Source organism: Eretmochelys imbricata, chromosome 4 (assembly GCF_965152235.1).
Source record: "Eretmochelys imbricata isolate rEreImb1 chromosome 4, rEreImb1.hap1, whole genome shotgun sequence".
Lineage (NCBI taxonomy): Eukaryota > Metazoa > Chordata > Testudines > Cheloniidae > Eretmochelys > Eretmochelys imbricata.
This window is the reverse complement of record NC_135575.1, coordinates 54,168,136-54,311,007: the sequence shown is the minus strand read 5'-3', so window position 1 is coordinate 54,311,007 and position 142,872 is coordinate 54,168,136. Positions and strand designations below refer to the sequence as shown.

General features: G+C 42.3%; 3 protein-coding genes and 1 long non-coding RNA gene across 6 annotated transcripts; 2 read left to right on the top strand and 2 right to left on the bottom strand.

The window, feature by feature from the left end:
* Positions 1-18,165: 18,165 nt before the first annotated feature.
* Positions 18,166-31,302, bottom strand: RAB33B (RAB33B, member RAS oncogene family). The gene is made up of 2 exons (XM_077815254.1): positions 30,702-31,302; positions 18,166-21,601 (listed from the first exon to the last, which is right to left on the bottom strand). Exons 1-2 carry the CDS (start codon positions 30,939-30,941, stop codon positions 21,158-21,160), a joined length of 684 nt encoding a protein of 227 aa, XP_077671380.1. The 5' UTR covers positions 30,942-31,302; the 3' UTR covers positions 18,166-21,157.
* Positions 31,303-31,741: 439 nt separating this feature from the next.
* On the top strand, positions 31,742-35,429 carry LOC144264028 (uncharacterized). Its single transcript, XR_013345924.1, has 2 exons — positions 31,742-33,300; positions 34,286-35,429. It is a non-coding gene; the product is annotated as an uncharacterized LOC144264028 (long non-coding RNA).
* A 32,077-nt stretch (positions 35,430-67,506) lies between these two features.
* On the bottom strand, positions 67,507-134,034 carry NAA15 (N-alpha-acetyltransferase 15, NatA auxiliary subunit). 2 transcript variants are annotated; one of them, XM_077815252.1, is made up of 20 exons: positions 133,704-134,031; positions 112,562-112,646; positions 110,882-110,986; positions 109,928-110,085; positions 108,031-108,165; positions 107,693-107,846; positions 106,291-106,410; positions 105,432-105,527; positions 105,181-105,287; positions 104,621-104,693; positions 99,769-99,938; positions 98,915-99,067; positions 97,745-97,873; positions 96,537-96,750; positions 93,880-94,073; positions 88,225-88,333; positions 86,116-86,214; positions 76,005-76,148; positions 73,164-73,261; positions 67,507-68,983 (listed from the first exon to the last, which is right to left on the bottom strand). In XM_077815252.1, the coding sequence occupies exons 1-20, from the start codon at positions 133,755-133,757 to the stop codon at positions 68,783-68,785; spliced, it is 2,598 nt and encodes an 865-aa protein (XP_077671378.1). In that variant the 5' UTR covers positions 133,758-134,031; the 3' UTR covers positions 67,507-68,782. The 2 variants fall into 2 exon arrangements, with proteins under 2 accessions (XP_077671378.1, XP_077671379.1); XM_077815253.1 differs by lacking the exon at positions 73,164-73,261 and having other exon boundaries at positions 68,806-68,983; positions 133,704-134,034.
* A 4,105-nt stretch (positions 134,035-138,139) lies between these two features.
* On the top strand, positions 138,140-142,360 carry NDUFC1 (NADH:ubiquinone oxidoreductase subunit C1). Of its 2 annotated transcripts, XM_077815250.1 has the most exons (4): positions 138,159-138,341; positions 140,067-140,170; positions 141,229-141,317; positions 142,211-142,360. In XM_077815250.1, coding segments are annotated over exons 1-4 (255 nt in total). In that variant the 5' UTR covers positions 138,159-138,280; the 3' UTR covers positions 142,212-142,360. The 2 variants fall into 2 exon arrangements, with proteins under 2 accessions (XP_077671377.1, XP_077671376.1); XM_077815251.1 differs by lacking the exon at positions 142,211-142,360 and having other exon boundaries at positions 138,140-138,341; positions 141,229-141,318.
* Positions 142,361-142,872: the final 512 nt, after the last annotated feature.

The following is a 142,872-nucleotide window of genomic DNA, read 5'->3' as shown; positions in this document are numbered from 1 at the left end:
AAATTCAAAATGATATTGGCAAAGTGGAGAAATGGTCAGAAATAAATAGGATGAATTTCCATAAGAACACATGCAACTATTACGCTTAGGAAGGAATAATCAATTGCACAAATATAAAATGGGAAATGACTGCCTAGGAGGGAGTACGGCGGACAGGGATCTGGGAGTTATAGTTGATCACAAAATAAATGTCAACAGTGTAATACTTTGCAGAAATGAAAAGCATACATCGTTCTGGGGTGTAGTAGCGGGAGTGTTGTAAGCAAGACATGAGAAGTAATTCTTCCACTCCAATGAGCATTGATAAAGGCTCAGCTGGAGTATTGTGTCCAGTTCTGGGCACTACACTTTGGGAAAATGCAGATTTTGGAGAGAGTCTAGAGGAGAGCAACAAAAATGACTAAAGGTCTAGAAACCATGACCTACAAGGCAAGATTGAAAAGAATTGGTTTTGTTTAGTCTGGAGAAGAGAAGTCTGAGGGAAGACATAAGTCTTCAAGTGTGTAAAAGGTTGTTATGAAGAGGAGGGTAATAAATTGTTCTTATTCACTGAGAATGGACAAAAAACAATGGACTTTAATTGAAGCAAGGGAGGTTTAGGTTAGAAATTAGGAAAAACGTCCTAACTGTAATGGTAGTTAAGCACTGGAATAAATTGCCTAGGGAGGTTGTGGAATCTCCATGACTGGAGATTAAGAACAGGTCAGATAATACATAGTCCTGCCTCAGTGTAGGGGACTGGACTAGATGACTGTCTGAGGTCTCTTCCAGTCCTACATTTCTATGATTTGCAGGCTTTAAGCAACTAAAATGCAGGTGAAAATATTTGAGTAATGACTCTAACTGGATCTGGACTATTCAGAAATCACATTTCTACCTAAGGTTGTATAATTATTTTTTTACGTTGTTTGAAGTGTATGTTTAATGGGGATATCTCAGGAGACTGGATAATAACTTTTTAATATTAGTTCAAATCCAGGCTAGAGAAGCAGTGACTGAAGGTTGCATCCAGCTGCTGGTTTATGTTAAATGGACTTGATGGTTTCAGTCTAGGTTGTAAGTGCAGCGGTATCTGCATCACTAATGCAGTAAACACTACTGCCAAACTTGCTAGCAGTTGTAGCAGAGCCAAAGGGATGAATAGGTCCAGAGAGTGAGCATAAAGGCAGATCCTCAAGATAATGATTAAGATCTACTGTTATCTCAACCACTGGAGCTTTGCATTCTTGTCTCTATTGCATTTGTTCTGTGAATAAAGACCTGAAAACTCCAAAGCTGTTGCTCTAGCAGCTTTAATTGTATGAAAGTATTTTTACAAATGGGCACAGCGAACTTTAATACTTGTATGTTCAAATTTGACCTTCAATGTAATTGTCACAAGTAAATCTTAAGATTATCATAACTAATAGATCAAAGAAAAATGTTTTCTGATGCTTTCAGTTACAGTTTCCCCATTCTCCTGGCTTGAGTAGATCTTTTCCTCAGTAACACAGGAAAGAAACATTTAATTCAAATAAATATATATAGTTATAAAGCTACAAACAAGTTGATTTAGAAGCAACTTGAACATCTGAATCTCCTTTAAATTTTAAAAACTAGCTAGATTTTAAGTTGACTGACCCTTAAATGACTATTTGGGTCTTGGATTTTTAATTACTTAATTGCTACCAGCAGAGAACAGAATATGATGTGTTGTGCCTTGTTCTTCAGTACAAATATTGGCAACGAGCAATGTTAACAGTAGACACAAAGCATGAAGCGTTTACTTTTATAGTCCAGAAAGGTTATGGAAGAGCTCAAAACAATTCATCTAGTTTGTGATAAATTCTACTTATTGTTTTGTAGTCAGTATTAGCTGCTACCACAAATCCATTGAGGGAAGTGAATAAGAGTCCCTGAAAAAAATGGTGTTTAATAAACTGAGCAAGTGCATAGCCTTGATTCTCCTTTATTCTAAAATGGGATGTTTTTCTATAGAGGGAAGAGACATATTGGAAAGTCCGGACCCCAAACAAGCACTGCTTAGCTACAGCTGTCATCTCTGTTTGGAAGTTTTGAATCCCATCCAGAAGCTGCTTAACCTAATGAATGGTCAAAGGGGATCTCTGACTATAGATTAGACTATAGAGTAGCAGTCGTGTTAGTCTGTATCCGCAAAAAGAAAAGGAGTACTTGTGGCACCTTAGAGACTAACCAATTTATTTGAGCATAAGCTTTCGTGAGCTACAGCTCACTTCATCGGATGCATTCAGTGGAATTTTTTTTTTTCCCACTGAATGCATCCGATGAAGTGAGCTGTAGCTCACGAAAGCTTATGCTCAAATAAATTGGTTAGTCTCTAAGGTGCCACAAGTACTCCTTTTCTTTCTGACTATAGAGTAATTCAACTAACTATGTTAAAATTAGTCTTCCAAGCAATTAAACATTGATTTGTTTCTATAATTAATACTGTTTTGGTAGAACACTAACTAACAAAGGGAAACTTAAAGGTACAGACATGCAATTGCAATACCTTGCTATAGGTAACACCTGTATATAATTTGATCAGAAATGATCACATTGAAATGGAACTGGGAACTATTCATCAAATTAATGTTATCAGAAGCAGATTCTTAGAAAAGACACGTACTGGGCTAGTGCCTCAGCTCTTGTGAATCAGTGTAGTTCCATTGAAGTGAATGGAGCTTCTCTGGTTTGCATCAGTTTGGGATCTGGCCCTCTCATTGCAGGTGGCTTTGCAGGGACTCTAAGCCTGGTTCTGGTTTACACAAAGGCTCCTTAACAATCTGCTGGTAATGTAAAGAGGGTTTAAATTGGATCTAAATTATTCTCTAACACCCTTCAAGGCATGTCCGTGTAAAAGAGAATTAGGTCCTCTCTACTTCATAAATAAAAAGGTGTAACTGATTTTCTACATCTGTTCATTGCCGGTGGATATAATTTCAACATGGTTATTATGGTATTGCTATGGAAATCTCTCTTAACTACCCCACAGTTAGTGATGCATGACAGTGATCTCTTTCCACTAAAGCAAAGGAGAACAGCTGCAGCAGAAATTTTGCGTAAGTTTAGTACCCATTCAGTGTCACCTCCTCCTCCCCCAATTGCCTTGCACTGCACAAAATATATTCACAATTGCAGCTTCCAGTCCTATTTTGAGTAGCCTATTCTACATGCTAGTTATCCCTCCTTTCCAACAGAACTCTGACATTTCATGTTTTTCCTCCTTCCTCGCTTTCTCTGATGGGATCCTCACATACACTCCTTGCTAGAAACTCACTTTCCTCTAGCTTCATTTGCTCCCTCTAGGCTCTTCCAATGTAGCGGATTCCTGTGCCTCATGAACTGGTTTCCCTGGCTCCTTTGGCTATGCTGACAGACAAACAAGGTTGTTGTACGCGAAGCCAGAAGGTACAGAAATCTTTCCCTGCCCACCTTTGGTAAGGTAGACTTCTGCCATGGTTGGCTGGGGGAGGAGGGTGTACGTCGGTTGGATATGATAGCATGGAACTTTGTCCAGTGGCTGACTGTGATTAAATGCTCATAAATTTGAACGTGTAACACTTAGGGAGGGATGACCTGACTAAATGCCCTTGTGTGGTGTAATAATTCTAAAGTCAGGCTCCTGTGCAGGCATAAACTGACCCCTGATACTGAAGGTGGTAAATGACCAATGGGTTTATTTTTTTGTTTTGTTGTTTGTGCCTCACCAGACAAAAAATATAGGCCGCTTGTTATATAGGGGTGCAGAAGTGTGCAAGTGAAAGGTAAATAAGCTCTATATTTGCATGGTTGGGCACATTTACAGGAGTGTAATAAATAAGGCCATTTAGCACCAAGGTCTCTCTTGGCCCCTGTAGTTCTGTTGCTACAATCCCCACACAAGCATGACGGCTGCTCCTTCCTACCCATAATCTGTAACACATGCAGAACTGAAAGTGGTGTCAGCTGGGCCACAAAGGCTGAGCAGAGAGAGCTGGGCCTACCGGAAAGAGGGTGGGAAAGTACAGCAGTAACCCCAGTGAGATTAACCAATTTATTTGAGCATAAGCTTTTGTGAGCTACAGCTCACTTCATGCATCCGATGAAGTGAGCTGTAGCTCACGAAAGCTTATGCTCAAATAAATTGGTTAGTCTCTAAGGTGCCACAAGTACTCCTTTTCTTTTTGCGAATACAGACTAACATGGCTGTTACTCTGAAACCCAGTGAGATTGGTAGTCTGCCCTAAGAAAGGGAGGTGGATAGCTGCCTGAACTGTCAAGGCAGCTACTGGGCTGGGTAAAGTAAGGTGTTTTGTTCAGGCGGTATTTCCTAATTGTTCATTGAACTTTAGAGGGGTAGCTGATATCTTAAATGTAAGTAGATTTACGTAGCGACCTAGGCTTAGGATCCAGCCAGTCTGTCCAAAGAACAATGTACGGTGTTGGGGCTGAAGTGGCCTTATCTCATTTATTACAATGCGCTCTCTGCACAATCAAGATCGTGTTAGTGCAAAGTATGCAATGAAATCATGTGGGCTTATTCTGGTTTCCCTTTTCAGATAAATAGAAATTATTTCCTAGTCTTCCCCAGCAGCTACAATAGGAGGCCCCTTAAATATTTTGGACAGAACAAATCATCTAATCTATCTAATATGACTTCCAAAACGGGGGTTTCACCAGCACTTTGTGCATACCATCAGCTCTGCTGTGACTGTCTTTGTGTTTGCAAGTTTCTCACACTTACAAATCTGAGATGATGCTCTTTAACCAATCTGTAGTTGCTCAAGTATTTTAATAGTCTAGGGTCACTTATTTTGTTCAATATCTTCATAAATGATCTGGAGGATGGTGTGGATTGCACTCTCAGCAAATTTGCGGATGATACTAAACTAGGAGGAGTGGTAGATACAGTGGCAGGTAGGGATAGGATACAGAGGGACCTAGACAAATTGGAGGATTGGGCCAAAAGAAGTCTGATGAGGTTCAACAAGGATAAGTGCAGGGTCCTGCACTTAGGACGGAAGAATCCCATGCACCGCGACAGACTAGGGACCGAATGGCTAGGCAGCAGTTCTGCGGAAAAGGGCCAAGGGGTGACAGTGGATGAGAAGCTAGATATGAGTCAACAGTGTGCCCTTGTTGCCAAGAAGGCCAATGGCATTTTGGGATGTATAAGTGGGGCATAGCCAGCAGATCGAGGGACGTGATCGTTCCCCTCTATTCGACATTAGTGAGGCCTCATCTGGAGTACTGTGTCCAGTTTTGGGCCCCACACTACAAGAAGGATGTGGATAAATTGGAGAGAGTCCAGCGAAGGGCAACAAAAATGATTAGGGGTCTGGAACACATGACTTATGAGGAGAGGCTGAGGGAACTGGGATTGTTTAGTCTGCAGAAGAGAAGAATGAGGGGGGATTTGATAGCTGCTTTCAACTACCTGAGAGGTGGTTCCAGAGAGGATGGTTCTAGACTATTCTCAGTGGTAGGAGAGGACAAGGAGTAATGGTCTCAAGTTGCAGTGGGGGAGGTTTAGGTTGGATATTAGGAAAAACATTTTCACTAGGAGGGTGGTGAAACACTGGAATGCGTTACCTAGGGAGGTGGTAGAATCTCCTTCCTTAGAAGTTTTTAAGGTCAGGCCTGACAAAGCCCTGGCTGGGATGATTTAATTGGGGATTGGTCCTGCTTTGAGCAGGGGGTTGGACTAGATGACCTCCTGAGGTCCCTTCCAACCCTGATATTCTATGATTTTCTCTCTCTTCCATTTGTCATGTGAGACTTTTAAATACAGATGTTGCATAGATCAGTTTCTCCTTTAGTGCTAATATCTATTCTAAGAGTACATTCCGGGATTGCGTTCAAATGTTCAAAAATGAGATTTACTTAAAACCTAGGATTTTAAAAAAATACAGCTGGAGTTCTTTTAATTTTGCCTTTCAAGTTGTGAACGCAAGTCACAAGTTTTTCTCCACAGTTGTGCTGCCTAGAAACTTTAATTAAAAAATAATAATAATAAAAGTCCTGTCCTCCTCACTTGCCTCCAGGAGCTGGAACTTTATGAAAAGCACCAAGAATTGCAACACTCCTGATAAAAGGGTGGGATTTGGCAATAGTGATTTGAAAATAGTGCTGTAGGTAGCCTGACTGTGCTATTGCAACACCCACACTAACACTTCATAGCAACAGTGAGAATGAATAATCTAAAGGTGGGAAACAAGGAAACGTTTGCCCGGTTGCGGGGCTATTTCTTGCAGCTGAGTGTTCAGCCATGACAGTCTAGAAACCTTTGCTGTCTCCAGTTTCTGAGAATGTTGATTGAGTGTGTGAGAAGGAAAAGGAAGTAGAGAGAAGGAAAAGTAGAGAGAAGGAAAAGCTATTGTATGTAAAATACTGTGTTCTCCTTTCCTGGACCGTTCAAAGTAAACACAGAGGCTGCACTATGAAAGACAGCAGAAAAGGATCACAGGCTATGGCTGGATGGTTCTTGGTTTCTTTATACAGACACTCTTGAAAGCAGCCATGCTGCTTTTCCTGCTTGTGCATCTAGGTTATGGTGTAGTGTAGAAATGGCCTTTGTTTGATAGCGTTCCCTGTTTGCTTACAGAACTGTTTAAATTCACTTACCAAAACCAAAAACAGCCAACGTTGTGAAGGTGGAATTTAGGTTGCTACCTCGCACCAGTGCTGCCTTTATGCCCCATTCTGGAAGGTGAGATGACCAAAACTGAAATGATAGAAAACAAGGAGAGGCTGAGCTAATGTGTCTCTTGCTCTTTACACAACATCTGTAGTATAGAGGAACCACTGAGGCCTGGTGGGCTTTAAATAACCATATATACTAAAGACGTATACAACTGGCAATTCCTAGCAGTGCATATACACTGCTGCTATGAGAGGACTCTGGTGGGTGCTAAAACACAGATTACAGTGAAGGCCACTGGAGCGCACTCACAACCTATTTAGAGGGATGCTTCCCAATTTCCATATGCTATATTCTGCATGCCTTGATTAAAATGTTAGTTACAAGAGAAACAAAATACAAATTTATAGAAACCATACAATGAGCAGCTAGGGTGCTATTTCACCTGCACTGCAGCCGCATAACTTTAACTCTGTCCCTGTGGGGTGCTAGTGTAACCTGCTTTGTCTGGGGTGCTATAGCAGAAGGAACCTAGCTGTCTTCGGCAGCTCACAATGAACCAAGCATGCTGGGTGGACCGAGGCAGAGAAAAACAGGCTGTTGGAGATCTGAGATCTCCTAGAGCTGAGTGTATATGCCTGTTAACCTTGACTTTAAGAGAGGGGATCTCACCAGTGTCCTTACTTGCTGGTCTGTGAAGGATGCTGTTTGAGACAACTACAAACTTCTTGGATTTGGAAGGGTTGAAAACTGCACTTGTTATAAACAGTCCCAAAGACTGAGGAGCAGTGGGGACACTGGGAACAGAGAGAGTGAGTGTTTTGATTACGTTCTATTGAGTAATTATTGGAATAATTGAAAGTTTTTCTTTCCTTTTACATTACACCCTGTTAGGGTTCCTTCCCCATTCTGAACTCTAGGGTACAGATGTGGGGACCTGCATGAAAGACCCCCTAAGCTTATTCTTACCAGCTTAGGTTAAAAACTTCTCCAAGGTACAAACTTTGCCTTGGCCTTGAACCGTATGCTGCCACCACCAAGCGTTTTAAACAAAGAACAGGGAAAGAGACCACTTGGAGACGTCTTTCCCCAAAATATCCCCCCAAGCCCTACCCCCTTTCCCTTGGATCTTAAGAACAATGAAAAATCAATCAGGTTCTGAAAAGAAGAATTTTAATTAAAGAAAAGGTAAAAGAATCACCTCTGTAAAATCAGGATGGAAAATACTTTACAGATTCAGATTCAAAACACAGAGGATCCCCCTCTGGGCAACACCTTAAAGTTACAGAAAACAGGAATAAACCTCCCTGTTAACACAGGGAAAATTCACATAAAACAAAAGATAAACTAATCCACCTTGCCTGGCTTACCTATACTGGTTGCAATATTGGAGACTTGGATTAGGTTGGGTTGGGGAAGATGGATTTCTCGTCTGGCCTCTCTCAGTCCCAAGAGAGAATAAACACGTAAACGAAGAGCACAAACAAAAGCCTTCCCCCTCCCCGCCCCCAAGATTTGAAAGTATCTTGTCCCCTTATTGGTCCTTTGGGTCAGGTGCCAGTCAGGTTAGCTGAGCTTCTTAACCCTTTACAGGTAACAGGATGTTGCCTCTGGCCAGGAGGGATTTTATAGCACTGTATACAGAAAGGTGGTTACCCTTCCCTTTATATTTATGACACCCCCTATTAGTAATAAGGAAGTTATTTCATTCAACAGTCTCATTAACAAGAGGATTACATAGATGCAGCATAAAAGCAGTCCAGATATTGTTTGAACCTAGTGGGGTTGCATCACTGTTATACCAGCACATTATGCATCATTCTTTTAAATGTGGAGAATATTTGCCTAAACTGCAGGGACCAGATTTTAGGAAATTCTCCAATATGTTGTTTAATTGAGATTTGTGCAGCTGGGAAAAGCAAGGAAAAGATGTCAAATGTGATTACTGGAAACTAGCAGCAATTACACTCCATATTCATGGTGCTTCACAAGCTGCATTGATGATTCTATTTATCCTCTGACAAGGAGTCCTGATTTGGATTTACAGTGCAAACAGAGAAAATGGCATTTTTTCTGAAGGGGAAGTGAGACTTTAGATTTGCTTCTCACACTAATTCCCTTTTTTACCCACTGAGCAGCAAAAATGAGCTTTGATATATCTAAAAATCAGGTCCATTCTGAGCATTCCAGTCCCTATTGCTATCTTAAAGGGGTAGAGTTAAGGGTAGGCGGCTATCTTTTGTGTTAAGCACCACCACAGCTCTGCATGTCCTGGTTTTCATGACATTTGGTGTGTTTGTGCGTGTGTTTTGTTTTTGTTAACACTAACATTAGTTCTGGGGATATGCAGTAGATCTTAGCTCAGTTTTACCTTTCCCCGCCCTTAATGTTTGAGTTTTGATTTTGAAAGTCCATCCTTTCAGAAGGGTATGGGGAACAGAATACACTGTTGGGCAGTCATGTTAACTTCACCATAAAGAAGTGTGTGCATGTGAACGTGCTCGGTTTCTTGGGCTAGGAGGAAGGTGGTGGCTGACTCACCTGTCTTACAGGCTGAAGAAGACCCTTGTGGACAGGTGAAGCACCACAGTGTGAGAATTCCAAGGTCTGGGGAACATGGCAGAGGCCATCAACTTCTGTGGAGCTGAGGAGATGCGGAGCCGAGAAGTGAGGCAGCCTTCGGCTCTGACAGAATTCCTGCTTCACCAGAAGTTGAACTCCTTTTCAGCAAACGAAGGGAACTTTGTCAGGGGCTGCCTCACTCTTCAGATCTGAGTCTTCCCAACAGTTCGCTGGATCTTCAGAACCCATGCAACCCCATGATTCACAGTCCAGCAGCCCTACACCCCTGCCCTTGATTACCTGGCCATCTGTCACTCACGATGGGTAGAGATTGCATCCTTGCTCTACCTTCACCTCAGCTGCCCTTGCCCTCACAAATTTCCTCCTAGGCTCTACTCTGTCCCCAACTGTCACTGCCTGTTCCAACTGCCCCTGTACTCTTCCTTTCACCTCAGTGACAAACCCATATCTCCCCCATGCCAACCCATCCAGGGGCAGGGAGAGGAGACCAGCACAATCAGCCTGAGCCACCAAAGGCAGGAAGTTTGGGGAGCAGCAGCAGGAAGGAGGAGTGACCCTGGATATAAAGGCATGGCAGCTGTCAATAACAGGAGAAGACTATAACAAACTTGTGGGGCACAGATGAGCCTGGGACCTAGGGCCTCATGGGAGCTCCTCGGCACTCCTGCAACCCAAATAATAAAGGACAGTTCCTTCCATGCATTGTAACTGCTGTTATTTGGGATAGGGGTGCACACAAAGGGCAGCTATGTGTGAACGGCAAAGCCAGAGAGCTCTGCTTTAGCAGTAGTCAGCGGAGTGGCAGTCAGGTCCTCAGGGCTATATAAGGGCAGCATCACCTTGCCCTTCCTCAGTTTCTTCACACCCCAATGTTGGAATCAAAGGGTCGGATGTGGAATACACACGTGCACTCAAACAACAACAGTTACAATACAGACAAGGAGACATCTTTGCTTGGACTGGTTCCAGATGTGCATTTCAGTCAGCTGACTCACAAGCAGTTCTAGTAGGCGGTGGAGCTCAGCCTCCACTTGTACAGCGTCTGCAGAATGCACTTCCCAAAGTTTGACTCAGCTTGAGCTGCTTTGGCAGTAATGATATTTGGTGAAAGTCTGCACAGAAGACAACAGAGCAGTGCTGGACATATTCACTATTCAAAGAACATGGAGACATGCAACTGGTGTTGCGTTTGCTGTCTTGAATGAGACTATAAATATTGGGGGGAGGGGGGGTCATCAAATTGGTCAATAATTTGGAGGCTGCTTCAGTCAGCCAGGGTGAACAAGAAGGCAGTGGGGGGGGCCTCCAACTTATGCCTCACTGCATGAGCCTGTGTGACCCCCCCTCTCCCCACAGGCTTCCTATGCACCCTGATTGAGCTTGACAGCTTCCAAATTATGTCTCTTTGACCCCTGCATGATTCCCCCAGCACACCAAGCCTCGCTGTGCCTGACCTCACGTGACCCCCGACAGGCTTGTTGACGCGGTCGCTCTTCAAATTATGTGTCATTGACTCCCTGCATTACCCCCAGCACTCTGAGCCTTGCTGTGCCTGACCTCATGTGACCCCCCCACCACTAGGCTTGTTATTCATCCTCATGAACCCTGTATGACCACGCCCCCTCCCCCCTCCCGGCCCAGCATGTCAAGGGCTTTGCTGTGAATGACCTTGTGTGACACCCCCCCCCACCCCCCCGTCCCAGCTATTCACCCTGATTGACCAAGACTTTCTCCAAATTATGCCTCATTGATGCCCTTGTACAACCCCCCCCAGCTCTTCAAGTCCTGCTCTTCGTGACACCTAGTCGATTGACTAATTGACACTGACTGCCTCCAGATTACACCTCATTGACCCCTGGATGACCGCCAAGCACTTGAAGACTTGCACTCCATATCCTTGTGTAACCCCTCTACCTTGCTATTCACTCTGATTGACCATGACTTCCCCCAAACTATACCTCATTGACCCTTGCATAAACCCCAGCACTTCTACACTTGCTATCATCCTGCGTGACCCCACTGCCTTCCTATTTACCCTAATTCACTCAAATTGCCTTCACATTTTTCCACATTGACCTTTGTATGACCCCTCTCCACCTTCCAATCATTCACACTGTGTGACGCCACCTTGTTGATTGTGAACGTCCTTGATCTTGCATGACCCCAAATGCCTCCAAGTTTTTCTTAATTGATTCCTGCGGGGAACCCCCACCCCCCCCTCCAGCCTTGATGTTATCCTGGCTGACCCCCCCGAATTGATTTTTCCCATGCTCAATGATCCATGTGTGACCCCCCACACAATTATTTCAAATATGAGGTACTGCAAAATGGCCTGAACACAAACTGAGGTGTAATATCCCCTTAGATAATGATCAAACTGAAAACATGGAGGGCCAGAGTGCCTCGTGGTTAGAGTGCCTGGCTCCCGGTCCCCTGCTTGGTTGTCAGGCATCAGTCTTTAAGGGCAGGGAGGTAGGGAAATCCAGACCCTCCCTGTCTGATGGGTCCCTTGTTTTCATCATTCCTGAACAGGCGCAGCCCTCCTAGTAGGGAGTCTAAATTCGAACCAGTCTTGTTCGTTTTGGTGCATGGCCCGTCTAGTCCACTTAGCTGGGGGGGGGGGGGCCTGCTTCCCATAGGGTCTTGCTTGTGGGTCTTGAGTAGCACCTTGTCATAGTCTGAGGCTCCCTCAGGGAGGTGGCCACAGTTTGGGGAGGCTGTGACATTGCCCCCCATAATGCTTTATAGAACTATGCTTATGAATGTAAATATGATATAACTGGAATAAGTTTTATGCTACATATGCCATGTAACCATGTCTTTGCAAAGGTTATGATCTACTGAATGGATTCATCCTATTTGTATGCATGTATCATTTTTATATCCGAAGTTATGAGCATTGGCTCTGTGCTTGTATTTAAAGTGTTTGCTGTAGGACAAGACAGATTTGACAGATAAGACAGATTTGGTCAATAAAGTGTGAAGGGGTTATTCAAGTAATTGGGCATACTTAACTAACACTGAACACTGAAAGATGCCAATCCACATCTGAGCTTTCCTGGGAACGGTCAAACTAATATGTAAACAATGATATCGGCCTATAAAGAACTGGGTCATGCATGGACATGTGACTTGCCCATGTGACGCCAAAACTCCATCTTGTAGCTGTGATTCTACACTGGAGAAGAGAGAGGTTTCCACCCACAAGCGAAAGACTATATAAGCCCCTGGCAACCCCTCCATTTTGTCTTCAGCTGTGTCACGAGATAGCCTCTCCACCCTAAAGGATGCCTGAAAGAAACTGGAACAAAGGACAGTAACTACAGGGGTATGAGTGATTGCTGGACCAAGACTAGGAAGGAGTATAGGCTGTAAAAGAAGCTTATTGGAACATCTCTGAAGATGAGATTTACCGGCATTTAGTTTCTTACTGTATTAAGCTTAGACTTGCGTGTTTTATTTTATTTTATTTTGCTTGGTTCTGTCCGTTATTACTTTGAACCACTTAAACCCTACTTTTTATATTTAATAAAATCACTTTTTACTTATTAATTAACCCAGAGCAAGCAATTAATTCCTGGGGGAGCAAATAGCTGTGCATATCTTGCTATCAGTGTTGTAGTGGGCGAACAATTTATGAGTTTTCCCTGTATAAGCTTTATAAAGAGTAAAATGGATTTATTTGGGGTTTGGATCCCACTGGGAACTGGGTATCTGGGTGTTGGAGACAGGAACACTTCTTAAGCTGTTTTCAGTTAAGCCTGCAGCTTTTTGGGGACGTGGTTCAGACCTTGGTCTGTATTTGTATTTGTACAGGCTAGCATGTCTGGCACAACCAGGCAAGGTACCGAAGTCCCAAGCTGCCAGGGAAAATGGGCTAAGAGGTAGTCCCAGCACATCAGGTGGCAGGTCCAAGGTGGTTTCTGTGACCCAATCCGCCACAGAGACTGAGTCCCACAATGTCCCCGGGCTTCACCCACTCAGCTGACTTCCGAGGTGGAGGATCCTAGGTTTGCTCCAGAGTCTCCCTTGGCTGGGGAGACAGTGCTTCCTCCCAGGTGGCTGCCTTGGTGGGCAGGTTAGTGTTCTTTCCCCACATTTAGCGAGGTGGCTAGCTCCTGCCCCTCTACTGGTCAGGCCCAAACTGAGCCAGGCTCTTTCCTTTTTTCCCTCCCTCCAAGCCTGGCATTGGCTGCAGGTATAAAGGGATGGGCGAGCTGAGCCCACAGGTACAGCCCTGAAAATCTGTGGATATCTGCAGATATCTGCAGACCTTTTTTGCGGATTGTGGCTTGGATGTGGATACAAAATTTTGTAAGTTCTGCCCATAGGATCGCTTTTATCCCTGATGTGCTGGCTGGCTGTTGCTCAGCTTCAACACATACCCCACTTAGTAGACCTAGTAGATGGTTTCTACTGTTAAGGAGGACCCTCTGAACTGCTTCCAAACATCGGCCTTCCTCCTCCTCAAGCCTTTTACCATGCAGACCATGAAGTGTAGGTTGCTCAGCAAAGGCTAAACAACCTGGCCAGGATGCTGAGTCATCAGGTTGGGAAGCGAGGAAGAGATCAGACAGACTGAGAAGGCTGGAGAACCAACGCTGTCTTGGCCAAGCCAGTGTAAGAATGGCATGGTCTAACTTCAGTTTGAGGATAAGCTGAGAGATGAGTGGGCTAGGAGAAAGGCATATATCAGGTTCAGATGAAAGGCATCAGTTAGAGATCCTGGACTGAGTCCCCATCAGGAACAAAATTGACAGCACTTCTTCATGTCTTTCCTTGCAAATAGGGTGACTAACAGGATGCCCCATTCCCGAACAGAAACCTCATCACACTGCTATTTAGCGACCACTTGCAGTTGTAGCAGAATGTCCTACTGAGACGGTTGGCCAATTTGGTTTTGAGAGCCCAGTAAATGTGCTGTTGTGCGATTGTCATCCTCCTTCCTGAAGAAATGCCAAAACTTTATTGTTTCCTGACAAAGCTGGTTGGAGTGGGCGCCTCCCTGCTTATTCACATAATACATTGCAGTGGTGATGTCAGTGAGCATGAGAACCACTGCTCTCCCTGTCCGATTGCCCATGCATTGTAAATGGTTCAAAGTCACAATATGCCATTATGAAAAGATGCTTCCTGCTCTGACCACAAACCTTGGACCTTTAATGTCCCTATGTGTGCTCCCCAATCTACTGAGGAGGCATTGATGACCACAGTCTTGGTCGGTGGAGAATGGGCAAAGGGAACACCCTGGCACATATTGTTCTGTTTTACCCACCACTGTAGAGAGCCCACAGTCCAGGATCTCTGGAGGCAATTGGATAAGCATGTCCAATGACTGGCAACTCTGGTGCTAGACCAACCATGACTGAAGATGGCAAATATGCAATTCTGCATGCTGAACCATGTAAATTTATGCAGCCATATGGCCCATTAACTTCAGGAATACATGGACCGTGCCCAAAGGATGACATTGAAGGTCCAGACAAAGGGGCTGAATTGACTGGAATTGTTCATGGAGGAGAAAGGCCCTCGAATTCATACACCTAGTAGGGTCCATAATGAACTGAATTTTTTGAGTTGGATTCAATGTCAGCTTTTTGTTCAAAATCAATGCCAGTTGATTCAAGAGGTCCAGTGTAAACTGGACATGACTGAGGACTTTTTCCTCAGATCTGCGTCTCACTAACCAATTGTATAGCCAATCGCCTCCTTCTGCGAAAGACTGCTAGCACCATCATGTATATGGTAAAGAAATATAGGTTGATGATAGGCCAAAAGGGAAAAACCATGTACTGATAGTTTTGACCAGTGACAAAGAGGCTCAGGAACTTCCTGTGACCTGGGAAAATTATCATGTGGAAATAGGTGCTCTGAAGATCAAGCGCAGCAAATCAGTCATTGTGGTTCAATATGGGAATAGTCATAGTCAGGGTAACCACATGGAATGTCATATACTTGATATACTTGTTGAGACCGTGAATATGGAGGCTAGGTCTCATCCCTCACTTGGACTTGGGGATCAGGCAGTATCAGGAGTAGACTCACCTTTCCATATGATGATGAGGAACCTCCTTTATAGCCCCTAGACCACACAGAATCTGCACCTGAATAGTATAACCTGATCCCAAAGTGATTAGGACCTATCTGTTCAATGTTATTGTTTCCCAAGCACTTGCAGAAACAAGATACCCTGTCCTGAAACTGAGGAGACAGAGTTGAGACATTCACAACTGGAATGTTGCTCTCAGTCAAATAGGCTGCCTGCCTGACGGTGGAGGAGGATGGGGTGATTCTCTTCTGTGAGGCTATGTCCTTTTCTAGGGAAGTGTAGCTGCCTAGCAGGATAGGATGACTGACAGAAGTATTGCTGAGAGCAAGATTGATGGTGGTGTTGTTCACCCATAAAATGACACCTCTTTGGGGCCTGGGTGTAAAAACCTCAAAAGTCACTTAGGAATCCTTATAAAAATGGCACCAAATGGTAAGTTCTCTGTGGTCTGTAGAACCTCCACCAGGAGCTTAGGACTGTGGAATATCCACTAATTTAGGGTGGTCTCTTGAACAAACTCAGCCTGCATACCCAAGGATGATGCCATTCATCTCAGGTGGTCATGAGAAGATATAAAGTCCTCTGGTATCAGAGATGAAGACTTGGGAACCATAGCATCATCTGGGGAAGAGGAAAGCAGAACCATCGGAATCTCTTATGGTAACACATCTGACGGCATCAAGGGTTCAGGTTGCAAGAAGTCAGAGCGAGTCTCCTCAATCTATGGATGTGGCCCAGGTAGAGAGACTACCAGAGAAACAGAGGATATAGCCCTGGACTGAGCAGATGATTGTGACCTTGTTGAACAAGGAACCTCACAGGGATTCCAAGGAGGCCATTGTGCAGAGGTAAGGCATCAGTGGCTAGTAGGAACTAGCCCAGGAAGCTTTTTGGCCCTACTGCAGGAATGGTACCGATCCCAATAATGAAGGTGATCTCGAAGAGGTCTTGATGAGATGATCATCAGATATGATTACCTGAGATGTCTCCCTGTTTGATCCCAAGAACCCTTCCAAGCAATCCACCTAGAGTAGCTCCTTCGCTACCACTGGCCCTATTCCAATGGGTACTGCTAACCTAAGTTTTCCAGCTTCAGTGTGCTGGGTGCATGCATACCCAAGTAGAATACATGTCTGCAAACACTCGAAGAGTGAGGTTCTGCTTACCAGCTGTGCTTCTGACAGCCTGAAAGGTACATAAGGGTTGCTGGGGACAGAGACGATTCCATGGGCCCCAGGTATGCCTCTACAGAGCAAGGAAGGTGGCCCTAGTGCTTTTGAAACTGATCCTTTATTTAATGGATTTTCAAAAATAGTGTTTTTATAAAACCCTTAGGTAAGCAAGGAGCCAGCGGTGGAATCTTGCAAGAGAGAGACAGGATATCTTTCACACTGCCCTTTAAGGACATACTTGGGGACAAAATGAAGTCATACGTGCACCACTAACAGAGTCAGTGGAAGCCTTGAGCACACTTTCCTAAGACCCTCCTCCCCTCCCCCAGCTCTACACTAGGAGGGAGCTGGAGAGGATGGTGGTAGTGGAGGGAAGGGAGGTATACTCTGGCTACAGTGCTTCTAGCTGTTGGAATGGAGCTGGCACCCCTAGCTCCAGAGGCAGCTTTAGGGACAAGCCCCCGCTGCACTCCAAAGCAGGCAGGAGAGGGAGTTTGCTCTCCACTAGCATCTCAGCAGCCCAACTGCCCATGCCAGTCTTCAGACAGCGCAGACTATGACTGGAGAAATCTAGCTCCACTCAAAAGTGCAGTCCCCTGCTCCATTCCTCCTGCAGCAGGAGTGAGGCCAGAAGTTGCACACCTCTCAGCATTATAACAACTAGTTCCATCCCCCAACCCTCTGGGCTATGTGTGTGAGAAACTAGTAGCTACAGTGTATTTTGAGGGGTTGGGGAGAGTGTGATGGAATACACCCCTGTATTCACACCCTACACGCTACTGGAGTAATCTTTGTACAAAGTGTGTCTTGCACTGGTCAGTATTGTCCTGATAAAAATATGTGTGGCAACATTGTATTGCAAAGTTATTAGATTCCCCTGTATGATGTTATTAACCTATGTTCCAAACCCCACAGTTTGAAGTCAGCAAACAGCTCTGTCCTCAACAAAAGAATGCATGCTTGCCTTAATTTGCATTTAAGCACTAAACAGAGTTATCAAGCAGGAAGAAAACAAATGAAGTTCAAACAGGTGGTGGGAGGGAGGAAGCGGCAGAGAACATCCTTCCACATCCACTCCCTGTCTCTTGGTTCTCAAGATAGAAATGCTTTTCAAAGAGGACTGAAACTATAAAAAGGAGGGGTAAACACCCCAAGACTTCTCCCCTCTCTACCCACCTATCACCTTCTCTGCATGAAGGATGACAAAAGAAACAGCCTTTTAACTCTGATGGAGGGGTTTGGCCCAGAGTTTGGTCAGTAAATTTGCTAGAAGCATGTGGTAAGAAACTGCTTCAATCTAATATTGTTTGTTAAGGCAGGCACTAGAAAGTATTTTATATTTTTTCTTGTAACCAGTTGATTGTTGTGCCTCATTACTTGTACTCAAAATCTCTCTCTTTGTAGTTAAGAAACTTGTTTTATCTGATCCAGCCCGTTTAAGTTGAAGTGTCTAGGTAACTCCATTTAAGGTAATGAGCAGAATATTATTCACTTAAGGGAACAACAGACTGAGTGCACTAGCCGAGATTAGGGTAAATCCAGACACGTCTATTTCATGTAGTGAGAAAGTCACTCTGCAAGGGAGCAGGAAGTAGAAGTCCAAGCACTGAAAGTCTCTTTCACCAGGTTGCTGTCCAGATCAGTGAAGACTAGGGATTCCTTTTTATCTGGTTATATTGTTGATACCAACAAATAGCTTCATCATGTCCCCCATATAACACAAATGAAGACCAAGGACATTATTTACGACAAAGCCAGTTTATTAGGTTGCTGGGATTGTGCCAGTGTTTGTTTATAAAAACAGACAAAATATGATTTTATTTTGGTAGGATGAAAATACATACACAAAATATTCAGTACCTTTGACATCCTTTCTGTGAGTAGAACATTACTCCAGGAAGCATACTGGATCCTGAATTAAAGACCACACTGTCTCTAGGGCAGGAAAATCAAAACATGTTTGGTACTGAAAAGACTAGATTACATAGCTAAACATTATTTCATGTGGTTATGATTCAGGGCCCTTATTTACAAATTGTAAGTAATTTGCTTAAATAAAACTTATGCTAGATTCCCAGCTGCTTATTACTGAGAGTTGAACATTTATATTGTGTCTACATGATTTACTACCTTACTCCAGTTCTCTTACTTTGGAATATTAAAAAATAAAAAAATAAGATTAGAAAGGTTGTTGAAATACTTTAATACTATACAAACACTTCAGATCGGTCCTTTGAAAGAGGATTAAGGACATGAGTGAAAAAATAAATCCTTCAGGAGGACTGTAAACCATATTTATTTGTAGTACTACAAAATACATTTAAGATCAATCCCTTCTTAAAAATCATTAAGGTCCCTAGTGTTAAAAAGCTCTTATTTCTAGAAGGACTGTAAATCAAATTCTATTTAGGGTTTGAAACAGATAAAACAGAGTTCCCTTTTTCAAGTATTGCATAAATAAAACGGTCACAGCTGTGGCATTACAAAAATAGTTTCTAAATGAAAAAAATCCTAAAAATCCTAATTCCAATATGATTACGCCAAATAGATCTTTCTAAACCTAGAATAAAGCCAGTGGATTTTCTCTTTCACCAATGCAGTGTGTAATAGAATAATTACATCCTTTATTACTTTTCATAGTTTGGTTAATATAATTACCTTGTTTCAGTTATTTAGTTACTATAATATGACCATCAGGATAATAGTTGACAAAGCTCTAAAATGACCTTTGTGTTTAGTTTCCAGTCAGCATCCTACAATACACATATTGTAAGCAGAGTTCCTCATTTATAAGTCTTTTCTTTGAACACATAATAATCAAGCACGCTATTGTTGTATCACTGCATATGAATGTTATATGCTGAATTAAGTTCTATGGCTTACATTCCCTTTTGATGTAACCATACAGTTATGTGCAATCCAGAATGCTTTCCAATATGAAACATGACCTTCAAACCAGCATACAAAAAACAACTGAAATGAAATGGTTGCAATACTTTCTCAATACCAAGTGAAGCAGAGGATTCTAAAAATCCAACCCAGTTCACCTTTCTTCTGCAAAAGAACTCTAAGGGGTTACCCAAGCAGGATTTAACCTGAAGATCTATTAAGGAAAATCTGTTCGGGGATGAACAAAATGACATGGTAGGTCTTCTCCATACTTAATTTACATGATTCTGTATTTAAGTATGTTTTCAAGGATTTCCAGTTTCTCTGTTCTTTAAAGAGAATATATCATTCTACTATAATAGTGGGCAAGTGGGAATGAATTGAACACTATTTGGAAGTTTATCGTGAAGTTCAATTATCCAGAACATCTGCCTTCACATTTTTCTGGCAGAGACCAGTTTACTACCATTAAAACATAGTGACCTTGACATTTTCAAAAGCTAAGGCACAGGTCTGAATGTGGCAACTGGGCATCAGAACTAGCACTTTTTCCAAAATACTTTAGTCCCTAAAACGCATAATAAGTTTCCTCTTCAAAATTGCGTTTTGTTTTTAAAATAATCTGAAAAAGTCAGTATTTGTTTCTCTCAACCTTACTAAAATTTTAGACTACTGGAGTACATTTATTTACCTTGGGATACACAATTCAGAGACAGCATTTGTTCTTAAATGATCCAAGTGAAGAAATTTGAATTAGGTTGGAAGATGTCATGAGAGTTATGGCTGTTGATATTAGCTTGCCACCAGACATACAATACACCATAACATTATGCTACTTTGAGAGGGGAACATGCTGCAATGATGCCTCTAACTCTACAACTATTCAAGTGCTGCGTGGAGCTGAACTTTTTCACTGAAATCACAGAAGCAACATGAGCTCATGTGATGTTACTGCATAACAACATTCTCCAAACCCAATTCACTTTCTATGAGAGCAGTTTGATTGAGCTCTCCTCCCTGTTCTGCAGCATATGAGTGCAGGAAGTCCTGACTCGAGATTAGAAACTTGGATCCTCCTCAAATCCCATCCCTGTGCTTTAACCAAACTATCTTTCATAAGAAGGATGCCTGTGGGATAAAAATGTGTGAACTACAAAGAATTTATCAAGTTTTAGGGTTTAAATAAGTATCTGAGGGCAAGGACAATCTGTGGATTCTCCCACCTTTGCCATGTATGAATAGCCAGGATTTGAGGTGGAATGACAAACTACTGAGACCAATGGTGTTCCCCTACATTCACATTCTAGGTTGATCTTTATTGATGGCCTTCCTTTCATAGCACACATCTACAGCTATAGCTACTTTGAGATGCAGTGGAAACGTCTAAGTCTTCTGTGTCATTATCTCAGACACCCACAAAACCAACAATTCACAACACTCATCCGCTGCTAGCCAAAGATGTGAGTCCTTTGGCTACTCCAAAACTCTGGTATAATGCAGGAGGACCAACGAAATGCTAACCAAAAACCAAACCAAAATAAATAAATTGGATTATTAACCATACCATCAGTGATGGAAATGCTCTCAAGCAGCAAGTAACTTAAGTGAACTTGCTGCATCAAAACTTCATTAGAAAGTCTATTTTTCTGTATATGTACAGTGAAGCTTCAGTAATTGAGATAGCACAAAGTGCAGAGATATGAGTGGGGCACATCTACACAAGAAAAAACACACATTAAAGTGCCAAAGGGATCATACATAATTGATACTAAAACCTGCCAAGATCATATTTTTAGAGAATCTGCAAATAAGACGAGGTGATAACTGCATGAATACTGTGATCTAACACCAGCAGGTCGTGGCAGGTTTTGGCTCAGGCTTTAAATGTATCTTATCGTTATCTGGGGGTTGACTAAGCATTAATGGCTTGTGGCTCTTCAACTTATGAGCCAGTGTCATAAATATGGCTTCCACATGGTCATTGTCATTGGGGTTTTTAGCAGAGGTTTCAAACAGTGGAATACTGTGAGTATCAGCAAACTTCTGGGCCAAGTCCGTAGGCACCTGAATAGCACTTCTTAGGTCACATTTATTTCCAACAAGAATCCGTGGTATATCACCGGCAAGCAAGTGCTGTTTGCATTCTTCTATCCATGATGGCAGACTATGAAAACTGGCAATGTTGGTCATGTCATACACAAACACAACAGCGTGTACATTCCTATAATAGTGCTGTACCATGCTCTTTCTGAAGCGTTCCTGTCCTGCTGTATCCCACAGCTGGATCTAAAAGGGCAAAAAGGAACAGAGAAAACAAAAGCAGAACCGATTTCAATTCATGCTAGACAACAACATAAATCATTCTGAACTATGAAAACCACATAGATCATCTCTGTATTAGTCATATTGGGAAGTTTAGTTCTTGAAGAAAATTCTATGGCTATTCACCATAGTTTTTGAAGGTTCCAAAATATTATATAAATACTGTTTTCAGAGCCACCTATTCATAATCAAAGATATGAAAAAATTAGTGTTGTGTTTTGCTCGATCACCACTACAGATTTCTGTAAGAGTTTACGGACACTGATATTTTGTAAAATCTTACACCAAAGGATATTGAAATCTGCAGTAATAAAAGACTTTTTTTGAAGTAGCAACAAATAGACATCTCTTAGCACACTCATTTTGCTGAAGAGGGTTTCTTCAGCACTGATAGTACTGAGCTGGTCAGAGGATAGAGCTCTGCACCAGACATGCTTCCACACCTACAACCTTTTCAGTAATTGAATAAGGAAACATTTTCAAGGTATGGACTTCAGGAGATTTGGGGGTTTCAAAGTTCGGCACACAAGGCCAAGTTATTCACAATGGCAGATAATTGTATAGCTTGACGAGTTAACTGTAAATGTGTCACCCCCCCCCCTTTTTTTTTTTTAAAATACATTTGTCAGTAGTGTACATAAACAAAAGAAAGCAGAGAAACGGAACTCTGGAACAAATTCCCACCATGTCTATCTATCTACACTGAAAGTGGACTTCCTCTGTGCTCTATAATTAAATTTTGGTCAACATCAGGAGATCAAATTGGACTAATATTTTTTCTTCCTTTAACTTCTCAGAAATTCCTCTGGAAAAACTACTTCTTCCAGCAGAAAAACAGATTTTCTATTTTTAACCTTGTTTGTTTACTTTGTCCACTTGACAATACTTTTGTAAGCTGTGTTTGTTTGCAGACGTTTTTCACACAGCAATAAGGGAAAGTAACAATTTCAAAATAGGGAGATGTAATCGGAAACCCTAAGATTTGGCAGGGTGATTAAAGTGCAGCTGTAGTACTGGAAACTAATTTTTTTTTTAAATTGACTAGGTTTTATACGTGCATCCCTTAAAGTGTCTTTAGTTTACACAGCATTTCTTTATAAAAACGCCTATAAAATGCCTTTTACAACCAAGAGTTTGGTTGTGCAGGAAGTAGGACACTTAAGAGGTCAATGGCACTTGACTTTCAGACTCTCTACAAAGCTATGAGGTGCACTATGTGGAATAATAATATCTTATGCTGTTGCTAATAAAAGATGTCCAGTTTAAATTTACTATTTAATGTTATTTATAAATAAAACTTTGCTTTAGCTATGGGAACATACAGCTTTGGGCGACTGGACTGAGCATAATGAGAGATCACTTGATATCTGTCACATTTTATGATGTTACTTCAGTGTTTCTCTTAACTGCTTTCCTGATATATGCACAGTATTCTTGGAAAGGAGCCTATTATTGCAATTAGCACCTGAATTAAACGCAAGAAAGCTATTTTAAAAATTATTTCACTTTCCTTCTCCCTCCAACTATGATAGTGATTTGAAATTAAGAGTCAGAGAAAAGAACATGGGGCCCTGCAGATTCAAGAATCCTCTTCTGAAAGGAACTGGATGAATCATGAGATTAGGCTATCATCTTTACACCTCTAATATACTAGTTTAAAACTAAACCAGTGTGACCAAGTGGTGACCAAGAAGTTGTGTGGGAGGTCTATTCAGAGGGCCACAAGTTGGCATGTTAAGTCCATTTCCTAAAGAAAAAATACCAGCACCATTATAGACAGATAAGGTTGCCCAACACTTTCCATTAAGAGAACCTGTTTATAGCTACTTATAACTTAGCCAAATTTTAGCTAATAGGGCTGAAATTTTCCATGCCAGATTGCTCAGGCTGAACTTTTTGAAAAGTTTCAACTTAAACTGTTCAAGCTGTTTCTGAGAAAGATTACTGAAAAATATTTTGTCCATGTTACAAAATAAAAATCTTACAACTGTTCCACTGAGAAGCTCTAGTACAGAGGTGGGCAAACTATGGCCCGCGGGACCATCCGGCCTGGCCCTTGAGCTCCCGGCCAGGGAGGCTTGCCCCTGGCCCCTCCCCTGCTGTCCTCTCTACCCTGCAGCCTCAGCTCAGCTCGCTGTGCGGCCAGCACTCTGGGTGGCAGGGCTGCAAGCTCCTGCCAGGCAGCGCAGCTGCGAGAGCTGCTGGCCTGCCCCGGTGATCTAGACTGTGCATTGGCATGGCTGGCTCCAGCCATGCCGAAGCAGCTGCCAGTTCTGGTGCTCTGAGCGGCATGGTAAGGGGGTGGGGCGGGGGGGTGGATAAGGGGCAGGGAGTCCCAGGGAGCAGTTGGCTAGGCTTGGGAGTCCCAGGGGGCCTATCTGGGGGTGGGGTGTGGCTAGGGGTCGGGGAAATCAGGGGACAGCGGGCATTGGATAGGGGGTGGGTTGCGGGGGGGGCAGGGGGTCCCGGGAGGGAGAGGTCAGGGGACAAGGAGCGGGGGGGGGGGGGAGGGAGAGGGGTTGGATGGGTCATGGGTTCTGAGGGGGGCAGCCAGGGGGCAGGGGCCAGGCTGTTTGGGGAGGCACAGCCTTCCCTACCCAGCCCTCCATACAGTTTTGGAACCCCAATGTGACCCTTGGGCCAAAATGTTTGTCCACCCCTGCCCTAGTACCTTCATGCTTTGTAACAGAGACTTGAAGTTTGGAGGAAGGTGGGGGAAGGGCTCCCCCTGGCATCAGAGATGTGCATTTTGCCATTTCTGGAAATTTACCCAAAATTGGCCAAGTTATAAACCTCCAAAAAATTCCAAGCAGCACATGCTCAGCAGAGATTAGTAAGAGCTTTGCTGCTCAATTCTTCCAAGAGTCTACCTGCTCTGAGCATGCTCCATCCCCACCCTGCTTCTACGTGCTGAACAGACCGACTGCGCACCATGCCCACAGTGCAGCTGAGAACATTCCCCTGGGCTACAGGGGCTAAATAGGACTGCCCCTGCAACTGCTTCTCCCCACTTCCGAGTCCATTGTGGTAAGCAGGCACCAGGAGCAGCAGATTCCTTGCTGTCAATTCTCCTCTAGCTGGTACCAAAGGGTAAGGAGGCTGCACTGCTCTTGCCAGAGCTATATCTGTTTTGTGACTAAATATAAATTGGATACCTAACTGAGGCACCTAAATAATTTTTTTTTCACCACAATTAAAGGACTTCAGTCTGGCATCTTTCTCTAACACAAATTTCACTAAATAACAGACCAGGGGGAGGATTTTCAGCTGAAGTAAATGGAGTTATGACAATCCACACCAGCTGAGGACCCACCCTGTTCTCTCACCCTTCATTTTTCCCAGAGGCTGGCTCAAAGGAAGCTATTTTTACTCGATATTTCTCATCTTTCCTGCGATCTGATTCTAGAGATTTGGAAAGAAAGCCTGAAAAGCCAAGAGATTTAGGGAGGGTTTTCTTCAACTCAGAATAAGGGCAGATAAAATAGGTAGCTCCTATGCAGGGACAGTGTGCGGCTGAGGAGTTACAGAACAGCCTTATGATACACGATCTGAATACTAGATTTTAAAATTGACTTATTTACTTGGGCAGCTGCAGAATTTAGAGAAACTCTGCCCCAAAAAGTGGAGATTATTATCACTTAGTGTAGTTTTTATAAAGTGACAGTGAAGATTTGCAGCAAAGATGAGACCCAGAGCATTACTACTATTTGCTGATGCATTAGAAGAGGGGAAAAAAAGTTTTATGAGAAGCTGCAATTTAAGAACAGCTTGTTTACTTGCAGCTATTCAGACTGTGGACCAGAAATCTATGATTTTACCATTATTTTTAAATATATATTCTTGATATGTTAGCTCATGAAGCAGATAAGTGGCTTTCTGTCGCTCTCTAGTGCTGCACAAAGTTTTTCACTTTTTATATATGCATTTCTTCTGTTAGCCAGCCAACTCTTACAGACATCCCAGTATTTATCTGAGATTCTGCAGACTATACTCAGAGTGCTTTTTGTACTTTCCCCCTCCCTGGCTCCTCACAAACACAACACAGATGATTAAACACACTTTGAAAAATGCATATTGATAGACTGACATTGAGACTATGATTCAATCATTATTTAAATAAACCGTCCATCAAGGGGTTGCAATTTTGTTTAAAGTATAATGCAGCCAAGACCCCGTTGGGACATTAGATTTGAGGCAAAAACAACATGATTCAACTACTGAAGCTGAGGGATAGGTATTTAAACAATATGTTGACTTAACACCTTCCCCTCAAGCTAAACTAAAGAGACTTGGGGTTGAATTAGATGGGATGAGCATTCTTAAAAAAGGCTTCTTCACCATGAACAATTTAAAAATATAAATGGCCTTTTGATTAAGATAGTTCATACATTTCTCTGCACCTCATTTTGCTTTGCAAATCAGTGAGGCGCTCTAAGGCATGGGATATGCTTTATAGGATTTCCTCCTTTTTATTTAATTTGTGTCATTATTTACCTCAATTAAATAAAAAGAGTTAAGACAATGGGTTTCTAGAGCTCAAATCAAACAGATAAGAAGTTAAAATTGAGAAGATCCTCATTTTCTGAGATAGCTTTAGTGCGTATATCACATCTAAGCACTGCTGCTTCAAAAAGACCTAAAAGTCATTAGTCTACAATACAAATGTAACATGAACACTGGCTGCCCCTGTATTTTTTTTAAATTCCCAGGTAACAAAACCCCGCAGAAAAGAATTGTGCCTGTGTTACTTACTACCAATGACACAGCATTTCCACAGCTGCAAGGGAAGTGCTCTGTGCATGAGTAGCCAGCAAAAGACCAACCATCCAGCTACCTGGAGGAGCGGAGAACAGCAGCAGAGAAGAAGGGGAGACTAATATGTAATAAACCCTTCCAGAGTAACAAGGTAAGAATTCTATTCTTAGCAGCTCCTCCAGGGCCCAGCAAGAACAGCAGCCATGCCTAATCTAGGAGAGCGCTGCAAAGCGCTCCTGCTGCGGACACAGCTTATACTAGTAAAGCTGTCCTGTTACCAGCATAGCCTACTTCCCCCCAGTGAAACAAGCTAGAATGGTAAAAGCACAGTTTTGCTGGTACAACTGTGTCTGCACTAGATGCTTTTGTTAGCACAGCTACTGTCAGTCAGATCTCACCTCTTCACACCAGGGACCAACCTGCTGGCATGACTTTAAATCTGTAGTGTAGACATGGCCCAAGAGTGATTAGGCTCACCAGTTTCCCTCTCTGATCCTCCAGCAGGCATTGCTTGAGAGGTGTTACCACCATATACAAGAAAATAAGTGGGCAGGAGCCAGAAAACAGAGAAACGGCTTGAGGTTAGGTAATTAAAAAAAAAAAAGAAAGAAAGAAAAAAAAAAGAGGAAAGAAATATAAGAAGTTGGGGTCCTATGGATGTGCACAGTATGATTGCACATGGCACCCCTCCTGCATGTGGCAATCCCTTATCAGCCAGAACACTGGGACTCATGACAAGTGGAAAAGACTTAATTAGAGCAGATCATCATATAGCTTTATGGGAATAGAAGAAGGTGGAGGACTGAAGGAACTGGTGTCCCCTGTAGGTAGCCTCCTCTAAAATATATATACGATAATATTATGGCCCTATGACCTACTAGAAGTATCTCAGAATTGAGGACCACGCTGGATCCCCCACATTTCCTCAGCACCTACAAATACCTTATCAACAGTAAACATATCCACAACTTACATGGTGCTGGGGGAAGGTAGATAACCCTTTAGAGGCCACCTCATGACAAGAGATGGATATCAAGAGGCCAGAGAACACAGTATCCAGTTTCTCAGCTTAGGGAAGAAAAATGTACAGTCTCAGAATAAAGAAGAGCTAAAGGAAAGAATTCTGCAGTTCCCATAAAAAAGGAAGGGACCAAAGCAGAATAGTGCAGGTCAGGGGTCGGCAACCTTTCAGAAGTGGTGTGCCGAGTCTTCATTTAAATTGAAGTGAACAAGTTTTTGCATGCCAATAATACATTTTAACATTTTTTAGAAGCTCTCTCTCTATAAGTCTATATATTATAGAACTAAACTATTGTCATAGGTAAACAAGGTTTTCAAAATGTTTAAGAAGCTTAATTTAAAGTTAAATTAAAATGCTGATTTTACGCTGCCGGCCTGCTCAGCCCGCTGCCAGCGTGGGGTTCTGTCCACCTAGGCTGGCAACGGGCTGAGCAGGGCCTGCGGCCGGGACCCTGGCAGGCAAAGGGCCGGCAGCCAGAATCCCAGAACGGCAGCGGGCTGAGTGGGGCCGGCGGCCAAGACCCCACACTGGTAGTGGGCTGAGCGTCTCAGCCCGCTGCCAGTCTGCGGCTCTGTCCGCCGACTCCCACCAGCCAGGGTCCCGGCTGCTGGCTTGGGGTCCCGGACCTGCCCACACAGAGTAAGTATCTACCTTCTCCCTGGTTCTAGCCATTCTCTTCCTCTCTCTGCACTGAGATGAGAGTGCGCTGAGAACAGGGCTGAGGATGAAGGAGCAGGCTGGAGGTTGGGGTGCAGGGTCTGGCCAGGAGCTAGAATGAGGGAGGGGGCTCAGGGTTGGGGCAGGAGGTTTAGGTGTGGAGTGCTTACCTGGGTAGCTCCCATTTGGTGGAAGAGGTGCAGGTGGGAATGTGTGTGTGTGGCGGGTGGGGGTGCAGGAGCTCCTGTTTGGTGCTCAGGTTTGGGGTGGGGATGTGGGGAGTGCAAGAGTCAAGGCATGGGGTGTGGGGGTGCAGGAGTCAGGGCAGGGGGGCTGGGTATGTGTGGTGGGTGCTGAAGTCAGGGCTGGGATTGTGGGGGGGGTGCAGGGGTCAGGGCAGAGGGCTGGGAGGTGTGGGGGGTTCAGGGTTGGGCACGGGGCTCTGTGAGGAGGGTTCAAGGCAGAGGGCTGGGGGTGTGGGCTGGGGTCGTGGGGGTGCTGGAGGGGATATGCCAATTCCACCCCCTTCCCCAAGGTCCCCGGAGCAGAGAGCATGCTGCACCTCCCTCTCCACCTCTGTCAGCCGATTGGCTGCAGGGAGGGAGAGGAGGAGGGGCAGGAACCCAGCAAGCTGGGGGAAGAGGTAGGGGAAGGGGGAGAAGACAGGGCCAGGCCAGATTTTTAATGGCATGCTGCTGTTTGCTGGGGGCTCGTGTGCCATAGTTGCAGACCCCTGGTGTTGGTAAACAGAAGGATGTGTGACTACAGAAGAGAAAATGGTAGGAAAATAAAAAACAGAACATGAAGTGAAGAGAAAATCCTCAGAAGGGAAAAGACACACACAACCAGAGAGAACACAATGACTTGGAGACTTCCCAGGTGTTTTTTTAAATCAGAAGCCATGCAAACAAATGCACGTAAGTACAGAGCATAAACATCAGCTACATATTAACAGATAAAGGGTTTACTGTCCTTTAATTCAATGGAGCAATCCCAAGGGTATGTTTTGTTTCCCTCCACAAAACATTAAGATCAACTCCTATATCCAAACAACAATATGTATGTTTGTTTTTTAAACACAAACTTATCATCAGAGCTTGAAATTAACTCTCGCCTTTCAGTGCCTCATTGTGCCTACCTATTAGATACATTTAGTATATTTCAGTTCCTTTGCTTTTAGGAATTTGAGGGCCAAGGTTCACCCTTGAGTCAAATTTCACCCTAAATTTAGGTTTGTAAGAATAATCTTTAAACAAAATTTAAGATTCAGAAGTGAGAGAGATGTGATCTAGCTATCCAACCTGCCACATTCCAAAGCTCAATTTCCCTCCTTCCTGCCCCTAGCAGTGTGACAATCTGAATGAAGTACATCTGTCATTGAAGAACATTACATTCTTTGATTGTTAAAAACTGAAACTGAACACCTTGAGCTAACATGTAAAATATCCACATTAGCTCACACCTCTCCACTGTCTTGTTATTAGATACATCTCTTATTTTGATATAGAATATTTGTAGAGTTCTCACTTCTGTTAAGTTGTTTGTATCAGAAATGATATATCTTGAAACTGACACTAGAGATAAAGCGTCCCAGTAAACAGAATCTTGCTTTCTCCCTCTCCCTCCTGCATATCACCTTTGGGATTTATGTTTGCATTACAAAAGAAGCTTAATTTGGGAAACATTTCAGACCACTGCCAGAATAACTTGACAGCCAAAGGCCCAAATGCACATTCCAGAACAGTGGCACGCACCCATATGGCATGAATGTTTGCACTTTACAGGGAAGATTGGTGGTGCTACACTGAAACATGGCTTCACTGTTAATACGCATCTAAAGCAAAGTCACAGTAAACACTGACATCTCTCAGTAGATGAGTCTGGAAATCAAGACACTTTTTAAAGGGCTAGTCTTGTCCTTTTTAACACCAGTCAGAGGCCAAGCTAAGGGGTTATCAGTTTAGTTACACCAATGCACATTTCTCACAAGGAATTGTGCACAAAGCTGTGAAGCAGGTGTGGCTATACCACAATGGTTGGACTTCTAGAATATGGTCCCCTGATGCTTTGCTATGGAAACAAAAAAAGGAGTACTTGTGGCATTTTAGAGACTAACCAATTTATTTGAGCATAAGTTTTCGTGAGCTACAGCTCACTTCAACGGATGCATCAAGTACTCCTTTTCTTTTTGCAAATACAGACTGACATGGCTGTTACTCTGAAACCTGCTATGGAAATGTAACATGAAGGGACTACAGATCCCAGCATGCAAGAGTCGAGCTTCAACTAGGCGGCACGACAGCCCCGTATGATGGGCTCCCTAACCTGCTCAGCCTGCCTCTTTGCACCGAGGGATGGCAGCTCCTATTTACCCTATCAGGCAATCAGCCCGACGGCAATAGGAGCCCCAGGGCAGCCGCATTCTCACCCGCCGGCGCCGACAGCCCCGCGGGCCGCACGGGGGGCCGGCCGGCCCTGAAGCCCCCACGCCAGAAGGGAGCCGCTGCCGCCGGGATGTCAGGGCCGGAGGGGGAGCGGGCGGGGAGGTCCCGGGTGTTCGTGCAGCGCCGAGCACAGCAGGGCCGCTCCCCCCGCGGCGTCCGGGAGCGCAGGGCCGGGGCCCGGCGGTACCTTGATGCGCTCCCCGTCGATGGTGACGGCGCGCTCGCGGAAGTCCACGCCGATGGTGGCCTCCGTGCGCCCCGGGAAGCGGCCCGCGCAGAAGCGGTAGGTCAGGCACGTTTTGCCCACGTTCGAGTCCCCGATCACAATGATCTTGAAGATGCGGGAGCGCGCAGGGGGCAGCCCCCCAGGGCCCGCGCCGGAGTAGCTCAGCTCCAGCGAGGACTCCAGATCGGCCGCCGCCTCCATCCTCCTCCCGGGGGCCCGGATGGAACGGTTGGGGACGGAGCCACCTCGCTGGCTGGCGGGCGCGCGCCCACCCGTTAGCCTCAGCGCGGCTCCTCACTGGCGCGCGCTCCTTGCAGCAGCAGCCGCTCAACCGTCCGCACCTCGCTGCCGCGGCAGGCCAAGGATCGGAGTAACAACGCCCGCGCCCGCCACGTACGGTAATTTGTGCCACGCCCTCCGAGGGCAGGTCAAGCCTCTGAGTGGCGGGGACGAGGAGACTTCCCGCGAGAACCTCCCTCGGTAGCCGCAGCACCGTTGTATTAGAAATATCGCGAGAAGTGGGATTAAGAGCGGGGCGCTGCCGGCCCCTTCTTCAAGAGTGGGCAGGGTAGGGCGGCGTTGGGAGCTTGAATGTAACGGGGCAGACGAGGCCCACGCAGGCCGCGTCCTCCCCATCCCCCCCGCCGGCGCCGCCCATCGCCCGGTTGCACCTCCTCTCGCCCCTCCCCTTGCCCTCGCCTGCTGGGCGGTCGCGTGGCTTGGGTCGCCTCGGACCAGCGCGAGCCAGGCCGCGCGCTCTGCCCCCTGGAATAATGCCCCGAGTCGCCAGCTGCGGCTGATCCTGACGGTTACTAAATCACGAACGGAAAACCGCCAGGGCCGTTGGGTTGCCAGCCCCCCAGGATTGCCCGGCATCTCCAGGAATTATGTGATGAAACCTCCAGGAATACAGCCAACCGAAGTTGGCAACCACAGCCTCCCCCTCCCCCCATGTGCCACATCGGGGCTCCCATGCAAAGCGGGGCCGAGGAGGTGGGTAGAGCATGAGGTTGTGAAAGTTACCTTCCCCCCTTAAAAATGACAGTATTTTTTTAATATTACATGTCACTGATAATGGCAAGGTAACTTTGAAACATTTCCCCCTGCCTTTGACTACTTTTCATCTGTAATCTGCCCACAGTTTTTTTTTTATAGCTGAAATGATAGCTTTTGTAAAAAATAACATACTCAGAAATTATACATATTCACAGTCACTTTGAAATAATCTCTGCCCCGTTTTAGTCCAGCCTTTAAGAGTTTGCTCTAAGGCCTGATCTACACTACAACGTTAGGCCAACAGAAGCTGCCTTGCGTCAACCTAGTTGTGCACTTAAATTTGTCTCCCACCAGTGTAAGTGCCCCGTTACGCCAACATACTACACCACCTCTCCAAGCAGTGGGGAACCAAAGTTTATGAGGTCGACACATCTTGCTTGGAGAGACTGTGTTACCTATAGAGCCTAGCAGTCCTCCAGCAACTCTCCCACAATGCCTTACACTGACCACTCTGGTCACCATTGTGAACTTCACTTGTTAGACCCGCAATAGAGGTCTCCCTATGGGATGGGGAGCAGGCAGATACCGGACAGAGTGTTGGTATATAATACGCTAAATGCTCTTTATTGATTACAAAACAAACCTTATTCACTCCACATTCATACGCCAAACATGCTATACCAGAGTCCAAAGGTCAGAATGGTCCCGATGGCCAGTTGAGATTCCTTCCATCCATAAGATCATAAAATGCCAGGAGCTGGCAAAAACCACATCTATATTCACATGAGATAAACTACTCTTATTTGCGGAAATCATTGGCAATGTTTTATAGTCCATTCCATCACGTCATCTGTTCTTTGCCTTTGTTTACTAGGCCTTCTACCCACACAATTCCATAGAGACAATCCTGGGCAGGCTGCCGTGATCCAAGTCGTGCCATTTCTTCCAATTCTTATACAATTTTATATCAATCCAGCTGGTGTTGTTTCCTTTTCTGCTGATTCTCTGTATTTTTCTCGAAACATAACAAGATTGTTTTTGCACAGATAGTTCTAATAGTTCTTGACCTTAAGTTCTTACTTTGGTTGCCAACTTGCAATGCATGTATTCATGTCAAGCATGCTTCATTCATACCAGGCCTCAGTGACCTATAACATATTGCATGGATATGTGAATCACAATGTATATATATATATATCTATATATCCCAACACACTGTCCCAGGGTCATGTAGACCAGAAGGTCACTCTCCCCTTTAAAGCCCTACACATTTTTGAAATTCCTTTTCCTGATTTCCCAGTTTGGTGACCACACATAGCAGTTCTCCATTGTTTAGTGCAAGTGCCTGGCTAACCATGCCAGCTGCATGCTCCAAATGCACTCTGGCTTGGAATAGACAAGAGATATTGGATCCTCTGGGTCTGTGGGGAGAAGAGGCTGTGGAGGCACAGCTCTGAACCCACTGTACAAATGTCAACAACTACAAGCAGATTGCAAGGAGGATGCAGGAGAAGAGTTACAACTGGGACCTGCAACAGTGCCATGTGAAAGCCAAGGAGCTGTGGTAAGCATACCCTAAGGCCAGAGAGGCCAACAATCAATCTGGTGCTGAGCCACAGAGCTGCTGCTTTTACAATGAGCTGCATGCCATATTTGATGGAGACCTCACTACAACCCCACATACCACAAGCGATACCTCTGAGGAGCCCAAATCACAGGCCTCCGGCATGAACAGAGTGCAGGAGGAGGTGGATCAGGGAAAGGTGACCGAGGGAGCCAGCTGCGCAGTAAGCCAGGAACTGTTTTTGACTCCAACACAGTCCAGTCAGTCAAGCACAGGGTTAGGGGAAGAAGCCTCCGGTAAGTGTATACATCAATTTTCCTTTAGAGGAATGCCCCGCTTCCAAAGCAGCAGGACACAGGGTTTGACTTTTAATTAATTTACTTGTGCTGTAAGAGATAGTGGTACAACCAAGAGAGGTAGAGTTACTATCTGCTTTTCAGTCCCCTCTAGAATTAGACAGGGGGGCCATGCAGAGCAGTTTGGGTTTGTATATAGGGATGTCCCTTGAATCCTCCTGAGAGATTGCGATGAAAGGTGTGTGGGGATGGCAGCCTTATTTCTTCCTCCATGCTAGGACACTTTCCCACGTCAGTCAGCGTTAATTTCAGCAGGCACTATTGTAGTACGCAGATTAGCAGCATACGGGCCTGTGCAGCTTCAGCAGTGCTCTCTGTGCCTTTGTTACCCTCAGGGGTGAGATATCAACTAAAATCACCATGCTCTGTGGATAATGATGCCAATATTCGGTGCCACTGCCCTGTGCTACTAGTTTCATTCAACCCAGCCATTCCCTTCTTATTTGCCTAACCCCTGCTGGGCCATACTCACCATGACTTGCCCACTGCACAAGCGTTCCCAAGCAGAATTGACAAGGAGAACGTAGTACTTAAAACACTAGGAGAGCAACAGGAGTGAGTTCTGCATTCTAAGTTTTGCTTTACATATTGAATATATTGACAGTTGTACCTCTGTGTTTTATCTGCAGCTGCAGCCATTGTGGCCTCGAGGGTCTCCCCGTCTGCACCTGCAGAATGCCCAATCCAGATAAGGCGGAGAAAGAAGAGGACTCAGGAAGATGAAGGTTTCTAACCATCAGAGGAGTGAAGTTTTGGAATAGCCTTCCAAGGGAAGCAGTGGGGGCAAAAGACCTATCTGGCTTTAAGATTAAACTTGATACGTTTATGGAGGAGATGGGATGATGGGATAACATGATTTTGGTAATTAATTGATCTTTAAATATTCATGGTAAATAGGCCCAATGGCCTGTGATGGGATGTTAGATGAGGTGGGATCTGAGTTACTACAGAAAATTCTTTCCTGGGTATCTGGCTGGTGAATCTTGCCCACATGCTCAGGGTTTAGCTGATCGCCATATTTGGGGTCGGGAAGGAATTTTCCTCCAGGGCAGATTGGAAGAGGCTGTGGAGGTTTTTCGCCTTCCTCTGTAGCATGGGGCATGGGTCACTTGCTGGAGGATTCTCTGCTCTTTGAAGTCTTTAAACCACGATTTGAGGACTTCAGTAGCTCAGACATAGGTGAGAGGTTTTTCGCAGGAGTGGGTGGGTGAGATTCTGTGGCCTGCGTTGTGCAGGAGGTCGGACTAGATGATCATAATGGTCCCTTCTGACCTTAGTATCTATGAATCTATGACATGTCCAGTGAGATCCTACGAGCCAGTGCTGCATTGGACTGTGAGCACAGTGCCTGGAGGATGAACATTGAGGACAGCCTGGAAAAGGAAAGAGTAGAGAGGAGAAAGGTGCAGGAAAAGGAGAGGGAGATGCACCTGGACATAATGGGGCTTCTCAGGCAGCAAACACAGATACTGCCGATTCTGGTGAAACTGCAAATTCAACAATACTGGGCTTGCCTCCCTCTGCAGCCCATTGAAAACTTAATTTGGGGACCTCCCTGTACCACCACCAATGTTCCAAGTGGCATCAGGGGCCACTGCACTACCCCCCACTCCACTTCGTGGGACAGTAAAGACAATCACAGCTTCACATACACTGATTTGTGAAAGCCATCGTCGGTGAAGATGTAGCTGAAATGGACGTGAACGTTCTTTCCTCTTCATACAGTCTGTTCTCTTGATTTATTAAGTTTTAAATATATTTGTTTTAAAATGTCATGGTTTCTTTTTTTCTGCACTGAATTCTGTTGCAAAAAACCTGTCTATTATATTAACTCATCTTTATTAGTTTGCAACATCTGCTACTGCGTGCTTAGCAGGTCTGAAAACAACCAATTACTTGTTACTGACAGTGTGACACAACTCATAGGGTAAGCCACAAACAAAATTAATAGATGTATTGACAATGTTATATTCCTATTTGCTCAATAATCATCATACAATTCCTAACAGGCCACAAAAGAGCAGGGCCAGTTAGAACACAGTACAACAAAATGCGTTACTGTGGCTCACTGTTAAAATGGTCTTTTAAAGTCTGCCTGAGACATCTAGCTCCAAGTTGAAATCTTCTACTGGACCTTATATCTATATTCAAACGCAGCAGACAACCACTCCACCTCCACCCTGCACCCCAGCAGAAAGGTTTCCCACTTTGCTTAACCTATATTATGCCGAAACACAGCAGGCAGCTATAAGCATTGGCATATTTTTCTCACCAAGATTCAATCTTGTGAGTAAACAATGCCACTGTCCTTTCAATTGACGAAAAGCACATTCAACTGTCATTCTGCACTTGCTGAGCTGGTAGTTGAATTGTTCCTTAGTGCTGTCAAGATGGCCAATGGACAGCTTCATAAGCAAGGAGAGCAACGAGTAGGTTGGGTCTCTCTCCTTGACCAGAAATTCCATCCTGGACCTGAGAAACCCTTGCTGAGTGAACCTGCGAAAATAATTTAGCCTTTCTATACTTCAATGTCCCCACTGGCAAAATAGGAATTAACAATAAATCACTATCTCACAAATTAATTAAGACTAAATTAGGACAGTGAAACTGAGTCTCCCACAAGTGCTTTAACCACTGGACTATTAGCTATTTTGGGGTTGGTGTCTCTCTCCCTGCACTCCACTTGGTTTTTGCAAGAGATTTCAAAATGCCTTGTTTGGTCCCAACAGAAAACATTCTGAAATCTTGAAGTTTTGCAGGATGGGAAAACTATTTCCCATCCAGCCGTACTTATACATTTCAGAATAATTCCTGTCGTGCATATATGAAGCATTACTCAAGCAGAGAGGGTTCACTGACTGATGTGCTGTCCAAAAAGCCATCCCTACCGTGGGGTTGTTGGTGGGGCTTACACTAGACTCAGGTAGAATACACCAAGAAAACCAGACCTGGCCAGCATTTGTACACAGCCCCCGCCATTCAACCATGCAGCAAACCCCACTTTCCTGTAGATCACAGAGGCAGGGAGGGAATACTCCAAAGCTGGTTATTTCAGGAGCGGTAGAAGGCACAGACCTCTTCCAAGAAATGCTCGTCTCTAGGAACAGGACACCTGCACTGGTGATTCACGGGAGAGCCCACCCCCTTCAGCAGCCTCCTGGCCACAAGCACCAGAGTCAAACTGACCTCCTTCTGCACAGGGGAAGGAAAGGGGTAATTATTCAGAACTCCTCTACCCAAGCAGTTACCTCAGAGAGTGGGACTGAGGCCACTAGTCTCCCTCAGGTGTTACAGTGGCTGGGGAAGGGGGCAGCTGCTGAAGGGCAGGTCAGGGTCGGTGGGTCACTCATCCAGCCCGCAGTGGCGGGTTCCTCCACAGCGTGAGCTGCTCTGCAGAAGCGCTAGCAGCTCCCTCAGCTTCTGCCACAGCTGCATTTGCTGCTGCTACTGTTGTGGCTCGTGGTGCCTGGTGTTCGGCCTGTGGCTCAAGGCGGGCTCCGTGCTGTCATACAGGGGCTGAGTCTTGCTGGAGTCCATGGTCAATCCTCAGCCCTCTGGCCACTCCTGGCTCCCCATGGGTGCCCCTTTTGATGCCTCTGCGGAACAGAGTGAGCACAGCACTCCCCACTGTCACTCAGTGCTCCAGGCACTCCCCTGCCCGCTGGCAGCGCACACCTCTGTGCTGCACACTGCACTGCCTTGGACAGTTCCCCACATCATTCACCCGTAGGGTGACTAGACAGCAAATGTGAAAAATCAGACGAGGTGGGGGTAATAGGAGCCTATATAAGAAAAAGACCCCAAAATCGGGACTGTCCCTATAAAATCAGGACATCTGGTCACCCTATTCACCCGTAAGGCCATCCCTGGTGGTACGAAAAGTGGGGGAGGGGCAGGTCTCCCCTCCTGTCCTCTCTAAATGGTGTCCCTGCATAGTCTAAGTAAGGAACAAGTAAGTGCTGAAGAGAGTCCACAGAGATTATTTTTTGGTGCATCTGATAGTGTTATCGTGTGTGTGCCACTCCCTGGTAATGATACATGCTGCTGTTATTTGAACATCTAACTAAATATAATACATCATTTTCCTTCAAGCTTCTGCTCATTTGTTTTGATCAGTGTAAATTTTTTTTGACAAACCAGTTTGAATTGTTACTTTTGGTTACCTTTCAATTATTTTAGCTGCGTATATTAGGTCACAGGAAATTTTTTTACAACAGGAATTTTTAAATTTAGGGAACAGTAAAATAAATGTAAAGTGAAGTAGCTTAAACTTTAAAAGTCAGATTCTCCTTTGGACTGAGAGCAATGAAGATATCAGCAATAAGAGGAAGCCTGAAATCATTAGGGTTTATTTTTAACAAGAAAATTTTCCCCAATAATTTCATGATTCAGCATTTCTGCTGATACTAGGCAACACGCCTATCAAGTCATATGTAATCAGAACAAGTCTCTCTCAAGCAGGCAACAAGTCTATCTCAGGCTGAAATTCTCCAAGCACTGAGTTAGCTTTGGGGCAGTCAGTGTGGTATCATGGTATTGCTGACATTTTGTCAACACTGCATTCTTGTGTATGGGCAGAAGGGGGAAGGTAGAGCTTGACATTAAAGTCTCACAATGTAGCACTTGAGTGTTCTCCTGTCATCTTCTATAACAAATGAGATAACAAGTTGATTTGTGACAGAGATACATTTAGGCCTAAAATGAGTGACATATCTCATAATGAGATGAGAAACAGGGCATTGTCTATTAGCAGATGCTTGAGGCACCCCAGGTCCTTTAGCCTCGGAGGGGGTATTATGTAGACATCATCTACAAACAAACTCCATCTGTAAAAACTGCAAAGAAAATTACCACATGAAGAAGTAAAATATTATTGTGGCAAAGAGGGTAGAGAAATGAAACCATTAAAAAATATCTGACCTACCCTACACAGAATCCTGCACAGGTATTTGGGTAAGATGCTTACACATTAGTTGCCACACTGGCATCTATTGTTTTAAAATCAGCTATTGTTTATGTGGTGGTGAACAACCAGCTCCTCCCCCAGTCATGATCTGATTGGAGAATTCAGATAAGGAGAGTTTGGCTGGACATTGGCTCTCACTGTACAGTTAGCTACCTGGTTGAGGGGGAGTGGTTTTAAATGACGCCTCCCTTCCCCGAGCGACAGACTAAACTCAATGCATTTGGGATAGAGATAAGGTACAAAGACTTACAACTGAGAGAAGCAGTATAGAAAGAGCACTAAGAGAAGGTGAGTTAGGGAACACAAAGGAGGAAATGTTTAGCTGAAGTTCTGAAATTCTGTAGATAAGTTTTGTTGCTGTTTTTATTTTATTTTTATCTTTATTTAATGGTGAATAGGAACAGTGTAGATACTGCAAATAAAAAACATCCTAGGTCTGTCCGTAAAAAGAAAAGGAGTACTTGTGGCACCTTAGAGACTAACAAATTTATTTGAGCATAAGCTTTTGTGAGCTACAGCTTACTTCATCGGATGCATTCAGTGGAAAATACAGTGAGGAGATTTATATACATAGAGAACATGAAACAATGGGTGTTACCATACACACTGTAACGAGAGTGATCAGGTAAGGTGAGCTATTACCAGCAGGAGAGCGGGGGCGGGGAAAAAACCTTTTGTAGTGATAATCAAGGTGGGCCATTTCCAGCAGTTGACAAGAACATCTGAGGAACAGTAGGGGGTGGGGGTGGGGAATAAACATGGGGAAATAGTTTTACTTTGTGTCATGACTGACACATTTACACAAATGTAAAACTATTTCCCCATGTTTATTCCACCCCCCCACACACACACTGTTCCTCAGATGTTCTTGTCAACTGCTGGAAATGGCCCACCTTGATTATCACTACAAAAGGTTCTCCCCTGCCCCCCTCCTGCTGGTAATAACTCACCTTACCTGATCACTCTCCTTACAGTGTGTATGGTAACATCCATTGTTTCATGTTCTCTATGTATATAAATCTCCCCACTGTATTTTCCACTGAATGCATCCGCTGAAATGAGCTGTAGCTCACAAAAGTTTATGCTCAAATAAATTGGTTAGTCTCTAAGGTGCCACAAGTCCTCCTTTTCTTTTTGCGGATACAGACTAACACGGCTGCTACTCTGAAATAGGTCTGTCTGTGTGTCTCATTTCTCTCACGTTGAAGAATTGATCTTTTCCAGCAATCTGAACTTTTTTTTGACTGTGTGGAAGTCTGGTGAACATTCTCTCCCCCACCCCTTTTAAAATAATAGTTTGCACCAATATAGCACATTTCATCCAAGGATCTAAAAGCCAGTAAGTGTCACAATTCCTTTACATCATACTCAAATGCACAATCTTATTTGCTACCATAGCTAGATTAAGATGTAGTCTGTCCAGATATATGTATTCTGGTAAAGTAGAGAAAGTGTTATTTGAGCATATGTGCACACAGAAAAATATGCAGCCAGAGTGCAGATTGTGCATTTCCATGTGATTTAGTGAAGTTTGATGATATGTGCATTACGGCTGATCATATGTTGAAAGCACAAGGGACTTATGTAGAGGAAAGGATTCTGTGAGCTTGTTTGGGTATTGCGATGTTTGGCTAACAAGGAATGTGAAAGAAGGTTGACTGTCTTGATTTTTAATGATTGCTATGGTGGGATCTGCCCTCGAACATTCTTAACTCTAAATTAATGTTTTTGAATGGAGGAGAATTGCACAATGGATGTATATCAACACCGACTGCGTTCATAGGGATAGCTATAAACATTAGAGTAAGTTATCCTTCATGTGTTTCACAGTCTCTGTTATAGGTCCACTTCCTTTACCAACCCATCACATAGCTGTGCTCCTCTAGCATGTCCCTTCCAGAGCCCCATTACCCTTCCATCTGTTACCTCATGTTCTACATGCATGTACTCAGCCTTTCCCCCTCTATATGTCCCCACGACCACATTGCTACATAACTTCAGAAAGCTGAATGCTGTAGCGGGGCATGGTGGGAAGCAGCGATGTGGTCAAGGGTACATTACTGACCAGGGAGATCTGGGATGTAGATCACAGAGGCAGTGTTACAGGGGAGAAAGGAGGATTGGGCTCTGTGGGAACCTGGGTGGGAGAAGTGAAATCTCGTCCCATGGTTCATCAGAGCAGCTGCAGATAAACCACCAGATATTCATCAGAGATCCTCTCTGCTCTGCTTATCCCAGCTTTTGACTGAAGCCTCACTTTTTCTTCCATGTTACTTCCCTTCACATTCCCACATGCTATTTCCCTGCTAAATTGCTCTCTCCCTCCCACACCTGCCCACAGAGTTGCACTTTTCTGTGGTGGGGGCTTGAATGGGGATGGATGGAGATCAGGAATGCATGAAGGGGAAGGGAGCTAAAGTTTGGAGATCCAGAGCTCTGCATGTGGGGTCAGGGGGAGCTGACTTCCTGTGCACCAAGGAGTCTTTAGCAATGCTACTGCTTTGCATCCCCATTGAACAGAAGCAGCCGCAATATAGGGCGCCCTTGCTATGCCACTGGCACTGATGCTCAGCTACCTCACTGCTGTTGCCTCCATGATTGTGAGGAGTCCCAAGGGGTACCTGTGGTAGCAGCTACCTCTTGATCCTGAGCCTGACCACTTTTCAGTCTTGTAATGCTTGTAGCTTTTAAACATGGCAGCTGGGTTTTCACATGAGGGCTGAGCCAACCATATCACTCTGTAGACCACTGAAAGAATCTCCATGGAATAGTTTGAGAAGCTCTGATCTGGAGCCCTGATTACCCTGCTAAAACAAGAGTTTAACAGCTGTTCAGCATGATTTGACCATACCTCAGTTAACACTATTTGTTTTGGTATATGGGAACAGGGCCAAATTGTGTTATAATTAGATTTCAGGTGCTTAAACTGAGTTCTAAACATTGTTTTAATGTCAGCATCTATCTGATCCTTCAATTACAGTATCTGTAGGCCATCTAGTGGCCACAGAATTTTTGACTCAATTTTAATTTTACAGCAACTGGGTTGGACTCCCCACACTTTGCCCTTAAATGCTTTGTCAGCAAGCTCTTTGGAGATGAGGGAGAAGCCAGTAATCTAAACCTTTGTTTTATTGACAACAAGGTCAACAGAAGTATCAACATTAGATGTTCTTGACACTGGGAGTGGGAGTGGTAAGGAAGCCTGATATTCCTTTTAATCCATGTACTAGTTGTCATTGCAGAGTAACTGCTCCAGTATTCTCCCCTTGTGCGGCCCTCTCCAGGAGTTCTAGTCAGGACTGCAGCCATAGCCTGTCTCTGGGAAAAGACCCTTGTCCCACTCCCCTCTGAAGGAAGGCGGGCTTAAGGCTGCACAGTTTCCTGCCTGCTGCTGATATCTCCAGCAAGCCAGTCTGCCTATGGGCTTGTCTACACTCAGGGCATGGTGACACTTGCAGATGTAGAGCGCTTTGAGTTAAACCCACCTTCAGAGAGCGCAGTAGGGAAAGCGCTGCAGTCTGTCCACACTGACAGCGGCAAGTGCACTGGCATGGCCACATTTGCGGCATTTGCAGCAGCATTGGGAGTGGAGCATTACGGGCAGCTATCCCACAGAGCGTGTCTTCCTATTCTGGCTCTGTGGCTTGTGGGAAGGGTGCGGGGCATTCTGGGTCCTGTCCCAACACCCCGTGATGCATCGGTTCACATCCCAGCAATCCCTGTGCTTCCGTCCACATTTGGCGCCATCTTTCAAGGTTTTTTGTACTGGGCACTCTGTCTTCCCTTTCGGTCTGCGGGAATGGAGCCTGCACTGCTGAGGAGTATGCTGACGAGTCTCGCCAGCATGTCACATTTGGCAGTCGAGTTATTCCTTATGATCCAAAGTGAAAGTGAGGCTCCGACGATGATATTGACTCGAGTAATGCATATGAGTTTGCTTGTGGCATTCACGGACATGCTCACCACTGTGGAACGCCGCTTCTGGGCTTGGGAAACAAGCACTGAGTGGTGGGATCACATCATCATGCAAGTCTGGGATGACGAGAAGTGGCTGCAGAACTTTCAGATGAGAAAAGCCACTTTCATGGGACTGTGTGAGGAGCTCTCCCCCCACCCTACTGCGCAAGGACACAAGACTGAGAGCTGCCCTGACGGTGGAGAAGTGGGTGGCTATTGCAGTCTGGAAGCTGGCAACTCCAGACAGCTACCGATCGGTCGCTAACCCGTTTGGAGTGGGAAGGTCGACCATTGGACTCGTGTTGATGTAAGTTTGCAGGGCCATTAATCACATCCTGCTCAGAAGAACCATGACTTTGGGTAACATGCATGACATTATGGATGGCTTTGCACAAATGGGTTTCCCTAACTGCAGAGGGGTGATGGATGGCATGCATATTCCAATTCTGGCACCAGCCCACCTAGCCTCCAAGTACGTTAATCGGAAGGGATATTTCTCTATGGTTCTCCAAGCGCTTGTGGATCACTGTGGGCGTTTCATTGACATTAACGCAGGCTGGCCTGGAAAGGTGCATGATGCACGTATCTTTCAGAACACTGGCCAGTTCAGGAAGCTGCAAGCCGGGACTTTTTTCCCAGACCAGAAGATCACTGTAGGGGAAGTCAAAATGCCCATTGTGGTCCTTGGAGACCCCGCTTACCCGTTAATGCCGTGGCTCATGAAACCCTACACAGGGAGCCTTGACAGCAGCAAGGAGCAGTTCAACAACAGGCTGAGCTGGTGCAGAATGACTGTGGAGTGTGCTTTTGGCTGTTTAAAGGGCCGCTGGCGCTCTCAGTATGGGAAGCTGGACCTGGCTGATGACAGCATCCCCACGGTTATATCCGCGTGCTGTACCCTCCATAACATTTGTGAAGGGATGGGTGAATGATTCACTCAGGTTTGGAACTCAGAGGTTCAACACCTGGAGGTTGAATTTGAACAGCCAGAGAGCAGGGCTATTAGAGGGGCCCAGCACGGGGCTGCAAGGATTAGGGATGCCTTGAGAGAGCAATTTGAGGCTGAAAGTCACCAGTAATGTCTGGTGCCCTGCATGGGAGTGAACTGCAGTGGTTCCAATGTTAGTAGGAATCTGTGTTTGCTACGCTGACTTGCAGTGCCTGTTTCTTTCCTGGACTAAGGTATCTTTTACTTTATGCAATAATAAAGAATGTTTTCAAATCCAAAAAATCCATTTATTGAAAAGAAAATTCTTTTATTGAAAAGAAATACAACTGCTTGGGAAACAGAAAGGGCAAGGGGGTTAGGTGGCGAACAGTACAGTCACAGATTTGCGTATGTCCTCTTATCATACTCAGCCTTCCTGTCTGGAGTGCTGTGCAATGAGTGCAGCACTTCAGGATGGCTATACTGCATGGTGATGGGGATGGAGTACAGTGGGTAAGGGTTGTAGTTTTCAGGGCTCGGTGGTGAAGCTACAGGTGTTGGGGGCAGCTGGTGGCAGTAAGAACCCGGATGTTGGGGAAAGTGGGTTGGAGGTGACATGGGGGCACAAGGGAAAGAGTTTTGGGACAAGGGCTGTGGGGGGGCTAGGGGGGCGGGCACGGTAGTGCTCTGCCTGCATGGCTACAAGCGTCTGGATAGAGTCTGCTTGGCGCTCCATTATGCTTGTCAGCCGATCTGTGCTTTGCTGCCGGAGCACCACACTTTTGTGGGGCACTCCTCATTCTGCTGGCGGATCCTCCTTTCACTGTTCTGCCACTCCTGCACTTTTTGATTTTCATTACTTGAATGCTGCATTACTTCATGCAACATGTCTTCCTTGCTTCTGCGTGGCCTCTTTCTGATTCTTTGGAGTCTTTCGGCTGGTGATAACATGGACAGCTGAGATCTCAAGGTTGCATCTGTAAAGGCAAAATGCAACACTTAACAGAGGCAGCATTGTTCATACCAGACAGAGCAATGATTCCCCCACACTTAAGAGCAAGCACAGTCTACACAATAGCATAATTTGCCCATCCCAAAGCGAGCACACATAACCCACGGGAACCCCAAAATGGTGAGTAAGCACAGGGTCAAGTGTGACTGATTGTTTCACGGCTGTGCTGTCCTCTGGGTTTCTGTGCCTTGAGGAGAGCCAGCAGTGGCAGGGGGCCTCTACACTGAACACTGTCCCCACATTTTCCATAGGAGTTCATCCTGGAAGATATCTCGCTGCTGAGGGTGACCTGGGAAGCAAGGGAGGGTCTTCTACTGCAATGTGGCTTCTGCCCTGGCCCATATGCAGTTGCCTGTGTGCAGCAATGGTCCCCCTGCTCCTCACAGCACAGTGGCGTGGACAAGTTAGCCTTACTGGGACAAGGACCACAGTGGCTCTCCCGAGAAACCTGCGCAAGCGCAATGCCCAAGTTCTGGATGAGACCTTTGAAGAGATCACTGAGGCCGATTACCGTGATGTGAGAGAGCACATCAACGCCCTATTCCGCATCTCGGCATGCATGCAGCCCTAACCCTCCTCGCCCCAAGATCCCACATCGAATAACTTCCTTCCCAAAATAAAAGCCACTTACTGGGACCTCCTCTGGTGTTTGTCCTTCCCCAAGCACCGGCCACCGTGACTGGCTACCTTCCTCCTGGCTTGAGAACAGCTCCTGGTTGCATGCATCTAAGGATTCCGGGGTGTCTTCCTCTGCCTCAACACCCTCGCTCCCGCTTTGCTCCTCCTCCTCAAATCAATCCCCAAATTCCAAACTCAGTCAAAACTTCTGCATTTCACTTGATTTTGCATGAAAACCATGCAAACCCTAAACTATATCATTTTGATGGGAAAGCTATAAATCATCCCAAGTTTGCTTGAAATTTCCACAACAGGTTTTCAAACTTTCCAGCAAGCTTGGCCTAAGTTTCAAGGTCCTTTGCCTGCTTCCACTGAAGTCAATGGCAGAATTCCCATTGACTTCAATGGGTGCAGAACCAGGCACCAAGCTGTGTTGTTTAGAGTTTCATATCACAAGGATTGCACAACTCTTGTGAAATATGAGGCTCTTTCCCCTGTTTTATTTGTTAGATAAAAACAAATATTTCTAATCTACCTCATCTGTAAATTAAGATCAGCTAATTTTGGAGACAAACATGAGGTACCACCACTCATTAGAAAGTGAAATAAATCATTTGGTTTTTGAAGCATCTTTCTAATTTAAGCTTTAACATTTTTTCATTATTTATTTTGGAGCACCTGCACCAGAGGAGTGACATTCTGGATCAGCCTTCCAAGGGGGGGGTAGTGGGGATAAGAAACCAAACTTGTTTCAAGACTGAGCTTGATAATTTTATGGAGATGATGATATGATGAGGTTGCCTACAATGGCATATAGCTAAGCCTGTGTGTCTGTCATGGAAGTCATGGGAGTCACAGATTCTGTGACTTTCTGTGACCTCCGTGACTTCTACAGCAGCCGGTGCAGCTGGCTCTGGGGCTTCCCGAGCAGATCAGGCAGCCCCTGGGCCAGCAGCACTGGCTGCTGCTGCGGCAGTTTGGGTGTGAGAGGGGGCTCAGGGCTGGGGAAAGGGGTTGGGGTGTGGGGCGGCACTTACCTCGGGGGCTCCCCAGAAGTGGCTGGCATGTCCAGGCAGTTCCTAGGTGGAGGGGCCAGGGGGCTCCACGTGCTGCTCGTGCCTGCAGGCGCCGCCCCACAGGTCCCATTGGTTGTGGTTCCTGGCCAATGGGAGCTACAGAGCCGAAGCTCATGGTGGGGGCAGCACGGGGAGCCCCCTGGCCTTTCCTCCCCCTAAGAGCTGCAGGGACACATGGATCCAGGTAGGGAGCCTACCAGCGCTGCCAACTCTCCCCCCAGCACCCAGCACCGGCAGGGATCCTGGACTGCGTGCCACTGCCTGCCTCTCCCCCAGCATCAGCAGGGGTCCCAGGCCACTCCCGGCACCCACCTCCCCCTCCAAACCAGAGGAAGTCACAGCCCCGGGCCACCCCTGGACCGCCCCCCATCCAGAGCACCCCCAGCCCAAGTTTTAGTTAGGGGTATATAGTACAAGTCATGGACAGGTTACAGGCCATGAATGTTTGTTTACTGCCCGTGACCTGTCCATGACTTTTACTAAAAATACCCATGACTAAAACTTAGCCTTACACCTTACATCCGGACCTACTATTAGCAAATATTTTCAAAGATTGGACAATAGTTCCAGAGAGCTCTGAGTTACTATAAGAATTCTTTCCAAGGAGTCTGACTGGTGGGTCTTTCCCACATATTCAGGGTGTAACTGATCTCTATATTTGGGGTTGGGAAGGAATTTTCACCCAGGTCAGATTGGCAGAGACCATGGGGTTTGTTTTTTGCCTTCCCCTATAGTGTGTGGCATGGATGACTTGCTGGTTTGAACTAGAGTAAATGGTGGATTCTCTATAACTTGAACCCTTGCAATCAAGGTTTGAGGACTTCAGTATCTCAGCCAGGGGTTATGGGCCTATTACAGGAGTAGCGGGTGAAGTTCTGTGGCCTGTAATGTGCATGTCAGACTTGATGATCATGATGGTTCTTTCTGGCCTCAAAGTTTATAAGGGCATTCAGCAGTTCCCAAGAGGGGCTTATCACTTCTTAAGATTGGAATTGTCTGCTGGGTTTTCTTCTAAATTTGGGCCTGATACTAGCAGCTAGATAGCACCATAACTCCCACAGAAATCAAATTAGTGGGAGTTCAACAGAACCTCCAAGAATCAGCCCCACCCCCATGTTGACCATTCTGTTGTAATCTTCCAGTGTTTTCCATTTCAGATAGGTAGTAGCTTAAAGTTTAAAATATGAAGATTAAATCACTGACATTTGTTTCAGCACTCATAACTAAATTTAACTTTGTATTGCCTCTTAAGATTTACCAACCTCCAAGTACACAGAAAACAATGCACAGAAATAAGAGAATACATTTAAATGTTTCTTGTTACTCAATCATTTGAGAAAGCATTTTTTCTCCTTTACAGAGACTAATGCTTTGAATATAGCGTTCAAATGTGTTCAGTATGCAAATGTGCAAGAGCATAAGTTTGCTGATAGTCTTCTTTGGCAGAGGTAGAGGAATTCTAAGGAAGAGGCTTCCTGAAACTACAGTTACAAAATGTTCTGGATTTGCTCATCATTGCAAGGTTAGATAATTATTCTCCCAGAGACACTTTTTAACTTGTCAGTCATATAAATATGGAAGAAAGTGTTTACATCTGAAAATTAACGTCTAGAGGGTTTTTTGGCGGAAAATTAAGGAACAAATTTACACTTAAAAACTAAATATGGGAGTATCTTTCTTCCACTGTCATTGTCTGAGGGGGGAATCAGAAAACTCTCCGTAGGTGATAACCCTTTTGAATTTGTGAAAGTGACTTTGTTAACTCTGGCTAGAATCAAATTCAATTCAAGCAGGTGCTGTGTATGCCACAGATCTTGTGTGGCTCTCAATCCAGAGTATTCCAGTACTGGGTTTATCTACATCAGAGATTCTAGCAAATTCTTTGGTGGTGTGCAAATTGAACAAGCATGCTAGAAAGCTAGACAGCACTGCTAATTAAGGGCCTGAACCTGCTCCCATTGAAATCAGTTGGAGTTTTGCTCATAACGATGGCTCCAAAATCATATTGAAACTCAGATCTCCAGAGTAAAAAGGCTCAATGACCCTACTGATTTCTAGACAGTGCGTGATTTATTCTACAACCAATTACTCCAATTCCTTCAAGGCTGCACAATTTTAAAATATGGATACAGTAAACAATACTAGATTAATGTACATTTATTTTAATTTAGACAAGTCTCAGTGCTCTGCAAAATAGCAGAGACCAAAACTCAAGCAATAGGTAGCAATTATCGCAGCGGTTGCCACGAGAAAGTCAACACTTAACCAGCAGCTGACGCAGAGTGGTATATGATGAGATACTGCAGTAGTTCTACTTATGACATGAGATAACTGTGATATCACTGACTTTTAAAAAAATGACATCTACTGTATCCTAGCTTGGCACTGTAACTGTGCAGTAATAATAATAATCTTTTCTCCATTTAGTTGAATGGCATTATGCCAGAAATTAATCTGGCCCAATCTTTGAAAGTACACTTTAGGGAAAAGCCCCCCCCCCCGCCCCGCACCCCCCAATCCTTAATGAAAGAAAAGTCTCTCATAGGTTTTTGCAGCATGCTTATGGAGTCTTAAAACTCATTTTCCCAACATTGTAAATGATATTTACATTTACAAACAAAATACAATTATCTGCCATAGCATAAAAAGTCCTCATTTTAAAGAGCCTTGTCCTTCAGATTCCTGTGATAACTTGCAGTACTTTCTAGTGGAATTATTCTTTGTGCACAGTATTACCATGACACCACTTTAACCATAAATTCCTTTATTAAACCTAAAGGCCAAATGGTTTTATATAATTGCTCTAAACATGCTCAAAAGCCTAAATAATAAGCAGTTTACTACATCCTAACAGCAACAAAATATTTATAAGTTTTTGCTCAAGATTCTTACAAATGGGCTAAAACCAGGGAGCCCATATTGGTTGGCTCCAATGTGGTCAGGCAGGTATTAGCCCCGAAGCCTTTAAAAGTTTACTTTTTTATACCCTTTAACAAACAAGTGATGTCATTGCCAATTATCAGACATTAGCTAAGGCCAGATGAAGGAATTTCTTATATAGCCAATTATTTACTGCATTTGGTACCTATTTAACCCTTTTTTATTTCTATTACTACAGCTCAAACCTTAAATAAGATAACAGTGGTATTTCAAAGGTCATTACAAGTTTAAAACAACTCTTTTTTCTCATGATCTCATGCTTTTGAATCACATGCTTGGGGCCTATTGCTAATGCTAATATCCCAATTCAATTTAATACCACAGTTCACCCAAATCTAATGTGTGTCTATATTCCTACAACTTCTGTTTTGTTTTTAAACAAACTAATGGCACAATCCAGAAAAAACTGACTATCAAGCATAGTGCGTTTTTACCATGAAGAGTCCCATTGAACTTCATGATAGTAACCACTGTGCTCAGTAGTAAAGTGTTTGCCTGATGGAACATTAGGAAGTATAATAACACTGTATTTTATACAACAACGTACCTAGAAGAGGGTCCTGTGAACAGTCCCACTTATCTCAGTCTATAAATCAATCCATCGTCAGCCCACTGTGAACCTTCTTAAATCTCTTCATTTACTGCTTAGACCTTTTCTGAATGCCCTTGGCACGAGACACACAAAACTACTGTTATGTAGACATTTCTGTTGGTGAGAACAAGTCCTTGGAGCTAGTAGAGAAAGGTCACCCTTTTTCAATAGTTCATTCCCTATTTAGTTGGGGATTGGTCCTGTTTTGAGCAGGGGGTTGGATTAGATGCCTCCTGAGGTCCCTTCCAACCCTGATATTCTATGGTTCTATGATTCTATTTGTTGTTTATTACTAGTAATTTTGTTCAATTCCATAATGGATTTATTCGCATTTTTGTATTATATTTCCAATATTTACAAAAAGAAAAGGAGTACTTGTGGCACCTTAGAGACTAACAAATAAGGTGCCACAAGTACTCCTTTTCTTTTTGCTAACAGACTAACACGGCTGCTACTCTGAAACCTGTCATTTCCAATATTTGTTTACCTCCAATATGTCTTTTTAAGCTCATTATTGTCTTGCAGCTTTTAATTATTGGTTGATCAAACAGGTTTTCGGCAATATGTAGTGCCTATTTTTGGCCAGAATAATGAAACAGCCTGGGTGTCACACAAAGTTAAATACCAGCAATCTAAAGTTTGATGCTGTATTAAATGGCAAAGGCCTTCAGGCCTCCCTTTGACTGATGAGATGAGGATCTAAAAAAAGGATTGGATCAGTGAAGCATATAGTTTCACTCCCTAGCTATGGTACATGCAAACACTTATGGAATATAGGGGAATAGTCAGTAGAAGATGAGCAAAAATTACGTCTGCCCTTTGTGTATCCTGAGAGGCTATTATAGATTAGAAATACAACTCCCTTAAAATATTTGTATTCCACATGGAAAGATTACATTGCTTCACACAGTTTTCTTATGTACTATCGTGTCTCATTTTCCATGGTCATTGAATAATTGATTTCCATCTGGCAATCTTGGAACGTGGAAGAGAGTCTCACTTATCTCCGTTCTAATCATGCAGCTTTTGTAAATAGAATGCCAAAAATAAATGTATTAATTTGCCATCTAAATGGAAGTTGCTAAGTAATTCTGGCAGTACAGTATATTTAGTAAGGTTATTTTGGATTTGCATATTACAGGGACAGTACAATATCTGAGATCACTTGAAACCCCCTTTACAGAAATCTGAGAGCATTAACTTTTCACTCCTGCTGGCAGATCCACTGCTGTTGCTGTCGGTCCTCCAAGGGAGTGAAAAAAAAGGAGCCCAGATGCGGATTCTGTGAAGAAGTGATGATGAGCCATATTGCATCACTGGAACATTACTGCCTCATGTTTAGGGCTGAATATTTATTCTTATTCAAAGATTATTTTGAGTAAAATTAAATGCTCAAAAATGGTGATAGGAAAGAGGAATCCCTAGAAATTTTATGGTCGGTTTTTAAAAAAGGTAAAATACTGGAAATTCAGACAAATATTACCAAGAGGGTTCAGGCTGAGAATGTACTGATTAGCTCTTGTTTTTTTTAATTCAACTTACCAAACAGTCCCTCTTTTCCTACGTAATTTGATCTAAGCTTTTAAATTGTTTATAACAATTCAGTTATAGAGGTTCCATATATCGCTATTTGTTCCCAGGATCATCTATTTCTGTAATCTTTTAAAAAAGTGGTACCTGATTATATGTTAGGATGGAAGTATCAAAAACACTCCGTCTTGGCCTAGAGTGGGTCCCATCAAAGTCAGTGGTGACACATTCCCTTTGGCTTCAATAGGCTAAAGTTGATCTCATTTGAAAATCTCACCCAAAATGTGAGAAACCAGCTCTGGGTAAAAAACTAAGAACTAAATATTCTGTTTTTATTATTCCATATAGATCAATGTATTAGTTGGCTGATTGAAATGAGGCACAGATTTTTAAGTACGAGGGTGATTAACCATTGGAACAAACTATCAAGGGATGTGATGGGTTCTTCATCATGGTTTGCCTTTCTGGAGCCAAACACAAATTGTTGGGCCCAATACGAGGTAATTGGGTGACGTTTAATGGCCTGCAGCATACAGGAGGTCAGACTACTAGGCGATCTACTGGTCCCTTCTGGTCTTAAACTCAATGAGTCTATGAATCTATGATTCCTTGGCAGGGAGGATGGTTATGTGATTGAGATAGGCAGTCAGGAAACGTGGGTTCTATTCCAGTCTCTGCCAGTCACCTTGTGTGACCTTGGGCAAGTCTAACCGTTGTGCCTCAGTTTCCTCATCTGTGAAATTACCAGCTCATAGGCATTCTGAGAAACTTAAGCAATGTTTATAAAACCCATTGAAATCCTTAGAAGGTACCACAGAAGTTCAGAGTTAAAACCTTTGTTTAGCTGGTGACAATGCCTTGCCTGGAACATGAGAGAAATCTGATAAGATATTCATGTTTATAAACACAAGTACTCTAGATAAGTGACAAGGTGTTTATCTCTCATTTGTTGAAGCAAAGGGGCTTCATATTTGTATATATTCTCAAGTGCTATGGCTATTAATAGGCTTAATCCTGCAGATATTACTCAGTCCTTACACAAACCAAGCCTGCTTCAAGCGGAATTTTGCCCATGTAAAGGCACAGCAAAGACTGAGAGAGAGAATTCATGTTCCAGTCCTGCAATCCAGACTCATGTGAGTAATCCTGATTGGAGTAGTTGCAAACTGAACTATTCCTTTTAGTAAGAATAAGGGTTATAGGATCGGGTCCTTAGTGCCTAAATACAATATTGTGATACAGAAGTCTGTTTAAAGGCAGTGTAGTGGCAAACTTGTCATGAAGAGGACTAAAATAATTAGCTAGTCAGTGAGTTTCTATAGTATAGGTGGTAACCAAATCACTTCTATGTATACAGATTATCATTGGAAAAGGAGTTAGTTGTGCTAGGCCAATATGTCATCAACATAGACAAAAATTGTATGCATACCTCATGCAACCTCTAGATTTATAAATAATCTCCCCAAAGTGGTTCCTGTGGTTTTAGTGTGATGTTGAACCAAGGGAGATGGGACAACTTTATTTTAAACACCTAGACAATAGGTTTGAACAATTCTGACAATGAGCCATTAAAGCTATTTTAGAATGTTTTGATCCAGGAAATACATTTATAATCGAAACCCATGTTCCCAGTATCTTTCGACCACATGCAATTCTGTATACTGTGTGCAAAAGGCTCTCTCTGTATGCAGCATGAGCACTGCAGACAGTTTTAAGTAATGTCAAGAGCCATCTATAATTATCTCTGTGTGTCCTACAACCATTAATAAATCATGTTTGGTAGCACAGTGCTCAGCCACCAATTAGGCCAAATTTCTAAGTTCCCAATTCATTAAGGATATTGATCCCCATGAAATGTGTTTTCATTACTTTGTTTGGTTTGAAGTTTTATCATCTCCTTTCCTGTTAGTCAACAGCTGCCAATACAAGTATTGCAAGAATATTAGAATATATTTTAATCACTCTACTTAGGCTGGCAAACTTTTTCCCTGCCTAACCACTCTTCCATTTGTTACTTAAAGGCACAATCCTGTTCCCATGTTAGTCATGGAAAAACATTCACTGATTTCCATGAGAACAAGACTGAGACCTGAACTTTCTCTGTTTCTTTTTCCAATTCCTTAATTTCATTTCGGGCCCAATTCTGAGGACACCAAAGTCAATAGGGGTTTTGCTGCTGGCTCAAGGACAGCAGGATGGAGGCCCATATGAACAATTTAATAAAATGATGTTCTCAGAAAAACCCAAACCCACCCCCAACACAAGTGGCACTAGTTGGCAACTCTCCTTAGAGGCATTAGGAAGTGCATGGGCTACGGTGACAGAAGTACTTTATTACCTAGAGAGCCCATTCCCTTCAGATCAGGATGTGGCTTGAAGTGCATCTGGTCTGATCAGAACAGCAGTCTTCACAGCTATCATCCACACACAATTGCATTTGTTTCAAGAAAGTGATGTAGCGAAAGGAGGTTTGGAAACAAATTCTGGTGCAGATTTGTGCTGTTCAGGTCACAATCTCCTACCGAAACAATTGCTTAAGATAAGTAAAGATTAAAAACATAGATGGGGAAAATGAAGATATAGGGCCTGATGAAAACTTTTTTTTTTTAAACTATTCCTGGCATTTGCTACCAGGATTAACCTTCAGTGGGACTACTCCCGGCAGTGAGCATCACAATCAGTAAGTAGTAAGGTTTTGCAGGATAGAGCCACGATTTTTTTAAGAAACGGTATTTCTGGCTGTTGCTGATGTCAGAGTCGGAATACCCTTCCACACTGGCATCTAAACGGAGAAGAGGCAAGAAGTTTTGGCTTTAATTAGTTTATTTGGAAAAATATTCAAAACAGTATCATTTTCCCCACACCTTTGCCTGTCTTTCAAGTACATTACAGATTTACATTCATCAGACTCTATCCAGCGCTTCCCCTTTTCTTCATATCATCATCCCGTCCATCAACCTATGTCAGCCTTTCAGCTGCCAACCATTCCCCTAAACAGATTGTCAACAGCAACATCCTGCATTGAGAGACCACAAGATATATGGCCCTGTGCTTGGCCATTTTGTTCACTCAGTGTTATGGAATCCCGGTAGAGATCTTTTCCTCCATCCCCATTTATTCTTCCCTCAGGTGTACTTTCAGAGCACAATAAGTAATTTGCACTCATGTTTACATTTGTGTGCCTATCAATACTTCATCAAAAGGGTGAGGGACAGCAGGCTCACTTGCCCTGGCCCCCTTTTTCCCAGGCAGGCCAGAGGTTTAGATATATTTCTGCAGACATTGTTTCATATGCTTTATCTGGAATCCGGCTTTGCTGATGGCCTGCATGCCTCCATACTACCTTGTAATCTTTCCTTGCTGTGGGTCTTGCTAAACTGACCACTGCCACCACATGTAATGTACTGAATGCAGTGTCATAATGGGGGAGGACTCAATTCTGATTAAACTGAATTCTCTCTCTGTGTTAAAGCAACTATTTATGGAGCTGCGCCAGCTGTATTTTAGCATTCCTCAGCCTGGGCGCACAGACTGACTCCCTGGAGCCTGCAACAGTCTTCCCTCCTTCACCCATGCTTCTCCCGCCAAGTTCCATGCAGGTTGCTACAGCCATCTGATACACTTGAGGAAACCTGCAGCAGCAGCATTCCGACTTGCTTCCCTAAATAACATGAACTCAGAAGCTAGTGGGGGACAGGGAAGGGCTGGTTTTTGTCTTCAACGAGCTAGGTTTCTGCATGATGATTTGCAACACTAGGCCAAGGGCTCCATTCAGGCATAAAAGTGGCCTCCTCCTCCCCCCACCCCAGTTACATGCTCCTCATTGGGCTGCCATTCAACCGCACTGCCCCCTCTAGGAAGCAGGGTCAACAGCAAAATGGACTTGGAAGAAGCAAGGCTGCCATTTGTCACAAGCAGCTGAGATTTGGGAGAACAACAGAACCATGTCCTATGACCCTCAGTCTGATCACACCATAGTTGTTCTCTCTGCCCCCATTGGCATTGCTGGGCCCCCTCAGTTTCTGCTAGCCATCTGCCTATACTTTCTTGTAGTCTGTCACCATCTGTAAGCTGTCAGAATGAATCAGCAATGCTGCAGCCTTAAAGAGAGAACATGCCCCACTGACCAGTCACTCCCTGCCCCACCTCTGCCTCCCTTCGCTGCAATGAGATAAAAGGCAACTACATGGTATGGAACACTTTTGTATCCTTGGGAATGCCCCTCCCTGACAATTTCCACAGGTTTTTCACCGTTTGGTTCTCTGAGAGGCATGAACAGGGCCTTTTGCTGAGAATTGTGCTAACCCAAATCATTGACGCAGGCATTTGAAAACACAATTGTATACCACACTTAGGTATTCAAACAAACCCATACACTGTGGTAAAATACAGTTCCAACATGTGTGGACAGGGCTAAACAATGTCAAAACTGTATTAAAACAACTTGTTCTAGCCCAGACTGAGGATAGGCTAAAGCAAGATTATAATGTAATTTGGTCCAATACACACAGGTTGAACTAAATAGCGATAGAAAGCAGATGGGCCACAAGCAAATGTAAGCACCATCGATAAGCTCCATTGTTTTAGCTGTATAGAGAGTGCCTTCTCTAGCAAGGGAAAACTGAGGAGTAGTTGTTAATAGGGTGTTTTGATAATCTGAATATTTAAAGTCTTATCATGCCGCTAAATTGGGATTTTATGAAGTGGCATGAGTGATGAGTTAATACAGAATCATATTTTGTTCTAGCTCGAGCGCTCTGAAGATCAGGCTCCAAAAAAAGATATAGCTTTCTTCTGAACTCTGTGTGCCTTTACGTTCTATTTATCTAGAGTGATTAAAATGGCTTTGATTGATTGTTACAATATGTTTTTTATAGTCCCAGATATACTGAATAGGAGGCAATTTTCCTAAAAGAGAGAGAACTTTATTATTTGCAGTCTGACAATATAGACAATGTACCAGCTGTACGATTATGTACAGATATGTTAATCTTCAAGGTGAAATTTCCCCCAGTTCAGCAGTCTTTTAAATTTGTTTTATTACTATTTTAATTTTACTGTAGCTGAATTTGCCAGTTGGCACTAAAGCTGCCTTATTAGTAGAAAGAGCATTTTGGCTTTGTTTTAAAATAGGCTGAAATCCGAAAACAGTAGAAAAATCATTCTGCTGAGTTGGACTGTGGGGATTATTCTGATTCTTTTGTTAGCATATCTGGGGAGAAAATTATAAAGATAGGGTCAGAGCCTGCTTATTTAAAGGTAACAAATAAGAACAGGTTAGGGCTGTCTCATAAGTAATTCACAAAATAAACATTGAACCGCACAAAGTACAAACTTATACCCTGGTATTGCAAACTCTTACTTATGCACATAGTCCTTGAGATCGCTGGCACTACTCACAGGAGCAAGGGTTTGTAGTATTTAGTTAAATAATCCATATCAATTCAACCAGTACATCTACTTGATATCAGAGGTTATTTTTTGTATTTCAGTAGCACCTAGAGACCAGAGCCCTATTGTGGCAGGCACTGTACAAACAAGTATAACAGATGGTCCCTGGCCTGAAGAATTTACAAACTAAAGTGTAAGACAAGTGACGTGATGGAAAAATCCTAAAAATGTAGGACTGGAAGGAACCTCAATAGATCATCTCGTCCAGTCCCCTGCACAGAGGCACGACTAAATATTATCTAGACCATCCCTGACAAGTGTTTGTAAGGAAAAATAAACTATGGGAATTTTTCCAAGCCAAAAAGGTCCATTTTGCAGTAAAGCAAAGATACATTCACAGCTAAAATGTGTCAAAATATAAGTGTCTTATTACAAAATTGAAATTATCTACACTGCAAATAAAATTAAGTGAAAATGCTAACTCATGGATGTTGCTGATTGGAATCCTGCAAAAAAAATTTTTTTAGTACAGCTCTACATAAACAATCATCCAAACAGCTAAAAGTCTAGAACTTTACAAAAAGGCTTTGAATTAAATGAAAAAGATACCTTATAAAAAACCCAATTATTTATTCTGCAAGAAAAACAAATATAATGGAGTAATGACAGTTTTGGAGATTAAGAATATTTTGATTTTACATTTTCTTTTTTCCAAGCAATGCATTTGATCAAAGCAATTACTTAGGAAGAGCTTTCCCATTTTAAGTTGCTACACTAGCAAGCACAGATCTGCCACCATAGTGGTGTTCTGGTGCAGATGAGAAGGCATCGCTCTCGTTTCCGAGAGGCTCAGGAGCGAATCAAATAGCACAAAGGTCATGGAAATGTACAAGATAGGAAGAGATCATGGTCTAGTTGTAGGTGTGCTTTTAGACAAAAGTGATAACCAATCAATTAACTATCAGATCCACCTTTGATATGCCCAATTTTTTCTGAAAAGACACTACATGTCTATTTATATCATTTGTAGAAAGGCAATATTTGTACAAGTCACAGCTGAAGCAAGTCTTTTGTGTCAACTGGCCACTTGTGTCTACAAATCCGATAAGAAATTAGTTGTCCACTCATATATAGTGTAGTGATTTTTAGGCCACAGACTTTTTTTTGTGCTACAGAAGTGTCTATAGTCAGTTAAAAATCTTCAAATACACATGTAATAATATATCAAGGAGTTTGTGATGGGATTCATTGACTTCCTCCAAGGGTATCTACAGTGTATCTGCAACCCATTTTGCCAAGACCTGGAAAAGCTGGAAATCCTTGGCTAAAGACAGTGCCGGGGCATGAGAGCCTCATCTGGGGAGGAGGAGAATATGTTGTCCTCGGAGTCACCTATTCCTCAATTTCACCCTCCTGCTCCTCAGCAATCTCTAGAGGTTCCCATGTTCTAGATGCTGTAGCTGAGGGAGCACATCTTGAGCGTTCACAGGCGATGGCTGGAAGCTCGAGAAGCGTGGGGGCGATATGCAGTCCAGGGATCCCAGTGTGGCCACTGGGGCAGTGGAACAGAGTGAGCATATCAAGGTGGTGGTGGGGCTGTCTGAGGTTATACTCAAGGACCCTCTTGGTAGTGGGGAGCATAGGAGGAGTAGTGGAAAATGGTCTCCTCTGGCTCACTGTCTGACTCTGCACTTGAAAGTGGAGGTGCATGGCAAGGTACGGGAGAAGACTCCCGCATTAGGAGGAGACTCAGTGCTGAGGTCCTGGTGCCGAGGAGAGACTCTGGTATGTCAGATAGCCACAGGTCTCTTGAATGCTGGAATTCCGGTGGTGCTGACCGACCTGGTACCACTGGTAGTACAGAAAGCATTGGGGATCTCACCCATACCAACCACTCCGGCACCAAATGAGGCTTTGATGATGGTGCTGACGATACATTGCATACCGGCAGTGTCTTCATACTGGTATGCCATTCACACCTGTCTTTGTCAGTCAGTACTGTTGTCTGAATGCCTGTGCCCAGCAGGTCCTTAGGCATGTCAATGGTGCCAGCCGCTCCAGATCTTTGTGAGCCATGGGTACTGGCCTGGGATTGTCTTGGTGCTGACAGTATTGATGTTACTAGAGATCTTGTGCAGCTAGCTTGGGGCTCACCATGCTCTTCTGCAATGACTTACGAGAGGGGTCCACCATTGATTTCTTTGACCCACAATCCTTGGATGTTGAGGGCTGTGGGGAAGACTTACATCTGCCAGATGACACTCAGCGTGGGTCTAGGGAAGTTTGGAGGGCGGCTTCCATAAAAATGATCTTCTGTCTCAACTCCCTGTCCGTTTGAGACCTGGGTTTAAGTTGCTGGCAGACACCACACTTTTGTGTGATGTGGCCTTCCCCAAGGCAGTGTAAATGCTTATCTGCCACAGGGATGGCCTCTTTGCATGACAGGCACTTCTTGAAGCCCGGTGAACCAGGCATATCCCATTGGAGGAAATGGTCCCCAATGAATAAAGACTTTTGTTTAGTTGTTTTGACTGGGGTTAGAGAACATAAAAGGAAGAAAGTCTCCTTAGTCTTAGTTGTAGGCTAACCAACTACTAGAAATGGTAAAGAAGCTAATGATCACAAACAGACTGCTAATGGCTCTCTCTCTAGCCAGGGGTGGTTGAGAAGGAACTGAGGGGGACTAGCCTGGGCGCACTTGCTAGCCTAGTGGCAGGCACGAGGAGAAACAGCGCATGCGTGGCCCTAATGGACACTGCTAGCAAAGTTCTCCAAGCAGCAACGCAGGGACCCAGGCACACCTACAGTGGAGCACCCACAGGGACACTACTTGAAGAAGTAGTTGGATATTTGCAGAGTTCTCCAGAATATCCATAAAAACAATGAAAAGATGCAGTGACATAGACAAAAAAGTTTTGGTCTGTATAGACATCAAAGGGACCAGATATTTATTAATCTTTTAGAGGGTCTGTAACCCTCAAAACAACTTAGAAAAATATGTACAAGTTGGAGAGACATTCATACTTGATGGAAATGAGATATACCAAGGAGCAAGACGACTTGGCAGTTTACATATTCAAAGCACTGTACAAATGGTACCTTACCTAGCCCCTGTACTTCAAATCCCCATGAAGATCACAGTCAGTGCTTTTATTATTCATGTCAAATATAAACTCTGCCTTCACAAGGGAGAATGGGTAAAAAACAGGTTGCAACACTGCTGACAGAAAAGGAAAACATCAGTACAATTGTGAATAAATTGGCAGAGTTTACAACTTAAGAACTTGCAGTTTAGCATGCACCTTGCAGATGTTGCTGCAGTTGACAGACTATGAAGCTTGCAGTGGACATAATAGGTGAGATTTTTATTGCATTCAATTTTCAAAAACGAAAATAAGCCAAATAAACCCTTGTCACAAGACGGGCGGATGAACATTGTGTTTTTTTGTGAATTAAAGTATAAAGGACTAAAATTTTGTGAAATCCATGCGAGAATGGGACTGGTGCTGGGCAGGGTTTGAATTTGGAGTTAGTGTATTGTTTTTAAGGTATATATTTGTTTTTTAAAGTGTATTTTTGTATTTCAATTTTAACTGCCCTGTTAATGCATTAGACTATAAGCAGCTTAGGAATGCCATTCTAAACCATCTTGGATTTGTCTCATAATGTTGCAACCCATTTGAATCGTGGTCGTGTAGCTTTCTTACAAACCTGTTGATGTATGGCCTTGTAATTCAGCTGGTTGTCTTACTCTCTATCTTCCGTAAGCCCCCCTCCATAATGTGACTTGCAGGTGATCAAGCCCCCTTCTTAACCTTAAAAACAAATCTCAAAAGACCAACATTGAAAGCAGGCATTTGTGTGAATGGTTTTGTCACACCACTGAAAAATGGTACACACTCCTGCAGTTTTCTTACTGCAACATGGCTAAGTTTACAGGTCCAGCAGATCTAGTTACGTTTTCATATCAACACACACACTGAGAATGCATTTTTTACAAATCAGCCTAAAAGCTGGATCTTGACTGTGCTACTTTATGCCATGGCTTTCAGTCTCCCCTTGCCCGCCAACTTCTCTCTTCCACTCTCATTGCTGCTTGTATGTTCTGGAGAGGAAGAGCCTATGCACATAGTCCCTCCACCATTTACCAGATTTGCTCATGCACTGTAGCTTTACTTTCCAAGAAACAATCATGATGAGATTCAGATAAGACAATGTATACTCTTGTCCCTCAAATGATCCAGTAATAGACATTCTGCAATTGAAACATTTCTAAAAATGTCACCAAGTTCAATACCACCTACCCAAATTTTGATCACAGCTTTAGTTAAAAGAAAAGGAGGACTTGTGGCACCTTAGAGACTAACAGATTTATTTGAGCATAAGCTTTCGTGAGCTACAGCTCACTTCGTCGGATGCATTCAGTGGAAAATACAGTGGGGAGATTTTATATACACAGAGAACATGAAACAATGGGTGTTACCATACACAGTGTAACGAGAGTGATCAGGTAAGGTGAGCTATTACCAGCAGGAAAGAAAAAAAAACTTTTGTAGTGATAATCAAGGTGGGCCATTTCCAGCAGTTGACAAGAACATGTGAGGAACAGTAGGGGGGAAAAATAAACATGGGGAAATAGTTTTACTTTGTGTAATGACACATCCACCCCCTGTCTTTATTCAAGCCTAATTTAATGGTGTCCAGTTTGCACATTAATTCCAATTCAGCAGTCTCTAGCTGGAGTCTGTTTTTGAAGTTTTTTTGTTGTAATATTACGACTTTTAGGTCTGTAATCGAGTGACCAGAGAGATTGAAGTGTTCTCCGACTGGTTTTTGAATGTTATAATTCTTGACGTCTGATTTGTGTCCATTTATTCTTTGACGTAGAGACTGTCCAGTTTGGCCAATGTAGATAGCAGAGGGGCATTGCTGCACATGATGGCATATATCACATTGGTGGATGTGCTGGTGAACGAGCCTCTGATCATGTGGCTGATGTTATTAGGCCCTGTGATGGTGTCCCCTGAATAGATATGTGGGCACAGTTGTCAACGGGCTTTGTTGCAAGGATAGGTTCCTGGGTTAATGTTTTTGTTGTGTGGTTGCTGGTATTTGCTTCAGGTTGGGGGCTGTCTATAGGCAAGGACTGGCCTGTCTCTCATGATCTCTGAGAGCGATGGGTCGTCCTTCAGGACAGGTGGCAGATCCTTGATGATGCGTTGGACAGGTTTTAGTTGGGGGCTGAAGGTGACAGCTACTGGCGTTCTGTTATTTTCTTTGTTGGGCCTGTCCTGTAGTAGGTAACTTCTGAGTACTCGTCTGGCTCTGTCAATCTGTTTCTTCCCTTCAGCAAGTGGGTATTGTAGTTGTAAGAACGCTTGATAGAGATCTTGTAGGTGTTAGTCTCTGTCTGAGGGGTTGGAGCAAATGCAGTTGTATTGTAGAGCTTGGCTGTAGACAATGGATCATGTGGTGTGGTCTGGATGAAAGCTGGAGGCATGTAGGTAAGTATAGCGGTCAGTAGGTTTCCAGTATAGAGTGGTGTTTATGTGACCGTCGCTTATTAGCACCGTAGTGTCCAGGAAGTGGATCTCTTGTGTGGACTGGTCCAGGGTGAGGTTGATGGTGGGATGGAAATTGTTGAAATCATGGTGGAATTCCTCAAGGGCTTCTTTTCCATGGGTCCAGATGATGAAGATGTCATCAGTGTAGCGCAAGTAGAGTAGGGGCATTAGGGGACAAGAGCTGAGGAAGCATTGTTCTAAGTCAGCCATAAAAATGTTGGCATACTGCGGGGTCATGCGGGTACCCATGGCAGTGCCGCTGATTTGAAGGTATACACTGTCCCCAAATGTGAAATAGTTATGGGTGAGGACAAAGTCACAAAGTTCAGCCACCAGGTTTGCCGTGACATTAATCGGGGATACTGTTCCTGACGGCTTGTAGTCCATCTTTGTGTGGAAAGCTGTAAAGGTGTATTCTTCTCACTTAGCTAGTTACAGAAGGATAAAAGAAAGAAACAAAATCACTGTCTGCTGGTGTAAGGGCCTTCCCTTACTGTGACAGTCTGGGGCCCTGTTCTTAGGCTAAGGCCTTTGGCTAAGCAGCAGAGGCATCCGTAAGCTGGGAAGCAACCGGTCACATCCTCACATTCCAAACTAATCACACTGAAATAAGGTGCTATTGGGCTGTTAGGAATACAATCCTGTCCTGATAATGCCTATCACCTCCAGAAAGAAAAGGAGTACTTGTGGCACCTTAGAGACTAACCAGTTTATTTGAGCATGAGCTTTCGTGAGCTACAGCTCACTTCATCGGATGCATACCGTGGAAACTGGGTATGCATAATTTTGCTGGGTGTACACTAATTAAGGTGGTGGGGATATAATTGGTTAACTAATCATGCTACAATATGTTAGGATTGGTTAGTTAAATTTCAGTAAAATGACTGGTTAAGGTATAGCTAAGCAGAACTCAAGTTTTACTATATAGTCTCTAGTCAATCAGGAAATAAGTGGGGGAACGGGAACAGGGGTAGGGGAATTGGAATCATGTTTTGCTAAGTGGTGAAGAATGGGAACAGGGACACAGGTAAGGCTCTGTGGTGTCAGAGCTGGGAAGGGGGACACTAAGGAAGGAAACTGGAATCATGCTTGCTGGAAGTTCACCCCAATAAACAGCAAATTGTTTGCACCTTTGGGTATTGTTGTGCTCTGTTCATGCGAGAAGGACCAGGGAAGTAAGTAGATGAAGGAATAAGCCTCCTAACAATTGCACCTTATTGCTATTACCATTTGTCTACATTTACAGCACCTCTCCTCAGAGGATCCCACAGCACTTGGCCATTGATATTTGAAAAAAAAAATGTTTACTAACATCATGTACAACTAAACTATTTCACTTCAAAATGGACCTGCCTTGTCAGTGTCAGGCATAGGCTATACTTGTAATACTGATTTGAGTGTTTGGAGAAAGGAACTGAGGTTAGTCCTTAAATTTCAACACCCTACACAGGTTTGGTGTTCATTCATAGTACTGAAGTTTAATTTAAAGGAAATCAGCTACTAGTCATTGAAGCCAAGAATTTGAGATCCTTATAAAAATCCCTTTTTGAATCTTAAAAATATCCGAAATTATCCTAATTATCACAAAAATTGTGTGGTTTTGTGGAAGGGATATTAAACCTATTTCAGGGTTTAAGCCAATCTCTGTTAGAGATTAAAATGAGATATAATGTGTGTGTATGTGTGTGTGTGGGAACAGGGCAGATTATCCCACATCCATCTACTACAAGGTTCTTGCACCTTCTTCTGAAGCATCTGGGGCTGGCCATTGTCAGAAACAGGATAGTGGACTAGATGGACTTTGGGTCTGATCTACTATGGCAATTTCCATGTTCCTTCTAATCTCTTTATAGCAAGGCAGGTCAAACTACTTCTCACTAATGCTTATATCAACCTAATTTTCAGAGGGTTCAAGTGAACAGACATTTAAATGCCTGCAGCAGTATATGTACATTACTTTTACCCCATATTTGTTGAGCTTGCTAAAGTAAGTAGGTTTTATTCATGCCCAGTACTCAAGATGATCAATGTCCTTGGAAGAATGACCTTGGCATCTCCTCTTAAAGCTGTATTAGAGCAATACACCCTCACCAAAATCTTTATAAACAGGTAGTTTGGGACTGTTCTAGAGTACTCAACAAGTCAATTGTAGAGTTACTCAATGTTGCCAGTGCAGACTAGATCCCAGTTCAAAATGAGTTATGAAAACAAGTAATGAGTCTTTTTTTTTTTTCCTACTCCCACGGAACAGAAAGAGAGACCGTTCTAAACTACTTCAAACTGAAGCCATTTTTAAACCAGTCATGCAAGGGCGAGTTTCAATTCAGTGTTTAATTTTAATTCAGTACATTTAGATCACAATATCGTACCAAACTGTTTTCGATTTGTGTGGCTGGTGGCATGCAACCCCAACTGAACCATCCTTGTTGGAATGGTAATTTTGCAGTGAAGTTGGCACTGGTTATAGTGGCCTTATAAGAAAACATCTTATCAAAGGTCTTAGCTTTATGTTTGAACCTTTTACTTATTAAACTTTAAATAGCACTGTTAATTATATGTACAAGGCGCAAAGAAGGCATGGTACAGATATCTCAAGAACGTGGATAGGACCGACAGGAGAGGGTAAATTCCAGAAAGGATAATCAAGTGACAGTTTTTCCACTCTATCTGCCCTAGTCATATACATTTATGTAGCAAGCAGAAAAAAAAAATGAAGGGGGGGAGGGAAAGAGATAAACAGGGGAAAATGTTCTATGTTTCCTTACAATTGGTAGTATTAGTCTATTTTGGGATCACTGCTTGGAGCAGCTCCCTGCTGAAGAATGTAGTACTGCAAGAATTGATGGAAGATGAAACTTTATGTATTTCCTCTGTGGTGGAAAATACCATTTTTATTCAGGATGCCACCACAGAATGTGTTGCATGGGCTCTGATTTTCTCTCAAATTGATTTATCAGTGGTGTAATAGAACTCAATATTGCGGAGCTTGATGCACCTACCTATGCATTACTTTGATGCTTTCAAAGGCAGGCATTTAAGGCCAAAGAAAACAAAGATGGACTCCTGAATTGATTGGTTCTACTAAGATATTTTCCTGCTCTTCTCTTGTGCTTTCTTTTTGGGTATTGGAACTTCAGGCAAAATGAGGAGGGGAAAGCACAGAGAACCCATTCTGCCATTTGTGTTCCCAATGAAATTTGGTCTGCATCTCCTATGGAAAGTCTCACCCTTTGCATCTTGGGCTAGTTCCCTAAATACCATCTTGGTTCAGGGACCACTTTATTTATCTGCTGACAACTTTGTCACCTTTTGTAGCAAATCTCCTCTTTATGTGGATTACCCTGAGGCACACTAGGTGATCTTCTGTCAGGGACAGAGCCTGATTGGCTTTGACATTTAGACTTCAGCTTCTTATATCATGTATGCTGTGATTGTAATATTGTCTGATTGAACGAGGAAGTGCTCCTTCCTCAGGTGATATCGGACATCTCAAAGAGCCAACTCAACTGCTACCATCTCTAGGAAGCTGAGGCTCTGAAGTCCTCCTGACCTTGACCATGTTCTGTGTATTGTGATGCCCCTAGTGTGCTCCTCACCTTCAAAGACTGGTGTCAATGGCGAGTATTTTGGGGTTCAGAATAGGAAGGCAGGCTCCTACCATCAGTGGGGGCTTTGTTGCCACCAGCTGAAGGAATGAATTATTCCGGATGATAGTTTCACATTCCTCTGCATTTCTTGCTGGAAATGGTTCCAAAACTTGAATCCCAGCAGTTCTCAATACATTCCTGCCCACGAAGTATGCTCTATGCATGAAACAAGAACATATAGAAGCTAAGGTAAAGATGGATGGATGACACACTTGTTCCATGATACTTCAAAGATCAGTGCTGGGATCTTAAAAGCCTTCTTCACATAGGGAAAATTACTTTAGCTTATCTAGCCTTATAAGTGCACAGTCCTCCCAGAGCAGATCAAAGAACTCTTTATCATGAACCACTGTGCCTGAAGGATTGATCGGGGTGAAGCTTTGAACAGAGATGGTGTGGCGGTGGCTCTAGTAACCACAGCTTGTGGGGGGGGGGGAGGGGAGGGGAGGGGAGGGGGGGTGAGACAGAGGCCCAAACAAGCCTTACTGATTGAGTCACTTGGCAGAGTGAAGGTGATGGAGTGCCTCTTGGCATTCCCTGTTTTGCCTGATCCATCATGATGAAGAGAGAACAAATACAGAGAATGAGTTTAGAGGGTGGTCCCATTCATACAGCAGAGCCCCAGAACGGAGAGAATGAGGGGGGGAAAGATTTTGCTCTCTGCTGACTCACAATTAACTACAAAAAGGCAGGAGCACAGAACTGCCTGCCTACAGTACCAGAGGCAGAGAAAGTGGCATGATGGTTGAAGCAGCATGGCCAAAACTCAGACCCTTATGGACAAGGCTGAATTGCTTTCAGTATTTGCAGAAGAGGTGTAGTCCAAATGTCTTGGGACTGAAGGACGGGTCAGGCTCTATACATCAGCACCAGTCGCAGAGTCAGTTAAAAAGTTTCCAAGGTATTTGAGTTCCTGAAAGCCTGGGAGATTAAAACACGTCATGGCAATGCAACTTACATTTCACTACATTTACAATATGAACTAGACCATTTGCATACACAAGGATAAGTCTGTATCCATGAAAACCATGCTTATAAGTGATGCTGAATGCATTACATGGAAAAAAATCAATAGTAAAAATTGCCCTTCCTATTTTAAGAGGAGGGTTAGAGAAACAAGTAGCCCCCCTAAAGGCCACCATTATAAAAAGCGTCAATCATTAAATTCCACAATATGAAAAAAGATACAATTTATACTTTTTCATTATGATATTCTATAATTGAAATATTGCAAAGAAGGCACTGACTTTTTAGCCTGTGGTCAATTTTTTCATTGCTTTATAGTCCATAAAAGCATTGGGCACTTCTCTCATCTATACCATTAATGCAGGTTGCTTGAACTTTATTTTGCAAGTGACGAACTGCAGTCCACAATAGCTGTCAGCATAATCTTTGTTGTTGGGATTCTGAAGCCAAGTAGTAATGCATTTTGTATTATTGGATTTCCCTGATATGAAGCACTAATAATATAATGCATTAGCACTTAATATACAATCAAAGTCCACCCATCAGCAGTGACACATTAACAGTGGAACTGAACAGCATATTAAATCAACTCTGAACTGCACCTCTCTCTTCAGCCAGTAATTTACAAAGTCCAACACAGACTGGTTAAAATATTCACACAACTGTTTTTCAAAACATTTTATTGCATTATATTTGGTACCTTATGTTTGACAAAGGAAATTACATCTGTAACTGCAGGAATAAGAATCTGGTCTGTTATTTGAAAAAAAAATCTTGGGCCCCTTAAAAGTTACAAAGTCTTGTGTTTGCCTGAAACAACTGAGCAAGAAATATATTCTTAGAAATGTAGGGCTTCAAGTATTACAAACCTGTGACACTGTGGAAAAGTTCCAGAGGTATCTAAACTGCAGCACTTGTTATTCTCTGCATAACGTGAACAAGGCCTGCTGAGGTTTTAAACTATTAGTCTCTTGATCAGTCATAAAATGGTAGTCAGGAGTTCCGCTCTTTGTAACTTCAAGCCATAGTATGTTCTCATTTTGTTTTCACTCTCTGTGAAAAATGCACACTATCTTTCTAATTAGTTGGTGCCACATCACAGTGCATGATTTCATTTGGTTCTTGCATTACAGTTTTAACAAGTTTGGCCAAACTATGCTGTGAGGTTCATCTCAAAAACCAGCAGTGTTTTTTCTTTTCAAGTTTAATTAAAATGAAGAGATTGTTCTAACTGGTTTCCTTCAGTTAAAACCTGTGGTGCAAGAACACCAAACTAATCATGCACAGTGAACTTCGGAGACACAACAAGCTTACTGAACACCCTATGTTTCTTAATTCTGGCTGGTATCTATATGTCCCAGCCTCTACAACATCACATGTATGTTGTAGGTTTCTCTGTAAATAGTGATTCACAATGAATACTTCCTATGAATAGAATCATCTCCGTATCAAAATCAGTCAGATGCTAAAGCCCCAACAACTCTTTGTGCTCAGTGAAAGAATCCAGTGCTAAAACAGCGTTTTTGCTGTCTGAGATAATAGTAATCTCACAAGACAAATTTAAAGTAATATTTCTGCCACACACCTGCTCTGAGGGTTATGAGCCTCCAGATTTCATATAAATTAGTTTAAAAACATGGGGTAGGTAGGTAAGGATAAGGGGTTTTTTTTCTTCAATTTTAGCAGCTTTTAATTTTTCTTAAGAAACTGAACAACCTATATCCAGTAATATGTTAGATATTTTATATATATACTTTGTCAGCAGGATAAAAAAAGTAAAACTATTTGAAGGCAACATTTTTACTCCTTCCTTTCTCTGTGTAAGTTAGAACAATTCAGCAGGTGCGTGACAAAAATATTATACACCAGATATGGACCAATGTTATTCCACTCTCTCTTTTCTTTCTTTCTTTTTTTTTTTTTTTTTAAACAAAGTTGTTCATATTTCATTGGCCAGTTCTTCAGTTTCTGCAGAACTATCTCCATTAACCGTGATCTTCATATCCTCTTCATATCCAGGGGGCATGAAAGCCAAAGCATAAGGGAAAAGCTTATGACAATTCGCTCTGTAAGTTTCAGCTGCTTCTTTACAGTCTCCCAGGCTACCATCACTCAAAGCTTCTAATACCTCCATACAAGTCTAATTAAAACAAAAGAACAAAGTGTTAAATCTTCTTATATTCATCTGTGACACTCATTAAAAGATAGGTTTCAGAGTAGCAGCCGTCTTAGTCTGTATTCGCAAAAAAGAAAAGGAGTACTTGCATCCGATGCATCCGATGAAGTGAGCTGTAGCTCACGAAAGCTTACGCTCAAATAAATTGGTTAGTCTCTAAGGTGCCACAAGTACTCCTTTTCTTTTTTCATTAAAAGATATAATACTTCTGAATATATAGTTATTTTCTAGCTTCTGCCCTACTCTCAAATTTATTTTCTAAATAAATACATATACAGAACATTATGCATATTTGAGAAAGTTGTATGAACATTTATAGACTTAGTTTAAGGGCATTACTGCAAAAGCCTTCTGATAGCATATTGTAAAAATACTAAATTTACTCTCTAGAGTGAAAGCATCAAGTAGTTGCAGAGTCTTTTAACACAAATAATTATCACTTCACTTTGTTGACTTTGCTGAGAGAAAAAACTGGAAGAGTATCAAAGGGTCAATACCATACAGTTCCAGAGGTCAGCAATTCCAGTGATAAAGCATTTGATTTAAATTTTGTTTCTAGCTTTACCTACACAATGATTCTAGATGAAATCGGAAGTATTTTTTCCTAAATATTTGGACCGTACCATTATGTGACTGTGTCTAGGACCCACTAGGGTTTATAAAACAAAGGAGAAAATACTTATCAGTCGTTATTTTTCCATGTATAGGTGTTTTGCATTGCAAGAGATCCGTATTCCTGCAATAACACTCCTCACACATAACTAGTGGGACCTCATTGCTCAAAATCCTCAGCCAATGGGTTCCAGAAGGAACCAGTGCAGTGGAGCTCTACATAAGCCACAGTGCTTCCAAGTATTAGCTCCTAAGTAAAAGGTGTGATTCTTAAAAAACTGTTACAGAATCCCCAACTCTAAGGCAAAAAGAGGTCAAGTTACAGGCAGAAAAATACTATTCAAAAATTACAGGGAAGTATATTTTCTTTTTATCAAATGTAGATGCCTTGCAATAGATCCAAGTCCCTGGAGACTCAAAGAGTTACAAGAATCATGTGCCTTTTGTTAAAAAAAGGTATAGAACTCTGCATTAAATTGGGCCTGCAAGTAGAAGAGTTTGGAAAGAATACTTGAAGGCACCTTGATAACCACACAGGGCAAAGATACTCGACCAGAAGAATGACATAGTTTAGAGAAAACTGTGGAGAACCATCTACAAATTATAAAGACATCTACTAAATAAATAAAACATCTGGGAGGTATAACAGGTGGAGCATCCATAACCCAAAGACTTACAACATTGGTGGCAAAAATCTAGATTTTTACTATGCGGCTGAATCCAAGCAATAATACTTTGAGCATCTGAAAACTCCATGTAGTTTCCCTACATTTGTTAAAAAGGGTAAATGAGACGACTTGGATAACTATAGGCTTGTCAGCCTGACATTGATCCTGGGCAAGATAATTGAGCAGCTGATACTCAATTAATAAGGAGTTAAAGGGTAATGTAATTAATGTCAATCACCAGGGGTTTACAGAAAATACATCCTGTCAAACTAATATGGTAACTTTATTGATGAGATTACAAGTTTGGTTGATAAAGATAATGGTGTTTACATAATATATTCAGACTTCTGTAAGGCATTTGACTTAGTATCACACAATATTGTGATTAAAAATCTAGAACAATATAAAATGAACATGGCACACATTGAACGGATTAAAAACCGGCTCATTGAGAAGTTTCGAAACGTAACTACAAATGGGGAGTCGTCATCAAGTTGGTGTTTCTCCAGTGGGATCACACAGAGACTGGTTCTTAGCCCTATGCTACTTAACATTTTAATCAATGACCCGGAAGAAAATCAAAATCAATCACCGATAACGTTCACAGAGGACACAAAAATTGAGGGAGTGATAAAAAATTAAAACGATGGGTCACTGATTCAGAGTGGTCTTGATCTCTTGATATACTGGACGCAAACAAACAATATGCATTTGACTATGGCTAAATGTAAATGTATACATCTATGAACAAAGAATGTAGGTCATACATACAGGATGGGGGACTCTATCCTGGGAAGCAGTGACAAGTAAATTTGGGGGTTGTGGTGGATAATCAGCTGAACATGAGCTCTCACTGTGATGCTGTGGCCAAAAGAGCTCACGCAATCCTGGTTTGCATGAACAGGGAATTCTTAAGTAGGAGTAGAGAGGTTATTTCACCTCTGTACTTGATACTGGTGTGACTGCAGCTGGAATACTGTGTCCAGCTCTGGTGCCCACAGTTCAAAGACGTTGATACATTAGAGAGGGTTCAGAGAGGAGTCACGACAATGATTAAAGGATTAGAAAACCTGCTTTATAGTGATAGATTCAAACGGTATGTCTACACTGCCATTAAACACCCACGGCTGGCCCATGTCAGCTGACTCAGGCTTGAGAGACTTAGGCTATGGAGCTGTTTAACTGTGGTCGAGACCTTTGGGCTTGGGCTGGAGCCTGGGCTCTGGGACCCCACATGGGGGGGAAGGTCCCAGAGCCCGGGCTCCAGCTCAGTGGTCTACAAAGCAATTCAACAGTTCTTGAACTGATCCACATTCTCTGCAGGCTGCAGTCACTGCAAAGAATAAAGATCTTCATGTGAGTCCAAGATTACACAAAGTAGCTCAAAATCCAATTTCTATTTACTGCTAATTGTTGGAACTGTCAGGCTAAGGGTATTTAAGATGTGTGACTGCCTGATAATTAGTGGTTCTTGGATGATGAGAATGCTATAATTAATCCCACCCTTCGAGTGGCTATTCAATGTTTTCTTAGTCTGTTTTTAATGCAAGCAATCATTAAGTCACTAAAATTCAGAATCAGACTTCCTTTCACTGGTTAAGAAAATAGTACCACAATGCTGGAAAGCATCAACAGCTCCATCAGCTAGCAGCCCTGTAAAGTGTGTTCTCAAAGTATCACTGAAAAACATTTTCTATTTTAGGACTATTATACTGAAAAAATCCGACTCCACAGCTAGTCTACTATACTGGGAAGAAGAAACTGGTAACATGTGATGCTGATAAATGGTTTATTTTTAGTTTAACATGAAACAGCACTAAGTTCTATAGTAAGTATATGAATTCTGCTGAAGAAAACCTGAGTTTTTTCTTCCAAGAATGTGAAGAGGAAACAGGTCTGCTACAACAACTGATGGACAGTGATCTCGGTAGTAAGAAAGGAACTGGACAGCTGGCAGCACAAGAGACACCTGGGTTCTGCAGTTGGGGTTATATACAATGCTAGAGCCTAATGGCTCAGCTTTTTGAGCTATGGGCATTCCAGTCAAGCACTAGGAGCAAGAGCCAAGGAGCATATTGAAAAGGAACAGCCTTTGAAGAACCACATTTTCTAGTAAGTTCGGGATGCTGGAAAAATTTTTATAGTGGGAGTGCTCAGAGCCATTGAACCAAACTGTAAACCCTGCATATAATGGAAATCACTTCAAGCCAGGGGGTGCTCCAGCACCCCCCGCATCTCTAGTTCCAACACCTATGTGTAAGTGTCAAGTGTCTAGTAAGTGTCATTGGCATTGAAGGAGGGAGGAGAAAGAGGAAATTCAGAGGAGTTTTGTACATTAATCCAGACAGTTTTGATCTGTCCATTCTGATTTGCTCAAAATAGCTGCAACTATAATGACCTTTATTTGAGGTCTCAATACTAGATTTTCACTCATCAGCTACACGTTGTCCTAATTCTTTCCTATATTATTTCTTCCTGAAAGAGAGAGAGTATTTCACAGATTTGAAGTCCATACGCGCCCCGAAAGGGCAGGATAAAAAGATTCCTAAGTCTGTGGCAAAAGCAGGTAAGATGGGAAAGAAGCTATTTTAACAGTTTTTATGACTGACAAAAACATCCTAAAACTAGGATTTCTGCCCATCTGCAGAATACCATTAAATGTACAGATTATGGATGTACCAACTGTCTAATACAATCCAAAACTTCCCGAACAACCAAAATGATATTGCTTACAGAACCAAATAGTTGAAGGGGGCTAATACAGCAGGGAGACAAAACATAGGAACAACACTCCTGGTTCCAATTATCTAGAAGAGGCAAATCGCAAGGTCCAAAAAAATAAAAAAAAAATCTACCCTCTTTACCTGAAGATTCCTGTTGGTAAGGGATTCATCGAGGGATGTTGCCAGCTCTACTGCTCTTTTCTGACTGGAAGGATCCAAATAGTACACCATTTTGGCAGCTGCAAGAGAAAAATAATTTTCTCCAGCATAATATCAAGTCAAACGAATCTGTATTACACAATATAAAGACTGCACAGCTCTGAAAAAAATAGGATACTGAGTTCTAGATCAAAATTCAAAACTGGCCCAAAGGGATTACCTTTGGGAGTCTTATGTTCCATGTTCTCCAGATTAGAGTAAATAGATGGTGCTCTCTGTCTACTTTTTAATGCATAAGAGTCTACATAAAACAAATTAAGATTGGCACACTTGGTGGTGGTTTCAAAATACAGAATAGGCATGGAGAATGTACTAACCTCTAAATGCTAGTGGTGGCCCCTCTAGATCAAAGCTGAGGCACAATGTCAGGGCTGTGTTGGGAACCTTGCGTCACCACTGCCCAGGCTGTAATGCAGTAGTCACTATAATACGTAATCACCATTGGGAAAGGGTGCTATGGTAAACCATGACTTGAAAAATGAGGACACCTAATAACTGGATGACAAACTATTAGGCTGAAGTAAACATGGGAGATTAAGAGGGAAGGTTCTACCATCGGTGCTGCAACTAGGGTTGGTGAGGGTGCTGCCCCACCATCTGGCTTCAAGTAGTAATAACAACCCAAATACATGGTTTCCGCCTTCAGTACCCCCACTATAAAAATTGTTCCAGCAACACTGGGTTCTGTGAGGTCAAGGGAACAATGCCCTGATGAGAAGGCCAATCCTTTATGCAACTCTGCAGGAAAAGTGGAGGTTTGTATGCTTCAAATTACTGTCTGCACCTTGGAGATGTTTCACCAGCACTGAACATTTTAACACATTTTAGGAAACCTGCATTAATATAATACTATGGTTGACATTTCAGACATACATGAAGAAACTCAAATTTGGCTTCCCACAGCTATTACAAATCAGCTACTTGTCTATATGTAGCATTTCTATCGTCATGTATAATGTTATTTTAATGCTTTAATATAATATTTAAAAACTACATTAAAAGAATGTTTCAGTTCAGAAGTCAAACACTCAGAAGTTCCAAACTGACAGAATCCACGCTACCCATGCAACCTTAGTTTGGCCTCCTGTGCATATACAGGATAGCCTTTTATCATGATTATGTTACATTTTCCTCAGGACCCTGGCTTCATACAGTAAATGAGTAGTTATAGTGTATTTTAATTTATCCTCCTCATTAAACAAGGGATCGGTCACACATTGACTGTAAACCATCTAAATCCTGCACTGAATAAAAAAAATTATTATTAATTTCCTGGTGAGTGTGTATCCTGAGCACTGTTCCCTCTAAGCTGTGCGTGTGCACACACACAGATCCTAAACCCCACACACATGGCGAAACACCACGCGCACAAAAATTTGCACAGAAGCACAATTTGCACCGAAGAAATTTTTTGCGCAAACGGCCCGTCAAAAATTAGAGGGAACATTGATCCTGAGTTCACCATACTATCTGAGTACTTTACGAACAATTAATTTATCTTTCCAGCACCCCAGTGAGATTAGGTGGCATTCATACAACTGGGGAACTGAGGCACAAAGAGAGCAAGGGCAAAACTGTTGTAATTAAAAACAAAAACAAAAACACCTCTTAAAGACAGAAAATCTATCACTTGGAATCACACTGATTCTCAACTTGGGTCATCAGAAAGACAGACTTTTAGACACACAGCACAGACATCAACCTCTTCAGCTAATGGTGTAACTGGTAGCAGGATAGTAGACTGTTATTGTCTACATGAAACAGCCACTAAAGAGGATGAGACACTTTGCATTTTGCACTTTACATTTTGCACAGTTGCATAAATAGTTTCACAGCTATTTGCTGACAGCAGAAAAATATACAGACTCAGGACACCTGGCTGCAACTCCAGATAAAGGAAGAGAGTATTCTCTAGTGGCTACAAACCATTCTACAGGTTTCTGCCCTATTGGAACCAACCAGTTCAGACAATGATTGAGTACAAACTGAAGCAGAAGTTTTTCCATGACACAACAGCACTTATGTTGAGCCAGTAGAGACGGCAGTTGCCTGAATGTTTAAGTGCAGCATATCTAGACTACTGGACCCACTATTTATTATCTATTTTGATCAAATACCACTTGTTGCCAATACCATTTGCAGTTATAATCTCGGATTTGCACCAAATTTAATCCAACAATTTCAGAAACATAAAACCAGCATTGAAGGATCACTTTGATTTTAAAATCAATTAATTATTGCTAGAATTAGAAAGAAAGCTTGCTGGAAAAATGTTTCACAATATTAAGTTTTTCCATTTTATGGAAACTTCCCATCACCAGGCTATTTTAAAATTAATGAATCAGTAAAATACAATTATTTTGTCAAGTGTCATTCAGATAAACCGTATCCCAAAACATTTTACAGAGTTAAACAACAGTTAGCGTTAAAAGATCTTTCATGACACTTCACTTACACTAGAAATGTCTATGGGCCAGAGATGATGCAAAGATTTTTTACACAGTGCAGCCAAGAATTGAGGCATAGAGGGAGAGATTATTAAGATATATAGGCAAAGAGAAAAAGCTGTTTTCAACTGAGAATTTAAATGGATACAAGAAAGCCATTCCAAATGGAAAGAGCAGCCTATCACACCGACAGCGTGGGAACAGAGAGAGGCCAATGTTACATGAGCATAGGAAGTGGGAAAGAAAAAGAGATGGGTCCTTGAGGTAAATCCACAAAAACAGGAAACATAATTTAGAAACAACAAAAACAAAGTACCTGATAACCTATGTGGTAGTGAGTCATAGTTCTTTTTAAGGAAAGCTTCATTGAAGTTCTTTGGATTTGTTGCCCCAAAAAGCCGATTCATTTCTTGATTTAACACTGTTCTAACTGTATCAGGTAGATCTTTACTTTCAGATACTATTGGGTAAAAAGGACAAAAAAAAAATCTTTAACACAAATATAGATACTTTCTACCATTAATCACAGCAAAATATAACTGACTTGAAAAATATCACCCACCATTTTTATATCAGTGTAATTGAAAGAAATCAGCATCAACTGAAAGTTCATTAAGATGAAAAAAGGTAAATAACCAAGAAGTTCTATTTTTTCCTCTTTATACTTTATCATTAATAAGCCTTTACAGACGAAGCATTGCAAACTGTGCTTTTACAGATTATATTGAGGGTAAAGGTTACCTCGTTATAGAGATGCCAAATACTGTAACAATTGCTGGTGCCCAGAAATTAACAAAAATAACAGCGATTTACTCTACAATAACTGTAGTTCTTTGAGATGTTGTAGGCAGTGTGGATCCTACTGTACGGTGTGCATACATCTCATGCACCCAAGACTAGAAATTTGAGTAGCAGTGTCTGTCAAGGGTGCGCATGTCATACAAAGACATAAAGGGTGGGGCAGCTATGACCCTCCCTCAGTTCCCTCGCAATTCGAAGCCAGTGTCTAACACCGAAAAGCAGGGATTGAGGGCAGGTTATCAGATCTACACTGACTACAACATCAAAGAACCACAGTTACTGTTGGGTAAGTATCATTCTCTCCTTCTCTGAGCATGATACAGAATGGAAATGCACTGCACAATCCACTTGGAGATTCTTTGTGATGAGATGGCTTGGCCTTTGGATGGACCAGAAAGGGCCACAAAGAGGCAGGGAGACAGCTAAAATGGATCAGGTCCTATTAAGGTAATACCGTAAATGCTCTGGGTGTCCAGTGTGTGTAGTTCCTTCTCTCCTATTGTGTGTGATTTCAGGAAGAACACTGGCAAAGCTAGGTAAAAATCTGAGACTACCTTAGGGATGAACTTGGGGTGCAGTCTTAGCACCGCCTAGATCCTATGGACGGATGTGCAAGCGGATACTGCTGCTAGCTCAACCTTGAGAGAACCAAGCACTTGCTTCAGGAGCAGCATATAATCTAGTATCTTTGGTATTGGTGCCTCAATTGAGTCTAAGTTGTTTTGGGTTGACCATATGGAAAATCTTTTCTACTTTGAGAGTAAGCCTTCCTGATGGAGGACCTTCTGTTTTGTATGAGAATTAATGAAACTTGAATGGAGCAACCTATTAGTACTGCTCAACCAGCCAACATCCAAGCTGCCAGGTGCAATGACTGGAGGTCTGCATGGTAGATGAAGAGGATACTCACCTTGTGAAGTAACTGTGGTTCTTTGAGAAGTGGGTCCTTACGGGTGCTCCACTTCAGGTGTGCATGCACCTCTTGAGCTTTTGATTGGAAATTTTCCGTTGGCAGCATCTGTTCTGCCCGTGTGTGCGCTCTACACAACATCGTGCTGTGCACTGAGGGTATATAGAGCTGTGAGTGCGAATCACCCTTGGTTCCTTCTCTATTTGAATGTTCAACAAGGAAATCTGAAGCAGAGGGGAAGGAGGGTGAGTAGTGGAACACCCATAGAGACACACATCCCAAAGAACCACAGTTACTGCCCAAGGTCAGTAACTACTACTTCTTCAAGTAGGGTTTCTATGGGTGCTCCACTACAGGTGACTCCCAAGCAGTATCCCCACAGGGAGAAGGGAGCTTCGGAATCGAGTCCAAGACTAAAGACAGTACAGCAATACAAAGAACTGCATCAGAACTGACAGCATGGACCACGGAACAGTGTTTAGAAAAAGTATGCAATGAGGGTCATGCAGCAGCTCTGCATCTCTCAGACACTGGAATGCTCTTGAATAAAATTGGGGAAGTTGACTGTGACCAGGTAAAGTGTGGTATTATCGCTTGGGGAGACAGAGCACCAGCTGCGATGATACATCCAGAGATCCACCTAAAAGCCTCTGTGTAGAGATCGTGGACCCCTTGGATCTCTCTGCGATGGAGACCGTCTAGGTGATTTCCAAAATTGTTTGGTCCCATCTAGATAAAAGGCCAACGCCTGTATAATATCCGAAGCAAGAAAGAAGGTCTCATACTGAGATCTATGTGGACTAGGGAAAAATACTGATAGATGAATGGCCTGGTTAAGATGAAAATCTGACAGCACGTTAGGTAAGACCTTATCCTTGAAAAATACCGTAAATGGGAGGTCTGTGAACAATGCCCCAATCTCCCCAACCTTGCAGGCTGATGTGATATCTATGAATATGGCCTGTCCAGAAGCTAAGTGAAGCAAGGAGCAGGATGCCGTAAGTTCACACAGAGGCCCCATGAGGTAGCTAAATACAAAGTTGAGATCCCAAGAAAGAGTAGGATCCTTAACCAGGGGGGTAAAGGTTCCCTAAACCCTTAATAAATCTTGAGGGCATAGGATAAGCAGTGTTCTCTATTATGCTCCTATGGAAAACGTTCACTAATTGCTGCAAACTTGATGTAATTTGTGAAGTTATACTTGGCCATGAGTGCCTGATAGTTTGCTATCCAAAACTAGAGGGTTGCAGATGAGTAAACCTTTCAGCCAAGGTGGTCTAACCTCTTCTGGTCCTCATAAGGCGTAGACCTAGAGTGATGCTGTTTACCCCTCTCATTTACTTCCATTACCATGGAATTAGGTGAGTGAGTGGGAAAACAAAAATTCTGAGACCCTGGGAGAGACATAATATTTCTTAAAAAGAAAAGGAGTCCTTGTGGCACCTTAGAGACTAACCAATTTATTTGAGCATGAGCTTTCGTGAGCTACAGCTCACTTCATCAGATGCATACCGTGGAAACTGCAGCAGACTTTATATATACACAGAGAATATGAAACAATACCTCCTCCCACCCCACTGTCCTGCTGGTAATAGCTTATCTAAAGTGAGCATCAGGTTAGGCCATTTCCAGCACAAATCCAGGTTTTCTCACCCTCCACCCCCCCACACAAATTCACTCTCCTGCTGGTGATAGCCCATCCAAAGTGACAACTCTTTACACAATTTGCATGATAATGAAGTTAGGCCATTTCCTGCACAAATCCAGGTTCTCTCACTCCCTCACCCCCCTCCAAAAACCCACCCCCATACACACACAGACTCACTCTCCTGCTGGTAATAGCTCATCCAAACTGACCACTCTCCAAGTTTAAAACCAAGTTAAACCAGAACATCTGGGGGGAGATCACACGATCCATCGTCTACAGCCAAGCTCTGCGATACAACCGCATTTGCTCCAACCCCTCAGACAGAGACAAACACCTACAAGATCTCTGTCAAGCTTTCTTACAACTACAATACCCACCTGCGGAAGTAAAGAAACAGATTGATAGAGCCAGAAGAGTTCCCAGAAGTTACCTACTACAGGACAGGCCTAACAAAGAAAATAACAGAACTCCACTAGCCGTCACCTTCAGTCCCCAACTAAAACCCCTCCAACGCATTATTAAGGATCTACAACCTATCCTAAAGGATGACCCAACACTCTCACAAATCTTGGGAGACAGGCCAGTCCTTGCCTACAGACAGCCCCGCAACCTGAAGCAAATACTCACCAACAACCACATACCACACAACAGAACCACTAACCCAGGAACTTATCCTTGCAACAAAGCCCGTTGCCAATTGTGCCCACATATCTATTCAGGGGACACCATCACAGGGCCTAATAACATCAACCACACTATCAGAGGCTCGTTCACCTGCACATCCACCAATGTGATTTATGCCATCATGTGCCAGCAATGCCCCTCTGCCATGTACATTGGTCAAACTGGACAGTCTCTACGTAAAAGAATAAATGGACACAAATCAGATGTCAAGAATTATAACATTCATAAACCAGTCGGAGAACACTTCAATCTCTCTGGTCACGCAATCACAGACATGAAGGTCGCTATCTTAAAACAAAGAAACTTCAAATCCAGACTCCAGCGAGAAACTGCTGAATTGGAATTCATTTGCAAATTGGATACTATTAATTTAGGCTTAAATAGAGACTGGGAGTGGCTAAGTCATTATGCAAGGTAGCCTATTTCCTCTTGTTTTTTCCTACCCCCTCCCCCCCAAGATGTTCTGGTTTAACTTGGTTTTAAACTTGGAGAGTGGTCAGTTTGGATGAGCTATTACCAGCAGGAGAGTGAGTCTGTGTGTGTATGGGGGTGGGTTTTTGGAGGGGGGTGAGGGAGTGCGAGAACCTGGATTTGTGCAGGAAATGGCCTAACTTCATTATCATGCACATTGTGTAAAGAGTTGTCACTTTGGATGGGCTATCACCAGCAGGAGAGTGAATTTGTGTGGGGGGGTGGAGGGTGAGAAAACCTGGATTTGTGCTGGAAATGGCCTAACCTGATGCTCACTTTAGATAAACTATTACCAGCAGGACAGTGGGGTGGGAGGAGGTATTGTTTCATATTCTCTGTGTATATATAAAGTCTGCTGCAGTTTCCACGGTATGCATCTGATGAAGTGAGCTGTAGCACACGAAAGCTCATGCTCAAATAAATTGGTTAGTCTCTAAGGTGCCACAAGGACTCCTTTTCTTTTTGCGAATACAGACTAACACGGCTGTTACTCTGAAACCTGTCATAATATTTCTTATCTGCCCATCTGCAAGTTGGTGGGATGGTGACATGAGTTTGCCACACAGTCTTTACTGGATCTAGGAGCACTTCATTAAACAGATAGCACAACCTATGTGGGTGGTGGTGACTGAAAGAGCTGGACGGAGCTTGTGTTGTGGGCCTTTATCCTTCAGATACCTCTTGAGAAGGTTGGCAGCCACCCTCTTCATAAGGTTTTTGAACTGTCAGAAATCATTGGCCATTGATAGTGGTGTAAGCAAGATGGCCTCACTAAGAGTCGAGGATGAAATAAGAGTTCAAAGGGTGGCCTCCTTATCCACCCTAGTCTCCTGCTGTTCGAAGGTCATCTCATGTTGGGGATTTGATAGAGCACACTGTTTAGCCCTAGCTTCTAAGTGCAATGGAGCTAGAGATCTGGCAAACTGTTGCTGATCCCAAGGATCCCAGTATGGCATGGGGGGCGGGGAGGCATATTGGAGAGGGGCTGGCACGCAATACTGATCTCTCCATCCCTGTTGTGGGTGAGGATCCTTGTCAAAGTATGGGTTACTGTATGGATGTGGAGGGGAGCCCTGCACTGATGAAGAGACTGATTGAAGGTCTTCAGCCTCCTCCTCAGCGTCCTCCAATGGGAAGGCGGGGGGCAGTAGAAAAATACCAGGAAGGAAGGATAGTCCAAAGACCGGGGCCCCGGTACTGGGAGTCATTCAGTATCCCTAAGAAGTGGGGACTCTGGATCATCTAAAACTGGCATGTCTCTGGAGTAGCAGAATTCCTGCAGTACCGAGTGGGTCAGTACTGATGCAGCAGTTGAGGTGGGTGATACCATTGATCTGGAGCCAGGACCAAAACTGTTGGTGCTTCAATTTTCCTGGGACCGACGGTGCCGAATGAGAAGACACTGATAGTAAGTCTGATGCAGATGGTGCCATTCTAGAGGAATGTATATCCTAGGCCTCCCTGTCCTTCACAGACAATAACGGCAGGCCTCCTAGAGCTGTGCTTCTCCAAAGCACTCTGGGATCTCACAAATCTGCTGGTACCAGAGAAAAGTCCTTCATTTCCAGAGTACTGAGCCAAGCCATTGAGGGCTCCAACACCATAGACTCAGTGTGAGACTGGAGCTTTTTGGGAGCCAGCTTTTTGTGGTGGGAGACCAAGCTCCTCCTCTTTGGAGCTTTCCCAGAGTTCTCTGAAATCTTGCCCCTCTTAGGAGAGACCTGGTTGAGGTCAAAGGGGCAATGGATCTGGCAAGAGACAGATGTACGGCGTGTGCGCGCACTCCTGTCCTGACTCAGAAGTGGGTCGAAGGGAGCACTCCATCATCAGAAGCCTCAGTTTGGTCTCCTGATTCTTCTGTGCTCTAGATTTGGGAGCTAGGCAAAAGTTACACTCTTAGGACATATGGGACTCTTCCAAGCAATGGATACACTTAGAGTGGCTCTCGCTGACTGGGACAGCCTCCTGACAACAGAGGCAACATATGAAACCTGGCTAGCAAGGCATGCCCAGCCAAACCATATAAGCTCCCAAGAAAAGGGAGAGAAAAAAACCCCAAACCTCTCACTACTAACAGCAACAACTAATGTTAACTAGAAACACTAAATTAACTAAAAAAACAACTGAAGAACACACTAAGGCATGGTGGAGCTCTGCCTCAGACCAAGGTGGTAGTGAAGAAACTGAGGGCGGTTTGCCAGCACAACTCTATATACCCTTGGTGTGTGGCATGCATATATGTGGGCTGAACAGATGCTGCTAATGGAAAATCTCTGATCAAGGCTCAAGAGGCACAAGCACACCTCAAGTGGAGCATCCATAGGGACACTACTCAAAGAAGAACTGACCGTGATTCCAAGATATTATGTCCAAAGTAGGCCATGAGGTGCCCGGGAGGTCATGTGAATGTCTACAGAAGATCCAACAACCAAAAATCTGTCTCAGCCAGTAAAGAGCTATCAGGATTTTTGTAGTGTGGTCTCTCCTGATCTTGGATGCTATTCTGAAGATCAGGGGAATCTGTGGGAAGACAAGGGGAGTCCTTGATACCACCAAAGAAAGGTGTCCAGCAATGGTCCTTGCCTCATGCCTCCTCTGGAGAAGTCTGTCATTTGGTGTTGTCCCCTGTGGCAAACATGTCTACTATGGTAGCTCCTCATAAATGAAATATGGGATCTATGACAAATTTCTTCATTGGCCACTTATGGTTGGTCACTGCATGTCTAATTAACAAGCCTGCCAGTGGAAAGTGGGATGCCCAGAGCCAGCGGGGTTATCCTATGTTGATGACTCCACTTCCAGAGCCTAATGGCTTCCAGGCAGACAGAGCATGATCAAGCTCCTCTCTGCTTATATAGTACATCTTGGATGCACTGTCAGGATTTGCACCACTGTGCACTCCTGCAGAACAGGCAGAAACATTATGCATGGAAGCCTGATGGGTCTCATCTCCGGGACTTCTATCAGTAACTTCAGGTTATCCTGAGACTATGTCCCCTGCATCTGCAGGTGGCTCAGATGGGCACTCCTGGCTGTCCCTGAAGCATCTGTGATGTGTGTCAGTCAGGGAGGGTACAGAGAACGGGATCCCTTAAACAGCTTCCCTGTTCTGCTGATGGGTCTTTTTTCAGAAAGCAGTGATGTAGATTGGGACCCCTTAACGAAAAGTGCAGGAGTGCTGAACCTTTAACAAAAAAGAACTTTTCTTCTAACTCTTTGCTCAGGTATTTCATCTTAAACAAGTTTTAAATACAGCAAATAAGCAGTTCTTCTCAAAACAAGACCTGTGTTCCCAATGTAAAAAAAAAAAAAAAAAAATTAAAAGAAATAAAAAGCCTTTGTTGACCCATCCTCATCTTCTTCCATCCTGCTGAAAGTACAGATCCATTGTCCTCTTCTCCCACATCCTGCTGGAAGTATAGAGCCACAGGACCACCATCTGTTCTTTGCCCCACACATTCAACCATTTCTAAATTCACCTAGACTCTTTCACCAAAGTAGACTTCGGGCATATAGTACTCTAAGCAACATTTTGTATAAGCACACCTCCTAACTGGAGAAATTGCCTGCCCTATGATATAACAGTTCTACTCTTCCAGCAGGATTGGAGAAGAGGTGGGGTTCCAATAAACTTCTTAACAGCATGTAAATTAGCCTTTAGGTGTCCTAAAAACATAAAGAAGCAGAAGTGCACAATCCCGATTTTTCCTCCCCCGCTTTGCAGATCACATCTAAAAAGTTTGTCAGCAGAAGTTAATCAGGGCCATTGAAAAACTGTATTAGTGGACAGTCCTTTTGTATATTTTATTTTATGGATAAGTGCACAGAACACAGGAGGCTTTCCTAAAAATATTTTACTGAACAGTTTAAAAGTATTAACCTGAACAAGTCATCAGTAATGTAAGATGTAGCATGTTAACATTTTAGTGCAACTTTGCCTTAATAAAAAGTTTAAAAAAAAAAGTCTTAGAATGTTTTCTTCTTAACAAATTGCAAGATTTAGGTGTTGAATATACATTTTATACAAAATTCATGAAGGCATGTTGTGGTATAAAACTATACTGATATGAGTTTCAGATGGCCACTTTAGTCAACTACTCACAATTGACTTCACTTGATGCCAAGAACTGGCAAAACCACTCCCAAGTTATGCAGGACATACAAGATCCCCACAAAATCTTTTATACCACCAAACACAAACAAGTACTTTGGCTATGCCACATTTAAAAAAAAGAAAACACCTCTCTCCAACCCCACAGCCATTTAACTGCAAAACCAATTGCTTTAGGTACCATTGCCTTAGAATGGGGGAAAAAAAACCTCTAAAATTATCAAAGGGTTTTCTAAAACTGAGGAAATCACATTAGTTAAAAGGATAATGTCAACATAAGTTTGGGCCAAAATTAAAGTTCTGAAAAAACAAAGTAGTATTCTCATGGAGCATTTGTAACCCAAAGACTGCAGCATTACAAACATGAAAGTAAAATGTTTACGAAAAGGTAAAATGTTTACGAAAAGGTAAATCTGTATTCACTGATTTTCATTATCATAGCTGCAAGAAATGCAAAAAAGCAACAGAACTTACATAGCAGGAAGTAAATTTGACTTAAAATTCCTTACTTTTAATAGCACTGGTTAAGAAGTTTGTTTACAGAATATGATTGTTAATATCACAGCGCTCCTTTAAGTCACTCTGTAGTAGCCAAAACTGTACTGTTAATTTAGCAACATGAAGTTAGTCATTTAAAGAGCATTCTAATGCATGTACATTTGATATTAAATATTTTGAATTGTGTTGATAGTTTGTAAACGGAAACAGATTACCACAAAAGATAGCTGCAGATAGCATACATATGACTCCTGCGGGAATTCTGCACCACTGCACACGTGCAGAATTCATGTCCCCGGCAAAATTTGTTTTCTCCGCAGAAAATACATTCTTTTGCCCACCAGAGGCTGCTGTGGAACCAGACCAGAGGGCAGCTGCTCCCAGGTGGGAGCAGCCCTCTATGGATATGTAGGAGAAAAAGCTGCATTCCTCAAAGCACCCTGCCTGTGGGGCCAAGTGAGGAGGCACAGAATATGGAGGGGATGGACAGTTTGGGGCACATGGGACTTCTGGGTGGGTGTCAGACCTGGGTTCAGAAGGGCTAGTGTGGGACAGACAGGTGGGGGATGAATGGGAGTGGGGTGCAGGGACACATGGGGACAGGGGCAGATGTGTCTGACTAAATGAAAGAGGTTAGGGGTCAGCCACAGTCTGCAGGGGTGAGGTTCCCCAACTCCTCAGCAATTCCACCCCCTAACCTCCCTACCCCAAACTCTTCCATACTTCTCCCACACACACTCAACAACCCTCCAGGTTCACTTCTAAGCTTCTTCCCAGGAATTACTTCCCTCTCCCTCATCTCCTCCAGTACCCTGACCTCTGCCTCCCCACCCAAGCCTTTTCACTGCTTCTGAGGGGAATGGGGAAATAAGTTTCTGTATTGTAGTTTAAATGAATTATTACTCAAAGTTGTGTCTTAATATGCCTAATAAGGAATGTATTTGTCAAAAAACATTTCCTGAATCTTCTTTGTGGACTGTATTGTTACAGACATACTTCTTGACAGATATCATAGATTCATAGGACTGGAAGGGACCTCGAGGGGTCATCTTGTCCAGTCCCCTGCACTCATGGCAGGACTAAATATTATCTAGACCATCCCTTAATTTGAAATAAATTACTAAAATAATTGAAACTGACATGATTATATTGTGTTATTTTGACAAATAAAATATGCAGAATTTTGCATAATTTTAACAACTCATGTGAAGAATATAAAAAATTTTGGCACAGAATTTTTAATTTTTTGGTGCAGAATTCCTCTAGGAATACTTTACGTAGAGATATATACGACAGATACATACCACTGCCAAAGAGGTGAATCATACACTCATGAAGCCAAGGATTACTGGAGTCAATAGCAAATGCTCTCTTCACAGACTGCAGCATCAGAAGAAATTTCTCTGTAAATTAAATAATGGTGGTGGGTGGTTATAGAACTATCTCTGAAAATCTTTTAAATGAAACCATCAAATTAAGTTTTAGATGTTAAGATTGAGAAAGAAAATTATATCTGAAATGTCAATGACCAGAACAAATCAAAGATGAATGTATTACCTTTGCTTCTTTTGCAAGTAATTCACCCTTACTTCATTAAAGTTAGTGAGTGAATGAAAATACAAGCTATTCAAACTAAAACAATGTTTTATTTGATAACTTAAATGTACAAAAGTTAAGCAATCAAAATTTCTAGTTTGGACATCAATTGAGTATCTTGTTCTTTTTGTAGTGTTTCATATTACTGTACAGGTAGTACAGTATCTCAATACAGTACAATATGGCCAAATTAAGGTTGTGGTGAGAAGGTACTGCAGATTTCAGTTTTGGTGCATGGCAGAAATGCCTAAGGGCATTCAAATCACAATTTTTTTTTCTTAGCTGCAACTGAAAGGCAGGAAAAAAAACATCAGAGGTATCAGTGCTGAAGTCACCACAGAGGCAAGTGTAGATAACGCTGACGTGGTCTGTGTCACAGAATCCTAAGCAGCAATAGGATACTTGTTATTCAGTCTGGACCCAATAGGAGGGAAGAGAACACTGCCCACAACCCCTCAATGAAGAGCCCTGACCTAAGCGCAACTTAACTGTACTGATCACACATGGACATTGTCAAGGTTCCTTCCCACTCTGAACTCTAAGGTACAGATGTGGGGACCTGCATGAAAGACCCCCTAAGCTTATTCTTACCAGTTTAGGTTAAAAACTTCCCGAAGGTACAAACTTTGCCTTGTCCTTGAACAGTATGCTGCCACCACCAAGCATTTTAAACAAAGAACAGGGAAAGAGACCACTTGGAGACGTCTTCCCCCAAAATATCCCCCACAAGCCATACACCCCCTTTCCTGGGGAAAGCTTGATAATAATCCTCACCAATTGGTACAGGTGAACACAGACCCAAACCCTTGGATCTTAAGAACAATGAAAAATCAGTCAGGTTCTTAAAAGAAGAATTGTAATTAAAGAAAAGTTAAAAGAATCACCTCTGTAATCAGGATGGTAAATACCTTACAGGGTAATCAGATTCAAAACAGAGAATCCCTCTAGGCAAAACCTTAAGTTACAAAAAGACACAAAAACCGGAATATACATTCCCTCCAGCACAGCGTATTTTACCAGCCATTAAACAAAAGAAAATCTAACGCATTTTCTAACTAGATTACTTACTAACTTAACAGGAGTTGGAAGGCTGCATTCCTGATCTGTTCCCGGCAAAAGCATCACACAGACAGACCAAACCCCCCCCTCCAGATCTGAAAGTATCTTGTCCCCTCATTGGTCATTTTGGGTCAGGTGCCAGCGAAGTTACCTTAGCTTCTTAACCCTTTACAGGTGAAAGGGTTTTGCCTCTGGCCAGGAGGGATTTTATAGCACTGTATACAGAAAGGTGGTTACCCTTCCCTTTATATTTATGACAGATGTTAAGAGCATATACCATTTTGACTTACGAGTGTCCTGATTCAACACAGTGAATCTTTCTGCTACAAAACACATCAGAGTGAAAGAAACCTAAATATTACCTATATTTACATAAGAACACAAGCCTGAAATCAGATTAGAACACTTAAATCCAATTGTAAAAATCTGCATACCTTTAACTTGCATGCATGAATGACTATTGGTGCAAGCAAGCACACTGGGAATGTGAAAGTTTGCGTATTTATCTCTGGTTCGTAAGGATTTAAAGAATACAGCAAAAAAACTGGATAAACACCAGCTCTTCCAGATCTGTGAAAAAGGTGGTCCTTGTTATTCCACAGAACAATCAGGGGAGGGGATGTGTCCAATTAAAAGCAATCCGCATCAACTAGTGATACTACAGCAGTATAGGTCAGTGATGATTAATGTAATATCTATGAAAATGATTCTAGTGTGATAACTACAAAGTTCTTTATTCTATTAGTTCTCTCACCTACCTTTCCTGAAGTAAATCTCAAAAGCAAAAAGATGGGTCTCTATTTTGTTCTTCACCAAATTCTTCAACGGTGTTAAAAATTTAATGGCTTCTTCCAAAGGTGCTTCAACCTAAAAAGGCAAGAAATATGCAATTCAAATGGGAATAAAATGAATTAGATTAATTTTCTTCTTTACCAATAGGAATATGAACTTTCTAGTTTGAAATCAAACCAGCAATAGGACTGCTCTCATAGGGTGCCCTGAAAGTATATTATTTCATATATTGCATGTCAGATATTGCATTCATATATTGGTATAAGAACATGGATTGTCAAAGTATTAGCCTGCTTTGGTGGCCTTTTTAAAAAAAAAGTATCCTCAGGTATCTAGCACTCAGTTGACATGCCACTCGACAGTCACTGGAGCTGTCAACCCATAGCACCAGTCCCAATTAAGACACTGATAAGCTTTAAGGTAGACTTTAAGTGACTAAATGTTGATCTTGGTCACTAGATCCCAGCTAGAACAGTCCAGTAAACAAAGTTTTATTTCTCTCCTGCTTTGTGTTTATTTTCTAAGAAGTGCAACAATTTTACTTTGGGATTTCTGAACAACTCTGGATGTCATAATTTAGGAATCTTGTCTAATTCACTTAAAAAAAAATTAAAAACTTCTCTAGCCCTTTCCCTTATAGAGATGGATCTCAAAATTTAACTAGCCAACAGGGGGGCTCAACAGTAGAAAACAATTTCCTCTCCAAAAGATTTGCGAGAGCTCCTGCTGAGTCTCCTAAGATTCACTGGGGGTTCTCCTCTCTCCTGAAGCCTTTTAGGAAGTCCATTCCAAAAGACTAGCTCCTCTCACACTGCCCCAAGCCCTATGTTCTCAGCTAGTCACCTCCCGTCCCCGTCTTCCAACCTTCCTGAGGTCTTCCAACTATCCTGGGATTATAAGAGGAGTCTCTGATGAACCAAAGGAAGTCTGTCAGGTGGAAAAGACAGGAAATGCTACTGCTTCCTCCCCACTTCTTCCAGCTATTCCTCTGATCTGCTCCCAAGCACCTCTAATGTCCTCACTCCTCCTGCTACTGGCAGTTTCCACAAATCACCACATTTCTGGTGGGAAAAGGGAGTCTTGGGGGAGAAGCTGAAGTTTGGCTGAGGAGCACCTTACTTGGATGTCACAGGAGCAGAAAGATCCAAATAGGAAGGGCACTCAGGAACTACACAGGGCTGCAAGACAATACAGAAGCAACACAATGGTACTCCACCTGACAAACCTCCTGTGGTTCAGTAGAAGGGAATCCTGCTGATGCAACAATAGCTTGTGTATACATTTAGCTCAGATCACATACCCAAACACTGCTTCCCTGATACCATGATTCTTCATAAATGTATGTAATGCACCCAAAGGAGGGGCTTTGCCTCACTCGGCTAGTGCCAGTGGAAAAGAAATCACTATCTGCAGCCATTGCTCCTCTTACTCATCATAGCAGAAACAGAGTGGTAGTTGTACACTTCTGTTTCTCTGAGGCAGACCCTTAATATAATCTCTCAGAGCCCAAGGAGAGTTTTTTCCAATTGAAAAGGAACAAAAGATAAATTCAGAGCAGGAAATAAAACATATTGATACATATTAGCCCAGGGACAAGAGACACCTCTACTAATCCCACAGTATCTGCCTGCATATGGAGATACTGACATTTCTATGAGCAGAGAGGCCCAAAAAAGGCATGGGGAGCAGCTGCCGTTAGCTCAGCTAACATGACTAGTGCAGTCAGCATTCTTCTGACAAGGCATCTGCAGTATCCACCATTTTGAAGGATTTGTTCTACCAGAGATCCCTCTCTGATGGTTAATAAAACAGAAAGTCTGCCTTACTGCAGGTTAGTTTAGGGATTAGTTAGAGGCCCTGGTGCTAAAACACTTACTGAACCCTCATGGTAGCCTCAGATGTCTAATGTTTAGAGACTGAAGCAATTTAAACAAGAGCCAGCTGTTGCCTTCATCACTGGTAATACACTCTTTCAAAAACAGGAGAATCAAAGTCATTTTCTGCCAAAAGCCAAATATTAAGTTTTAATTAAGGTCTGTCAACAGAGATTACCCTACTGAGAATTTTCAAGTTAGACAACGTTTTGTTGCATTCAATGCTAGCATTTCACTTGCCACACAAAGCTTTCTTTGCTTCACTCCTCGCAGATAAGCTTCATACAAAATCAGAACTGGTCACTCTACTATTCCTCTGCCACAGCTCTTATCCATGGTCTTCATCAGAACTAATATGCATTAGTGTAATTCCTTTCTCTGTGGTTTTGCTCAGCCTTGTCTCTAAAATTCAACTTGCTCAATCTGTATTTATTTAATTTCCATACCAAAAACCAAATCAATCTTTTCAAATCACTGGCTTCCTGTCACCATATCAGCTTTCAGTTAAAAATCCCCCAATAGTACTCAGGTTTCAGAGTAGCAGCCATGTTAGTCTGTATTTGCAAAAGGAAAAGGAGTACTTGTGGCACCTTAGAGACTAACCAATTTATTTGAGCATAAGCTTTTGTGAGCTACAGCTCACTTCATCGGATGCATTCAGTGGAAAATACAGTGAGGAGATTTATATAAACACAGAACATGAAAAAATGGGTGTTTATCATGCACACTGTAAGGAGAGTGATCACTTAAGATGAGCTATTACCAGCAGGAGAGTCGGGGGGAGAAAACCCTTTGTAGTGATAATCAAGGTGGGCCATTTCCAGCAGTTAACAAGAACGTCTGAGGAACAGTGGGGGGGGGGGGAATAAACAAGGGAAACAGTTTTACTTTGTGTAATGACTCAACCACTCCCAGTCTCTATTCAAGCCTAAGTTAATTGTATCCAGTTTGCAAATTAATTCCAATTCAGCAGTCTCTTGTTGGAGTCTGTTTCTGAAGTCTTTATGTTGAAGAATTGCCACTTTTAGGTCAGAAACCAAGTGACCAGAGACACTGAAGTGTTCTCCACCTGGTTTATGAACGTTACAATTCTTGACATCTGATCTGTGTCCATTTATTCTTTTACGTAGAGACTGTCTGGTTTGGCCAGTGTAGATGGCAGAGGGGCATTGCTGCACATGATGGCATATATCACATTGGTAGATGTGCAGGTGAATGAGCCTCTGACAGCGTGGCTGATGTGATTAGGCCCTATGATGGTGTCCCCGAATAGATATGCGGACATAGTTGGCAACAGGCTTTGTTGCAAGGATAGGTTCCTGGGTTAGTGGTTCTGTTGTGTGGTGTGTGGTTGCTGGTGAGTATTTGCTTCAGGTTGGGGGGCTGTCTGTAGGCAATGACTGGCCTGTCTCCCAAGATTTGTGAGAGCGGTGGGTCATCCTTCAGGATAGGTTATAGATCCTTGATGATACGTTGGAGAGGTTTTAGTTGGGGGCTGAAGGTAACGACTAATGGCGTTCTGTTATTTTCTTTGTTGGGCCTGTCCTGTAGTAGGTGACAGCTCTCCCTCAGCTCTCGTCCCCTAATGCCCCTACTCTACTTGCGCTATATTGATGACATCTTCATCATGTGGACCCATGGAAAAGAAGCCCTTGAGGAATTCCACCATAATTTCAACAATTTCCATCCCACCATCAACCTCACCCTGGACCAGTCCACACAAGAGATCCACTTCCTGGACACTACAGTGCTAATAAGCGATGGTCACATAAACACCACCCTATACCGGAAACCTACTGACCGCTATGCTTACCTACATGCCTCCAGCTTTCACCCAGACCACACCACATGATCCACTGTCTACAGCCAAGCTCTACGATAGAACCGCATTTGCTCCAACCCCTCAAACGCCTACAAGATCTCTATCAAGCATTCTTACAACTACAATACCCACCTGCTGAAGTGAAGAAACAGATTGACAGAGCCAGAAGAGTACCCAGAAGTCACCTACTACAGGACAGGCCCAACAAAGAAAATAACAGAACGCCACTAGCCATCACCTTCAGCTCCCAACTAAAACCTCTCCAATGCATCATCAAGGATCTACAACCTATCCTGAAGGACGACCCATCACCCTCACAGATCTTGGGAGACAGGCCAGTCCTTGCCTACAGACAGCCCCCCAACCTGAAGCAAATACTCACGAGCAACCACACACCGCACAACAGAACCACTAACCCAGGAACCTATCCTTGCAACAAAGCCTGTTGCCAACTATGTCCGCATATCTATTCGGGGACACCATCATAGGGCCTAATCACATCAGCCACGCTGTCAGAGGCTCGTTCACCTGCACATCTACCAATGTGATATATGCCATCATGTGCAGCAATGCCCCTCTGCCATCTACACTGGCCAAACCAGACAGTCTCTACGTAAAAGAATAAATGGACACAAATCAGATGTCAAGAATTGTAACGTTCATAAACCAGGTGGAGAACACTTCAGTGTCTCTGGTCACTTGGTTTCTGACCTAAAAGTGGCAATTCTTCAACAAAAAGACTTCAGAAACAGACTCCAACAAGAGACTGCTGAATTGGAATTAATTTGCAAACTGGATACAATTAACTTAGGCTTGAATAGAGACTGGGAGTGGTTGAGTCATTACACAAAGTAAAACTGTTTCCCTTGTTTATTCCCCCCCCCCCACTGTTCCTCAGACGTTCTTGTTAACTGCTGGAAATGGCCCACCTTGATTATCACTACAAAGGGTTTTCTCTCCCCGACTCTCCTGCTGGTAATAGCTCATCTTAAGTGATCACTCTCCTTACAGCGTGCATGATAAACACCCATTTTGTCATGTTCTGTGTTTATATAAATCTCCTCACTGTATTTTCCACTGAATGCATCCGATGAAGTGAGCTGTAGCTCACGAAAGCTTATGCTCAAATAAATTGGTTAGTCTCTAAGGTGCCACAAGTACTCCTTTTCTTTTTACAATAGTATTCAAGATCCTCATGGAATTAGTCTGCTCTCCCTATCTGTCCAACCTAAACTCTTCTGTGCTGTTCCCTACACTTCAAATGTTTTTCTATTCCTCCTACTCAAAGCCTATGTTTCACAAGAACAGAAGCATAGAACATTCTTCTCATACGCTGTTCTCCCTCTACCTACTGCAGTTTCTTTGAGTGTAAATTATTCCATAACTTGTAATCCAACCTCAAACTCATCCTCCAGGTAATTCCAAACAAATGTTTCACCCAATTTTCTCAATCATTTTACTGAAACTTTTTCAGTTACCTCCTGATTCCTACAAATTCCACAATGCCTGACAAACTGCAAATACAAATTACTATGTGATGTGAAGAATGTAAAAATGAATGTATTGATCTCACCTTCAGAATATGAAGATTTTTAACCTGCTAAACTTGATGATAAATCTAATTAGTGACCTAGTACAACACATTTATGAAGATATTTCTACTTATTGTGAGTGACTGAACAACAGTTCTTGCTGCAACGCATGTGGTCTTTGAAGGATTAGAGACAAACTCAGTTCCTCCATAAAACTTGTAGATTACAAACCAGATAAGAAATTGTTCCAGAAACCTTTGTTTTGAAATGGTGACACTTCTGAATAGAAGTTATGCAAGAATAAAATTTAATGGTTCTCTGGAGTTCAAGATAATATGCTGCAAAGCTGATTTTAATCTGATAGCCAGTTACTGAACACAGTCAGGCAAGTACCTTTGCTAGTTTCTCAGGGATAAGTTCTTCTTTTGGACCACCAATTTCCTCATCATCATCATCCTTTTTCTTCTTCTGATTTCTCTGCTGCTTCTCTTTTTCTGCATTCTTCTTCTCTTCCTCTAGTTGTGCTTTTTTCTGTGCTCTTCTCTGCTTATTGCGAAGCTTCTTTAGCTCCTTGTCAGACATATTTGCTGCACACAGACAATGTTTCAATAAATGGGTGATGACACAGATTTGATTTTTTTAAAACTACATATTTGAATTTACTCTACTTCAAACGACTGCCAGTTTCCACGTCTATTTTCTAACCCATATTTTTCCTATTAAGTAATGCTGCCATTACATTTGTAAAAAGTTTTGACTTAACAAGTCAGTGGCAGAGCTGGGAGTAGAACTCAGAGCAGAGAACAGATCCTTGAGTTCTAACAACTAAAGAAAGCACCTGCTTAACAAATTACGTAAACATTTAGCAAAAATATTTGAGGTAAACAATTAAATTTTTAAATATATGGTGTGATTAGGTTTAACTTTTAACTGCCTACACAGATGAATAGGCAGAATTGAGAGGTAACACTGCATCAGTTTACATTTGATTCACATTTGGGATTTCCGTAACAACCAAGGCATTGTGAAAGTTTGAAACAAAATCCAAAAATTAATCTGTAAAAACATATTGCATTTGTGCCCTTTCTAGCTTCTTTAGACCTGAAGCTATGCAAGTGAAACTGAGATGAGAAGCAATTTTCACTGAACTTTTTAAATTGTCTAGTTTTGTTCATTCCTATTTCTTTAACAAAGATTCAGTACCCTTCCTTTCAACTCCTCTATTAAGTCCCCAGTCCACAAGTCATCCAAGTTGTCCTTCAGTTAAGAAGGCCAGATTGACATTTTAATAATAAAAACACCCTTCCGCCCCCGACCAAATACTTAACACTGAGGACTTTATAGATCAAAAAGCAGAAGACATCTGTGACAGTCTGTACCCTCATGTTTGCCCCTTTTACAAAACTATAATGGATTTTGTACAAAGTATGCCTTGTGAGGTATTATTTGAAAACTCAATTTCCTGATCATTATTGTCCTGGTAAATTGTGCATGGCAACACTATATATAAAGTTATAAGATTTAACATTACTGAGACACATTCCAAGTTTAGAAAAGCAGGCCCAAACCAGTTCCTCAAAGACAAAAGGCAAACTGATGCCTCAGCCAGGTGTAAACAAAATCAAATGAACTATCACCTGGTTACACGACCATTGTTCAGCAGGAAAAAGGGTGTGAGTGAGAAATTTACACTTTGGCAAAGAAACAGCTAGAGGTTCTTGTCCTCAAAATATCTCTCCCTTCATCTCTACTGACAGCATCATCAACACTTGAAGGACAAAGGAAGCATCAATGGACTGGGGAGGGATCATGGCTGAAAGAATTTCAGTCCGTAAGACTGCTAAAACATGTAGTGAGAGACTTTTGCTTTGAAATCACTTAGCTTGTTAAGGTAGGTGTCAGTTACATTTTATTTTGTATTTCTTTGTAACCAATTCTGACTTTTATGCCTCATTACTTGTAATCACTTAAAATCTATCTTTCTGTAATTACTAAACTTGTTTTATTGTTTTATCTAAACCAGTGTGTGTTTGGACTGAAGTATTTCAGAAACTTCATTTGAGATAACAAGATTTGTGTATATAAATTTCTATTAATGAAACGATGGACTTTACACCAAACTTGTATTGTCCAGGAAGGTGCTGGGCAGTACAAGACGCACAGTTCTGGGGGAAAGTCTGGGACCGGGAGTTTGCTGGTGTTGCCCTGCAGTGTAATTAATGCGTGGCTGTAGCACTCATACAGTATAGCTAGAAGCGATTTACATGCTGGAAGCAGTGTGCGAGCTGACCACGAGTGGATGCTGTCACAGCTACACAGTGTAAAAGGCACCGGAGAATTGCGGGGTCACAGCTGTCCATCAGTCTAGATTGTACCCTGGGGAATGTCACAACAGCACAACTCAATTTTTCTACCTTTTGCAGGTCACCTTCGAATTGTGCTGAAACTTGTTGGAAGAACAGCTGCTTCAAATGCAACCCCTGAGATCTGCTTCATCGAGACAAGAGACCATGAATACGCAGCATTTTCTTGATCAGTCTCAAATGAAATTTGAATGGTTTTCTTTGGAAATTATAAAAGGGTTTGAAAAAGTGTTTTAGAATTATCCCATCAAAATCTTACTTGGATTTTAACTTTAAATCTGTATTGTATAAACAGAATGCGTAGAAGTAATAACACCAGTTTTCATCTGTAAATCTGAAAGCACTTGAACAGAGGAGGTCAGTATCATTATTCCATTTTTACAGATGGGGAAACTGGCACAGAGTTAAAGTGACTTGTCCAATGTCACCAAGCAGGCTAGTGACAGAATAGAAACCAGATCTCCTGAGTCTCAGTCCAGCTCTCTACCCACTGGGATACACTGCCTCTATTTTTAATAGAAAGTTAGCATTCACTTGTTACAAGTCAATTTCTGGCTTGCAACTTTTACCACTGAATTAGGAGCTCCAGTCTAACTATCAATGTCAAACATACAAATATCTATATCTACAGAATATACCCCAAATACATAAACTGCACACAAAATAAATCCAGGAAATTTCTTATACCTGTATCAGCCTCGTGTTCTTTATTCTCATCTGTTAGAGGATTATCATGAAGCTTCAAATATATCTCTATGGCAATTCGTGCAGCCTTGAAGTAAAATGGATGTTGCCGAAGTACGTCTTCTAGTTTTAACAAGTCCACATAAGACCTAAGTGTAATCTTTCTCATACAGTAAGTGTGGAAGTCAAACTGGTCATCTGTAATTTCTACAAAATGCTAACAGAAAACAGCAAGTTTTAGCAAGTGTTAGAGAACCAAACAAACCTGAAATTCAAATACATATTTTCTTAGACGCAGCTATAGAAAAAAATTGCAACTGAAGAAAAACCGGCCAACTGATAATGGATCGGTGCCTTACATACTCAACTAGTGAGTGTCATTCAAGTTTTGGTACTTGGACTTAAGAAAAATGTATGAAGTTATGGGTGAAGTTACAAAATGACGTTTTTCTCCTAAAAGCTGACAAAAATAATTCCACGAACTGCCTAATACCCAACGTCAAAAAAGGAACTACTCCAGGACCAACGTAGAGTATAACAAGTCAGGACCAAAAAGCACAAGTTTAATTCTTTTAGACACTACTACAGTGAATAGAGGAGAGGAGAGTGCTGGAAAACAAACAAACTTGTAAAAGAATATTTATTTTGTGAGAAAGAATTTAACATGAACTATAAATTTTAAAGAAAAAAGCCATGGAAGACTTTGTGGAGTGGTCCAGCCTTAAGCACACAAGTTGAGTAGTTTCAGAGTACCAAACAAAGTTTTGACTTGTGGCACAATTTTTCTCCTCCAGCAATTAAACCAGAGAAAAATCATTCTGAGCTTCTGGCTGCTTTCTGGCATTTTAGGACTAAAAAAGTCATTACAATGGCCTTGTTTGTCAAGACCCATGCAGATTAAGTTCCAATCCTGCAAGCATTTAGTCACATGTTTAACTTTACTCATACGAGTACTTTCATTGAACACAATGGGACTACTCATATGAGTAAGATTAAACACGTGTGGTGGCAGGATTAGAGCTTTATTTAATACAGTTACAATTAGACATGGGTATAGGCTGCTGTTTCACACTTGGAAGGCCACAGCATGCCACAGGAAATTACAAGGTTTCTAAGGGCCAGGCTAGAGATATTAATGTTTAGATGAAAACATGCAATGACAGTAAAGCAAAACTGGAAATTTTAACAGATTAAATTACTTAGATACATACTCTCTCGATTTCATGGCATTTCTTAAGTGCTTCTCCAAATTTATTCATTGCCTTGTAAGCTTGGGCACATTCTGTCTGGAACCACATGCACTGCATTTCATTCAAGTTCTCTACTGCTGAGGTTCCTTCCTAAAAGCAAAACAGAAATATTAGAAATAATCCAAAAACATTTCTCTGCTCAGGCACACCTCAGTTTTCTCCTCCCTCCTGCCTTCCCTGAAGGAAGAGAGGAACAGAGCAATGGAGGCAATAACTAACAGCAGCTTGTGGCCTTAGTGCCTCTGTAAACAATAAGAGAGCAACCATTTTGAAAGGGAGCAAGCTGATGAAAGACTATGCCAGCCTCTGCTGAAAAATAAACTTTCAGTTATGAAGAACACTGGCGAAAAGTGACAGTCAATTCTCAAAAATTCTTCAGATGTAGCCCATGATCAAGATTTCAGTGCATTTTAGCCTCTAATTTATAAAACAAAAACAGAGCGCCTATCCAAGGCGCTGCCATAAACAAGAAGAAATAAAATTAAACAACCTGCAGAACACAAAACTGTCCTCCCCACAACTCCGATTACTCTCAAAAGTCCACCTCCCCAGGAGCCCAACAAATAAGATGCACCTTGGAGTATGCCTTGGAAATCGTTATACTCAGGATATTTCAGACATATGGGATGGGGATAGCCTGTTCCAGAGATAAGGGACCTCAAAGAATACTATTACCAACTATATGGAACTTCTATGAGGAAAGTTTAAATTGTTGAGATCATTTGGAACAAAAAAGGATTTGACAAAGGATTCTAAATTTTGTAAGGGAATTTTAAGAATTAATTTAAAATCTAAATTGATTTATCTGTAAGTCTGCAGAAACTTCTGTACTCAGAGTGCTGTACTTTTGGGGAGGATGTACTGCATTTTTCATATGTAACAAAGAAGTTGAATCCTTGTAAGTGCAAAATTCAGCTTAACCTTAACTATGGAGCCATTATCACCATGTAAATGAAATTTAGCTACAAACTGCTACAAGTGAAGTGAGCAACCTTCATAACTCAGCCAGAACAGGGAAAGAAATTACTGACCAAAATAGAGGCTCAGAAGGACAGCTAAAATATGCAACGTACTTTACACTTGATTATGTCTACATTTTATTCATCAAAAACTATAGTAACAGGAACAAACCCTTGTAAACTTAGAACACATTTCTTCTGCCTCTTTAATCAAGTTGGCTTTCAACATATATTTTGCACATTTGGAGTTGATAAATCTGTCTGCTGTGTCCAAAGCCTGGGCTTCATCCATCCACCTCGCAGCTTCTTTAATGTTTCCAGCATGCTTAAAAAGAAAAATTCAAATCAAGTAAGCAAGGAAATTATAAAACGCATACAGTTTAGCCTTATCCACCCACTCTTCATTAACAAATTAAATATTATAAAATAGGGTTAATTTAAACAAGGTACCAAAAACTTTATGAAACAGTCTTCTTACAACAAACAAAACCATACCTCACAACAAAAAAGCGGCGATACAACTGCATCTCAATATTATAGTTTCCCTCCTTAAGAACTCTTAATAAAACTAGGTCTCACTACAGCACTTTCTGAGTTGTTACAGAGAATTGGGGTCAGATTAGGGTGTTTTTAGGACATGATTATTTAAAAAATAATTAATAAGTTTACTAATTTATTATGATTTAGCAAAGTAAACTAAAATTACAATAACCGTCAATCAACAAAGTACATTTTGTGATAACACTTTTCCTTTCTAATTGTTTTTTACTAATAATTAGTAATGATTACTAATTTGCAATAAACTAATTGATGTAAATTTAGGGAGGTTCTACTATATGGAATTTTAAGAACTCATGGAAACATTTCTATGGGTCTTAGGTTTTGTAAAAGTCTGCTCATACAAAACCCAACTCCTCAACCAATATTAGTGCTGAACAGGGAAGTACAGTCATGATTAAAGGTTTCACTGCAAAATAAAAGAGAAAAGTCATATCTGATAATTAAGAACAAATCAATCAAGATTACCTTATAGATTTTAGCCTTCACAAGGAAGAGTTCTATCAAGGTGGGAGTACTTTCTATAGCAGCATTTATGTATTCCAGAGCCATGGATGGCTGCCCAATTTTGTCATAATGTTGTGCTAAGTAGTACTGGACCCACAGTAAAGTGGTTGGAGGTTCTTCTTTACCGTCATCTATGGGGGGAAAAGATGTCATATATTCCATTTAACCAGCATATAGCACAAGGAATATCCTATTGATGTAGTGTACAGAATTCATTGTTTATCTCTATATCTACCTCTCAACCCACTGATAAATCAAAAGTAGGAAACATGTCTACTTTATCTGGAGAGTAATCTTAGCACTTTACAGTAAATTACTGATTTAGGTCAAAGACATAGTATGCCAATTGCAAATGTTAGCAACTGAAATATATCATTGTGTTCGGCATTTACATCAGTATATTTTCAATACACCAATTTAAAGCACTTTAAATATTTAACTAGCTCAGATTAAGTGGCACCAATCTATTCTGGTCATAATTTCATTATAAATATCTTTAAAAAGCTTTGGACATAGCTGGCGTTGGATTAAACTCACCTTGAATAGATAAATGTATTCCAATTTTTTCCAAAGTAACCCTAAATCATAAGATATCTCCTTTGTGTGCAACACAAACCATGACTCTGAAAGGACTTGATCCTGCAACACGCTGAGCCCCTGATCCAGCAAAGCACTTAAGCACCAGTCAGTAGAGACTACTCAAGGCCTAAAGTTAAGTTCACTCTGAATTGGGAATGGAGTGCTCAGTACCAGAACAAGTCCAAAGGCTTTAATTCTTCAGGATAGTAATGCCTCACTTAACATTGTAGTTATGTTCCTGAAAAATGCAACTTTAAGCAAAACAATGTTAAGCGAATCCAATTTCCCCATAAGAATTAATGTACATCGCGGGCGTGGGAGGGGGAGGGGGGGTAGAGTTAGATTCCATGGAATTTTTTTTTGCCAGACATAATACTTTGTGTATACATATATATAAAAATACACACACACACACACACACACACACACACGATAAGTTTTAAACAAACAATTTAATACTGTACACAGCAATGATGATTGTGGAGCTTGGTTGAGGTGGTGGAGTCAGAGGGTGGGATATTTCCCAGGGAATGCCTTACTGTTAAATGATGAACTAGCACTTGGCTGAGCCCTCAATGGTTAACACATTGTTGTTAATGTAGCCTCACACTCTACAAGGTAGCAGTAATGGAGGGAGGAGACACAGCATGGCAGAGAAAGAGAGAGAGACACACACACCCTGTGTGAGAGAGACAAGCATTGCCCCTTTAAGTAAGCTGACCCCACTCTAAGTACACTGCCTTTAAAATAAAAAAAAAAAAAAAAGGAGTACTTGTGGCACCTTAGAGACTAACCAATTTATTTGAGCATAAGCTTTCGTGAGCTACAGCTCACTTCATTGGATGCATTCAGTGGAAAATACAGTGGGGAGATTTATATACATAGAGAACATGAAACAAAGGGTGTTTCCATACACACTGTAACCAGAGTGATCACTTAAGTGAGCTATTACCAGCAGGAGAGCGGAGGGGAGGCGGGGGGAACCTTTTGTAGCAATAATCAAGGTGGGCCATTTCCAGCAGTTGACAAGAATGTCTGAGGAAACGGGGTGTGTGTGTGTGTGTGTCCGTCCTCCAGGATAGGTTGTAGATCCCTGATGATGCATTGGAGACGTTTTAGTTGGGGGCTGAAGGTGATGGCTAGCGGCCATCACCTTCAGCCCCCGACTAAAACCTCTCCAACGCATCATCAAGGATCTACAACCTATCCTGGAGGACAACCCATCACTCTCACAGATCTTGGGAGACAGGCCAGTCCTTGGTTATAGCCAGCCCCTCAACCTGAAGCAAATACTCACCAGCAAGCGCACACCACACAACGGAACCACTAACCCAGGAACCTGTCCTTGCAACAAAGTTTGTTGCCAACTGTGCCCACATATCTATTCAGGGGACACCATCATAGGGCCTAATCACATCAGCCATACTATCAGAGGCTCGTTCACCTGCACATCTACCAATGTGATACATGCCATCATGTGCAGCAATGCCTCTCTGCCATGTACATTGGTCAAACTGGACAGTCTCTACGTAAAAGAATAAATGGACACAAATCAGACGTCAAGAATTATAACATTCAAAAACCAGTCGGAGATCACTTCAGTCTCTCTGGTCACTCAGTTTCTGACCTAAAAGTGGCAATACTTCAGCAAAAAAACTTCAAAAACAGACTCCAACGAGTCTGAATTGGAATTAATTTGCAAACTGGATACAATTAACTTAGGCTTGAATAGAGACTGGGAGTGGATGGGTCATTACACAAAGTAAAACTATTTCCCCATGTTTATCACCCCCGCCCCCCACCGTTCCTCAGACGTTCTTGTCAACTGCCGGAAATGGCCCACCTTGATTACCACTACAAAAGGTTTTCCCCCCCACCCGCTCTCCTGCTGGTAATAGCTCACCTTAAGTGATCACTCTGGTTACAGTGTGTATGGTAACACCCATTGTTTCGTGTTCTCTATGTATATAAATCTCCCCACCGTATTTTCCACTGAATGCATCCGATGAAGTGAGCTGTAGCTCACGAAAGCTTATGCTCAAATAAATTTGTTAGTCTCTAAGGTGCCACAAGTCCTCCTTTTCTTTTTGCGACTACAGACGAACACTACTGCTACTCTGAAACCTGCCTTTAAGTAGATCAGAAAGTTGAGACAGCAGCTGCTGCCAGCAAGCTCCCTTAGTCCTGAGCCCTGTCGTGTCCCCCCTGCTCTGTAGAGATGGAGGGCAGGAGTGGGGAGCAGGAGGGGGACACCCTGACTTTAGCACCCTTCTTCCCCCCCGCACCCTCTGCATAGCAAGCAGAAGGCTCCCAGGAGCAGCTCCAAGGCAGAAGGCAGGAGCAGCACATGGCAGTGCGGGGAGGGACAGCTGTACTGCTGGCAATTGATAGCCTGCTGGGCAGCTGTCGCACAGGGACCTTAGGGGAACAGGGAGCTGATCGGAGGGCTGCCAGTACACCCTGGTTCCAAGCCCTCACCAGCTAGCTCCAGCAGGTTGCTCTTTCTGCAAGCACTGGACAAAGCAGGAGGCTGCCAAACGATGTTATAAGGGAGCACTGCACAACTTTAAACAAGCATGTTCTCTAATCGTTCAGCAACATAACAAGGAAACAATGTTAACCTGGACAACGTTAAGTGACGAGTTACTGTACCTATAAGTAAGGCTGCATGTCTGTCAGGGTCACAGATTTCATGACTTTCTGTGACCGCTGTGACTTTTGCGGCGGCCGTTGCGGCTGGCTCAGGGGGCTGGGGTGGAGGGCAGTGCTTACCTAGGGATGGTACTCCCCAGAAGCGGCTGGCATGTCCCTGCAGCTGCTAGGCAGAGGGTGAGGAGGCTCTGCGTGCTGCCCCTGCTTGCAGGCACCGCTCCTGCAGCTCCCACTGACTGCGGTTCCTGGCCAAGGGGAGCTACAGAGCCAGAGTTTGTGGCAGGGGCAGTGTGCGGCATCCCCCAGGCCTTCCCTCCCCTGAGGAGCTGCAGGAACATGCCATCTGCTTCCGGGGAATTGTGCGGAGCCAGGTAGGGAGCCTGCCAGCCCCTCCAACCCCGTCTCGCCCACCGCACCCTCCCCTAGCAACAACAGGGGTCCCAGGCCACCCATCCCCACCCCAGCGGGGGGTCCCAGGCTGTGTGCCACCACCTGCCCACCCCCACCAGTACGGGTCCTGGCTGTGCACTGTCACCTGCTCCCCGCAGCACCTGTGGGGGTCCCGGCCCATGCGCCGCTGACCGCTCCCCTATCGAGCGCCCGCAGGCCCCCGGGCCCAAGTTTTAGTTTGGGGTATATCGTACAAGTCATGGACAGGTCACAGGCTGTGAATTTTTGTTTACTGCCTATGACCTGTCCATGACTTTTACTAAAAATACCCATGACTAAAACAGCCTTACATATGACATGATTTACCCCACAGTCATATTTTTACTTTTAATACTTTCTCTCCAATGAAAATTAAACAGATTGAGTTTTGTTCAGCCATGTCCACACAAATGTGCCCTAATTTAAAGTTTTTTTAAAAAAGCCAGTACAAGTTTATGTTTAAATTTTGAATTGAGTTTGAAAGATTGGCTTATTTCAGTTTAGCTTAATATTGTAAAAAAACCAAGCCAAAATAAAGTAAGCCATTCTCTTAGCTAAAGAGCATCTCCACACTACTTGCACTGGTTTGAAAAACAAATCTTTTGTTAACTGCTGCAAGTTTACATGTAGACAATGTTTTCACATTCAAGGAAGGATGAATTTTTAATTAACTGCCCAAAGAAGGTCTTTACAAGATTGTGAAACAGTCATCATTTCTTGGAAAAAGACAGACTGGCCAAGATATCTAAATATGGGAATTTTACATCTCAAGTTCTTCTCTGTAAATAGAAAGTTTTATTGTAACATGAACAATGTATATACTAAATACTATCAATACAGTTACAACATAATCCATTTTTATTTCACATGGCTGCCATAATTATAATTCTTTCCTCATCACATTTAAGGGTGTCCCATCGTATGATATCTTGAAGTGAGTGCGGACAGCTGCCTAGGCTAAAACAGCATACATTCTGAGTACAGATTGAGAACATACTATGGTACTCAAATTGTAAGGAGGGCTACAGCTCACTTCTCCACTTTCAAAAGTTAGTAGGGTTTTTTTTCTATTCCTTCACCCCTGCCTGAATTGTTACATATAACATATGATTGGCACAGTGTTTTCATAAAGTATTAAATCATTGTTACTCACCATTGGGATTAAATAACCTGCAGCTTTTTAGAGAAGTTTCATAACCTACCACCAACTCTTCTATAATTACCACCTCCACATGCAAAGACAAAACAAGAAATATTAGTGATCCAGGTGTTATTTCACTTTAACATGAACGTCCTTGGTGTTATCCACACGGACGATAAGAGATCTACTATTGCAATATACTAAGTCCTAGTACAGAGGGGAATGTGCTCAATTCCCATCTCTCCTGTTGGCATATAGAGAGAAATCCTGACAATTTTGTGTACACATACACTTAATTGATTTCTGTTAAGTAGTTCATGGTTTGGTACAACTGACTTGGAAAAGAGCTATGTAAATTTGCACAATAGGAAATGTAGAACTGGATTTTTGTTGTTGTGACCTAGAATAATGAGAAAAATCAAGTCAGTGACAGTAATAGAGTAGTGTCAGCTGGGAGATCCCAGTCTAAGCACTGAAATTCCAGGCCAAAGTAGGCTCCAACTTAATATAAAGTTGCTTTTATTCCTTTAGTGTATAAAAATAAACCCAAATTGTTGGAAAGATTCATTTACCTTTTCTTTATCTTTGTACAATGATCTCAAAGTATTAAAAACAGGTGGACAGCCTTTGCTGAAATTCATCCTTAGAAACTTGTCCAAACATTCCTTAAACTTTTCACCTTTGGGGGAAAAAGATCTGTTGATTTTGTTTTTACCAAATATTACTTTGCGATTTTAACTTTTTATATTGTTAAACAGGAAGTTTTAGCAAAAGAAATAAAAAAGTGAAATTATTTTTATTTGCTTGCCAAAAATGCACATACCAGATAAAAAGTTTAGTGGCAGTCTTCTTGGAACTAGTCCCCTTGGGTACTTAGTCCAGGCCTCTTCATAGATTTTCAGCCTCTCAAGCATATTGGCTACAACAAAACAAAATTTGGAACTACTAAAAAGAATCTTTTCTGGTAATTAAATTACACCCTCCCCAGAATGCATAGCAAGTAGTAGCTGTATACTTTAAGTAACATAGTTAATTTGCAATGTAGTCCATTTTGAAAGGTCATTAAAAAGCAGTTTCAGGTACAACGGTTATGAGTCCCCCTGCAAGTTTGTTGATTGCATTTTCCCCTTTTAAAAAAAGGTTTCTATCCTCCATTGCTGGGTGAATGACCCACACAGAGGAAAACCAACTATACAGATGGAGCAATTAAACTGATTGTATTTGAAGTGCTGTCAAAGGCACAAAGTAAATAAACAAAGAAATCATACTTCTGCCTGAAAATTATATTGACTGTAAACAAAAGATTACCATAAATGAGATCAGAGAAAAAAATTTAATTGATAGTGTCCCTTCTAAAAAAAGGACTTTGCCTTCTATTTCTACCATTCATACAAACAGAAGGACTACAGCTCTTACAATCTGCCATTTTTTATTTATCTATCTTTTACCCAAAGAAGACAAACAGGACATCAGGACAAAAAGTCATGCAAGTTTTTCAAGATAATGTTAGTAACAAAAACATAATAAATCCCTACTACATATCAAAAACTAGACTAGAAGTTGTCAAATATATGTGTCCCTTTAAGAACGTACTTAATGCATGTTTTCAATGCATAAGTAAATGACAACTGAGCAAAAACAGATTCTTGATACTCTATTATTACAAGCTGTAAAATCATTACCTGGTTTAAGTGCCTTTTCTAAGCCTTTGTAGTAAGCCCAGTTTTCAGGATTCCTTTCTTGCAATCCTCTATACACCTCAGCTGCTTCTTCCAGCCTGCAGAGTTGTAACAGAAGTTCTCCTGTTTAAAATTCATAAAGTTATACACTGAGTGTGAGGAAGAATGCAACAGCTAAACATCTGTAGTGCTAATTTGACTGTTAGACATTCCTCAATTCTTTGTTAATCTACGTTTCCTAGACATGAATATCAATGGTATGACTGACAAGAACTTCAATTTTGTGGTTTAACAATTTTTCATGTTCACAGCCAACAACTCATTAAGCTTTTTAGTTGAAGACTTATATAGGTAGAAGGAGTTACTTCATTAAGAGTGAGGAACAAAAATTAGATGTATCTTGATGAAAATTTTTGAAGAATTAAGTACAGTTCTACTATGGAAAGTAATTAAAAATGGTACGTGGTATTCCATGTTTATAGTTTCTTGACGTCAAAATCAAATATGCTCAGTTTGCAAGTAAAAGGAAAAGTTTACAAAGTGTGAGTGTGAAAAACCATCTTTTCAGATTTGTACATCAGCTATTTGTCTAACTTGTGAGTTGTACTGAGAGATTCTGCAGGCAAGTTCTTCCCTCACTGACAGCTGGCAATGGGATGGCATAGTGATAACAAAGATAGAATTTGGACCAGCAGGTGTAACCAGCATTTCTGTTGATGCTACAGCCAGAACACAATCCACCTATTTCAGAGCTGCATTGACTTAGCAGTGCTAAAAAACAGTAAAAGTAATTTTACACACACACACACACACACACACACACACTTAAAAGTAACTAGACATCACGTAACTGATGACACCTCCCCCTCACACACCCATTCAAGTAAGCACACTTGACTGAATTCATCAGAGGTGATCTGGTAATTAAGAAGGAATCATGTTTAGAGGAAAGTCTCAATAACTTAGTGAAATTTTGCTCTACAGAAAGGAAGAAAAGAGCAAAGTCTTACCCCTCTCCTCTATTCCAGCAACTTTCACAGCACAAGCTAGTGCTTACTACAGAAATGTTAACTTGGGCTATGGGTCTTCACATAGCAGCCACCTTAGATAATCTTAAACCATGGAGAGACACCTCTGGCCCACCCACCAGCATGACAGGACCAGGAAGTAGTATCTCACCAGAAGAGAGCTAAATTCTGCCAAGAACATTAGAAAGTCCAGTGAAAACAGTAGACCCAATGCTAACTCTTGTAGACCTAAACGGGCCTGTCTGGTATACTTCATAATTCAGTCATATAAAAATAGCTCGTTTCTCAAACAGCATATACAGGAACCACACACAAGATTCCATAATGCAGATATGTATAAGCACAAAAAGTGACAGCATCCTGAAGAGGCAAAATACCTTTAGTTTCTTCAACAGCCAGTTTATCACAGATCTGCTTTTCATAGGTACCAAGGTGTTCCAAGGCTTCTTTGTAGAGTCCTGCTTCTCGGAGGACTTGATTCTGATACAACAGCAGCTCACTGTACTCATAGTCCACTTTATCAGGAGACGTCTGAATGTAAACAAGGCAGATGAGTGTTCACCCTTGTAGCATAAACTTAAACTTAATGTAAACTGAATTCATTTGGTTTTAAAAATCTAAATGTTATTAAATTGTTTATGTGTTTGAAAGACAATTACTTTTTTTGGCTCACAACTAATCAAAACGAAGAATTCCATGTTTTCTTTTTTTATACCTGTTGAGTCTTCCTAAATTCCTCTAAAATCTTTGCTGCCATTTCATAATCTTCCAGCAGATGATAAGCAATAGCATAACCAATCCACGAGGCTCGCTGTGCAGGTCGGAGCTGAAGTAACTGGTACCTGGTTTCCTGTAACACAGTTATAACTACTAATTTTCCTGTTCTCATGGACGCTAAAGTTCTCCATAAAATACTGTAGCTTTAACATTTCAATATATTTTAGTAAGACTACTTGACACAGTACAAAGGAAAAAATAGCAATTGTGCCAAATTAAAAAGCTTGAACTTTGATAAAGTGAAAAAAGATAACATTTAACTAAAACAGTACTAAAGAGGTCCTATTTCCAACTAAGTGGTCCTCATGAGCCAGGCTAACATTAATGTAGGTATCAAGGCATGTTCTTCTCTATCCTAAAACTACTAAATAAAAAGCATCATTCAGGATGTTTCAGTTTGGGACCTAGGGAAAAGTTCTTGTTGTAATGACACTTCAGATTTATCAAGGAGCCTGTACGTATTCAATCAGAGATTCTACCCAACTCAACATAAAAGTGTTTGCATGAAGAATGGCTAGTGTAAATGGCATCCATCTTTATGGTGATTACAGTTGCATCTGCAAATGGCCTTTAATTAGTTTCTGAACCTAGCTGTATGACTCTTCAGGGAGTCATGAATTTTTTTGACTCAGATTTCGGGAACAGCTAGTAATTTAAAAATATTTTTAAAAAGTCACTATACACATAGAGGGTAACAAGCATGAGCAATAAACAGAAAGGGATCATGAAGAACAGCTAAGAGTAATAATAAACAATAATGCATAAAATTGGGAGGAGCTGCATTATGTCCACTCTTAATTAACCTTTATATTAAATGACCTAGCAGTAGAAAACTGCATGATGACATTCACAGATTCAAAATTGTGATGAGTTTTGAGCTTCAGTCAAGACAGATTAAATACAAAGGGACTTGGAGAAATTAGAAACATGAACAGCATATGAGATTCAACTTGAAACATATGAGCACATACGTTTGCTGGAAAATATTCCACCTTCAACACACATGGGGAGATAAAAAACTAGTAATTCTTAATTACAGCAAATCAGACATGAGTTTACAATGCAACAGGACAGCAAAAAAGGGCAATTCAATTTGGGGATGCATTTGCAGAGATGTGAGAGCAGTGGTTGTAGTCCTTGTCCACAGAAACAAAACACCATAGTGCGACTGTACCTAGAATAGCATGTTCAGTTCTAAGCAACATTTTACCAGAAAACTATTGACAAACTGACATGAATTCAGAGAACAGCAACACATTTAGTCAGGGGCTGAAGAAACTGGCTTAAAAGGAAAACAGAAGGTTGAAAACTAAAATATGTTCAGTTTGGCTACAGGATAATCAACAGGAGAAACAGGGTAACAGTCTATGAACAACTGAAAATCTAAAACCAAGAAATGAGAGGAATAGATAGAGGCTTATATGAGTATATGGGAGAAAGTTATGAAAGGAAAACACTTTGGTTGAATATCAGGACAGTTTTCCTGATAGTAAACTTTGTTAGGCAGCAGAACAGTCTTCAAAAGAAAGTGGTAAAAGCCCTATCAACACCTGGGACACTTATAGACTAGACAACACTCAAAGTGTCCACCAGTGAACAATTCTACTTTAATAGAAAGATAACCTAGCAAATTATATTCTTTATATGAAAGTTATTAAAAAGTAGTCTTCTGCATATCTGAGTATGAATGTCTAAGTGTTAAGCATATAAGGGTTTAATGTTTTGATTCCTATGAATGTTTAACCATGCATTAAAACTGTATGCAAGTTACTAATTATTGCACTAACCCTTTGCTCTGTTTCCCTGGAAACCAATAACATAAATACTCTACTTACCCTGTAACCCTCAAGATCCCTCATTTGAATCTGTAGCAGAGAGAGATCTCTCAAGATTTGAAGATTGTCTTTATCCCATTTCAGTGCATTTCTGTAACATTTGATAGCTTCATCATACTTCTTGTCTGACCTCTGGAGAAGACCATAGACATGCCAGCCTGGAAAACTTTGTTAAGGGTACTACTGCATTTGAGGGTGAAGAAAATCAATCCAGAAAGGCAGAAAGAGCGTGCCTACTAGGTAAAATAAAATAATAATTAATAAATAAATAATCAATCCAGCTTTGTAACAGTCAGTAACACCACTAGAACATTCAAACTGATGATATAAAGCTTTTCACCAATTGATATTACAGGAACTCGGTGTGGGGTGGAAAGGAGAGAGATGGACGGACATTATCGCAATTCATTTTCCTACTGTTTGACAGGACTATCAACTTGTATTACCTGCATTTTTTAACTTGCCTAATACAGGCCCCAATTCAGGGACACACTTATGTATTTGAGCTTCAAGTATGTCATTAGTCCCACTGACATCAATAGGATAATCGTGTGCTTAAAGTTAGGCACATGCTCAAGTACATGCTTAAATCAGGGCCATAGCAAGCAATTCTGAAGGAAAAAGTTTACACTTGCAAATACAATGGAAAAGAACAGCATGATTTTGATTCAACAACTATAATTCTTCCCACAAAAGCAAGAATGTGTATTTAATTGCTTGTGCTTTGAAGGATAGCTTTGACACAAAATTTAGGTATGAAATTGTTCAAGAAAAGTTTAAACAAATGTATTTGTATATGTATATGCATATGCATATTAAAAGTACCAGTTGTACACTTTCAGTTTTGGAACAGTGATAGATGTTAGCTCTTGTTCACATTCTATAAAATAATCAGTTACTCTAACAACAGCCTTCTCTGCATTCACAAATGGAAGGTATATTCAAAAAGGATACAGACATGACTCTTTAAATCATTCCGTAAGCCTCTACGCACTAGTTCATATGCTTCCTCTTTCTTCCCTAGACAGTTCAGCGTTAGTCCTTTCATTGCCAGAGTTTCTAAAAAACATTAGGATTCAATTGACACCAATCTATTATTTTATTAAACACAAGAGACATCATATAAATCAGGGGTGGGGAACCTTTTTTCTATCAGGGGACACTGACCCACAGAAAAAAATCAGTTGCGGGCCACACAGCCCCGCAGGGTGGTGCGGAGACTCGGGGCTTCCTCTAGGCTCCCAGGTGGGACCAGAAAAAGGGGTTCAGGGTGTGGGAAGGGGCTCTGGGCTGGGATGTGGGAGGGAGGGAGGGCTCCAGCTGAGCGTGTGGGCTCTGGGATGGGGGTGGGCTCTGGGGTGCAGGAGGGGGCTCAGGGCTGGGGTGCGGGAGGAGGTTCGGGGTGTGGGCTTTGGAATGGAGTTTGGGTGTGAGATGGGCTCAGGGCTGGGGGGTTATCTAGTAAATGCTCTCTGCCTACCCTGGCTCCGCGCTGCTCCCCAAAGGGGCTGCTATATCCGTCCCCTTGGCGTATATATATGGTGTATGCTGCCCGCGTCTGCAGGCGCCGCCCCCACAGCTCCATTGGCCACGGTTCCAGACCAAGGAGAGCTGCGGAGCCAGTACTGGGGGAAGCGCACAGAGCTTCCATTATCTCCTCTACTTCTAGGGGCTACAGGGACATGTCGGTTGCTTCTGGGAGCCGACCAGACTTTTAACGTAAGGGGGGGAGAGGAGGCTTCCAGCCCACAGTGCAGTGACTTGCCACGGGCTGGATGAAATGAAGCAGAGACCCAAATCTGGCCCGTAGGTTCCCCACCCCTGATATAAACTAATAACTTAATGCATATAAATATTCATACATAAGACTTTAGACTCAGGAAAGTTAGTAGCACAAAGATTCCAATTATTCTATTTTCAGGTCCAAAAGATTACATTATAGCTTATTCAGTTAGCAGATGAGGCTCAAACAATCAGTTAAAAAAAGGAACCAGTATTCTACTTTAAAGCACGTTGGTTTTCCCTGTATACACTGGTAGGCAGACATAGTCTCTCTCTACTGGAAAGGAGTGCCATGTCTGTTTAAACAGTCCATTCTTTAACAGAAAAGGGAGTCATTTAAAGTGGATTCCAGAAAAGGACAGTCATGCCAGTTTAACAGGCAAAAAGGAAATTCCTTTGAGTACTTGAAAGAGGTTCAACCGAAAGAGTGAAGAAGAAAAAAAAAAGTTGGGTGGCAAAAAACCCTTTTTTCTCTTCCAAACTGTGTCCCTCTCACTGGAGGATGAAGCTAATTCTAACCGCAATTTGTGTGTGTTGTTCGACCCAACCCCTTCCCCAAATACTGTACTGCTTGTTCAGATATGAGACAGAGAAAAAATAAAAAGATTAAGGACAGATTTTAAAAATGTTACATCAGCAATAAAGTATCACATTATGATGCAGTGTTTCCAAAAGTTACACTTTGTACTTCATCGGTTTCCCCTTAAAATTACTTATCCAAAAGGATGAACAAAAAGATGCTGAAAGACTTATGAAGTTTTATGGAAAATCTCTTAAAATATGTATTACTTGTCTTAAAGCATATAATAAGCAGGCGATGGTAGTTTTAAAATATTCCATCTGAAGCCTCACCTCCATGTTCTGCAAACTTTGGGTTAGAAAGGATCTGTTTACAAAACTTCAGCCCATTTCTGTACTGTTTATGTTCATAACACCTCTGTAGAAGAACAACAAAGTCAGTAATTTAATTCACAAATGTTATGCAATGTTAAAACAAAAAGCTAATGCACTATAATTTCAGATATTGAAATGTCTGTGTGGACAGTTTTGGACTTCAAAAAAAATGGGCTATGTCCATTAACATACCATTGTAATGTTAAGAATATCAGTCATTTGTACCAACATATTGGATATTATTGCTTTAAGCAATATAGAAAAGGAGTACTTGTGGCACCTTAGAGATGAAGTGAGCTGTAGCTCACGAAAGCTTATGCTCAAATAAATTCGTTAGTCTCTAAGGTGCCACAAGTACTCCTTTTCTTTTTGCGAATACAGACTAACACGGCTTCTACTCTGTAACCTGTCATTAAGCAATATAGTTTTTCTAGCGGTAAAAGCTAGTATTTCATGTCCTTGGCAATTTTATTAACCTTACAATAGGAATCAGTGGCACTTCATCAAAATTAAAAAACATCTTCATACTGTACCCATACTCAGGCTAAGTAGTTTATCTAAATACTTATCACAATGTAAGTGATTCATATTTGAAGATAGTGTTCCTGTATAACAACTGATATTCGTTCAGACTCTTCATTATGAAAGCCATATCAGACCTATTCAACTCCTTTAAAACAGATTACCTTTTTTATTAAAAAAACATGCCTCACAAGTGTTCAATCAACTTTGGCATAATGCCTCTTCACAAGGGGATATAGCATAACACAAATATTCTAGATGGACAAATGGGGAGAAGGGCGGTTGTGATGGTTCTTGGGGTACCCAGAGCTGAGAGTCACCTTGTTACAGCGGGAGTGAGTCTTGCCTGTGGCAGCTCCGGGTTAGCTCCTTACCTCCTCCAGGCTATGCCAGGTTAACAAGTGGTGGTTAACAAGTTAACAAGTGGTGCACCCCAGTTCCTGAGCCCCCTTGAAGCATTCCCGTGTGATAACCAGCCCCTGACACTGGCAGCTCATAGAAATGACAGGTCTTCTGCTCCCACAGGAATAATGTAGCCCAGTTTACCAGTTTTACCTTAAATCACCACTCCTCTGTAACACACAGCTCTTGTGAGCACTCATAATAAAAAAGATTTAAGTGAAAAAGAATAGAGGTTCCACTAAAAACAAGAAAATGTCATGAAAACAGATGGTTACAATATAAAATAAATTCATACAATACAAACTAGGGCCTACAATTAAGTTACTTTCCTATCAAATAAAGTAGTTTTCTCCCCCCGATCCCAAAGTTTATTCTCTTGCAGATCTAATCTTTCATGAAATACACCCCCTTTCAACAAGTTTTCTCCTCAGTGAATGGATGCAGAGGGTCTTTCTCCACCCCCACATATACTGAATCAAGTTTTTTTGTCTTTATTCACAGGCAGGGCGAGCGCTTGTCTGTTACAATGCTCCTTCTTACCTCCAAGTGGTTTTGATTGTTTGCAGTTGTCTTTGGTAGTTTTCCAGTGACTATTCTTGGATGGGGTAAGGGTGGGCAATCGAACATGTCACATAATTGGCTACCCAGGGTGTGGTGACAACTCCCTCCCACATGAATGGGTCATCATCAAGACACATGGTTACCTGGGGACTAACTTTTACTCCAAGACCATAACGGAATATTTTTCCATATAGTTATATTAATCCTTAAATATTATCCACACACACTTCTCATAATGATTATGAGTACTGGTAAGTTACAAACGTGCAGTACAGACCTCACCCTTCATTGAGAAATACCATAAAAGTGATGTATTAGGTCCAGTGAGTTTGTCAGGTCTGAGAGAGGAGTAGCCTGTGGAGAAAACTGAACCCTTCTGCCAGTTGTCACCAATGAGCCTCTGTCACAGAAGTTAATAATGTGAAATGTAATCTTTATTGGCCATGTAGGCAGAAAAGATTGGGAAAAGCAGCAAGGTTCAGATCTCTATAATCTCTCTGAAAGTAAAGAGTTTCTAAATTAGGTTGCCAAATGCCACTGCAGATGTCCAATGACATAAGGGATGAGCCTCTGGGTAAGCCACATGTTCACCCTCTCTGATCTTACAGGACAGAGATTAAGGCTTTTACTACTAAATTCAACCATTGTGCCTACCCTCCAGAAGTACCCACATGTAGTCATACATAGGCCACCTTGAAGAGCATCAAGGAAAGATTCAACTACCAACTCAGCAGGTGCAGAATGACAGTTTGATGTGCTTTTGATAGATTAAAGGTACACGAGTGGTGTTCACTCACTAAATTGGATCTCAGTGAGAAAAATATCCCAATGGTTAGAACTGCCTGTTGTGTCTTGCATAGTAACTGTGAGGTAAAGGGAAAAATCTGAACCCAGAGTGGAGGGCAGAAGTGGAGAGACTGTCTGGACAGGCAGACAAGTTTGGACAGGCAGAGAAGTGGGCCATTAGAAGAGCTCAAGTACTGGGTGCTTAGAGAACCACTATGTATTCTGCACTATGTATTGTGAACTAATAAAGAACATTTTATTTGGAAAAAAAATTGAAATGTATTGGAGTAGTAAAAACAGTTCAGAAAAAATAATGTGCAAAAAAATAGCAATGTAATTAAAATTGTGGCTACACATACACCAGCCATGGCTCTCATAGGTCAGCATATGCGAAGCTGTGGTTTTCCTTGCTGTCCCTTGGCGTGGAATAGTAGGGGTAAATAGGTGGCCCATGAGACCAGATGGAATGTTGGGGAAGGCAGGGAGCTGGTACCAGGCAATTCTCAGACAACTGCAAAGGGTGGGGAGTCCAGGATTGCTGGACCTGTATGTCAACCAGCATCGGCTCTGTGGCATTTATGTTTGCTGCCTCAGAATCCCCATTATGTCTTAGTGCATTTCCCTCTCCTTTTCCTGCTGGGATTCCTGGCCCTATCTCCTTTCCACTCTATCCCTCTTCTTGCTGTCTGCAATGTCAGCCCTCCACGCCCTTTGTTCATGGTCTGATGCAGTACTGGCTTGCAGGATCTTGCGAACACGTCCTCTTCTTTCTCCTTCTCATCAAGTTAAGGTGTTCTGAGAGTGTAGCAAGGGCACCCATCAAGGCCAAAGGGGCAGCAGCTGTGATTAAAACAGAGAAGCGTATCACTGGATGTGCAGTCAGAATGGAAAAGGAAAAAGAAATTTCAGAACTCCCTTCCCTTAGTCCAGGTTAAAAAAAACTTAATATGACATGCTTATTAACACTTTAGCTTTGGAGCGACTTTGCACAGCACTGACCTCCAGCCCCAGCCATGGCGAGTATGAGCCACCATGAAAAGAGTGGGGGGGAAGTAAAGATTTATTATTGTCTGAATCAAAATTTTGGTCCTTATTCCATGGGTACAAGTATAGGGGAAATGGCACTGAATATTGGCACTATTTACTACAAGTGGTGATGATTTTAGCTGACCTTTCACTCTTGAAGGTAACAAAGGCACAGAGAGCACAGCTGCTACTGCTGTCCCAACCTGTATGCCACTAGCCTGTTTAATGCACTGGTGGCCAGCCAAACTCATTGCATAATGGCATAGGAAAGTGTCCTACTGTGGAGAGAAAAATAAGGCAGCCATCCGTAGAAACCTTTGGGAGAGGATTGCAGAGTATCTGCATGAAAGTTTAATTGAGATGTCATGTAAGGATACCCTATGTACATAAACAAACTGCTCCACCAGGTTGTCCCCGCCTAAACCAATAAGGAAATGAAAAGCAGATACCAACTCTACTCTGTTGTACCACAACCTCCTCTCTTACGAGTAAAACAACGCAAAGTCGATACCTGTGTCTTGTTAACTTGTTGGCAGGGTGCCATCTTTAAATGTAAAACATTGCAAGGGAAAATGGATGCACACACTTACCCAGGGTTCTTTCCCCTTCACTGGGCTCATCTGTGTTTGGCTGGCAGGACTGGCTAGATGGTGGAGGAGACTAACAGGTTCTGACTCGTGGCATGACTGGATCCCTCCACTGCAACTTCCCCACTCCTTCTCCTCACTGTTCACGGGCAGGGGGTCTCAGACTCCTCCAGAGTTTCCAGGGTAGTCTGCTTGCAGCTGCTGGGCTCTCTGCCAAATATGGCATGCAGCTTGGTGTAAAAGTTGCAGGTCAGCTGCTCAGCACAAGATCAATTGTTGTGATATACCTGTTGTGGTTCCTTTACTTTCACATGGCACTTCATACCCATTTGCCTGCATCACCTGTGCAATCTTTTCGTAGATGTTCTCATTCTTACAGCTGGTCCATAGCAATGTTTGCATAGCCTCTTCTCCTCACAGGCCCAGGAGATACATACATCCTGTCTATTCCATGGAGGAGTCTAGTGTGTGGCACCTGCATGGTCGGTTGGGCAGTTGCACACTCAAAGGAGAGTTATTAGGTGTGCTCATCATGCTGGGCAATCAGGAAAAGACACTTCAAAGGGTGTTTTTAAATAGGGTGTGGGGGTGGCTTCCAGTCTGTGACCCTGGCAGTCGAGTTCAGAATTGTGACTGAAGTGGCTACTGCAGTAGGGAACAGGGCATTGTGGGACAGCTGTTGGAAGACTGTTAGGATCAACACAGGTCACACACTGTCTACACTCGCACTACATCAAACTCAGTAGGTCGACCGGGACTCAATGCCGTAGGGGGAGGTGGTTTTACTGTGTTGCTGTAACGGGGCACTTATGTCGGCCGGAGACAAATTTGAATGTAGTCCGTAGACACATACACAAATAGGGTTGACGCAAAGCAACTTATGTTGACTTAACTTTGTAGTTGTAGACCAGGCCACAGATATATGCTATGTGGTTATTAGATAAAGGTTTCCGGCAATATTTATCTCGTTTAATTTGAATTTGATCTTCAGTTTATCATGTGATCCTTTGTTATTTATCCTGGATATAACAGAGAATTGAGGGACTTATCTACTTCTCAAACCCAGTTTACAAAAAATCACAAAAAAATCATACTGCAAAGAAATGGAAAGCAGAAAAACTGAAGTTTCCTATTAGCGTCTGGTACAAGTACAATGACCTAGTAAGTCTTGAGAGTTTTCCTCTTGGTAAGTCAGAGCTTGGCTTCCTTTGAAGAAATATGGTCTTCATTCCTGGAAGTATATAGTAAAGACGCTCTACAGCAATAAGGTGTTAGTCTGTATCATGAGGATTGCATATGGTATCCTTTCCTGTTCTCTCCACCTCCTTTCCGATTCTCCCTTCTATTATCTTGTTCTTGCTAATTAGATTCACTTGAATGTAGCTAATAAATGTTATTTGTATGGTATGTAATTTTCTAAAACTGTTACTAAGATGTTTACAGTCAACTACATATTTGAAACAGATTTTTTCTCAGCAAATGGGAAACCACTAGCAAGACTCAAATACTAAATTGTACACATTTTTTTCTCCTTTCTGGAATACTGGGATAACACCAGATCCATTTTGCTTCTTTTAATACTTTCATCACAGTAGCACTAAATCCACAAAGACTTAGGCACATGTACACGAGCAACCTGAAACACTTGGGTATAGTTTCACCAATATAAACAGTGAGAACAGCCCCACTGATTCAAGTTGTGGAGTAGTTTGGGGCAGAGAGCCCATGGGAATACTCATGTGGAAAGTTACACATATGCTTAAGTCTTCACACCTTTGGGGCTTATACTATATTTCCTCATGACTCCAACAAAAACAATTACCTGAATGCAATCCTTGAGGTTTTGTAACAGGAGCAGGAAACTCTCCAAAATAAAAATTATTTAAATAAGCTCTCCAAGTGAAACTACTCCGCTTTGAGCTGTGGAACTGTTCTTTTTTTTAAAAAAAAACTGAGCAAGGTAGTTTTCCTGCTTAGTATAATAGCCTCCCACAGATATGGAACCTGTGACCTTTCCAGATATGTTTCAGAATGCCATATTCAGCAGGAGAGGATCCAAGATATTTTTAAGGCTTTGTCTACACTATAGCCTATGTCGGCAGAACTTATGTCACTCAGGGGTATGAACATTCCACTGCTTGAGTGACATAAGCTACACTGACATAAGCATCCATGTGCACAGTGCTATGTTATGGAGGTGGGTTTTTTATGCCGATGGGAGAGCTCTATGCTCTATATATATGCGCTGCTGCAACGCTGTATCTACAGACATGACCTAAATGTCTAACTAGGATAACAAATTGGATTTCACGAATCTGCTATTTAAATAGATCGTAAGAGATCATTGTATAAGATGCACTGTGAAATAAGAAAGTGTGAAGGAAAAGACCAATGATTTGTAATATGTTGGACAGCAGTTAATTAAATAAGAGAATACTTTAACAGCAAAAGCTGATCACTACACAGAGGATGTTATTTTTGTGTGTGTGTTTTATTTTATTATATACAAGACACTTGATTTCTTCTTTGTAATTACATGATGCAATTGCTCTTATTACATTGGAGTTTTCCTTTAACAGTACCATGATGGAAATACTATTAAATCTACTAAAGCTGCAGATGTTCTCCAGTTTCTCCCTTTTTTTCTTTGAAGTGGTCATCTTGATGAGAACATAGCTTTCAGTAGCACTTTAAAAAAAAAAGTCAGGATTAATATATGTTCCCCTTTCGTACCTAAAAGTTTGAAGGGTTTTGTTATTTAGTTTAGATTTGAAATTTAGGATTTGTTTAGAACAAAGACTATGATACGAATTTTAAATGCATTAACAGATTTTTATTTTGAAATATTTAAACATTCCTCTGCAGTTTTGTAAAATCCAAACCTAATAGTTTGCTTATGTATGACACAAAGCAAATAAACTGACCATTCTAATTCCGTCATCAAAGGGACTAAAGGCGGGGGTGGGGGCGCGCGGGGGCGCCTAAAAGTGCAGCTTGCAATAGTAACACAGATAACACCATAAAGAGAAGGGGACAAATTTTTGGCTTTGCAGTTCAGCTTTAAGTACAACTGTTACACTACTTTGCCTGCTAGAAACACTGGATCTTACCTCTTGGCAGTTTAGTTGTATGTGCTTTGACAGAAGTCTTATCTTGACATTTAAGGCAAGTCAACAAAGATGCATATTATACTCATGAGAAGTAGGAAAATGTCTACACAAGTTTTAGATGTCCAGATAAAACCTTTTCAGCATCTTCTAAAATTATTATGATGGCCAGCATAACACAAGTTAAGAATGACAGCAAATTTTTTCTTAGACAACTAAGGACCTGATCCTATGACCACTGAAGTCAAAGGAAAGACACCCACTGACTTCAATGAGCTTTGGTAAGACCCTAAGAGCTTGTTACAAATTAACTCAAACACTGACACCTGAGGCGCTGAAACTGAGGACCCAGCAGTAATACACTGGATCCTTGCTAGAACGTACATCTACATAACGCGAATTCGCATATAACGTGCTCGCGGCCATAGATCCCAAATTTAAATACTTTAATTGCAATTAATTTTAACGCGGTCCCCGCTATAACGCTGTCCCTGCATTAAAGTGGTAGTGCGCATGGATCCCAAATCCCGTGTTCTAGCGACGGTCCGGTGTAGTTGCTTGCTTTCTTGGGAAATGAACAAACTGATTATAGATAGGGTAGTTAAGAATTCTAGGCTGCCGTTTTTGTTTTCTCCGAAGTTGGTAGGCCAAAGGAAGATAATTGGTCTGACACGGATTTCCTACATGAAATATCTCCAAACTTCCTGGTTCACATTCTCCAATCTATTTCATTTTGTAAAAGGAAAACTTCAGTGATTGTGTAATTCTGAAACTTGACTAGCATGTGTAAAATCATTTTTTTAAATCTGTTTTAATAAAAATGGAAAGATACACTGACTTCATGGAGACTGCCATCTTCCCTGTGAACCAGTTAAATAAAAATAGCAAAGTACCCTTGAATAGGAAAAATATTTATAAATAAGTTTATCTGCATATTTTTAAATGCACGCTGAAATGATTTTATTTAAAATTGTTTATTTCAAAGGCAGATAGTGTTCAGGAATTTTAGAGACAAACAAGTATCATCTACCCTAAAAACATGTCTTTATGAAGAGCTTCCTCAATCCCTGTGTCTGTCTGTACACACTCCATTTGGAAGGGGGTAGGGGAGGAATTAAGGGAGATGTATTTCCCCCCATTTAAATAAATGGGAAAATGTCCTTTCATTGAAGTTTGCCAACAGGCCCCAACCCACTGTTCTGGGCACTCTAGTTCGCAGACTCCAAGCCACAGTTTGCAGGCAACTTATACAAAATAAATAAAAAACTATCAACTGGCACAGAAATGTTGAAACTTCCCCAGGTATCCGTTAAATTATTTGCACTTATACAGGGCTTTTCAAACAATAAATCACCAAGGGTTTTACAGCCATGAGTAGATATCCCTTTCTATGAGTGCTATGGACATAAAATTTAACTTTTTAAGTTACCTACCATTATATGGTGATATCTGATACATCTCAGTTAATTCTCTATATTTATTACATGAAAATAACTGAGGTATCTGCTTATGAGACTGTAAGGGACACCACTATATATAAGATGAGGCAGACTTGTCCAAAGTCACACATTGAGTCAGTGGCAAAAATGGGAACAAAACTCACAGTGCCTACTGTTCCCTGCTCTAAACACTAAATTATTCAGCCTGATTTTTATTGATTTATTTTTTCATGAAACATTTATTCCAGGGCTTTGGAAGTATGATGTGTACTAGATAGACTGAGCCATATAAAACAGACTGAGTGAGATCTATAACCTATAATATCCTAGTAAGAAGTCCAACCCTCCACTCCCATGTTGAGAACGGGCAAGGACTCACATCCCTGTATGGGTAGAGACTCTCAAGCAGGATTTAGGGACACCCCTTTTGAATCACCTTTCATCTAACAAATGGACAATAAATACATCCTTACTACCACCACCCACAATCAACCCTCCAGATGTTAAAAGGTTGAAGAAGCTGTCTCTCTGTTTCTCCCCAACCTCTTCCCATTCAGAGCCTCCTGGCTGCCAGCAGAATAAGGTGGAGGGACTCCGCTTCTTTACACCTCACTCAGACTCCTGGTTGCTGCAACAGGGGACTGAAGGAAGGTGTGCCCTTCCTTCAACTTTCTGGATTAGGCTTGGCAAACTGGTCAATTGACTATTATTTGAGCATGGTCAAATAGTTAAGTATTCCAGCAAGAATACCCTCATGTAGGTAGTGACCTACATTTTTGACTGAATCATGGTGCCATCTGTTAAGAAGCCCTACTTAAATGTTTGGATCACTTACTACACTACATAGTAATGCCACCTGTTGGGAAAAAGGTGAACTAATTGAAAGTTGAGCATCTTGATTGGCTGCAATATACTAGAACAAACATTGTACGTATGTGTAGATTTATTTGAATACCATGCCATCAACACACACAGCAGTTTACAAAAAGCACATTAAACAAGGTAAGATATGGCCCCTGCCCTGAAGAGTTTACAATCTAAAGTGACTAGGCAAACATACAGAAATTAACTGAAAAGGGAGTGGGGCGTTCAGTCACTAAACCTCCTTCCTCTACGCAAAGATGTGCAGCGATTAAGCTTCTCCCTTAAACAAACGTAACACAGCTATTAAACCCCCCTAATACTCCCCTCCCCCAATAACCTACATTAAATGCCCATGTAAGAAAACCCTCACTCCTCCCCCTCAACAAGAATCCCCTTCATACCGCACGTGTAACCCCAGCAATACTTTGCTGATAATATGCAAAGTTCTAGGCTAATGAAGGAGATGTAACATTACATCTCTGTAAAGACCCTCTCTTCCTGCAGCTGCTTATTAGTCCATTGCATTTGCTGCAAGAAGATGGACTGCCCGCCACCTTTCCCCTCCATCTAATCTGTAAGGCTCCTGGGAGGGAGGGAGAGGGCAGCATGCCCAAAAACATTGAGTGCCTAGAATCTTCTGATATAGTAGCCATTAGAAACAGAACTGCACGGTTACCGGTTGACTGAAATCCACGAGATACTTCATAAATGTAGATATTAATGTCTCACTACTTCTGGAATGCTAACAGTGACATCATAATATACACAGAGTCAGTGGAAGCCAAAAATTATTTGTATGGAAATTTTTTACTCCACAAACTTTGAAAAAAATTAAAGCTAAACACAACTACTGCGCTTCTGATTATGTGATACATGTAGATAGAAAGGAGAAGTGCTTGTTAAATTCTTGTGATATATGTAAAGCTACTGTCAAAGAAGAATTATTGCAGTTAAACAGCAAGAAACATAAAACTGGTCTACATCAACATTTCTCTTCTGTGCATTCTTCTTCTACTTTGTCCTCAGCAGCTGCATCACAGAGCATGGCATCTTTTGATGAAGATAGTGATACAAGTAACAATGAAAGTGAAGCGAATTCCATTTTTTCATATTAAGAATTTTGCTACTCCATCTTTTTTAGCACCAAAAATTCCTTACTCCTGGAAAGTCTTCATATGTTCATCAAATTGGCATTAAAAGGTTTTTTGATAGTGTCCTCGAACCAGAAAAACAAACCTGACCATATGCTTGCTAGAGGTATTAATGCCAGCAATAAACCATTTCATATAGAAAAAAATCCTTATATATTAGATTTTTTTCATAAGTTGTGTCCAATTTACGAAGTAGGAAACAGCTTTCAGGAAAGTCTTCTGAATGCCAAAAGTGGATGTGAAAAAGAATTGGTGTTCTTATTCCTCAAGCTCCTTATGTGTCTCTAGTATCTGATGGATAAAGCAATATTCACAGTGAGAACATCAACTTCATGGTAACAACTCCACAACCAGTGTTTTACTCATTCCAATGCACAATTGAGCATAATCAAGCAGCCCAATATTGCTGACAATACAATAAATGAATTGGGTCTACACAGAAGGGTATTTCAGTTATGACTGAGAACATGACTAATGTGAAAGCAACTTAGTCTTTGCTGATAAATGAGTATCCACATCTTCTGTGTTATGAGCACGCTGCTCTGAAGAGGCAGCATTTCATTGGTGATGTTCAAGATTTGACAACTTTCTCATCACATATGAGAAAAGTGAAAAAGCACTGTCAAGTTTTTCAAAAATAAAGTACCAGCAGCCATTCTCTGCATCGTTTAGTAAAGCACTCAATTTCATCCACACTGAGTAAGTCTTGCATACTCAATGGGGCTCCTTCTATTAAATGCCTCAAAGATCTTCCAATACGCAAGCAGACTCTTCAAAAAGGGGTGGCTGGGTGCTACCCTCAAGTAATCGTCACTCATGTTCTTGATGATGCAGTCTTTTGGATGCATATCCAAAATTCATTTCACTATTTGGACTCGGAGCTCAGTCCATTCAGAATACAGAAAATTCTAGTTCTATATTGTCTGATGCCAAGGATGATTCTTGAACATGACAAACATTTGTGAGAATACTGAACACAGTACACATACAAAAGCTGATGGGAAAAAGAAACAAAATATCACAGAAAAAAATCAGGCGATCAGTCCTGCCCATAATGCTGCCTATCTTCTTGATCCACACTACTAGGGCCAAGACCTTTCTGATGATTAATTTGATTCATCTGGTGACCTCATAGTGGCTGTTGCAAGTGTTAAAGGACATGCACACAAACCAACATGTCTGATGGAAGTAGCAAATTATAAAGCAAGAAGCATCCCATTCAGTTGTGAAACAACCAGAGTGCAATCCCAGCAGTTGAATGAAAACAACTTTCTCGATCATGGTGGAAAGGGTCATGCCCAACTTGCAGTCTAGCTGCAACAGCAGAAATTCTTTTAATACTTCTGTATACTACTACTGCCTGCACAGAACAACATTTAAAAATGACTTCCTTTATAGTTGCTACGTTTGTTTTATTTCTGTTACAAAAGAAAAGCAAACATAGCAATAATGAAAGAATGTGACAATTATTCAAGACTGAACAGTTTCATTTTTTAGAACTTCATTTAATTATGTTTTGCATTTTTCTGAGTTAAAATAATGCAGTTACAAAACTTGTTTTTTTGTAATTAGGCATAAGAATCTAAGGCTAAGCCTACTGGAGACCATAAAGTCTTACTCCTTTTGTTATAGTTGTTATTGTCTAACAAATTAGTGCTTTAAAATATTTGACCATTTTTCACATTTAACCAATGTTTGCAATTGACCAATTATTTTTGACTGCTCAAATGCCCAACCCTACTCTGGCTGATGCAACGGGGTCATTTCTATTACTCTACCCTTCTTGGAGCTGCCAATTTAAGTTCCTCCTCTCTATTTAATATCTCTAGTGCCTTCACCTGCTGCTCAGAGCTTCCCAAAGAAACTGCTACAGAATAAAACTTGACTTGTTCTCATCAGTTTCACTATGTACCCACAAGGTTATAAACAACCACAATGAAAACTGACAGGTCTTGTCAGCGATCACTCTGATACAACTTCGGAAAGCTCTGAGCAGCAGCAATAGCACTAAAGTCACGTGTCTACAGATATAAGACAACAATGTACTGCTTTACACTTGGTATTAATATGGAAAGTTTATCTTCACACCTGTAAAGCCTATAAACTTTTTTTTTTTTTTAAATAATCTGCAAAAGCTACTTCCACTAATTCTCCCTCTTCCCTCTCACCAGAGGCAAGTAGGCAAATGGACTTTTCTGGCCCTAACTTACCCATCCAACATATGTTTATTTTCTCTCAAAATTGAGTTTTAATTTAAATGGCCATGTATGTATGTTCTCTACTAAAGCATAAGGATACAAATCAAGCAAAGGACTAATATCTGAGTGTGAATCATAGTGTCGAAGATATGGCATGAGCTGCTAAGACAATGATGCATTTCATATATCTTTGCTTCAAAGAAAAAGATACAGCTGTAGGTCATTTTCTGCCACAAAGTACCAGCAATCTTCCTATTGTGCATGCATTCAATCCCTTGGACAGGACACTCAATAGCTGTCCCCACTTAAGAACTCAGTTTATTGCCTAGAAATTTCAGTCAGTGAACAAGCTCTTCCATGTTCACTAATGATCACACTACCAGTAGCTGTAACTCTATGCCCCCATTGCAGGGTCCCAAAGCCCGAGTATCTACACAATTAAACAGCCACATAGACCAAACCAGAGTCAGATAACATGGGCCAGCCCCAGGTATTTAACTGCAGTGTTAACCTGACATAACCTGACTCTCTCTGGCTGCTTGAAGCAAGCAGTAACAGTTTCAATACTCGCACCATTTATACCCCTCAGACTTGTGGTTTGTTGGCTACTATGATGATGGTAGTGGGAGGGTCTCTGCTAATCTACCTCTTCCCAAACTTCTGTTCTTGGGTTTTCCTCCCCAAATGGCTCAAGTGCCTGCCTCCATTGCTGTTCATTGCTTTCTCAAAGAGCCACTGATTCTTGTCAGTTTCCACTACTGCCCATAACGGTACTAAGAGTAGTAAAAACTGACAGGACAATGGTCTGTCTTCATTCTACTGCCACTTGAAAAGCTGTGAGCAGCAATGACACTGGAGCCTTAAGGTCTATCTTCTCTGCAAAAGAAAAGTGCGGTCTTAACTTGGGTTACAACAGCAGTGCAGACATGGTCACATTTTTAAACTCTGGTTAGCAACTCGAGCTGAAGCCTAAACAGCAGCCTTAGGCTGAATTTGAGCTGCTAATCCATGTTAAAAGCAGCGCTGCCCTGTCTAAGGGCATGGCTACACTGGAAACGTCAAAGCACTGTCGCGGGAGAGCTCCTGCAGCAGCGCTTTGAAGTGCAAGTGTGGTCCCAACGCGAACACTGGGAGAGACGTCTCCCAGCACTCCTGGTAATCCATCTCCATGAAGGGATTAGCTCTGAGCGCGGCTCCCAGTGCTCAGAGCCTGTTTACACTAGCGCTTTAAAGCGCTCTGACTTGCTGCATTCCTGGGGGTGATTTTTCACACCCCTGAGCCAGCAAGTTAGAGCGCTATAAAATGTAAGTGTAGCCAAGCCCTTAACCTCTATTTTAACCTGAGTTAGTTGATATGTGTTAGCTAACGAGAGTTAAGAACACACTTTTTTGCAGTGATGACATATCATAGGAAAATGATAATTAAACAGTTTACATTTGGGTCATGTTGGGAACAATCTCTTTGCAACTATAAAGACTAGGTTTTCTTTAAATGAAAGTGTCAGACTTGTCTTCCCTGCACCATTAACTCAAGCTATAACTTGAGTTTTGCCCCAGCCCGACTTCCATCCACATACAAGAATCTCTAGTTAGTAATGCAGTGGAGATGCTGTAGCTCAAGTTACAACAAATCATCCGCTGCTAATCCAGTCACTCTTAATATCACAGTGTATCTTGAGTGTTTTGCAATGTGGTCACTCACTCTAGCTCAGTGGTTCTCAACTTGCGCCACACGTCCTGCTTGCGGCGCAAACAGCATACAGCTGCGGCCCACGTGACATCCTCAGGGCCATACAAGTAGTATTGGATGCAGCCCACATAACACATTGTGGACCACATATGCAGCCCACAATGGTCAATAAGTTGAGAACCACTGCTCTAACTGCTCAAATGGAGTAACTCCAGTGTACTAACTCAAGCTCCCTGGGGCAGTGAAGACAAGCCCAAGATTCTGAAAAAGTTGGTGACATTGATATGAAAACCACTACACACGAGCAAGTGGATTTTTTGAGCCCTGACTCTACCAAATAACACAGTAGCCCCATGGCATCTGATACGCCCACACCATCCTAACAGGGGATCCTGGTTCAATGATAAATGACATATAAAATGGAGGATTGGAGATTAGAGCACCTCAGCAGAAAGATATGTGTTTAATCTGAACCAGCTGTGCAAACTACCTGATTAATCCTATGCTACAGAAATAAAACACTAGAAATAGTCTTCTGCCACTGATGGAAAAATCCTGGCAGACCAAATTGTTCTGGATCGCAAACAGTCCCAGCAGTCTACACTAGTCCCAGAGCCTAAAGAATCCTCCAGCTGCAAAGAACCTTGTGTCTTACTCCTCAGAAGAGACTGACAAAGTATCACAGGTCCACCGGAATCACTTGGGGAAAAAAAATCTCCCTCCCCTCCCCTCCCCACCAACTAACTTCAGGCGAGTCTAAGAAATGAAGTGGATGTTTCTTTTGTGGTGGTGTAGAAAGAATCTGTACAAACATCTGAACTGTTCCTCCATTCATTGTTGGTGAAATCTAGTGAGGAACAGATGCTGACAAAAGACAAACTCCTCATAATCCTTAATCATGGAAGTGTGACTCTTGCTCAAAAAGCAATCTTTCAGCATCAACTACCTTAGCAACTATTGCCTTATTTTTAGTGTCCCTTTCTTGGAAAAGTTATTCAAAAAGTGGCAGCGGGCCAAACAACAACAGCTGACTTCCATCCAATACTCTAGATCTTTTTCAATCAGGCTTCATGACTGAATATGGCACAAAGATCACACTGGTAGCACTGATGGATGATCTCTATCAGAATGGAGGATGAAGATCCATACTACTAGATCTGTTGGCATTCTTCAACATCATGGATTACAAGGTTCTGCTAGCTCAAATGCAGACTCTTACAGAAGTAGATGGAAACATGTTAGGTCTGAGAACAGAATCACCATAAGAGTAGCAATGCACGATTGGTCACCTTCTCCAAGAACCTGAATCTGCCAAGTCCAGAAAAGTTCAGTCTTGTTACTGCTCTTATTCAATGTCTGTGACACATTTAAAAGTGATAACACACAATAAATCAATGTGGTTATCTAAACTATGTCCAGAAGCAAAACCAGCAGACCCTTCTGACACCAAAGTACTGGAACAAAAATTGCTAGGTTAGATTCAATTGGAGCAAGAGAGAAGGTAGTATTTGTTGACAGAAGATAGATCCAAACTCAACCAGTTTTGTACAGTATCTCCTTCACTGAGACTATTCCCCACTTCAGACTGTAATGCAATGCACAATCTCTGAGTTCTGCTAAGTTCATATCTGCTCCTAGATTCCTGTATTTACAGCTATGGCTGACTAGGAGATTTTTTCTATTTCTTTCAGGTAAGGGCCTTAGGTAGAAGCTTCTTCGATCACAAGCAACGGTCTTTTCTTCACACTTAAGAAAACAGAGAATCAAATGATGATAAATACTATGAACTTTTGAGCAGGGAATTTTGTGCATAAAATCCATGATACAGTTGATGCTAGACAGCGATTTCAGTTGGTAAACAAGCTTATTAAATTACCTAAGTACTTACATGACCTGTAGTCCCCAAGACCTTCAAAACACTAATAAACTGATCCTCAACATTCCTATGAGGTAGGGAAATAATATTCCCATTTTCACAGAAGCAGTCAGGTCACAAACGTGGCTGTGTAAGAGACAGGAACTGAACCTAGGTCTGAGTTCCTGCCCACTGCCTCAACCACAAGACCATACTTCCACCTAATTACTGGAAAGATATATTAGTAAAATACCCTTCCTAGCAGGGAAAACCAGAAACCAATACAGTAATATCTTGTTATCCCTACCCATTTGAAGCATGGTGATCCATAGAGTTAAACTACAGAGTTCAGCATACTCAAGTAACCAGTAACATTATGGTGTAGCAATCATCATCGTTGGTGTATAGCATATTAACTCAGTGGGTTATCACTAGAAGTTGGAATTATCACAATCTTTAATCTTGGACCAGCTTGCTGCTGCATGGCATAAAAGAATATATCTTGAACAACACACAGTATGTACTTAATACTAGATCTAAAACACATACTTGGAATATTTTTAATATGATACTTATTTTAGCACATCTAGTACAAAGCTTTGAAGCACTGGAAAAACATAATCCCTATAGTAGACATGGCCTAGGTGTAATTTCCTCATTTGAAAATGTTTTCTTTACAAAATTGAAATTAAATATTGTTATATTTGAGGCTCAAAAAAGTTACCTTACACCTAGTAAGCCTATGATACTAGCCAGGGTGAAAAGTACATGTGACACCATGCTTTCCCAAAAGGATATTGTTCCCCAAAGTTATTTCCTCTGCAATTTGAAAGAATAAAAAAGTTTTGTAATATCATGTACCATATTTAACTATCATTGCAAATCAGCTCTCTGTTTATTTCCCTCCCCCACTAAATGCATACAAGGTCTGGTCAAACAAAAGCATTCATTTAATATTTGACATATCAAATTAGTACTAATCTAAATACCTTTGCTGAGTTGTATTTGACCAGCTAGTCATACCACGAAAGCTGGTTAAATAGCATAAGTATTAACTGAATATTTGCCAAAAACGTGTAAAATTCACCAGTCATTTGTAAACTACAACTCAACCAGTCCTTCCTCCTACATGCCTTGATTTTGTTTCACTTTTTTTGTCTTTTTCTTCACTCCACTTTCTCCTTTCCTTCTAAGGAAAGTGCATTTCTCCATTACATTACAACTCACCAGCAACCGCAAAGGGGGTGTATGGTTTTTTATCCCTCCCGCAATTTTCTGGCTGGTGAAAGGGGTGTTTATTACTCTTCCCTCTTCTCAACCCCAATTTGAGTCCTCCTTTCAGTAAACAGCTCCAGTGTTAGCCTCTGCCCTTGCTCATAGCTTGTCCAAGTACAGTTGAATGAAGTATATCCAATTCATGTCAGTTTCACTGATGCCCACAAGGATCAAAAAGAAACAGTGAAAAGTGACAACTTAGGAAATCCACTTTCCCTCTTCTGCACCCTGTGGAAGCCCTGAGCAACAGCAGAGGTACTGGAGCACTCTGTCTGCAGATTTAAGACAACAGTGAATTAGTTTAACCTTGGTTTGCACTTGTATACCTTCATATCTCTAAGGGCTAGAGAAACATATTCAAAAATGAACTTAAGCTCAGCAGAAAGTGGTAACTTCCTGGGAGAGTCTCTCTTACTCATACTGAGTAGGGTGAGTGGATTTTTCAAGCCTTGATTGTTTGTATTACAGTAGTGCCAAAATGTTAAATGAGCTACAGACAGAGCACATTCCCAGTAAAACTGCCATACATCTATGAGCAAATTAGGAAAATCTTACTCTATTCAGTTCTTTTAGCAAACAGTGATAGGACAGACACAGATAAGTGGAAGAACTGGTTTACAAGCAGATTTCTACATAAAGATTTCTGTAACAGATTTTTGATCTTGACAGCTTTAAAAAACTGACAACTGCTCCAAACCTCCAAAGATTAAAAGGTAAATTATTTTCCCAACAGACTGATGAGATCCTGTCCTGTTTCATGCATCCGATGAAGTGAGCTGTAGCTCACGAAAGCTTATGCTCAAATAAATTGGTTAGTCTCTAAGGTGCCACAAGTACTCCTTTTCTTTTTGTTCTGTTTCTGTAAAGCATAACATTCAAGTTTTGAATTAAGAGTAAATTTTCTTAACACTATGAATAAATGAGACCCCTCTCCAAAGTATACAGAATTGGTTTAGTCTCCAAAATGTCTGTCTGTTTTAACCTTTGCTTACAAAAATAAAATGGCAGTTTACCTGCTTGAACTACTGAGTTTACAACAGCCGAGAGAACTGCAGTTTAGATGGTTCTGTATTCTGATAAAAGTTTTGTGTAACAATATTATCTATTGAAGGGCAATATGCCTCTTTTGGGTACCCTGTAGGCTAGATCACATCAGTGTCTGCTGAAAAAGTCTTGAAGCTATAAGTCACCTCTTGATATATACGAAAAAATGACATACCTGAAACAAGGTGGCATGTTCCACATGTTCACTGGTCAACCTTTCAATAGGAATACTGAAAAACTTATTTTTCAATCTACCTATTTTATTTTGCAACAAAGTAGAAAACCACAGAGCGGTCTACACACGTGAACCGTGGTCGTGGGCTCAAATACCATGAATCGGAAAGGTGCAGAAAGAGTGAGGAGCATTACAAAATACACCTCTACCCCGATATAACGCAACCCGATATAACATGAATTTGGATATAACGCAGTAAAGCAGTGCTCTGGGGGACGGGGTTCCACACTCCAGCGGATCAGTGTGTCTGGCTCCGACACGCTGCTCTGAGCGGCATGTTAAGGGTGCCAGGCTGGAGGGTTGGATTGGGGCAGAGGGTCATGGGGCGGGGTGTTCAGAGGGGGTTGGATGACTCGGAGGTTCTGGGGGTGGGGTGGTCAGGGGACGGGGACAGGGCGTGGGAGTCCTGGGGGGCCTGTCAGGGGGTGAGGATAGGGGTCGGGGTAGTCAGGGGACATGGAGCGGGGGCGGGGTTTGGATGGGTCGGGGGCTCTGAGAGGTCAGTCAGGGGGTAGGAAGTGACTATTAATAACGGAAATGCTCAAGGCCAAAGCAAGTTCGATATAACATGGTTTCACCTATAACGCAGTAAGATTTTTTGGCTCCCGAGGACCACGTTATATCAGTGTAGAGGTGTAAATGTAAAATTGTATATCACACAGGAACTGAAGTTATTTAGGTTACAAACATTCCCCACAACTTGATGACAACAGAATTTCCAGTTAAAACAAACAAAAAAACAGAACAAAAACAACAGGCTAAACAAAATCTGCTTAGTCTGGAACAGACCTCAGCCTAAAACCAAGTTTTCTGAGCTAGATCAAATTAGGCTGACTTTTTCAAAGCTGGGTTAGGCTGACTTTTTCGCTCCTTAATGCCATCTTCTTTAAATTCCAGCTATGACAGAACACTCCAAGCCACACCTTTCAAAGTGGAATGCCAAGACAACTTTGACATTTGAGGAACTTTTCGAAGGAAGTTTGAAGAGACTACATAGCAAGGATTTAGAATGTACTTGTGTCCACATTTGGGTGGTGACTTCTGTTCTTGAGTACTAACTGAAGTTATGTGTTTCATGATGATAATACATACCTTTGCACTATTAACTATTGTGCAGTTATCTACACTTCTGTACATTTATTTCCAATGTAGTGTTTTTCAACTAAACTCTCAGTTATAGAATACATATATGATACATTAAAAGCAAAGGTTTATAGAAGATTGTAAGAATGTTTTGCACAAAAAACCTTAAGATGCGTATATTAAAAGGGATATTTCTCATTATTTCAGTAGAATTGACAAGATTAAACTAACATGAATAAGATGCAGCCTTCTAATGAGTTTCTCTGCATAACCCAATTGTATTCATCTGTGGTACAGATTACTATTTCTGCAATCTGAGACATTTCATATAGATTACAGCATCTGGCTTAACATTCCTGATCTCTGGGAGCACATAATAGTTTAAGAGTCTTTAAAAACAGACAAACATTTTAGAATCTAAACTAACATGCAATAGTTTGCAAAAAATTTTGTAGGAGAGAACTATATGATATTTCAAGATTAAGTAGATAAAAGGGAATCCTCTAATCATGAAACTCTTGACAATCATTCATTAATTGATCCATCTCCTTACAATACTCCATGCACATCAAGTGCCTTATAATCAAATTTCATACTGCACTGAATCAAAGCTGATGTGCACTTATTATATTGCTTTGTACAGTGAATTATGTATTCCTTTTATGCATACTTTAAAAGGAAAGTACAATGTCTTAGTTTGTACTCTCAGTAATTATTTTCTGGAGCAGAGTTTGTTTCATTGACACATGCCGGAATTAGAATCCAGGGAAAGTTAACTGTCAAAATGTTTTATGTAGACAAGGCTTAATTGCTCAGTTAGTCTAGGAAAAGTCACTCTAAAACCTTCACCATTTTACATTTCCTCCTGCCGAAGACACATTCCCCACTGAATAGCAAGAACTAATCTCCCCAAATCTGACTTTGTAAAAAACCAAGAGGAATCCCAAGGCCCCAACTATTGTAGGAACAGAATTAGTGAATTCGGGATGCTTTAAGAAGTCCTTCGTTCCCAAGCACCGGGGGAGAAGGGGGGCTTTCGACCGTCCTCCCGGTCCTCTTCAGGGGCAGCGGGGGAAAGACAGAGCTCGAAGCGGGGAGGATGTAGCAACCAGCGGAGCACGGGGTGACGAGAGCCGGCGCCAGGGCCCAGGCAAAGGTGTGGGGGCTCCCTAGGTCCCGACCCACCGAAGCAGCGAGGGCTGCAGCTCCCTGCGCATCACCAAGGGCAGGGGCCTGGCCAGGCGCCCCCGAGGGCTCCCCGCCCGGCTCACTCACCAGGATGCGCTTGAACAGCGCGTTCTCCTTGGGCGGGAGGCTCACGGACGGCATCGCTCCTGCTGCTGCCGCGGCCGGCTCCGGCTCCGCTTGGAGGCTCCGGGGGGCGGGGTGTATCCTGCCACTGCTCGGTCACCGCCGCCTCCCGGGACTCCCTGCCGGGCCGCCCCCTCCTCGTTTCCGTCCCAGGCCCGGCCCCTCCAGGCCGCCGTATCCGCGCTGGGTTCCCCCTTGCCCCGCACCGAGTCCCAGGCGACAGTTCACGTGGTAACTGAACAGGCCGGAGAGAGGCACCGCCAAAATGGCCGCCGCCCCTTACGGCTTCCCCAGCCGGGTCACGCTGCTCAACGCGCATGCGCCGCGACCCCGTGGCCCAGCACGGCTCGGGAGTCGGTGCGGGGCATGCTGGGAAGTGAGGCCGCTCCCGTGGTCCGCCCTGGTGACTCAGAGCCCGTCCCAGGCGTCCCCCGCGGAGCGGCCGGCGTTGTCGTGACTCGCCTCCAGCCCCCGCAGCCGCAGTAAAGCCGAGGGTGGAATGAGGCCGTTCGGGGGCTTTGCACGCCCCATTATGCACCCAGCCCAGCAACCGGCACCAGCCCTCCCTCGCCCCGCGGCGGCTCCGGGGCCGCCTCTGCTGGCAGGTTTTACGGGTCCCGCGAGCTGGCTGCAGGCGCGTCTCTCCCACCAGAGGCTGGACAGCTCCGGCCCGGCTGGACTAGGGTTTAATTGTGCTGATCGCCTGAGTTAGCCAGCACTTTGTAGAAGCCTAATGTAAACAAGGCCCGCTCCCTGTAAGGTGTCAGCCTGGTGGGGCTAAAGTCGGGGGGCTGCGCGTTGGCTACATTAGAATTATTAGATTGTTAGCTCGTGCTAACATTGTGCCTTTAAATCTTACTGTAGATCAGGCCTGGGTAGATGCCGTTTTCAGGAACATACTGTACCTCCCTCTCTGGCTTTTTACCAAAAGTGATGAGTCGCTACCATATGTGGGCATTTGGTGCAGTGCCAGCTCCCCTTACACGGCTCTGACACCCCACCTCCACCTGCAGCATCACCCTGTTATCTTCCAACCTTGCAGAACCAGTTACAAAAAAGGCAAATGACTGCTATTTTTTGGGACCCGCCTTTACAGTGCTGTGCCAGCAAAACAACTCAGAAGCTAGTCAACTCTTGCCCCAAGACAGTGGTTCAGGCCACTGTTTGCTCTCCTCTGCTTCCCTCTTGGGCCGTGGAACCACAGAAAACACAACTGTTGCACTTTTGGAAGTCTGTAAAGCAATTCTTATGTGCAGTGTTAGAATTTTGTATGGTATTTAAATGCAAATTAGGATGAGATCCTCAGTTTTTGTCGATAACTTCAGCAGGATTTGAACCCAATTGTCTAATGAAAAGTTACATTCAATCTATTGTGCCACAAGCCTTCAGCCGATGATATTGTGAAACAGTTTTGTACCCTAAATAATGAAAAGTCCTGAACTGCTTTTAACATCCAAATTAGTAATGGGATGAGAGTTAAAGTACTTTTATGGACTAGAAACTTGCTAAGAAACAGAAAACAAACAATAGGAAGAAACAGTCTAGTTTCAACATAGCAAAAGTTAACAATGGGTTGCCTTGCTTCTGCACTAGGGGTCTGATCTATGGCCCACTGAAATCAATGGGTTTCTCTCCTTTTACTTCAGTGGGTTTTGGATAAGGCTGTATGAGGTGTTTAATATATGTATTAATTATCTGGAAAAAGGAATGGACACCGGGACACAAAATTTGCATATGAAGAGACTAAAGAGTGCTCTGAGAAGCTTCAGAAGGAACTAAAGATTAAGATCCCAGTCCTGTAAAAATTTATGCACATTGCACATGCTTAACTTTACTATTGTCATGCTGACTGGAGTAGCTCACGACCATGAATGCCATCCTCAGGGCAGACTGTCAAAAAACAGGGCAAAAATCCCAAGCTGGTTGTATGTTCTATAATTAGATTTCACCAGCCTAAAAACAAGTGTGAACTCCTGAAGCACTATAACAGTCTTACCACAGAGTCGTAGATAGTCCCCTTGGGCATTCCAATTTATCTTGCTATCCAGGCAAGATAGACTATGTGATAGATCAGGGGTCGGTAACCTATGGCATGCGTGCCAAAGTCGGCACGCAAGCCGATTTTTAATGGCACGCTCCTGCCTGCTGGGTCCCAGCCACCGGCCCCACTCAGCCTGCTGCCGAACCCAGGCCAGCAGCCAGAGTGCTGTCAGGTGAGTAAAAGCACCTTTTTTTGGGATCACTCCCCCTGTTCCCTCCACCTGGCTACATGGTTGGTTAGGGTATGTCTATACTGCAATCAGATGGCACATACCATCCGACTCAGGCGCACGGGGCTTGGGCTAAGGGTCTGTTTAATTGCAGTGTAGATGTTTGGGCTCGGGCTGCAGCCTGAACTCTGGGACCTCCCACCTTGCAAGGGCCTAGAGCCTGAGCTGCAACCTGAGCTCAGACATCTACCCCACAGTTAAACAGCCCCTTGGCCCATGGTCTGCGAGCCCAAGTCAGCTGGCCCGGGCCAGCCACAGGTTTTTAATTGCAGTGTAGATGTAACCTCAGAGTCCAGACAGCATAAAGCAGGGGCCTCACATTCAAATAACCACAAGGGCCACATGAGGACTGGTGCATTGGCCTGAGGGCCGCATCACTGACACCCCCCCACTCGCTGCCCCCGGCCCCGCCCCCACTCCACCCCTTCCATGAGGCCTTGCCCCTGCCCTGCCTCTTCCCACCCCTTCCCTGCCCCCATTCCAACCCCTTCCCCAAAGTCCTCACCCCCACTCCGCCCCCTCCCTGCACCCCAGGGGGTGCAGGAGGCGTTCGGAGTGCAGCAGGGGGTCAGGGTGCAGGGTCAGGGGTGTGGGGTGAGGCAGGGGGCTCAGGACAGGCATAAAGAGTCCCAGTTTCTCCTTATTAGGGATTTGTATTGCCCCTGAACCTAGAATCCAAGCTGATGGGATGAGTTCATGTGCAAGCCTCCCGTTCTTGGAGGGGATTGGGAAAACAATCAACAAGGTCTCTCTACCCTTCGGTACTACACGATGCCTCATTTGCTTTCAATGGGCCATCTTGTGTACAGAATGAACACTTTACCTTCATTAATGCTTCTTTTCCTGTTTGGTGAGCACTTTATAAGTGGGATACAGATATTATGAGTAGGATTAACACATGTAGCATCCTACAAGCATTCCATAAAGTATAAACACTTTCTTATAACTAATATCTATTTTAACTGTACTAACCCACAGGTAAGTTTCCCACTATGCTTAGGTCTGTATTCAGTGAGGCCCTGGGACTTGGCACAAGCTGACATCTGGTCTGCCAGCATCACAGTTACAATGCATAGTCCCACTGATTTTGATAGGACTACTCCTGGTAATAAAGTTAAGCACATGTATAAGTGTTTGCAGGGTTGGGACCCATGTGACTCATTTTTATATATTGATGCACAATTCTTTAAAAACCTGGGAAATCTCCACACAAAATACTTAGCCCACTGTAAGTTACAGTTGCTAGATGACATATTCCACCAAACAAGTCATTCAACACCCCATCTATACTCCATCTGTTTGACTTTTGTCCCTCAAATACCTTTTTTCCACCACCCAGACTGTTGTGATTTTATGATGAGTATCATGATATTTGGTGTTTTCCCTAAGGCCCCAGCTACTAGAGCCATGCGATTATGTGAGATTTGTAAATGTAATGATTTTTAAGTCAGTAGTAGATTTTGGGGGGCCTGACATGATTTGTGAATGCTTGGGTTTGGCACTGCTACGCCTCCCACTTTATTCTGGGAAATTATTTCTCATTGGATGGTTAATTCTGTCAATTTGCTACTCTCTAATTGAAGGTTTCAAGTGGAAAAATACAGAAGAAAATGAAAAGGTGCAGAGATGGTGCTTAGAGGATGAGACTTGTAGGTTACAAAAGGAGGCCAAAAAATGAGGCTGATTTAACACCAAGTAGGTGATGAGTTAGAGAAGAGATACTCAAAAGTAGGAAGGGTGCAGTGAACATTGATTTGTCCCTCTGCTTTGAATGGTAAATGAAAGGGTAGACAATAGGGGGGCATGGAAATCAATGCTGCTTTATATAGTGTGCAGCCGGTGAGGGGCATTCCTGGGGGCCAGTTGCTGGGTACCTGCCAAGTGCTTCATTTGTAATGAAACAGGTGCCAGGGCTCAAGCAATTGCTTTTACATTCACATATGATGCAGCAAGCCCAGAGGTGGCGGGGCTATGAACTACCGAGCCCTGGCACAAATTAAACACTGCACCCATCCACCGAGTGAGGCGGGGCCGCCAGGCAGCCCATGAGCCCCGCAGTGAGAGTGGCAGGCTGTTGCCTCAGCAGCCCGGCAAGGAGACGAGTGAGGGTCCCTGCGAGAGGAGACGGCCTGGGCGGGCCGCCACAGCTCTCCCGCTTCCGGGCGCTGTGCTAGGGCCTCTCCGCAGCAGGGGGAGCCCTAAGCGCCCCAGCCCCGCCCCCGGGCGGCTCAGGCCGGGCTGCGGCGGCGCGGGCGAAGCTGGGCCGGGAAGATGGCGCCGCCGCTGGGGCTGGTGAAGCGGCTGTTGCTGAGATCCGGGAGCCTGAGCCACAGTGAGTGCGCGCGGGCCCCGCCCTGGCGGGCATGGCGGCTGGGGAGACCGGACCGCAGCCGCGGGGAGGGGAGAGGAGCGGCGGGCCCCTCCCCGGCCGCTGTCTCCGCGGGGAGGGCTGGCGGCCCCCGGCTTGGGGCTGGGAGTGACCTTCAGCCTCTCGCTGGGCCAACGCGCGCCCCTGTCCCTGTCCCTGGCGGAGGCGGGATGCGGCTGGCAGGATCGGTGTGGGGAGATTCCCCCCATTTGGTGCCTTGTGTCCTGTATCGGCTCAGCGGAGGGCGGCCGCGATGGAGGGGGTTTGCACGGTAGGTGCCTGCCCGCGACATAGGGTTTGTCTTGGATTTAGCCCTTTCTTGCCTCCGAAGGTAGGTGATCAGACTGGGGGTCCCCTCTTTGGAAGAGGTTTGGAGAGGGTGCGCATTGGCGGGATTTGCCCGTTATATTTATTCTGTGTGTGTCGTTTCAATGCCCATGAGCCCATCTGTTAAATGGGGCTAGCTGGGGCCAGCTGTGGACACAAACAAACAAACGACCTTTCCTGACCCCTCTCCTCTGGTGCCTGTAAATCCCAGAGAAGTTCTGTGCCAACTCCCTGCCAGACTGTCCTTCCTCTATATTTTCACACATACCTTAGAACAGACAGAGGCAAATCTTAACCTGCTTTTGCCCTCAACCTCTTACTGCCATCTGTGAGCTGGCTCAGGTTAACAATACGGCCTATCTCATAATATTAGGATTAAGTTTTAAAAATATTTTTAATTTTTGCATATAACATTTATAATAGTGAAATCCCTATCCTTATCCCCCTTTATATTGAAACACTTAAGGTGCTTTGAGAAAACTGGATGAAAGAAGTTATAACTTATTTATTGTCTTTATTACTTTGTTGAGCACCAATCACCAGAGCAACTAGGGTGACCAGATGTCCTGATTTTATAGGGACAGTCCCAATATTTGACGCTTTGTCTTATATGGGTGCCTATTACTCCCCATGCCTGTCCCAATTTTTCACACTTGCTATCTGGTCACCCTAATAGCAACAAGGCACTTATATAGAAATGCACAATATTATTGCCTGTATTACATGGAGCTGTTTTTATTTCACACACACATTTGTTTCTAGGAAGGTTTTCTTTGTTATCACCCTTTAGCTTAGCCAGGTTTTATTACTTTTATCATCAAAAATAATTGATTAACCTCTCCCTGAGTATCTTAAATTCCTTCCCCCTGAAAATGCACATCTTCTCACTCTTGGTTGCATTTTTACTTTTTGACTCTTGAAGTCCTGATTAAATCTTCACCATAATAAAGACTTTTTCTCTTTCTCCTCCTTGTGATGATTAGATCTAATACACGGTGTGATGATATATGTAGGGAAGTGGTGGAAGACCCATTGCTTAGGACTTCTAAAGTGAGACAACTGATTGAGTAAAAAAGAGTTGGGTACAATCCTATATTCCCAGAGGGATGGAAATAGGTAATTTAGTTGGAATTGTGTTATCGTTGTTGCTGCTCATCCTTCCCTTGATGAATCCCTGTGCTCAATGAATGATCTTTGCAGAAATGGGTGAAATGAGAGGGCTGGAAAACCATTTACACTGGTAATATAGTTTTTCAGAGAATCTTTTATAATACAGATCAGACAAGACTGTCATGAATTGGTTTGATAATCTAATAGACTTGACAGAAACTAATGTGTGTGTATGAAATTCCTGTATTTTAGCATTGACTCGTTCTGCATTCATTGCAAGAAAACCTGACCATACTAAACCAAACTGGGGAAAGGTTGGACTGACTTTTGGCACTGCTGCAGCTCTGTGGGTCCTAGTAAGTATTCTCACATTGTTACACTATACTTAACTAGTCACTAGAGAAATCTTAAGACAGGGGCTACTGTTAAGAGAAGGTTTCAGAGTAGCAGCTGTGTTAGTTTGTATTCGCAAACAGAAAAGGAGTACTTGTAGTCTCTAGGGTGCCACAAGTACTCCTTTTCTTTTTGTTAAGAGAAGGTTGTATATGAATACCGATTCATTTGCTGTAATGGATAAGATAACCAAAGGAAACGTCAAGGTTTAAGAAATACACGTAGATCAGATATGTCTCTCTGAAGCCCCAGGTAGTTTGTAATATTCCTTTATAAACTAGAAATTCATGAAGCTATTCCTCTTTGCTACAACTTTCCAAACAACCATACACTGAAGATTTGATTTTCTACAGATCTACCAACTTCTCTCCCAGACAAGGGGTGGGCATGTATATATTTGTGTAGATGTGTTTAACAGCATTTTCTTTTCTGTTCCAAGAAAAACTAGACATGCTTTAGGGAGGGGCCGTAATAAAACCTTATTGTTCTTTTAAATATATTAGGAAAATCATAATTTTATGACTGGATCAGACACTCCTATTTTTGCTACTTTAAAGCTTTGTCCTGTCTACTATCAGGGCAGCATTGTGCAAGGCACTGCGCAAATTCTTAAATAAAATTTCTTTCCTGAGAGGCATCATGGTCCAGGATAGTGGCAAGACATAGTAGGTGGAGGGAGAATGTAGTAACGGTAAAATGAACATGTTATGCAGAATAAGCAGCAGTCAGAGAAAAATGTTTCACTGTTCCCAATTTGTCCAGTATCCGGTGTCTTGTCTATCAGTGATCAGCACAAGATGATGCTGTGGAAGGTGTAAGAAACCTCCCTGTGGGTAGTAGTGGGATAATCTTTCATCCCAGGGAGTCTCCTCCTATCTTTCGATTGTCAAACACCGACTTACATCCTGAATCAGGAGATTTTATCTCTTCCAAAACTTACTTTTATTTATTTTTACAATAATGCTGGTTCCAGCTTGCTGCTTCCCCATATGGCTTTTTTAATCATATTGTCACCTTCTAGCTCTTCAAGCAACATAATGAAGATGTAATGGAATATGAAAGGAGAAGAGAAGAGAGAGAGAAACATGATGCATGTACAGGATGTTCATAGTAAGTATACAAATACAGACTGGTAATACATAGACTGATATATCTCTTTTTAGACAAGCCTACCTCCTGCAAGGTGCTTACTGGCCTGTCTTGCCAATTAAACAATGAGAGTTGTCTGTTCCTCTTCTTTCCTTGTTTCCTACCCGTTACTCACTATCCCCCATTCCCTAACTCAACCCCTCATTAAGAATTTTAAAAAAGAAAAAAAGTCCAACACAAATAATAACTAAGATACCTGTGCCAATTCATCTGTGTTTGGCTTTTAGATTGTAAGCCCACCAAGTCCTGAATTCTCTTTGTGCATGTATGTGTCTGAGCGTTTGTATGATGGTCAGGACAATGGGGCCTCAGTCCTTATTGAGCCCTATGGCCAGTACCATAATATATATGTTTTGATAATAAGGTGTCCGAAGGAGCTGTTCAGTTTATTGTAGGATCAGGCCCATAATAGAAATCAATATTTTCTTAATTTCACATATCAGAGAATTTTCCTGTGCCTTGTATTTTATATAGCCTGGTACATAGAGGATACCAAAACTCTAAATCAATGCATATGAATTGGGCCATTTGATTTTTTTAAATATAAAGGTAATAACCCTCATAATGCTGATCAGAATATTTCACTCATAATCTGTGTTTAAATGTAATTTATTTACTTTACTGTTACAAAACACATAATTAACTGACAGCTATGGGTTCAGAGCAGTTAATATGCAGCTTTAAAGAACATTTTTTGTTGGGAAACCCCACAGTTGATGGTCACTCTTTCAATTTTCTATAAATGCCTCTACTATGCAGCTAAAAATGGAATGAACATAGAGAAAACATTTCATCACACTTACTGAACGTATTTAATTTTTCATGTCAACCTTACAAGTATGTTTTTTTCCTAGGTTGACAATATGCTCTAAGAAGTGATTGAGCGATAATTGTAATCCACAAGGAAATGATGAACAGGGTATCAGAATATATCTGGATATTTATCTGTTCTGAATGTTTTGTACAGAGCACTGTGAAATAAACCGCAATTAATATGGAAGAAAGTGGTTGAATCTCTTTTCTTGCTGTATGTGTTTTATTCTGAAGACTAGCAGAAAGTGTGTTCAACTGATATTTCACCTTTGCATAAAATCAGTGTTACTGTTTCAGAGTTAATGATTTTTAATTTTTAAGAAATCATTGTGCTTTTGAGATTACCTCAGTTATTCTGAAAGGTGGAGTTCAAATAGCACTCTCTCTGAATTTTTATATGTAGCAAATTGCTGAAGTCATTAACTAAATCATTTCAGTCACTAACCTTTAAAAGTACAGAAAATAAACCATATGACTTTCATAAGTGTCGGGGATTCACTTAGAAAAAGTGAATCATGCTTCATGAAAGAAGAGCACTAACAAAGTTGCAATCTGTATATAAATGCTAAAATGTGCATTTCAGGGTTTTTAACCTTGTGAATATTGTACATTGAAAATAATTTCTTCTTATAAGTCTTGTTTGAAATTCCAGTTGGCCTTGGAAGAGTTGCTTCAGGAGCTACTGCAACTCACATTTACACAT

What these genes read in the sequence shown, in the direction of transcription:
- NDUFC1 (XM_077815250.1), top strand. Translation starts at nt 138,281, where the DNA reads ATGGCGCCGCCGCTGGGGCTGGTGAAGCGGCTGTTGCTGAGATCCGGG. An exon ending in ATCCGGGAGCCTGAGCCACA is followed by an intron (nt 138,342 to 140,066) that starts GTGAGTGCGCGC and finishes CCTGTATTTTAG; the next exon opens with CATTGACTCGTTCTGCATTC. An exon ending in CTGCAGCTCTGTGGGTCCTA is followed by an intron (nt 140,171 to 141,228) that starts GTAAGTATTCTC and finishes GTCACCTTCTAG; the next exon opens with CTCTTCAAGCAACATAATGA.
- NAA15 (XM_077815252.1), bottom strand. Translation starts at nt 133,757, where the DNA reads ATGCCGTCCGTGAGCCTCCCGCCCAAGGAGAACGCGCTGTTCAAGCGC. An exon ending in CGCTGTTCAAGCGCATCCTG is followed by an intron (nt 112,647 to 133,703) that starts GTGAGTGAGCCG and finishes GTTCTTCTACAG; the next exon opens with AGGTGTTATGAACATAAACA. An exon ending in GCCACTAAACTTTTTATCTG is followed by an intron (nt 105,288 to 105,431) that starts GTATGTGCATTT and finishes TTTCCCCCAAAG; the next exon opens with GTGAAAAGTTTAAGGAATGT.
- RAB33B (XM_077815254.1), bottom strand. Translation starts at nt 30,941, where the DNA reads ATGGAGGCGGCGGCCGATCTGGAGTCCTCGCTGGAGCTGAGCTACTCC. An exon ending in TCGACGGGGAGCGCATCAAG is followed by an intron (nt 21,602 to 30,701) that starts GTACCGCCGGGC and finishes TTGCCCTTTTAG; the next exon opens with ATCCAGCTGTGGGATACAGC.